Source organism: Haliotis rubra, unplaced genomic scaffold (assembly GCF_003918875.1).
Source record: "Haliotis rubra isolate DU_JTF1 unplaced genomic scaffold, ASM391887v1 Scf36, whole genome shotgun sequence".
NCBI lineage: Eukaryota > Metazoa > Mollusca > Gastropoda > Lepetellida > Haliotidae > Haliotis > Haliotis rubra.
In genome coordinates, this window is record NW_025767035.1 from 1,043,680 (window position 1) to 1,187,858 (window position 144,179).

Below are 144,179 nucleotides of genomic sequence, written 5' to 3' on the forward strand. Positions count from 1 at the left end.
GAAAAATTCTAAGCAAATATACAAATATATATAACAGTCCGTTTATCTAGAGTTACCCCTTTAAAAGATAAAATTACTATACATCAATGGGCTTAGCATTCAGGACAGCCTTGGAGCAAGGCTAGTGTACATCTTGTGTATCTAATCACACAACTACAGAGTGGTACGGCAATGGCTGGGTGGCATCTCGGAGGCCATCGTCAGTCAACCTGGATCAAGTCCAGGGTCGAATCCTGTCAGACTGCCACGTGTGGCATGTACAATAGATGTCTGGTCATCAGTGAAGATTTAGATCGATGTTTTTGCCTTAACTCATGGAATATAAAAACACATTGAACTGCTCGTTAGATTCCACACGATAGTAGTTGTCTGTATTTTCCAGATTTTGATTGTACGTAATCGTCACAGAGATAAGGAAAATTATTGGAGCGGCATCTGATATGTCTATAACATACTCCAAAATTATTTGGAAAGTAGAATACCTAGTATGACTTCTACTTACAGAATACAAATATGACCATTAGAGCTGAAATATATATAATAAGTTTTAATGGTTGGAATTATCCGATAAATCACTCTAGCATGGAGCTATGTTTATCTCAACAATATGAAAACAAACAATATTCGAAGAATCCAATGCCAATAAACTTTCACAAAGTACTTACAGTGATCGATAAACACTTCTTTCACGACTTCATTCTCATATGAAGATCGTCTCGACTGGAATAACGTAGTCTGTCTCACAGTCCCTGAACTACATTAATTTCCCTACTGCCAAGCCCTCTCTGCAGTGCTAAAGCCCTAAATAAAGCAAGTCTAGATTTCCTCAGGTTCAGGGGATACAGTTCTGAATCTTTAGTCTCCCTAGGGCTCCTTTTTTATATACATGGGCTTGTTTGTTACTATCAAAATTATATATATTCAGAGACTAAGCCTTAGTCTAGGAATAACGCTGCAGCGTTCAACCTGACCCAGCTACTGAGTAAAGGCTATTCGTGAATGTATATGTATATCCAGTGATATGACAAAACATCTGCTGTCGGAACAGTGACAATTACTCACTTTCAGGAAGTGGAAAACTATGGAATGTAACTTTTTAACATGTTTTAGTAGGAAAAACGTGCAGATTAGGAAGAGATTCTGAGTCAAGTTTCTAAGAAATTTGCTCAGATTCCAAATCTAAACATATTCTGATACAGATGCAACGATACTTCATCCCTAAAAAATGTCACATCCGGATGCAAAGCCAGACTCTTGCTTTCGGAGACCGTGGGAACGTATACCTTCATGACGTGTCGTCAGCGTGAGTAGTCTGTTATCACAACAGGCTAAAAGACTTTGTTTCATTGTGTCTGAGCCCATTCTAACTCTCTGGGGTCGATGTGTAGCCACTGTCTAATTGTTGACATGTCAATATTTTGTATCTGTTTGTGTTCAACCGCCGCCATATAGCTGGATTATTGCTGGGCGCGGAGTTAAACAACAAACAAACAAACCAATGTTTGCGTTCGTTTTTGGCTTTCCCTGAAAAGGAAAGCATAGTTCCTTCACTACAAACAGTTCCTAGTCATGGGTATAGTTCTCAGAGTGTACAAGCATCGTGGACGGGTAGACTGCGAAGTCGAGGTCACGCTGCCAGCACAGACCGGCATGGTAGTTCTGGTCAAACGGAAGTCAGAGTGTGTTTTTGTAATTTGTAATATCATTGATTAAGTGATAGTTATTATGGGTCACAATGTTTAAAGTGTTGAGTGTGGGGAATAGTATTTTTAGTGGTACGCCTTTTTGTTAGCACTTCAGAGTTGCCTCCTTTGGCCACTTGTTGACTTGCCATGGAGTTTTCCACCAATTTCGATAACATTCTGAGTGGATAATGATGCTGCCTAGCTTTGCTAGAACGCTTGAGAACTGTGTAAGAGCTATATAAAGGCTGGTTGTTGAGTTGTGCGGCACGGATTTATCACATGACTGGAGTTAAACACATCTGTCTGCCGTCATCAAGCTGATACACATCTGCCTACCGTCGTCAAGTCTGTCAACATTTCAAGACCGTGCTTGTCTGTACAACTACTGTCATTGTAAACGACCTTCAATCAGTATATCAGTTCTCACCGTGAATGTCAAGTCTCTAGTGAGTTAATATCTTATATTTGTGACCCAATATTTTAGATTTGTGACTCAATTGCATTGTACTAGATATCTACATTGTCATTCATTGTAGCATGCTCATTGTTTGTTCAATATATTATTGAATATTTTAGACTTGTCTGTGTTCTATTTTGCTGGTTCAAAGGCAACTTGTAAAGCTTTTGTCACGGCAAATTATTAACTGAACACCTGTGCCACATTGTCTGAACAGCTCCCGGAATTGTATGTCCCCGTGCAAACATCTATTATTGAATTCACTCTTGATAGCATCGGTTCGGATGGTTAACGTTTAAATTGTTACGGGTGTAAGTGAATGTATGTAAATTAGACACATGACATAACACTAAGACTGGAACTCGTAATCTCCGTCCTCGGTCGCATCAACGGTACTTTAAGCACTTACCTCAATCAGTACCCTTGACTTCAACGTGTTTCATTAATACACGGATGTCCATCGTTCCGTTAAAGATTAAAGCACAATCCTAAACAAATGGGGAAACTTGCTAAAAGATACAACTCAATAAGAATGGGGAAGAATGTTATTGATACATCAAATACGTTTATTTCCGGTATCATATAAATACACACGAATTTGTCCCACTCCCCATTGTTTTCGATGGGTGTGGTACCTCCCAGTCTCCTAACACCCATTTGGAGAGCATTTGGATTCACATTCTCTCAAAGTCCCTGAAACATTATTTTACCTACTACTCTCTCCCTGACTGTTACTGTGGAAATTATATATTTCCAGGGACTAAGCATTAGTCTAGCAGGACCACAACACCTAATAACAACTGCCTAGTGTTTGGATTCACATTCTCTCAAACGTTTTCTAGCTCGAAGACCTAGGCTGCGCTTTCATGGCGAAGACCTATCTGCTTTCTTGGGGCTGGGGGCAGGGCCTGATCTGATCGCGAGCCTAACCACCCTGGCTGTCAGGATCATCCGAACATTGACTGGTTTTAATCTTTGTGATAAAATATCACCTAATCTGGTGACTTTTGAGTTCAGCTTGGAATAAGCGATTGAGACTGCTTCGTGACAAGAGGTCGGGAATTCCACAAAGTCTTTGAACGGCACTTGGAAGTGATACAGATAAATTTAAGAAATGAAAAAGTAGGACATAGATAGCTATAGGGTGTTTGGTGAGTAGAAACGTTCTGTAGCCAAAAGATCTTACTTTATTCTTTTCTTTTATCAGGCTTGTTACTGGAACATGTTCGGTAATAAACTTAGATATTCTGGATTTGGTCCAGTCCAATGTAATCTTGTCATATTTCCTGTCTTGTTCAATTCAAGTCAGACAGACTAATAGAAGTACGAATATTAGTAATCGGAAACTTGGGTAAAAGCAAAAGCAAGAATTGGGAGAAGTCATTTGTTGCACGTTTCTAAATATACGTAGCGTGGCCTTTGCCTCTTGGTTGCCACACTGACATCTCCATTCTCCTTCATCTCCTGTCCTTGTTTCAATTATGACTGCTACGTACGTCTCTCCCTCACTTTTATCTCTATCCAAAGATATATACCCTGGCCTATTACTTAAGCAGTTGCTTGTCGATTTACACAGCAGGACGGCTGTGCCTTCAGGATCTCTCAAAGTTATTGACTCGTTACAGGTGCAGCGTAAAGATGTTGGTTGTCCAAGGATTGGACTGTCATCAATGTTTCGGGTAGGATAAGCAGCTGCCCCTGAAGTGAGGAAGCATACGTAAACTGATCACTATTACTTTATAACAATGGACTATCTACACTTATAACAGTTATCTTTAGTGAACTCCATACAAGTCCCATACCTTTTCTGTAAATTGTGTCTTTTTACTTAATTGGTACATTTTTTGCAACCTTTAAGCCAATTCTTTCCATCTACATTCATCTACATTAACATTCGAAATTGATAGATAGAAATGTTTAATACAAAACAGTTAAAAGAGTAAAGAATACTTATGACCCATGTTCGCTCTTGACACACTGACTCTGAAGCGTGAATGTCCGTAAATGTGAAATGAGATAAATCCACGTACTTATGCATGGGTTCTGGAGTAGTCAGATCCATGGATGTCGTGCGCTGTATACGTAGCGTGGCCTTTGCCTCTTGGTTGCCACACTGACATCTCCATTCTCCTTCATCGCCTGCCCTTGTTTCATTTATGACGGCTATAAACGTTTTCCCCTCACTTTTATCTTTATCCAAATAAATATACCCTGGTCTATTACTTAGGCAGTCGCTTGTCGATATACACTTCAGGACGGCTGTGCCTTCAGGATCTCTCAAAGTTATTGGCCAGTTACAGGTGCAGCGTAAAGATGTTGGTTGTCCAAGATGAGCTTCACCATCTACGTGAAGGGTAGGATATGCGACTGCACCTGTACGATGAAAGCGAATAAACAATTCAATATTGCATTTATATAAACGTTATCATGGATAAAATATGTACCCTTTCTGTTAACAGAAGATGTTTCCAACAATCCTCAAAATTGACTTTACATTTGTAAAGCTGAATTAGATAATTTCTACCAATTATTTAGGACGGCAGGGTGGGACAGTGGTTATAGCTTTCGCTCGCGAAGTCGAAAGACTACGATCGATTCAACCTATGGAACGACACCGAAGCCCTTTTTGGGTGCATGCCGCTTTGGATTTCCTGGAATATTACTAAAAACGATTTAAAACCAGATTGTCTCACGTAAAGTGACCATGACATATGTGTATTTTGAGAATTAAGTTGATTTGATTACCGTTAGCAGTAGTACGATAGCAGTACGATACGCTGTACAGATGTACCTGACGCTGTACAAATGTACCTGACGCTGTACAAATGTACATTACGCTGTACAAATGTACCTGACGCTGTACAAATGTACATTACGCTGTACAAATGTACCTGGCGCTGTACAAATGTACATTACGCTGTACAAATGCCTGTACAAATGTACAATACGCTGACACTGTACAAATGCTGTACAAATGTACCTGACGCTGTACAAATGTACATTACTGACGCTGTACAACATGTACAAATGTACAAATGTACACTGTACAAATGTACCTGACGCTGTACAAATGTACATTACGCTGTACAAATGTACATTACGCTGTACAAATGCTGTACAAATGTACGCACATTACGTACAAATGTACATTACGCTGTAAAATGTACATTACGCAAACGCTGTACAAATGTACATTACGCTGTACAAATGTACATTACGCTGTACAAATGTACATGACGCTGTACAAATGTACGCTGTACACGCTGTACAAATGTACAATACGCTGACGCTGTACAAATGTACCTGTACAATACGCTGACGCGCTGTACAAATGTACCTGACGCTGTACAAATGTACCTGACGCTGTACAAATACAAATGTACCTGACGCTGTACAAATGTACATTACGCTGTACAAATGTACCTGACGCTGTACAAATGTACGCTGTACAAATGTACATTACGCTGTACAAATGTACATTACGCTGTACAAATGTACATTACGCTGTACAAATGTACCTGACGCTGTACAAATGTACCTGACACTGTACAAATGTGTATGACGCTGTACAAATGTACCTGACGCTGTACAAATGTACCTACCTGTACAAATGTACTGTACAAATGTACCTGACGCTGTACAAATGTACATGACGCTGTACAAATGTACCAAATGACGCGCTGTACAAATGTACCTGACGCTGTACAAATGTACATGTACGCTGTACAAATGTACATTACGCTGTACAAATGTACATTACGCTGTACAAATGTACCTGACGCTGTACAAATGTACCTGACGCTGTACAAATGTACCTGACGCTGTACCTAAATGTACGTATTACTGTACAAAAATGTATGACGCTGTACAAATGTACCTGACGCTGTACGCTGTAAAATGTACATTACGCTGTACAAATGTACCTGACGCTGTACAAATGTACCTGACGCTGTACAAATGTACATTACGCTGTACAAATGTACATTACGCTGTACAAATGTACATTACGCTGTACAAATGTACATTACGCTGTACAAATGTACATGACGCTGTACAAATGTACCTGACGCTGTACAAATGTACCTGACACTGTACAAATGTGTATGACGCTGTACAAATGTACCTGACGCTGTACAAATGTACCTGACGCTGTACAAATGTACCTGACGCTGTACAAATGTACATTACGCTGTACAAATGTACCTGACGCTGTACAAATGTACCTGACGCTGTACAAATGTACATTACGCTGTACAAATGTACCTGACGCTGTACAAATGTGTACGACGCTGTACAAATGTACCTGACGCTGTACAAATGTACCTGACGCTGTACAAATGTACATTACGCTGTACAAATGTACCTGACGCTGTACAAATGTATATTATGCTGTACAAATGTACCTGACGCTGTACAAATGTACATTACGCTGTACAAATGTACCTGACGCTGTACAAATGTACCTGACGCTGTACAAATGTACCTGACGCTGTACAAATGTACATTACGCTGTACAAATATGCCTGACGCTGTACAAATGTATATTATGCTGTACAAATGTACATTACGCTGTACAAATGTACCTGACGCTGTACAAATGTATATTATGCTGTACAAATGTACCTGACGCTGTACAAATGTACCTGACGCTGTACAAATGTACATTACGCTGTACAAATGTGTATGACGCTGTACAAATGTGCCTGACGCTGTACAAGTGTACCTGACGCTGTACAAATGTACATTACGCTGTACAAATGTACCTGACGCTGTACAAATGTATATTATGCTGTACAAATGTACCTGACGCTGTACAAATGTACCTGACGCTGTACAAAGGTACATTACGCTGTACAAATATGCCTGACGCTGTACAAATGTACATTACGCTGTACAAATGTACCTGACGCTGTCTGCTAGTGGAGGTTGCTGTCACAAATCTGTTGTTTGTTAGTTTGGCAATGTTGTTTTACGTCGCATACAGAAATATTCTAGGTATAATGACGGGGGTTTGTAAGTAATCAAGTTTGTAGCAGGCAACCCGGTGATTAATATCATGAGTACGAGTGCGCACCCTCTCAGCACCCCTCTGGATCCGCCCCTGCTGCACAATAAGGACAAGCTGGCATACGTAAACTAACTCAGCGAGCCTGACCTCGGTCCCGCCTACCGCCTCATATACTCCTAAGCCAAATGTAGACATAACATCATTATCAGGTAATACACCAGGCCTTTTCACCCATACTGCATATCCTGAGCATTTTGAACATCAGTGCTTGTCACCGTCCATTAAACCATGCAGTTAATACTCATGCAGTTGGTCTATGAACATGTGGACAGTGTTTCAACAGCCGGGTAAACCTTCTTTGTTTTCAGCAACCTGATACATTATGTGTCTAGTTCCACATTGACAAGAATCCCTGGAGGGTGGGAGTTGTCATACCAATTACTGGATAATGCTTTTACTGCTGCTGAGAGATCCTAAAAGATAGGGACTTTTCTAACATTTGGCCTAGGACTACATATAGAATCGCTGTCGTTCCAGTTTAACGTTGCGTGACGAGCCTGTGTCCACCTTGTAATCTATATATTTTAATGTGTGTGCACCGGTACATGAATGTTATGGAGGAAGCACGTTTTTCAGGGCGATATAGCGATGGCGTAACAGCACAGCCACCACAGAAACAGAAACCAAGAGTACGACCACTCAACATGCGGCAATACGTTTTTTGCCGTGAGTGAGTGAGTTGGGTTGTAGCAATATCCTAGCAATATCCCGGTGGGAGACACCAGAAATGTGCTTCACACACTGTACCCATGTGGGGAATCGAATACGGGCCTGCGGCATGACGAGCGAACGCTTTAACCACTAGGCTATCCCACTGCTCCGCTTACTGCTGTGGAATCCGTTGGCAACACACAAGGGTTACGGCCTGAATGTGATGGGATCCCACATACAGTTACGAATGTAACTTTAATCGACATTATCGAAAATATTTTAAGACACTCTTGCTGAAATAGTCGATTGTACGATTCCTTTTGTCTAATAAGAATGTGTTTCTGAACGGTCAAAGAGCTCCAAATCTCGGTCACTAACAAAGCATGAAGAATAATCTTTACACGGGTTGTCAGACCGTTCCGATATATCACAGTTCTACACGATCTAAAACTTCATTCACTAGTCAATAATCACTAAAATTTCTGCTTACCCTTAACAGCAAGGAAGAGCAGCGCGATGCACAAACCTGTCCCGCCCATGCCTTCCAAATCAAGTAAATACGAGTTGGATCTAAAATAGGAGTTGGATTGTCCACACGTCATGCTCAGGGGCCGGACATCAACAGTGTCCGTGTGGTGAGATATGAATTACACACAACAGCAGAACAAAGATGTCTGGTCACCGTTTATACGGATATGAACCCAGTGACGTATTTCTCTATAATGAATAATTTTAGTAAAAGCACCAAATAACTGTACTGATCCCACAACCTGCGCGTATGCATATGGTTATCGGGCTGTGCCGTTTCCCGTTGCTGGCTCTTCATTCATCTACATAACATGGAGTCATATTTCCGTTTTCTCGATGTGCAGCATACTTTAGACCGGATGATGTGTCCATCCAAACAAAGGTCCGCAGTGTCATTTCTTCAAAATTCCAAGGGTATGGACTGATTTAGCGGTGAGGGAATTTCGGATACAGCATGAATGGTATACATATAAAATGATAAATATTCAACCACATTACATACACCCTTTCAAAAGTAAAGTCAGCAGAAATCATATGAATGAAGATGTGTTAGACATCGATAAAACAACGTAGTGTCAAGTGCACATAATCAGCTTCAATTTACATTTCAATAATAATTGTGCATTATATTATCCAGCAACTCCGTCTATGTACATTCACATCGTATAAATGTTAAAAATTGTAAATATCAATTTACATTTTGTTTAATATGGTAACTTGCTATATAAGAAATATTGTATATAAATATAATTTTTTGTAATATAAACTATTGTGTGTATGTGTGCATGTATTTAAATATGTATAACATATGTTCATATTCATATAACATACATGTGTAAAAGCATATTATTTCTATATATATATATATGTATATGTATATATATATATATATATATATATATATATATATATATATATATATATATATATATATATATATATATATATATATATAATGTAAAACATGTCCGTTATAGCTCTGTAAGTCCTGCTTTATGTCCCCATTTCCCCCTTTACAACACACGTGTCATATGACAATGTTAAATGCAATGTGTACTATGTTGTTGATAAATATATATATATAATAGATAAATAACTTTTAGAAATGTACATTATAGCATATTTGGTCCCGTTTCTTGACCCCCATCTCCCCTGCATTCTTCTATTAGTCTATATTATTTGTTAGAATCATCCCGCATACTGTGATAGGAATCTTTTCAGGGGTGACAATACTTGCACTGTCTGCGATTGTATATATTTGTGTTAATAAATATTTTATGCAAACGAAAAAAGTGTCAAGTATTTGCTTCAGGAACTACGTTTTATAGATATATGACAAAGGGGAAAATGGTGTTTTCCATGAGATATGTTTACCATCGATCATATATGACAGTCAGAGGAGGGTCTAGGGTTTTTTTAAACGAAAAAGCTGTTATACAGATATACAGTTATAACAATATAGCTTACATGTTTTATAGTCCGTCAACTGAACTTTTGGCACCCTGTTTTTCACAATTTACTTTTTAACCAAAAATGTTTTTGTGCATACGCTTTTTATATCTTATGACCTATCCAAGGTTTAAATTTCATAATTTTATGTCAATTATTAAAGCTTCTTCTTAAGAAGCCATCTTATACAAATATGAAAAATAGAAGTAAACTGAGGGGCAAAAGAAACGTCCCCGATCATTTTTGTATCATAAAATGATACAAACACGTGCAATTCAATGTTGAAATGTTTGATATAATTTTTGAACATATTATGCAGACTGTCATTACAGAACAATTGAAACAATTTGCTGTAAGTAGAGTTTTTGTGACGTTTTTCACAGGAGGTTCAAATGTCCGGTTTTCGATCATGACAACACATGCACATCAGTACTGACAGAGTGTCTTTGAGTGTCCAACTCCTCAGTAGCGAGTGTGTCCACCTCTTGCAGCGATACATGCTGCCACACGACGTCGTGCAGAGTGCACAAGACGTCTGATCACGTGATGTGGGATGCGACGCCATTCTTCCTGTAGAGCTTGAGCCAAAGCGTTTCTTGTCTGTGGGGATGTTGACGTTGCTTAACCTGACGGCCGAGATGATCCCATAGGTGCTCAATAGGTGATAAATCGGGGGATCTTGCTGGCCAAGGAATGACGTTTACGTTGTTGTTGTTCAGGAAGTTCCGGGTAACAACAGCAGTGTGGGGAGTAGCGTCATCCTGCTGAAACAACACGCCTCGATTCTGCTGGAGGAAGGGTAACACGACAGGTCGTAAAACAACATCAATGTATCGACGGGCATTCAGGTTTCCCTCTATCACCAACAAGTCAGTCTTCCTCTCGCCACAAATTTCCCCACACCATCACACTACCGCCGCCAAACGTCTCAACTTCCTGAACGCAACAACGTGCTGTGCGTTCGTTCCGACGTCTGTAGACTCGTACCCGACCATCAGCTTTGTTCAACTGGAAGCGGCTCTCGTCACTGAAGAGTACCCGGCGCCAGTTCCGCGGCTGCCACTGCCGAACTCTACGTGCCCAAGCCAATCGACGACGTCGATGTTCACGCGTTAACGTCACGCCCCGGAATGGTCTGTAGGCTCTGATACCGAATCGGCGGAGTCGTCTGGATATGGTCCTTCTACTGACTGGATGGGTAAGGCTGGTTGTTGCTGATGACGTCACAGTCAGGAATCTGTTGCGCAAGTGAAGCACCCGTAAATGGCGGGCTTCCTGAGGGGTGGTTACGGGTGGTCTCCCTGTCCTAGGCCTGTCTGCAGTCCGACCTGTTGTTCTGAAGCGTGTCATCAGTCTGGTGATGGTTTTCTTGCTGCAACCCATGATTCTTGCAACGCACCCAGCTGCAACATCCCAATAGCTCGTTCTCTCTGTTCTGCCGTGAGTCGAGGCATGTTCTTTGTGTCCAACGTATTGAAGTGATGCATTCGAACAGTCGAGCATAATTTTTATACTGTACTTTCATACGGGTATGTTTCCACAGAAGCATGCAAAAAACGTGAATAAAAGCAATTTTCATGCTTACAAAAAACTCCACGTGGATTTCCTTTCTGTGAGACGTGGGGATGCGTTCGGGAGATGTGTTCCTAAATAAATTTCCGTCATAACGAAAACAGAAGAAATGTTTTTTACAATTTTACTTTGGGGACGTTTCTTTTGCCCCTCAGTTTAGTTATACAAGGGAGTAAAATGTTACGATGGAACAGCCAACAACATGTTGTGACACGCGTGCATCTTGTTTATATTGTTACGCCTGCAAGCAAATCTACAGGGACTGTATAATCATCATAAATCCATTTTACACAAGTAGATTCATTCACACTGGTTGCTTGATCTTTTGTATCTATATCCAAATTTGAGCAACAGCTTGCATATGGTATGTTTTGGTGGGATTGTGAATGTGATTATTATGTCATGTGAGTGCGTGAATGAGTGAGTGAGTTAAGATTTATAGTCACATCGGCAATATTTCAGCCATATCAAGTTATAAACTAATAATAAATGGAATTAAATTACATAAACCTGTCAAAGAAGGACAGTAATATTATGTCATACGAAACAAATTATGCAATTAAATGTATTTATGTATAATGCACAGTGCACATAAATATATATTTCCTGATGTGACATTTAACGCTTATTTCGTGTATTTGCTGATTTAAAACTTCATAATAATATTTGTCAGATAATTCATTTTCGTATATTTGTATATGTGCAATACTGTGCATGCATATTATGTTACATGCAATATTAGTAAAATAGAAAATGTCACCATATCTTGAAATGACTCAAATTCGTATATTTGCGAGTGCAAAATGCGATAAACAAAACGTGATCAATTTTACTGTTTACCAGCAAGTGCTGGCATACTTGCATTTCTACTACAAACTATAGCTTTAATCCCCATCGCTGTAAGGATTAGTACGGTCAGTAATTTTAATCCCTAAACAATACGTACAGGCAAAAAGAGAACACCCCCTCAGGGCGTCGACCTTTGGTCAAATCATCACGGATGAGTGAAGAAAAAAAGTCGACGTCCTGGGCGTTTCGACATTTTAGCAATTAACATTGGATTATAGAGACAATGACGGATCTACGTGTTGTTAGAAGAGGAGAATCCGGATTATGCGAATGAGAGCACACCTAATGAGAAAACGAGCCAAATATGTGTATAAAGATAGTGTTGTATTTCAATCTCAGTTCACCGAGTATATATACAATGTACATTAAAATATAGATCATAAAATAAAATAAATAGTAGTACAAATACATATACATGTATACAAGTTCTTATTTTTTATTAATATTTATTAAAGATGTACAAAAATGAGACGCTGAATCAGCAAATTGCCTAGTTAACAGTTAACATTCCAATTTTGAGATCATTGTGTCTGAGTTCTTGAAGTCGACGTTCCTGGTCTCTATTTCATGGATTGCCTATGGCCTCCGGCATATTGTACCAACTTGTGTAAAGTGTTGGCCTGCTCCCTGATCGTTTAAAAAATGTTGGGGCCGACTTGCTAGAAAGGGCTGAAACCGAGAAATTAACCCGATTGTCGGCTTGGCGATACCTCCCCGCCTGGATCGGAGGAGGCTGCATGAGAAGAATTGATGTCCTGGGGAACTTACTAGACGAAGGCATAGTTGACGATCTGTTTTGTGTTGGTAATTCCATGGTGGAGCTGTATAACAACTGGAATCGGACCCTTGAAGTTTTGTTTAGAAACAACTTGAACTTGTCTGCATCTAATACAATGCTCGGACCTACATCAGCAACAATCCCCGGGTGTGTGTGGAGGAATGGCACTGTCACAGCGAGTAACAACAAACTACGGTCTACTTTCCAAATTATCGAGCGGTGGGTTAGCTTAGTGGTTAAAGCGTTCACTCGTCACGCCGAAGACCCGGGTTCGAATCCGCACATGGGTACCATGTGAATATGGCTAAAAACGGCGTAAAACTAATCGTACTCACTATGATTGTGTGGTGCACTCTGGTTGACAATAGGCTTTCACCAGTTGATGAGTTAGAGGTTAGTCGGGTGTTTATATATATATATATATACATACAGTACTGCACATAATTCTTCACTTTAAAAGTGTTAAGGTTCATCTCGTTAGGGTAATTTACACTACTTCACATTGTGTCACGAGCTTTATTATGACATCTATAACTTTAATTGGTCATCCCCTTGATCGTCTCTGCCATGAGATCAATTAGCCCAAGGTAATGTTACTGTTTCTTTGTCTGTCCACTGGGCGGTGGGGTAGCCTAATGGTTAAAGCGTCCAGGGTTTGATTCCCCACATGGATACAATGTGTGACGCCCATTTCTGGTGTCCCCCGCCGTGATATTGCTGGACTATTGCTAAAAGCGGCGTAAAACCATACTCACTTACTATTTGTCCACTGTTGTCTCCTCGTCTGTCCATTGTTGTCTATAACTTTATATACAAATATGTTCACATCTTTACTGTCAGGCAAGGTAACAACACTCCATGGCACACTCGTCGAACAACACAATAGAATATATGGATCCCTGTCCATGTTGGTGTGTTTGGCAATGAACATGGCGGCCAAGCAGCCAAAGTGGCATTTAAACTCCGAAAGTGAACTTTTGGTTCTATCTCTTTCCGTCACCTTCCTTCCTTGACCGGACAACGTAAAAATACCCGTATCTAAAAACGAAATACATAGCCTATCATAGCAAAATATAATCTTCCTAAAGTAAATACCTAATTTTAAAACTTAAACAAAAACATTCTACATTTAAAAAACCCACAAAACACCAAACAGACAAATGCACACATTGCGACGAAACAGAAACGCCCAAACACGTGTTACTAAACTTCATACACTACCAACAACACAAAATGGTGCCCCAGAGTTCACTGGACACTAACACACACCTAACACTACCAACCCTCCCATACATACTTCTAACCAAAAATGGCATTTTAGGTCACTTATATTTAATTGGAAAACTGGTAGTTCAATAATTAGATTTAATCCTTTCCCATGTCCGAGTGACACATCCATACAATGGTTCCAGTGCAAGACGGCGAGCGCATGTTTCAAAGGTGTAAACATTGTATCAAACATTGTATGAAATATATGCCCGAAGTTAGGAAATATTTGCACTCAAACACAAATCCGGTCATAGCATGTATTTCCTACAGTGTTTGCGTTCAACGGTGTACAATCCGGTCGATGCGGTAAAACATCCATGGCATAGAACAAGTATATATGGATGACAGCTTCTTATATTTATCCATATATACTTGTTCTATCTGACTTCCAACTTCTAAACTTCCACTCAAAGAAGCATCCATGGTATGTTTTACATTCACGAATCTGTCACACACCATGTGGCTAACATAAAGTCTGTAAATAGAAATCACATCACAGCATCACAAAATGTCCTTGTTCACCCAGATTTGTTCATGTCACATGAAAATTCTTCCAGGTGTTCTGTGAACACAACTGATGAGATAAGCGGAGTGAGCATGGGGCGTAAACATTGAAACGGGTAGATACAGTGTTTTGAGAAAGGAGGGGCGTGCAGTTCTGAAAGGGGGGGTGCACAGTTCATTTCCACCCATTTTCTCGAGAATTTCAATTGCTCATTTAATAAACTTTCAGGACAAAAGGCGGGTGCGCACCCCTACACCCCCCACCCTCTCTGATCCGCCTATGTGAAACACACATCCATGACGTCATTATTTGTAAACTGGCAAAATTTCACACACAACAGAACCTGGTTTATCTTGACTGAAGAGTTTCAAATCATCGGAATTACGACTGTTGGATTACCGTTCACACATCCTTCACGCCAGTATTTTAAATTGGCAATTTACACACACAACAGAACCTGATTACTCTGGACTGGAGAGTTTCAAATAATCAGAATTACCACTGTCGGGATTACCGTTCACACATCCTTGACGTCATTATTGAAAACTGGCAATTTCCACACACAACAGAACGACTGTCCAGATTAACGTTCCATTTTACCGCAGTCACGACTTTGTCGCTTTTGTGTTTACAAAGTGTACTCCAAGTGTTCACACCCGAGCCATAATATATTCCTTTACATGTACCCGTATTCATATATGTACAACATTTTTATAAAAGATTTGGTTCTGTCTCTTTCCGTCACCTTCCATCCTTTATGTGCGAACAAACAAGTTGAAGAACAATAATCTGCAATAACCTCGACTGCAAGTTCTTCTGACCTGAAGTAGATGTCGCCCCTGTAGTAGCAGTGGGTAAGGTTGTAGTCCTTACATTCACATAGAGACGAAACACTTCCATATCCACACCATTGTTCCTGCAGGTCCAGTTTCCCCTGTGCTTTAGTTGCACAGAAGGTATGGTAAACACTAGGATGCTTGCGTTGGTGAGATGTCTTTCAAAGACAAGGCCATGGAGGCTGTTGGAACAACTGTTGTAGGACTTGCAATGTAGGCCATTAAAACCATCTGGCTGAATGACACTGATCATCTCATGTGGCTCCTTGACTGGACAACTCAGAGTAATGTTTGAATCTTGCTCGGCTGTGAACGATTTTGCTGAAGCTGAACATATAGAATGACTCTTGAATATTGTTTAAAGAGGCGTAAAACTACACTCACTCATTCACCCACAAATGTGGAAACGACAAAATATATCTATCATGAATCGTTACTTGTTAGACTTGCACAAGTCTCTAAGGTAATCATTGACAATTTAAATGATAATTTCTAGAAAAGTATAAATAACAGACTAGTTACTGTACTGTCCCCTTATCTAGACTTGCCTCTTTAACGGATAGAATTACTATACATCCATGGGCTTAGCCTTCAGTACAGCCTTGAGGCAAGGTCAGTTATTTGTGTGCAACTGGTTGTTTGGGGGTTTGTTTTTTCTACTTTTTCGACACACATTAGTAGGTATATTAATGCATTTCCAAATAAGGGTAATTCATTGTACATAATGAGGAATCATGACATATCAATACATGCTGTAAGGAATGGTAGCCATTTGCGCATACATTTATTTGGTTGGTTTTTCATTCTGGTAATATCTCTCTCAACTTGAAAGATATCTTTCAAAGTAGCACTGACAGATTTAAAAGACAAAGCTTCATTTCTAATTCAGCTTATACATATATATATATGTCTTTTTCCGGCCAAAAGAATATGTGGTTCAACAGTTTGAAGTTTGCAGTCCCCTGAATACTAAATAGGATGGATTTGAGATTTAGTTGAATCTCATAACACAAATGTTGTCTAAAAAGCTCAGACCAGATAAGACCAACCAGTGAACATTCAAAATAAACATGTACAATCGATTCATTTTCGTTATTACATCTTTTACAAAGACTGATAAGTTAATCTTAAACAATTCATTTTTAGCATGTATAGTACGAAAAATCTATATTGAAAATTCTGAAGCTTGATATCTCTGCAGCATTGTTTAGGAAGACTAAATATTTCCTACCAGTTTAAGGACATTTGATGCCATTTACTGCAGATATTAGGGAGATAATCATTTTGCATAAGTTTATCATAATAAAATTATATCTTACGAGATACAACTGGTTGTTGCTGATAAACGATTGTTAACGGAATGTCGAAGTATGTTAGCTGAATGAGGTCATCACCATATTTCCCTGAGACACCCGCCGACACAAAAACAAGTACTAGTATCCATACGTTTCAGACGTCGATCTGAACACGTAAGTAATACCGCTTTGGATGGCCATACGAACTACACTTCAAGGTTTTCGAGTGCACTTAAACTGTACTTTCGAATGGTATACCCGGTCACTGAAATCGTTTTGCCCGAACAAAAGATGTACTTGACTTGACTGATGGTTCTGTATGTCATATATAATCTTACAACTCTGCCATCGGGTGCCACCTACTGTGTCTGATAAAGGTGTTACATTTAATGCAATATAACAAGGACATTTATCTTCTCTCATAAATGTCGTTTTCTGATTGGCTGAGTCTATTATTTTCAATGTACCCCGCTTACAAGCGAGTAACATTTTCTATGTTAAGGCTTGGAATGGCGAACTGTGGGAATTCATTTGGTAATTCGTGTTAGTAATTCTTTATCTCGAATAATTGAGTCACGTATGATGTACGGAAATTACCGATGTTTTGCGATTGCAAATCGATAGAAGGCAGATAACTCTAAACTCGGTATTGTCTAATTGCCTAACTCTGGTACTCCTTATTATGAGCCTACACCCGTGCTTCAAACAGTTAAAAAAATTACCATTGAGGTGTTCGGTAAGATAAATACGTTGTTTACTGGTCCGTCGGGGTCCATGGGTTGATGTAACCTCAGTGTTTGTACATCAATCTATGCCCACCTCGTGACCAGTGAACAAATTATAATGTGAATACACGATGCCTTTTAGAAAGTGGTCAAATGCAACATACGGGGTTTTTTTTATTACAAATTCTCAGATAAGTACAGTTTCTAGTATTTTGGGGGTTGGGTCCCAACATGTGTTGCAAGAGTATATGTGGTTAACGAAAAATGTCAATGAGAGTCGCGAAGTTGTTAACGGAACGGTATAAAGAAACTGTCCCTATACTGGGTGCAAAACCAGCCATATACCGGATCTGGATCAGCCTATGCCTTGCATAAGCATACGTAAGGACATTCAAAATGGGGAATATGTTGTAGGAATATAAAAATATAAAGGTCATGTCAATACGAATTTGAGCCTTCAGGTACGATTTACTTACATTATTGAATATTTTCTTATCGACGCCCGCCCTCCTAATGTAATTCAATGTTCAGTTCACAAGTCCTCAGTAAAGTAAGCATATTGTTGTTTATAACAAGCTCAGCAAGTAGGTCCTCGATGTCAACGGAGTTTAATGCATTGAATGAAGTTCTAGTTTTGAGCAACTCGACACCTCGAGCAACTCAATATGTTTGTGTTTAACAAGTTTTAATCCTACACAAAAATACTAGTGAAAACATATTCTTGATTCTATGGGTGCTGACGGGTGGAAGGTTGGTTGGCTGGTTTGTTGTATGCTGTTTTACGCCACACTCAGCAATATTCCACCTATATGGCGGCGGCCTGTAAATAATCGAACCTGGACCAGACAATCCAGTGATCAGCATCATGAGAATCGATCTACGCAATTGGGATACGATGAAATGGCCAATTATATCATGACGGGTTGAAGGAGGACTTTTCAACAGGTTTATTCTATGTAAATGAATTGATTACAATGTGTAAATGTTTTCCTTTGTATGTCGTTCGTGGGTCTAACCTATTTACGGTATTATATGATATAGAAGCTCTCAGAGTACTCCCACACAATAAGCCGACACATCCTGTCCTATTGTGTGTGATAAGCTGTTGATGACAAAAGTACAAGGTTTGTTATGTCATTATGACCTGGAAAGCTATATATTATGGCAGTGTTACCTTCGTATGTAGTACATATACATTGTCAGGTGTAGGCGGATGGGGTGAGATGTATCTCTCATCTCTGATTGACAGCTTATATCCTGCATTCCATATTACTCACATCAAGTCTGAAAGTGGGTCAAGGCTGTACTACAACCATGCATTTACCAATAGATATAGCAATATTTATAAAGTTAAACAAATCTGATAATATTCTTACCTAGAACGTTCATCGTTAAACATAATAACAGCAGGTTCATGATCTTTCTGCTCCAATTGAGCGAGGATGCCGTGACAGCTTCTAGAAACGACTTGAACATTACGTAGTTACGTGACTGGGGCGTAAGAGGGTATTCCCCGTGTAAACATTACAACCTGTTCAACGAGTGCGCAGGTCGTTGCCAGGCAATGCGTGTTGGAATGTGTGTCACGGTTAAAGGTTGTTATTTGGTTATGTTTACATGCGGCTACAGCTTGACATGCTGATATTGTCCATGTGATTACCAAGGCGCGGTTGGTGTAATATATGGGGCTTTTTGATGTGGGTGAAGGTCATCTTGTAAACATTCATTAAAGGTAACAGACTTGTCCATAGTCACAATTTCTCCCGAGGTTAGAAAAGACGTAATGACATTTCTGCTTAGTTTAGCAATACGTCTGTGTTTGATCAGCCCAAAAGGTGAAAGAAATAAAAGAAGAAAAAAGATCGTTGTCAGCTATGTAATCTAATGAGAGACGAATTTATTTATAACTCGTTTTTATACATATATTTTCAAATGAAACGGCAGTTTGCCAAAGTTGATGATGATGTCGTACATGATGAAAACAAAGGAAAGGTCATTCATGGTGACGTGGTCTTGGTCGTGGCCCTGGTGGTGGCAGCAGATGCCTGTATGCACGGGAGATACCAAGGGGCAGTCATCAACTTCATGCCAGTTTTGTGATAGCTAATAGGGCTGCGCAATATAAGCGGTTTACCGGTATATACCGGTTCAGACATGAAAACGATACATATTGCGATACGCTGATTGAAAACCGGTATTTTGACATGCATTCGAAAAGACTTCGTAACACTCGGAAATCTTCGGATATTTCCGTTTTATAAATTGTTCCTTTCCTTTTTTTTATTTGTGCCAAATATTATTTACATTTGTAATTTTTCATGATTAAAAGTTTTTATTAAAGCTTAATCAAGCATGGTGATTTTGTTGTGTTTTTGCTTTATAAATCAAGCATTAACTCGATTATAAGTATTTTTTTGTTAAAAAAATAACTTTTTGCAATATATTGCAATACATATCGCAATATATGCTTTTGCATCACAATATATTGCAATATGAAAATTCTCTGCAATACCCAGCCCTAATAGCTAATCATTTGGCAAAGGTACAGCGTACATAGATTTACCAAAAGGTCGCCAGACAACTACGTAGACCAGTATCTGTAGATAGGAAGATTCCTTATCCTGCAGAAATGTAGTTGATGCCACTGGGGCTTGTAAAGCGCGACTCACACGGGTCGTAACGACGTGCCGATTTCCATACATTGTATAAGGTCGGTGGTTGAAACGAATATCGACTGATCGATTTTGCTACCTCTCACACGATTCGATCTGCCCATATTAGTGTTGATCTCATAATATCTCGCTGTATTTTGTTTTCCTGGTATCCACATGTCTGAAGCAGACTTAGCAGCTGTTATCTGCTGCGCGATACTGTGTGAAGAAGACGGCAGTGACTTTTCCGGAATGCCAAGTTGATCGCCGTTAGCGCAGCATGTCTCTTTTCTCTTTTGGAATAATCCCTGTTCATGATAATCCATAGTGTTTTGTGACTCAGATAATGAGACATAAAACGCTCCGTTTCCTCCCTTGAAAAATCGGGACGTGGTTTCTTTGAAGCAGACGAAACCAAGTTTCGCGTATTGGTAAACATTTACCACGTGACACCAAAACGCAAACTGATTGGCCGAGCCACATCCAACTTGCTGAAAAACTAGAACTGGCTCTACACACACGCGACACAAGCGACGCGCGTTTGAACGACCGATGGGTACCGTTTGTTGAATTCGATTAATCACTCAGACGATACGACTTGGTCGAATTTGGCACATCGATATACGGGCCGAGTGTGAGTCCGCCTTTAACACAGGTGTACCGTATGACTGAATTACTTGTGTAAATATGTACCAGCACCTTGACATCGCAACGATAGAATACAGGTCAGTTATTATCTGTGCACTTTCTGCACGGATAGGCGCAGCTAGGGGCAGAGTGAGCAAAGGTCGGGTTTCGTTGTGCGGTTTCTATTGTTTGCTCCGATTATGTCCGGTGTCATCTGGCTAACTGTTGCTACTTGTACTCTATTGGTACTTGCCTCAGTAGCGTGTTTTTGCATTTCCAAGTTTTATATTTCTTCTTCATTTTTCCTATGCTTCAGTAAGTTCTATTGAGGGACATATTTATTATAATTGTATACAGATAAGTATAGATACAGAACGTCAAAGCCGCAGAATAACGAGTATGTATTCATTGGGAGAAAGGGCTAAATAGAGGACACACATATATGTATGAATGAATCACCGAATGCCACAGAGTGATGACAAAGAGAAAAACGTATTATTATTAAGCATGCGCTTCCGTTCCGCCACTCAAAAGATGACACGGGGTGTTCGAGAAAGGCTTATTAATCATGTGCTTCCGTTCCACCACTCAAAAGATGACACGGGGTGTTCGAGAAAGGCGTATTAATCATGTGCTTCCGTTCCACCACGGAAAGAAACTGGAAATGTTACAAACTGGAGTAGATGGTATAGTGCTCGATACGAAGCGAAAATTCATGACTGGAACAGAACACATCCCCCCTGTGATATAGAATGATACAAAGGGTGAATTTCACAGAGATGTGCTGATTCTGGACAGAGATGGACAGATGAAGTTGAGATACTCACTTATCTTGGCATTCTTGAAAGAAATATGAGCATTTCTAAAGCTAAACCTGAGGTTGAACTTCTTCTTAGATTTTACTGAAGTGGAAAAAGATACGAGTTGTCTGAGAAAGAAACAGAATAGATAGAAGGAGAGAGACATATATATGAATAGGGTTATTTTCAGTATCAACAAACCATAGCCTTCATCATGATTCATCATCATCATCATCATCATCATCATCTTTATTTCCTCCTGTTGCAGGTCATAGGCATATTACACATATGGTTTTAAGAGAATGTTAATGGTATCGTAGGCACTATCAGGGACTATACACGTGTTTGTATATTCTAGGAGTTACTGTGTTTTACCATGACGGGAAACATTTGTCAAACTTGAATATTTGTCCCTGTTATTCTAAAACTTACAACCTTTTGCATATTTCAAAATACACAAATGATTAACCTGTCTTGTCTCTATTATTCTTTGACATTATTTAATTAAACCTGGTGTTTCCCAGTTTACAAAGGATTTATGTACTTTCACAGGGTAAGTGAATCAACGTGTACACAAACTGTACTATCCGTACAGTAAAATAATCTCCCTGAAAATAATCTTAAGTTCCAAAACGCCCCAAAGATCCCCACCCCCGAAAAGAACAACAAACAACTCCTCTAAACAACAAAACAACTCCTCCCTCCCAACAAAATAAAAACCAACCAAAACCAAAAAACCCAAACCAAACAAACAAAATCCCAACAACAAACAAACAAAACAATGCTAATTAAACAAAATAAAAAACACCAATAAAAAGAGACAAGCAAACAAAAATTAGAGTAAACCAAAGATAAATTCGGATGCTTTGTAAAGTAAGTTATCATCCCAAGTCAGTTATAGTGTCGGATGTGACCGTTCTAGCATTAATGTTGTACGATTTTACTGCGCCTCGCTCAGATCCATGTTCACACTTTCACAACAAACGGTTATATCATCATACCAAAAATGGGCTCCTTGGAAATAAACCACTGTAAGCAATACGTGTAACTGTATGTATATAAGTGTGAACATAGATCTCAGCGAGGCGCAGTACTCGAGCAACGCCTTTTAAGTTATTTACGGTGTCAGTTGGGTGTGGTGCGGTGCCATATAATTGTTCCTCTTCCTCAAACCAGCTTCTAAATGCCACTTAAATTATAGAAGTAGAGTGGTTGGGTTTAGACCGTTGCGTTGCGTTGCGTTGCGTTGCGTTGCGTTGCGTTGCGTTGCGTTGCGTTGCATTACGATGCGGTTTTGTTCGGTTCGCTGTGGAGTGATTTATCACTGTATGACTGTGAGTGTTGTGGTGTATGACTGTGAGTGTTGTGGTGTATGACTGTGAGTGTTGTGGTGTATGACTGTGAGTGTTGTGGTGTATGACGATGAGTGTTGTGGTGTATGACTGTGAGTGTGGTGTATGACTGTGAATGTTGTGGTGTATGACTGTGAGTGTTGTGGTGTATGACGATGAGTGTTGTGGTGTATGACTGTGAGTGTTGTGGTGTATGACTGTGAGTGTTGTGGTGTATGACTGTGAGTGTTGTGGTGTATGACTATGAGTGTTGTGGTGTATGACTGTGAGTGTTGTGGTGTATGACTGTGAGTGTTGTGGTGTATGACTGTGAGTGTTGTGGTGTATGACTGTGAGTGTTGTGGTGTATGACTGTGAGTGTTGTGGTGTATGACTGTGAGTGTTGTGGTGTATGACTGTGAGTGTTGTGGTGTATGACTGTGCATCTTTGGTGTCTATATCTGATGGTTGCGGGAGCCGCTGTCACTCGTGCGAATGAAACCTTCTCAGAAAAGGAAGAGGGCCGACCGAGAATTGACATCAAGGGAAAATAGAAAAGACACCTGAAATGTTTTACCTTCAAAAAAATCGTTATTTAGAATGGAGGAGAAGGTCTCAAAGAAGTACAGTTATAGCAGAGTTCCCATGTGAGGTTATTTGTACAGTCATTACTTGTTACTGGAATTCATTTGCAGTAATTTGTGTTGATTTGTAAACTTACTGTCTTACTACAATTATTAATTGAAAACTTAACACAACAACTTCATTTAGTGAAGGTTGCAAGGTTATATAAATGATGACAATGTTGGTTTAATGACTTAGTCCGTTTCTATGACAGTGAGCATGTATCTGTGGCTCTGTAGCTATTATGTACCGCAAGTGAGGAGGCAATTCGCCTTGCAGAGTTGTGTCCCTTGCGCCAAGTGCCATTTTACTGTTATTGGTTATTGTTAAGCCTACTAAAACTGAAGAATTTTCCTTTTTTAAAGCTTCCTGTTATCTGCCACAATTACAATGAAACTGGAAAACTTTAAGACTGAAACATGTTTTTGAAACATTCATACAGACGCACACAGATTATGATCTGCTTCGAAGCTTCGACTGAAGAAACCACGAGTGTTGGTGAATGTGTATATATGTAAATGTTTATGCAATATTAACCAAACATGTCATTCATATTTCGATCCTACAATTTGAGATTATTTGCATCCTATTCGCGATAATTTAAGAAACGAACAAATGTTTGATACTAGGTATTGCTGTAGTATTGCTGGATTATTGCTGAGGGACTGCTCTTACTCACTCATATTGACCACAATAAGTAAGTATGTTATCAGCTCGCTATTATCAAGATTGTATTCACATCACGACACAAGTTACGAGTTAGGACTTTCACAGTAGAAACATGCAAAAACGACAAAACTGAAGTGGGATTGGAATTGAGTTGGTCGTTATCAGTTGTTCTTGTAGCACAACTGATAAAAATGTGCAAGTAATCGAAATAAATACAACGCAAAAAACACATGGACTTTCATTCTTATTTACAAATGGTGACTTGGAGGATATAATAATCATGAATGATTACGCGTATAATTAAGGGAAACTATGTTTGTGAATGATCCTGAATTACGCTATGACAACAACCATTTATTTCCAGCCTTGTTCAAACTATGACATTATCAAGTGGGCTTTATGTAAAATAAATCAGAAAATTAAAATACTGAATAATAGTATAATGTTGTGTGACTGAAGGAACATGTGAAGCGCCAGATTGTAGAAACAATGGCTGGAGAATGAGATGGCAGCGTCTGTAAAATCCTTGCATCAGAACATAACGTTACTATTGACAACGTCCTGATTACAAATCAAACTATCACTTGTAGTCTCAACTAGGTCTCCTCGTATCTCGGTGAAAACAGGTTTGGAATCACTTTTGAGATTGATAGGTTTGAGGTAAACATGCGTGTATCTGTGGTTCGGTCTATGTATACATGTGTTGATATTGTGGAATCCATTGTTGGGTTGATGGGTGATATGTTCGAAGTAACATAACTCTATCTGTGGTGCAGCTGTTGATAGTATGGGATTCATTGTGGGATTGATTGGTGAGATGTTCGAGGTAAACATACCTCTACTTGTGGTTCGGTTTATGTATACATGTGTTGATATTGTGGGATCCATTGTAGGATTGATGGGTCAGGAGTTCGAGATAAACATGCGTCTATCTGAGGTTCGGTTTGTGCCTACATGTGTTGATATTGTGGGACCCATTGTAGGATTGATGGGTCAGGAGTTCGGGGTAAACATGCGTCTATCTGAGGTTCGGTTTGTGCCTACATATGTTGATATTGTGGGATCCATTGTAGGGTTGATGGGTCAGGAGTTCGAGATAAACATGCGTCTATCTGAGGTTCGGTTTGTGCCTACATGTGTTGATATTGTGGGACCCATTGTAGGATTGATGGGTCAGGAGTTCGGGGTAAACATGCGTCTATCTGAGGTTCGGTTTGTGCCTACATATGTTGATATTGTGGGATCCATTGTAGGGTTGATGGGTCAGGAGTTCGAGGTAAACATGCGTCTATCTGAGGTTCGGTTTGTGCCTACATATGTTGATATTGTGGGATCCATTGTAGGATTGATGGGTAAGGAGTTCGAGGTAAACATGCGTCTATCTGAGGTTCGGTTTGTGCCTACATATGTTGATATTGTGGGATCCATTGTAGGATTGATGGGTCAGGAGTTCGAGGTAAACATGCGTCTATCTGAGGTTCGGTTTGTGCCTACATATGTTGATATTGTGGGATCCATTGTAGGGTTGATGGGTCAGGAGTTCGAGGTAAACATGCGTCTATCTGAGGTTCGGTGTGTGCCTACATATGTTGATATTGTGGGATCCATTGTAGGGTTGATGGGTGATATGGTCGAGGTAAACATATCTCTACCTGAGGTTCGCTTCATGTATATTGCTGTCTATAGTGTGGGATGAATTATGTGATTGATGGGTGAGATGTTCGTGACAAACATGTCTCTGTTGTGCTGTTTGCAGGTGAAAGACATTTTCATGATAGTACAGTGAGAGTTATTACTCAGCTGTTTCCGAGTTATTACTAAGCTGTATTGAACAGTGTTAAACAAAAATGAGAATGGATCCTGGGTAGTTGCTATAGGAAAGAATATAATATCCCTGATAATGAAGGTTGGTACAAAATATGCTACAAATCTCACAATACCACCACTAAACCGGAAAATCTTAAAGTTTGAGAAATCTGGATATGTTCTTAACATACATACACCCAACCGGAGATTACTGTATATCAAGGGAATGATTAAATTTCAGTGTAAGCGGCGACATCTCATTTTCTTTATATTTTTTTCAACTTAGAGACATGACCAAGATGGACCTTTTAGAATTATATAGTACATTATAATAGTAGTGTGTCTATAATCATGTCTACAAAGGGCATTTTTGGAGCACGGGCGGACCAGGATACAACGAGCTTTCAGAAGAAAATAGCTATAATAGAGTGAGTGAGTGAGTCAGCTGGGTTTTACGCCGCTTTTTAGCAATATTCCAGCAATATCACGGCAGGGGACACCAGAAATTAATGGGCTTAACACACTGTGCCCTTGTGGGGAATCGAACCCACTAGGCTACACACACACACGCACGCACGCACGCACGCACGCACGCACGCACGCACGCACGCACGCACACCAGCTATAATAGAAGATTGTGTTTATCAGATAATGGACCGTGGATCCATTTAAAAAAATTGTTTGAGCTGTTTTACTAAGTGTCGTACCCGGCCGTATATTATCACTCCTTCCTAATTTCCCTGACTAGTTCTGTCCCTTATCATGCGGTAGCTTTTGGCGATGGGTTCGAACCCCGGACTCGATCCTGACTATGGCTGTAGGTTTATCAGTGGCATACCCGTGCACGTGGGTTTCAAAAATAGAACTGACTGGCAGTGATACAGCCACAATTTTGCATCAACCCAAACTGACTATTCAGCTCCATTATGTAATTAGCACATCAAAATTTGGCCGCTTAAAGTTCAAAGTTCCACTGCAGACGATGATATATCACTAAATTACATGGACAGTTTTAAGAAATCGGAAAGCACATGTTATCCTAAACTACTTACAGGTCGTTCAGATTGAGCGTCTTCCCGGACCAATGTGCAAAATAGCTACTGGCCCGCTAGCCCGTGGCTAGTAAAAATCAAATCGGGCCAGTACATCTCCACAGTCACTGGCCAGACTGGCTAGTGAATTTTTCATGGGGTTAATTTGAAAATATATCACTCTCTCCGACTTGTTAAGTTATACACTTTTTTACACTTTGGCCTGAGAAAAATGTTCATCATATTAGCAGCTTAATGATGAAACTAGTGTCTTCTTTCAAATTTCGGGCTAGTGAATTATTTGGGTGGCTTGTAACTTTCAGGCATAGTTAAAATTTGGAAACTATTTCGCACACTGTCCCGGAGTGCGGAAGGTCTCTGTTTCACACCAAAACGTTGCGTCACATGAAAACACCTTGGAAGATGGTACTTGTTCTTTCATAAGTTTGGGGCTCGACATTCTGGCGCGAATACCAAGAGTCTGAGAAGGGTACCCGTATCAAAATACCGCTTAGTATGTAACTATATGAACCCGCAATTAGTCCGCACTAGTACAAGTAGCCACACAGACAGACAAACACACACGATCGCACTCACTCACTCACTCACAAACGCATGACACAAACATACATGCTGATATATAAGTTCTATCTCCTTTCACTGCATTTCACCTTCCCTTACGCCACATCTCTTCTCATCCTTTTAATGACATCTTTATTTATCGTGAGGCGAAACTGTGTAGAGGCAAGACATTCTAATGTTCAGATATATTTATATAGATAACAAACAGGTTGTTATCAGATATCCTTATTACCAATGTATAACAAAAACAATCTAGATCGGGGCCTTTTTATTACCAAGGTATTTGAAAACGTATCAAATGAGCTACAGCGTGTTATAAGTATCAATATAATGTTTTAAGACAAACGAGGAGTAATAAAAATGATATCTACCGACAATAAGAGTTATAATTCACGTATTACTTACGTAAATGCTTCACAACATCTAAATGATTCTTTGGAAAACGGATCACAAATATATATATATATCAAAAGGATATTCCATATTGATTATTCGCCAGTAGACGGTTCAAAAATTGCACCACGCAAAAACTGCACAACTGTTTTCACGACCTTGTTATGAAAAGATAGGATGCAGATTGTAATTTGAAATATATCTTCATGACTTCCGAGGTGCAAATATCACTAAGATAGAAACATCTGCATCTGATGTAAAACACTTGCTTCTTAATATCTAGCCATACTTTAGTGTATGCGAGAAGATTGGTAAAGAAGATCAAGTCCTGTGGGCTATTTGATTTCAAATGAGCTGCAGATGGTTGCAAGTTTATGAAGCATCGTTGCAATTACATTTTCAGCAACACGAGGAACGGATCAAGAAGGATTTAGGACACGTGATTGCATTGGACAACATTTTTAACAACTGAAGCTTGGTCCAAGGGGTACTAGTTCCGATATGCATGTGCGGCTTAAACGAAAGACAAGGTGGTTAAATTTAATTTTTGAATAGTTTATCTGATATCTGATCAATGAAACACTGAATCAGCCTCTTCAGGCGGAAAAAAGACAATGCTTACTGAACAAATGACAATAACAGACATTCCTGCACAACTTATTTTCTGATAGAATTATTAAGTTTCCGAATAGTACAGAAATTATTGTCATGTTGATCAATGTACATTATGCCTGTTTCCAGTGGATATTTTCAACACATCTCTTGGAGCATATTACAGTATAGAGTAAAATTAAACAATGGTTGGTAGTAATGTTGCCTAATGCCTGTGCAGGTTGTCTAAGACGTGTGTGTGTGTTTATGTACGTGCATTGGTATGCGCGCGTGTGTGTATGTGTGCGCGTGTGTTTTATGATGACACTGAACTATATTCCAGCTGTATGACGGCGGCTTGTAACTAAACGTATCTGGACAAGACAGTGTGTGTGATGAATTTTACTAGCAGCCTTCCCCGCAGTCGGGGTATGACGACTCGTCCAAGTACGTGACTACCCGCCCCTTTCAGTCGCCTCTTACCACCCGGATCTGTTCTAAACCGGCCCCCCTCGCAAACCGAAACAGTCTCATTAACCTATTCAGACAATGACTTACTTTTCAGCCGATCCGAATTTTCTCGTGTGAAAGTGAAAAGAGACAGACAAACAACTATGGTTACACTGAATTCCAATTCCTTGTTTCATAAGAAAATGGTATTTACGAGTTAACTTTAATTTTAAACTTTAATAACATCGTAAATTTATATTTTATGGCGAGGTGTCGGCAGCATGACCTTAACTGAGAAGTCACAGACTGCCCCTGTTTGATGAGGTCGTAAAATGAATCACAAATCATCTGGCTCACTGGTTACATCTGTTATGTGTTCTTTGCGCTTATTATGTGTATTTGTGTAACGCACAATGTAATTGATGTAATATCAAGTCCGTACCAGACCGCCAAACGTTTCTAGCGGCAGAGCCTCGTTTGGGATTTCCACGATTTCGATATTTCCGTTTCTCAGAGCACGCTGTACGACAGAGCACGCTGCACGACGTGTTTGCAAGGATTAGAAGGAGCGTAGTGTTGCAATATACAAGTGCTTAGATGTATCAAATAATACTGATTAATACTTATGTATCCAGTTAAATGAATTGGTCTCAAAATTCTGGACTGGCTATTGTACTAAGTTGCGCAATAGGACGGAAGCTAGTCAGCAGGAAAGGAGACTGTTGTGTAATCAATGGTTTGACTTGAGCAGAGATAATTACTAAATTTGACAGATCTGAGTATGAATAAGGTAGTATATTCTATTTTGACGGTTGGAACTAATTTACTTTGGCCCCAATTGGGGTCTAGAAGTAATTACTGGAATATATATTTACGAACCCAATAGCATTCTCCTTTTCCTCCTTTGGAATTGTAGCACAGTTTCTAGGCACCACAGGTCGCTGTACAAGGGTGCGTCTCTTGGGTCGTCGGATCAAATTCCTTGTTGGCGCTGATCATGATTCCAAGATCAAGCTTGTGTAGTACTGTATGATGCGACCCTGAAGTAACACACTCGGTTTAAGTCAAAGTATAACTCATTCATTGTTGACCTAAATCCGCTCACTCTTTCCTTTCTAACTTTCATTGACGTATTTCGTGTCTTTAGATAATGAAATCATTTGAGATCCTTTGCTTCACCCCAATGTTAATAGAAACGACAAAACTTTCCACATCCATGAGGAATCTCTAAAAGTCGAGTGAGTCGATTGTACTATTCTGACCATATCATGAGTATGAATTTGTCTGACACCACCTTCAACAGTATTAGGATTCACTGAAAACGGCGGTCGTCATTCACGAAATATACCCCTCTGGATGAAATTAGGCCTTGTATGAAATACGCAAGTTATAAAATAGAATCAATTGGGTTGCAGAGAAGGATTGATCAGCATCGATCAGTTCCTGCAATTCTGTCAATCTGATGTTTGTCGACATGTACACGTGGGTTTGATCACATTAGTTTATGCAAACTCGCACCCACACATTCCACAACTTAAAACCATACACAGTGAATAACGACTGAAGCCAGATACTAGATAATTCCCAACACTCCCCTGAGGTTAAAAGGGACTTTAATTCTCCTAAAGACCGGATGGACGGTTTAGTGTCTTTGATGACGTCAACGTTCCCGACGATGCCTAACGGGTCTCAAACTATCATCCACCGGTTTCTCTGACCCAGACTTGATTAGTTACGTATCATCGTGACCAGTTGAAATATAACTGACTTCACTAACCGATAAACCTGCCCAAAATCCTAGTTGAGAGTACAATGGCATGTTTTGATTCATTGCAAATGGTCATCCTTTTACTCTGGGGCTGTGGTTTAGTCTAATGGTTAAAGCGTCTGCTCGTCACGGTGAAGACCCAGGTTCGAATCCCCACATGATTACAATGTCTGAAGCCCATTTCTGGTGTTCCCCGCCGTGATATTGATGGAATATTGCAAAAGGCGGCGTAAAACCATACTCACTCACTCCTTTTACTCTGTCATTAGAAACTTTAGATTCCATGATTATGCTCAGTTATGAAGTTGTTCTAAAGCCTTTGAAGAGTGAGTGGGATGGGGTTTACCATCATTTCAGTCTGAATACAGAGCATACACTTCATCCCTACCTCGACCAAAGTCATCACAAAAAACAAAATGCGTATCCAGTAACATCTGGGTTGTGCCGACAGGGTGGCTTGTGGTTAAACCGTCCATCGGTGCGATGTCCAACGTGGGCACAGAGTGTTACGCCAATGTCTTGTGTTACCAGTCGTGATACCGGTGAATACTGTCAAATACAACGCGCAGCCGTACCAATTCACCACAATGTGGACGTATGCTGCGAAGGTTGTGCTAACAACTGGTTGTTATTAACCATGTTTATTTAAAACACAATAGCAAACTGCATGATTAATTTTTAAAGAGGATTGGCGTTGTAATTTGCTGGATTTATTTGCTGGTGGTTGTAGGTTTATCGGAAAGGTTTATCTCATAGATAGCAATCCCCTAATATACTCATGCCAATAATGGTTGTCACCCCTTCAATTTTTATTGGAGAGGGGTGGGTGGGGTGGGGTGTGTGTGTGGGGGGTTGGGGTGGGAAGGGGCGACAACCATTATTGGCATGAATATATGATGAAGTTGGGTCCCTATTCGTTCCGAGAACCCATGACCGTGGCAATTCAAGATTCACCCTGGTTGTGTTTCTTGGTGGGCTCTCCTCACTCACTCACTGATTGTTACCAACTTCATCATATAACAGTATTGTTATCTCAGATAAACCTGTCCGATAAACCTAGTATCACCACCCCAGAAGGGTCACAATAAGGTCCCCCACCAGGAACCACTTTGAATAAGCTTAATACATCGACGCGGTGACATAATAATGCCATTCGTACTTCCTCAATAAACTGTACTCACTCCTTGAAAAAAATCCTCATTGGCACCGAGAGAGACTGAGGTAGAAAAAACAACCGTTTTTTATGTGCATTCGGAATTAATGGATTGTTCCTGTTAATATAAAATAGCAGTGAAACTAACCACCTGTTTCGCTTTCATTACATAGAGTACATAGCGGTCCGAGCGATCAATATGTTCCCGCTAACCTTCTGTATCAGCTGTGTACAAATGTATATTATGATTGCAGGTTCTAGGTTAACGAAGAAGTATAAATGGCATTTTATGTAGGCTGATCCCAAATATTTCTAACTTAAGTTCCGGCTTAATCATACTATAAGAGTACACTTTAGAGACATAACCGTCGATTTATTACAGTTGTGGAAATTGATCCTACAGCGTTCAGGAAAATATCCCTGAATGATGTTCCAGTAGCTACTATGAAGAGAGCATGGTAATATATGGACCTGGAACGGGATGCACTGTGAAAACAGAATGATACACGTTGAACTAACGGGACTAATATGGGGATAACAGTAACACCACACAGTGGTACTGTATGTTAAACGTCTGTGAGTGAGGGAGTGAGTTTAGTTTTACGTCGCACTCAGCAATATTCCAGCTGTATGGCGGCTGTCTGTTAATAGTCGAGTCTGGAACAGACAACCCAGTGATCAACAGCATGAGCATCGATCTACGCAGTTGGGAACCGATGACAAGTGTCAACTAAGTCAGCGAGTCTGACCACTCGATCCCGTTAGTCGCCTCTTACGACAAGCACGGGTTACTGAATATCAATTCTAACCCGGATCTTCACGGGTCTGTTTAACGTCAGTGTGAATAGTGCCAAGGATCATTCTAAGAACGAACTATTTAGAAATATAAGCGACAAAGCCCTTTCCATATCTATAAGAACTGAATGCTAAAAACAGTGTCGATTGTACAATTCCAAGTATATTATGAACAATATTTTGTTTGTTTGTATAACGCCAAACTCAGCAATATTACAGCGGCGGTCTGTAGATAATTGAGTCTCAACCAGACAATCCAGTGAATACCATTTTGGCACACGAAGACAGCAAATCTAAGTAAAAAGAGCACGCTCGGATGTACCTCAAACGTTGTGAAATATAAACACCAAAGAGCTGTAGGAATATTGCTGGACATGAAGGTAAGTTGACCACTGGAAAGTTGAAATCATCCCTTTTGTCAAACAACCTAGTGGAGATTGTTGTTACTCTGAATCTTTATGGCTCCTCTAAATATATAAGGTGGGCTCACTCACTCATACACGGAATCATAGTGTCACAGGAGGTGCTTTGTTTGTTTGTTTGTTTGCAATATCCCAGCTGTGTGATGATGGACTTAACAATTCAGTGACTGACATCATTAGCAACGATAAGAAGGGATGCCGTGACATTTCTCAACAATCCTTGCGAACCTGACCACCCAATCCACTTAGTCCCCTCATTCGATACGTATATTGATTGAGTCGAGTTCTACGCCGCACTCAGCAATATTACAGCTATATGGTTGCGGTCTGTAAATAATCGAATGTATACAAGGCAATCTAGGGATCAACAGCATGAGCATCGATCTACGCCATAGGATAGGATGACATGTGTCAACCACGTCGAAAATTAGTGAAACGTTTGAAGTCCGATTTCGCTCGTTTTTTTTCATCGCGTTATTTTTCAACTTTATAAGTTGAATTTGCATTTTTGACGATTTGTTTCGGTAAGTCCATACTGAAAGGTATCAGAATCTGCAAAGTTGTGTTTTACGTTGCATGTGACCTTTAATGAAACTTAACAGATTCAGAACAGAAACAATCTCTCGGCAGCGTTTTAAATGCCTTGGCATTTTCGATCTTAACAACAGAACACGGAAGAGACACAATCCCTCGACAGTATACACTATGAGGGAAAATACCATTGCGGGTACAAACAAGAGATATAATAATTACATATCAACATTATATACTGCACAGTCTGTGTTAGTGTCCATTTCTGGACAGCCGGTATACTGCTCCTGATGAAGAGGAGTTAGAAGCTTCAGTCAGTAGGTTCACCTACTCCTGTTACAGAAAGTGACTTCGAACATTTCGTCAAATAGCAACCGATCAGTTTTAATATTTTCATCACACAGCATATATTCCGCGTAATTTTCACAGTTGTGAAAGGTAACGCCGATGTGTCAGGATATCGCTTCCTTTTTGGGAAAACGTGAAATCATCACTATTTGATAGACTAAGTGATTTATCAATAGAAGCGAAAACCCGTTTTCACATCCACAAGGAATCTCCGCCAAGAGTCCACTGTAGGATTTTGACCATATTATGAGCGTGTGTTTTTGAAGAGGTCAGTGTATCTTGCCTGACCGGCGGTAACCGCCATTAACACATGCAGAGTCTACTCAGTTCTTTACCTGAAGCACTTCGGGACATATGGTACAAGGCAAAATGGGGAACTGCATCGGACTTCATTTTTGTCACCGATGCGTCAAACTCTAAACGTCCTCCACATGTCTACTATAAAACATTTTACTTCACTGAGACCTAGAATGTTGAAAAGAGCATGTTCGATTCTACCTTGAAACGTAAACACCAAAGGTTGTTGGAATGCTGCTCCACATAAAAAGACAGTTGGCTATTGGAAAGTTGAAATAAGACACAGTTGCAAGGTTTTGTCTCTTTTGATTTTAAAACCTGGGCCAAACATTTCTTTCATTTCTTTCTAGAACAAATATATTTGATTGAAAAACGACCTCAGCATAAAGTACAATGTTTTGAATTGAGGCTGAAATGAGCAATGTACCGGTTGATGGGAGATCATTAACAGGTATGTGAGTGCTTCAATAAGTTATGCTGTAAGTTATGTCATAACCGTCAAGATCATTTGGGAGGAAATCCCCAAACAGAGATGGCAGAAAGAAACAACATCGATGTCATATGGACACATTAATCGAGTAACCTGCCTATTTGACGAGAGTTCCACGCGGAGAGGACTAAATCATTGAATTGCAGCACACACGCCAGGGGAACAACGTCAGTATTGATAGAAGCGTGGATTCTGGTGCGGTCCTAGGACAACCAATGCTTAGCGTGATCTGTGTGCTTTGGTTCCAGATAACAACGTAACAACCAGATTTAGATTTAATCACCATGACATGGGCTGTATTGTGGGCCCTTGTCTTTAGTATGTAATTCCATGTCGCATACACTGTATATAACGCTCATGCTGTTTAAGCACAACATAAGCATGTCGTTAGATGTAGCAATGAGTAGATACGCATGCCTTCATGTTATAAAGTATATGTGCATTATAGTGCTCAAATTTACAGATGGTTGAATTGATAATAGAGTTTAACGCAGCATATGTAGATGTATTTACATATGTAGAGTTGATAAACATGATTCCTAGGTAAGTTGTCTTACAGATATCACGCAACAAAATCCGGCATGTGGAATAATCTATACTACCCACTTAAAACTCACTTAAAAAACTCACCATATGTTATGTATATATATATGGTTACATCGAAGATGAATTTCTCCCCTTACTTAGGGGAACCAACTTCAAACCTTATGCAGATGAATTGCATGAGGATCATGCATCAAATTGCTGAAAAGCATGTACAAATATCATGCATGTGAACAGCTGCGTTTTGGTGTAAAGTTTTGTTAAGAATTCACCAATTTTCACTGAGTTTCATCATTTATTGAACTCATGACAATAATCTTTCCAATGCTACGAATTTGTTTTACAATACATCAGATCATGTGTAAAAAGTACCTCTAAACAGTATGGAATATTTTACAAAATCTAGTTCAGAACAGTTGCCTGAAGTAAGTGGCTACATTTACACTAGTGAGTCTAAACCTTTAATGGGTAGTATAGTTTATAGCGTCATTTGAAGGTATAACCTGGTTATTTTCCTTAATCTAAACGACAAATACGTTTACATTTATTTTGCCATATACTTTGCACATAATGGTGGTGGTCCTGTGAATAGAGCTCAGGTCACAAATCAGTTGAAATTAAGCAACGCTGAGCGCGGAGTGTCCTTGGATGGGTGACCGCATTTGGCAGATGGACTCCTGAGTCAGTCCTGCAACCACAACGAAACACATGTGCTACATGTGGTCTCATCTTAGACAAGTGAGTTGGTTCAAAATTGCCTCTGTTCACCCAGCAGAAAGTGGGTGCCCGGTGGGATAATTCATGTGACTATTAACCTAGCGCCTCACAGGAAGCTTGGGTTATCCGAGCTTATAATAATCAGCTTGTTACCGTTATGAGCATTCACCTAGTTAGTTGAGTTTGGCGCATTATAAGTGCACCTATTATTAATGATTGACTATTTTGGCAGAAGTTTCATGTTTTCCTAAAAGGAAAAGTACTCGAAAGAACGTTACGATAGTTCACCAAACATTCACCACATTTATTCCACATAATACGGTAATATGGTAATTCCACTAACGTACTCCGTTAATTCTGCAGTCTTGATTATATTGCACGAAACAGAAACTCAGCGGCATTTCCAGAATATAATTAATTTAACTTGTAAAACCTATTCTTCAATAATTCATAGAACGTGTGGGCATTACAATTTCTTCACGGGGCGGTGTAGTGGTTAAAGCGTTCGCTCGTCACGTCGAAAACCCGAGTTCGATTCCCTACATCGGTACAATGTGGGAAGCCCATTTCTGGTGTCCCTCGCCGTGATATTGCCGTAATGTTGCTAAAAGCGGTGTAAAACTATCCTCACTTACCCACTACAATTCTCCGCCATTGGTTCATGGTGCAAGAGTCTGGAAGTTGCAACTCACAACCAGTTAGTAACTGGTGATAAGCTATGTGTGTATGACATACATGTATATGTATTATCCGAAACCCGGTTATAAGTGTGTTGCATTTTGCAAAGAGCAGGGATCTTGCTTCCATTAAGCAAATCTGTTTACGCATCTGTTTATTCTTTGTGTAAAGATACGCCATCGAAAAAATATATTCTCATCTCATGTTCAATGAATTGTTGTATTAGTTGCGAATGTTTGAGTGTTCCTCCACGCCCAACAGTATTGTAACTGTATGACAGCTACTTATTACTAATCGAATCTGGAGCACACAAACCAGTGATTGACATCATGAGTATCGATCGAGTAAAAGGTAAGGTGAGGTGAAATTGGGTTTAACGTCGCGCTTGAGAATATTTCGCTCATATGACGACGTGCATGCGTGTGTATGTGGGGCTGCTTGTACTAGCCCAGACTTAAGCTGGTTTTATAGTGCTAGCTCACTGAGGTACCATGCCGCAGTGAAGCATGAATACCCCACTCAGACACATTATACTGACTCCGAGCCGACCAGTCCTTGTTGTACCCATTAATGCCGAGCGCCAGGCAGGGACCAACAAGTACCATATTTTAACGTCTTTTGGTATGACGCGGTCGGGGATCGAACCCGCGACCTTCCGCTCTCCGGGCGGACGCTCTAACCACTACACCACGGAAGCGGTCATCGAGTAAAAGATGGCATACGCCAACTAGCTTCTTTGCCGGTGATCGCTTCTTACGACAAGCATATTAGGTTGTCAAGGAAAAATTCTTACTAGAATCTTCACAGGTAGACATTGAAGTATGACATTTTTGAAGAAATATTGTTGGTCTCTCATTATTATTTAGAATACTTTGATTAGATGTAAAGTTACATTTTCACTGCTTAGTATTATGTTTTAAGTTGTTCCATACCTGCTCAGATTTGGAAACGATTGAATGCTCATGTTCCAATCCAAACTTAGAAATCATACAGCAATTTCTGTTGAATTCGGTTGAATTCCAGTATTAGTGGAAGCAAGGTGTTAATTCAACAAAACAGTCTGTCAGTAGAATGAAGCAGTATGTACGTAGATCGAAGCAGTATATTAGAAGAATGAAGCAGTCTATATGAATAATGAAGAAAACAAAAGTATAATGAAACAGTGTATTTGTAGGAGGAAACAGTATGTATGTAAAATGAATCAATGTCAATTTTCAGTGACGATTTATGTGAAATTTGTATGGAAGGGGCAGAAGATGCTTACCATGCTAATATGTCCACCTTGTAAACAACTTCGTATAAGGTATTTACCTGCATTTTATTACAACTACCAATGTATAAGTTTATATCCTTAGTTACTACACATAATGATGAATTATTATTTAAACTAGCTCTTTTTTGTGAAAGAATGTTTAAGTTTAGAAATTCTGTAAACCACTAAGCACTATGTTAACTGTGTCAGTATAAATTTTATGAGTGAGTGAGCATGATTTTACGCCGCTTTTAGCAATATTCCAGCAATATCACGGCGGGGACACCAGAAATGGGCTTCACACATAGCACCATGTTGGGTATCGAACCCGGGTCTTCAGTATGTCGAGCGGATGTTTAACCATTAGGCTACCCCACCGCCCCTATAAATTTTATGACCACTGTACTATTGGCCTCATGGCCAAAACATACGTAATGAACTGTTCTGTTCTGCTGTTCTGAATCAATGTATTACCCCTCCCCACCCCCACCCACACACCCTCAAGAATGAAGCGTTGCATGATGTAGGCCTGACGTTGCAGCTGACGCAGCCTGAAACAGTTCTACATCTGAAATGACTCACGGGCATATGTAGAAGAGGCAATGGAAGGGTTAAAGACAATGCACTTGTTGAAGGCTTCAGCTGTAATATAGATTAATATGTACAGTCGACTGCGTGAATTGCACTGTCCACTCTCTTAGGGAATTGTATCCATACAGCTCTTTTCATCATATTAGCCGTCATTGTTTTGTTTTAGTTACCTTATCCTCTTTTTTTCTATACTTTAACAGACAGATATTGATTATTTCACCACAGAGGATATTGGATAGGAACAAACAATTAAGAGAATATGCGATAAGACGACATACTAGTAAAGACCAGTCGTGTTATCGTCTTCGCGAAGAAAGACGACGCTGTTATTTAACTGTTGATACCTTCACATAGAATTAGATCGTTATAGATATTTAGAGTTGCGAAGATATCATGTAAAGTCTCTTTTTTAATGAATAAATGTATAAATTTTACACTGGCTTATTCTAACATCAGATAATGAATTTAAATTTTATCGTTCAACCATGTAAAGCAACTTACGGTATGTTTGTTTTCCATATTGATTTTTCATCATACATCTATTTCTGCTCATGGCCTGTCATTCTATACCCGCAACCTTTTATAAGGAAGCTGGACACACGACCATATACAGATCAAGAGCAATTGTTAGCTGAACAAATATTCAATATTGCTTTCTGTATTAGAACTGAATTGCGTTGTGTTTCACAAATTTTCTCCACGGTTGAACAATCATTGTTTGATTGAAAACATTATCAGAAAATAGGATAATCTTCCACATAGGTAAACGCTATCATGCCAAGAGAATCTGGGTTCTACATGATACCAAGCCAGACGAAATGTTTCGGATAGCGACGATTTTCAACACTGGAAAAATTCGATCAGCATAACAAATCAGACAAGTGAGCCGTTGGAATATGCTACTATGTCTAAAATAAAAAAATGAGATCCATTTTTTCCCCATGGAATACCGATTGTGTTCAAATGTGTTTGTACAAATGTATATCAAATGACGTTCGCAAAACAAATTTGAGGATTCCTTATCTACCTTACAACGACATAAGTTCTCATTTTCTTTGCCGTGTGTTGAATGTCGACATTCAGTGCATACATACATACACGGTAGTGTAAGGTTTACTTGATCACCCAAACAAAGTAAGAAATCGATTAAATACCACTTATAAGTATGTCTGAGCTGAATCAGTGACGTGTTATAAGGAATGTCGGCAAGATATTCACTCGTTTGAGGTGAGGTGAGCTGAAATTGGGTTTAACGTTGTGCTTGAGAATATTTCGCTCATATGACGACGTGCATGCGTGTGTATGTGCGGCTGCTTGTACTAGCCCAGATTGAACCTGGTTTTATTGTGCTAGCCCACTGAGATACCATGCCGCAGTGAAGCATGAATACCCCACTCAGACACATTATACCGACTCCGAGCCGACCAGACCTTGTTGTACCCATTAATACCGAGCGCCAAGCAGGGACCAACAAGTACCATATTTTAACGTCTTTTGGGATTGAACCCGCGACCTTCCGCTCTCCTCACTCGTTTGAAATGCAGTTTGATTTCTCTCACAAATTTTGAAAATCGATTTATTTAATCGCATCTAATTAATAAGGACTTAATTACAAATATATTCTATTCCACCCTGTTAAATGTAATCTATCCCAATATGTTCCCATATTATAATAAATGTTCCCATCACCTAACAATGAAGTACTTAATTCTCAAATGTTTAGATTTGTATATGGAGTCCCCTGAACCCTCTAAATGTAAACATTCTAAGCATTTTCAAAAGTAGCTTAGGCACAAGACGTATACGTCTCCTTTATATATTCCACATTGTTTTCACCAAGGGATGCGTGTAATGTGTAAGTACTTTGTTTTGAGGATTATTTCCATCTTGCTCTCAGAATGTGAAATAATAGCCATAAATAAATCAGTAGATATGACTTTTGAAAAGGTCATGGTATTTTGTTTAATAGCAATGTTCATTAACTTTCATAGAAAAGAACTTCTCAGCGATGTAAACGTATTCACCCAAAGAGAACCGACATAAAATAATCATTTCTCTACCATATGTCCGATCTTACGTTCTATAACTAGCACTTACATAGCTTTTACATAATTAATTGCAATAATTGTTTCCTCTAAAACGAGACACGAAAACTGTAAACGAAAACCGAAAACCAAATTGATGTAATGGCACGACTCAAGAATTTCCTGACAAGAAAATTTAATCTCCGATGAGAGGTAAATGAAAATCGATAGAAGATCGTGGTATAACAATCCGACCTACGGCTGCCGACAATGAAGCCCACCAGGCACAACCCGGGGATCAAACCCAGAAATAAAGGGCGAATGGCCTAGCCAATTATTCCCCGGCGTTAATGATGTCGAGGAGATGTGAATCGAAATGAAAAAGTTCATACAAGTACTTCCAGACACTTTGTAACGATACTCCGGACAATTTGCAAAATGCTTCTACCAGCGGCGGTGTTTATGAGGGGAATTCCTTTCTTAATGTTGGCAGCGTGTGTCGTCTTCCCCCCTAATATGCCTATCAGTGAAGGGTGTTAAGATGCATTAGGATGTACATGGCATTCACAGCGGCAGATCAAGCTATCAGTACCACTGGAAGTAGAACCAAATCGAGAATTCTGATTGGTCAATGGATGTATCCATGTTATTTAAAGGAGATTCTGCTCAGGATTGCTTTATTGTGTGTCATGTGTTAATACCAAATGTCGGATCACTGGTTCGGTGGGACACTTCCACGTGTCTGCCTGCAGGATACAATGCGAATGGTAACCCTGGATTAAGTCTGCCGGGAACCTTTTAGGAAGTCATGTTTTTATAACGAAGACACATCCGGATTATGATCCATTGTATGACAACATGCTCAACCCAGGCACAGTGACAAACATGTTCCTATTCATGCTTTTGTACGCTCACATTCCCGTGTCTGGTAAGCATAACTTTTTCAATCTTTCATAAATATTGAGAACAGCAACGTTAAGATTCTGAACCATTCTTGAAAGTAATGTTTTGTTAGTATATTGATCTATACGATCTATACGCATTGTAAGCGCATTTGTCTTGTCAACAATATATCTTCATAGTACTTTTCAGTTTAAGATATATTCTTCTAGCTACAGTAACAAGTCATGAATCTACATTTCATTGTATTTAGTTATATATTATGATACCAAATCAAAATGTATTCAAGTTTTATTCATTACGTTTCTGCAGAAGTGTAAATGCAGTGTTATGTATTTGGGGAAAATATATAGTAGTGGTATACAGATATATGGTGAGGATGATAATTGTTCGAGATACGTTCTATTTGGACTGTGTTTAACTCACAATAGGAGTTAGGCCCGAGACACATATGATGTCCACTCTTGTAATCTTGACGCCGTTGTTGCCACCCTATGAGTTTAATCTTTTAAAGTTGACATCCATGTATCGATTGGCCATGTCCTCACAGAGCGAGCCGCCGTTTTTCATATAAATAAGAACCTTTGAATAGATTGCCGAGATTTCAGCTAAGCAATATAGCTTTATTACTTGTCATAAACTCAAGCATGACAGCAAACAGACCCGCATTACCTTCACACTTATCATGGCTTTTGAGAAACGCGGATTTTAATTCTATAACATTCTGGTGTTTCTTATTGAAGTTTTGAACTCAGTAGTGTGTCTGAGTAGCTTCTCTGAGAAGGCAGCAAAAACTCGTAAAACTGAAGTTATTTCACGGCCTTAGATGGGAAACAGGGAGACGTTTAGAGATAAGTGGGTTAGATTATTGATTTTTACTGAAGCATATGATATAATCAAGAAGTGAAATAAACATCCTATTCAGTTAATTAATGGCGCAAATGAAAGTGAAAGTTATAAACAAATTTCGTTATTCTTCATCCCTTCGTCAGAGTTGTAACATTGATATACATTGTGAAATTTAAGGGTGGAAGGACGTCATAGACAGTTGTGCATTTCAATTCCCACTTAAGAACCAATGTCATCATTTGATTGGAGAATATCTTTGAAAATCGTTCATGACGTCATTTCTCTGACATCTCATGTCTTGAATTGATAAAAATATGTTCTTACTATTTCATTTCCTAATTGAACGGTAAACACTTTTCATTGATGAGCTGATTTGATTACATTTATACTTTAATAATTCTAAATGTACAACTTGGAACTGTTTTAAAGCCGTATTTGACATAATAAACGTTTCCTCATTTTGATATGATTGCGATCATTAGCACCGATTGATGTAAATGTAAGAACATGCTCGCACGGGAACAAGTACCAGTTGATCTTGATTAAGAGGGCTTTGTTCTTTGAAGAAATGTTTAATCAGTTTATCATCATTCCTTCCCCCGACTCATTCCATGGCACACATCAGACGCGGTCCCAATCCTCTGTGACATTCCTCTGAACACTTTGTGTTATCATCAAGCCTTGTCCAACCATGAGTGACAAGAAACCATTGGCAAAGATCCCGCGCATGTTAAAGAACTAGCAGGTTTGTTCATGGAATCTTATAAACCGTGTTAACCAAGAAGCGCCGGATCTGATTGAATCAAAGATTAGATTTTCTTGCTCTCTCAACCCTCCCATTTCCATACATTCTCATGTGCCACCACTTTCAGATTTTGAGTTCGCTCAGTGTCAATACAGACGCCCTTTGGGTTCGGGTAATAATTAATTTACGTGCTTACTGGGCATGCCTCCGATTGCTCCGTTTAAAAACTATGATTTTCAAAAGGATTATTCTTCGGTCATTTTAAGTAGTGGTGTCGAAGTGAGATGATTGGATTAGTATTGATGAAGAAGTGGAGAATCCAGGATCTGTCTTGCATCAGGTTCATCAGTATCTTTTTGCCTCCGTTCCTATTTTGGCACATCGTGGTCAGGTTATAATTTGCCAACGTTCATTAGAAGCTTTTTCCCTCCTCAAAATTTGGTTAGACAATGCCTGACGTCCTAGACATCATTGCCTACTAAAACAAACTTTGATTTTCTCTCCGCCTTGGAGAGATTCATGTATGGAATGTATTTCTTGGCGTCTATAGAATTGGCAGGAAATCTGTAACTGCTCACTGTCACAAGGAGCATCCCCCTTGGCTGTTTGTCTGGACATGATGAGGTTCTGAATAATAACACAGTGTGTTCTTAACATATGGTATTGTGTTGTTACATAAAAGTACATAATAGTTTATCGGGTTGATTTGCCGCATCTATTATAGGATGGGACAATGTGTCAAACAGTTTAATAGTGAATTTAATGAGTGAGTGGGCGAGGGCGAGGGCGAGGGCGAGGGCAAGGGCGAAGTGTATCGCTGCTTTTGTAACGGTGGCAAAATATTTCCACGTGAAACACAAAACAGCTATAAAACTCATATGAATGGATCACTGAATGTGACGCCACAGAGGGCACTGCATAACGTTTGGCGGCTCCTTGCACGACAGGGCCAACCATGACGATTTGTTTTTCAAAGATACACGGACGTCAAATATTTGTATATTCAGTCATGTCTCGTCTAACTGCATCAATACATCGTTTTCCCATTTGTCATTAGTTTTCTTTGTATCAAAATGTCTTCAGAAAGAAACATGGTAACTTGTCCCTTGTAACTTTTACCTGTTTAGAAGTGATCTTCGACCAAATGGAAGGAAGATGTAGACTTAATACCATAATACCCAATTTTTGTCAGTTAACATAACTGTCATTAATTTAGTAACGTGAACCAACACATATTGACAAGAACATGAATGTTTCTCGAGTGTGTTGGGTTTATGGCGACTTTGAACAGTGTTTCGGAGGGAAATCCCGAAATGACGAAGGTCTCCGACTATCACCATTTTGATACAACCTACGAGTACGAGTATGTTGCAACCAAGAAACATTACGTGGAGGTAAACTCATGACCACTGGTTTCTGGCACAAGGCACACAACTCTGCAAAGGGAATTGTGACCAAACGTGATGCTACTGGAACACAAAACAACTCACTCTGTCTAAATCGACATTTGAGAAGTCACTATTGTGCCGAAACGTTTCCTCTTGCCATTTACTTTTTATATAATATTTGAACCCAATAATATTTCAGTATCACATCTACATAGATGTTATGTTTTTGTAGGGTTATTATCTACTTCAACGGGACATTGTGTTGTTATGTGGCTAAATATGGATTGAAACAATACACGATTATAGATTTACTCATACAAAGCGACATTTGGAAAATGTACTTTATATTACACTGAATGATATATCAAGCACTGGAGTTTCTATGTATCTGAGTAGGACATCCATGTTAAACTGGGACCTGGCCCGCATTTCTCGAAACAAACTCATGTCTGAGTTTTGACTTAGGTTAGAGTTTTCACTCAATTTTGAGAAAATGCATTTCCCAGAATGAACTGAAATCGATATTAAACTCAAACACAGTAGACAATTTGAGTTAGGTGGATAGATTACTTAAGTTGTTTGGGCTTTTTTTATTGAAAAAATGCACTTGAGTTAAAAATTCATCTGTTTCAAATTGTCAAATTCAGTTGAGTAAAAACTTAAGTTTGTTTCGAGAAATCGGGGCCTGGTATCTCAGTGGTCACTATATGTCCTGAGTAGTACCTGCATGTTCGTCGCTGTTTAAGTTGGGGCGGTGAGGCAGTCGAAGACCCGGGTACAATTCCCGGCATGGCTACAATGTGTGAAGCCCAATTCTGCTGTCTCCCGCCGTGATATGCTAAAAACTTAAAACCTAACCCACTCACTCACTGTATAAATGAAATAGTCTGATAGTTAAAAATAGTTAGGAATAGTTAAACTCCATTTCGTCATCTTACATATTGAAATGACTTCCTCAAATATCCATGTCAATATTAAATCCACTAAAAACAAAACTAGTCTAAATAATATACTCATGCCAATAATGGTTGTCACCCCCTTCAAATTTTTTTATTGGAGGGGGTGTGGAATGGGTGTGTGGTGTGTGGGTGGGTGGGGTTGGGGTGGGGAGGGTGACAACCATTATTGGCATGGGTATATAAGAGTCTGTTGGTTAGATAGACTTAAGTTAAGCCTTCCTGTCCAGATTTACACAACTGCCTTGTGTATTAAGCATGCATTTCCGACTATTCAACATTGTGAGGTATGCAGAAGGAAAAATAGATTCTTCTATATCACACATAAAAACCTTCGTAAAAATAATCATAATTTGAGTCAGTAGACTAATAAAACTTTATTGCACAGAAATATCAATATTGACAGAAGTTCCAACTTTCACCATTATGGCAATTTTTCATTTTAAAGAAGTTAGGTTGTTGCCACGGCAACGCGTTGGACTTGATTGACACTGATAATGTTTGGACCTGATACATAAAGCAGTTTAGGGTGGGACTTAACTAGCCTTTTATCCCAGTTTACAAAATGCGTGGTTTGGTAATGGCAATTTGTGTCTATCTGTCCATTTTCATAGAATGTTTGATGTTTGATGTTCAGTAGCATATGCCATTCATCTAACGCTTTGTGGTCCATTCCCCTTGTCTTGCGCCCAGTGCGCCTATTCCTCGCCGTGTGATGTGAAATGGAGGAGAGTGGGGTTTTGTTGAAATGAACAAATGCAGAAACATTTGCCCCAAACCATCATTACTCGGTCAACAGGAAAATAGCCAACTTCCCAGAAACCATTCCAGACTAGTATTATTGGTAAAGTTTGTATTACAAGTAAGATTTTTTTTTGACATATGTACCATGATGACCCCAACGTATAGACGTTACAGGCTGTCATCTGAGGTTATTTTAACTATGTACAAAGGCGGGGCTACTTATGATACATAATTTGATAGTTGTGAACGGTAGTATTGGAATGTTCTGCTGTATCTTAAAGGGACTTGTTCGTCATCTAGAGCAAACATTTGAACCAGGGCCCCGTTCCACACGGTGATCTTAGCGCTATGGTGAACGTAACTCCCATTCCCGTATGGCGTCCGGTACTGCTGCCTGGGTCTATAAAATGAGTGAGTGAGTGACTTTATTTGTGCGCTGCTTTAAGCAATATTCCAGCAATATCACGGCGGGGGACACCAGAAATGGGCTTCACACATTGTACCCATGTGGGGAATCGAACCCGGGTCTTCGGCGTGACGAGCGAATGCTTTAACCACTAGGCTACTCCATCGCAATACACACTAAGACCTATTTGTACTATATCCGCCTTGAAACACTGTCCTCTAGACTTCTGGTACAGGTTCATGGCTTCTTTTTATCTTGCTCTACTTTCAAACCAAAGAATGATTACCTATGTAGCATGTTTTGAACTTGTAGCACTATTCCAGCTATATCACGGCGTTGCAATTGGATACCTTCAGCTCTTCAGCTTGATGAACGAACGCTTTAACCTTGGCTACCACACCGCCCGAGTTACGGTTATAGAATAGAATGGGAGATGTTACGTGTAACGGAATGAAAAATGGTCTTAATGGCTCTTATACCTTCCAACCTTTTCAACGCTTAAATATTAAAAATATCATTTTCTATAAAAAGGGAAATAAAAGAGTTCTTTGGGTGATGTCATGTGCAATGAACAAATCACCCTTAGAAACAACTACGACTATTTGACACAAGGTTTCAGTTTAATGATATCTCATAAATTGTCAAGTTGGTGAAAACAGACAGTTACATGATCTGTGTGATCTAGCTGCAAAAACAAAGTCACGTTGAAGTACAGTAGGAGGAATGTTTCGCCTGCTTGGGTGGATTCTTTGAGTCGACGATCAGACACCGTGTGTCCTGGTGTCAAAGGCATACCCTCTCCTACGTCTACGTATGGCTAAACATTCTTTGACGAGGTTGTGTTCCTGTGTAGGTTCTGTAATTTAAAGATTCCATCTTGTTTCCTCACAGTTTAACACCAGAATGGGATCATGCTAATGGCAGTCAAATTTGGTTCAAATCCCTTACCAACTTCTTTGTCTATCTGCCGGTTAATCATATGCTTAATTGCTCAGAGGCAATGGCTCAGCTTTACGCATTTTATTAATTAAAACGTCTTGCACTAGCACCATACCACGGGGTATAACCCTTTATTTTCCGTGAGTCACGCTCATTGTACAGTACAGAAGTCATTCTAAAACCGACCCTCCTTTCTTGTCAGGATTCTCGACAGTAGAATTAGGTTAAGACCTTGCATATCAATAGTTTAAACGATTTTGATGCTATTCATAACAGACAAATGGTTAAAATGAGAACATGAGCAAGACCTTCAAATTCGTGTAAAAAATGTGCAACCTGATACCAGCCACGATATGAGTAGAAAATACAATTTCAAGAAGGAGTAAATCACCTGACAAAATTAGCAATAATGTATTTTTTCATCAATCAATGATGAATGCGTTCATCTTAGCAAGTCGCTAGAAACACGAGTTTAATCGATTTTCAGCGTCACTGAAACAAATTTAATAATGGCAGGGTACGCCTAATAAGCCGTGAGAGTATAATCATTTAGTAGTAATAACTGACTTTGAAAATACCATTACTGTTAAGGGAATGATAGATTTTCAAGTTGACTTGCTTAATGTGGACGAATGTATCGGAATAGAAGTGATATCTATCTTGTTTGTTGGTCAGTCAGCCATGCAGATAGGGGCGTCTTTAACATGTTTTCGGGATGTGGCTACAGAAGCCCCCCTCATTCCCTTAGGGTGTCTGTTGTCAACGTTTCCAACCGTTGTCCACTGAGGAGTCAATGCTTTTGCAACCGCCTTGGGACGCACTGTGGTCAGGAACTTGACCTGTCACAGCAGTTCAGAGTCTTGGTTCATATCAGGCTTTTGATTTGAACGAGTCCAGTCAGTTCAAGGTTTTAGCACTACCAGATACACTTCTTCATTACTTTGTCTATGTTCACGTGTGAGATCTAATGTCATTTGATAATCGAATTCAGTATCTGAATGTAATTAGGTCATTTTGTAACTTAACCCTATGGAGTTAGTCACAAAACATTTCATGATATCATTAATAGGAATATATTGTAAGAAATAGGTCTCGAGTGTTCTTTTATTTACTTAGAAAAGGTATTGTGCTGAATAAAGTTCAATAAGTAGAAAGTTATTCTGAAATGAAAGAATGTATATTTCAAGGAATATTCATGAAGACATTTCTTTTAGGTCTTAATTCATAGTCTACTCGTGCATGTTCAGGCATGGAGCACAATTTGGATGTTTGAGTATTTGTTTGGAGAATGACGCACAATGTCTTTGTTAAGATGTGGAAGTTTAGCTAGCGGGTGCTCTTAAAACACTTTATTGAACTGTAAATAACGCTTACACAATGCTAAGGCTGCTTTCTGTAAATCAGCGTCTGTGCGCCGTCCAGGTCATATCAACAAGGCAAGCATATTCGGTTGGTGCATCTGCGGAATCACATTCCACATTAACAGGTCGAATACTTCATGTATTGAAACCAATTAGAGGCAGAACCGTACGCACTCTTTTGACGGAAAACAACATCCTTCCCATCGTCCTGCACTTTGACCAATTTTGTTTCAAAGGCATCGTCAGACACCACTAGATTGGCGTAGACAGCATATGAGGTTCAGAAGACCAGATTGGGGCAGTATACTGTTCATAGAAAAGTCCAGGTTTCATTTGGACAGCTCTGATCATATTACAAGGGTCTACAGTTTTAACCACACTTGCATTGCTCGCCGTGGTCAGTTTTGGGTGGAGATGTAATGGTACCATGGAAGTCTTACGATGGAACACGACTCAACATTACTGTGGACAACTGAAAGGTATACGCTACGGAGAAGACACTGTCTTTGATCAGATTCTTTGTGTAAATTCATATACGTCAAGTCACGTTGTTGCAGGATAATGCTTGTCCACAGTATGCGCGTGTTTTGATGGATTTATAACATTGCTGAACTGCCGAGGCCATCTGTTTTCAATCATCTGTTTTTCTCCAATGTACCCCGATTTCTCGCATGTATCAACGCAAATACAGGCCCCTTCCGATACGGACAAAAGTAGTTGAGTTGTTACACTACCCTTCCTTTAGGGCGGGTTTCCTCTTACCTGATACTGTTTTGGTCAAAAATTAGTTTGTACTAATGAAATATTGATCAGACGAATTACAAATGGTATCCTGCTATTTTTTAATAACAACACCGCGTTTTAGGAAGCACGGTTACCATTTTTTGGTTTGAAATATATCCTTATGTTTCAGAAAGATAGAAACTCGTATATCAAAACATTAAACATGCAAATTTTACATTCCTAAAGTCCTAATATATCTATGTACGTTAGTGTCATCTTACGATTGGCATTCATCAGGGGAAACGAAGACACCCCGGTAGCATCCGAAAAGTTCATAAAACGTATAGATCACCTGTTGACAATCCGTTTAAATATGTATGCAATATTTATTATATTTCCATTGTTATGGCAGATACTAAGTACGTGTTTTAAGAGGGCACGTGTGTATTTCGTTGTTCTTCAAAGTACGTCATTTTTGTAACAGAGTTGTCTTAACAATCGAGTAGGAATATCTTTACATGGTTCACATAACACAACACGTTCGTTATGTAGATTGATACTATCGATCAAGGTCGAGTAAGTACGTCCAGTACATTGCAACAATTGTATCATGTATACGATGCAAAATGTAGAAGTTCAAACAATGTAAGATTTCAGTAACATATAGATTAGTCTTTGTTATCTGGATAAGATCTTGCTCCTTTCAATGCTAATTTACGAGAAAATGTAAGGGATCTGATCATATTTCTTCAACAAATCAATTATCTGTATAAACCCCTGTACCGAGGGTCATCGTTAGTGGAAATAGAACATAGTTTAAACTTTCCATGGAGTATGGTCGGTGAATAATAGCACTATAATATAACCATCGTCATTTGAAACACGCTATATGATAGGTTTACTTATATCCTGTATTATCAATGTTACTGGAACATATTTATGTATTACTTCCCAGAAATTATAGTGGTAACATTTAGAGGGTTAAGTTTGTTATTTTTCAGGAATAAATGTGCAAATGAGTTTGATAAGTTTTCAAGATTGTTGCATCAGGTTGAGATAAAAAGTGTTTATCATTACACAAAGAAGTGTTATGCTAAGAGAGGACATATACCCTGCGGTGTCAAACAAATTTCAATTCAAGAAAATGTTAGATTGACATACAGGTTGTTATTCCCAGACAATTCAGCTTTGAATCAAATTTACAGGGACTTCCAAATGGTCTAAGCCTGGTCTGACTTTAATGCTCGCATCAGATAAAATGTCATATGTTGTTTGTAGGTCCGGCTGAAATATAACGCTAGAATCGTAAGAGAACATCACAATGAAGTCACAATAATACAACGAGTGAGAATAAATTTTAGATAAAAATATTTGAACATTGCCATGTTATTAGTTAGGGGTGGGGAGATGTTCTAAAGGCTCTCATTCTGTCAGATCAACGTCCATAGGAGGTTCATTTATTGGTTTAGCGGACTACTAAGTTACAATCTCAATAAACTTGTTATTGATATGATAGGAACATGCAATGACACTCCACACTTCACAGACAGAAGTGTACAAACATTAGCAGATCGAGGCCAATCTTCAGAGCAAAACAGAGACAGGGAAAATTTAAAGGGACACAGAGCTCGTGAGGAGTTCCAAGGCTCTAGGCGTTGTAATTATTACAATCGCAAATGATTTCGTGCCATTCGGTTGACGAAACAGATGCGATACAGATTGTTGTACTGTTGTCAAGCGGGACTTATATTACCACATGAACAATGATTCCTGCTTGACAACGCGTGAAGATCCGGGTTAGAATTGGTCTTCGTTAACCCATGCTTGAGATTCTTGAAAGGCATTTAGAAGTTGGTGAATATATAAGACGAGTATATGGATGGCAACTTCTTTATTGTATAACACGACGTTTCTGGGCTACTTCTTGACCCTTTTGCAGGTGATTGAATCCATATACTCGTCTTTTATAACCCATGCTTATCAGAAGAGGCGACTAACAGGATCGGGTGGTCAGGCCTTCTAACCTGGTTGACATTTGTCATCGTATCCCAATTGCGTAGATCGATGATCATGCTGTTGATCACTGGATTGTCTGTTCCAGACTCGATCAGTTACAGACCCAAGCCATACAGCTGGAATATTGCTGAGTGCGGCGTAAAACTAAACTCACTCACTCCTGCTTGACAATAGTACACGAATCTGTATCAAAATGTCGCACTCACGAACTAACAGTTAAGTTTTTATCCATAAAGTTTGTCTACAAAGAATTTTTGCCTTAAAAGTAAAACATGAGCGCATGACTTACCGACTTACCGACTGTGCATAGCTGTTTTTACGTTTCAACCTCATAAATTAATTGCTTTTATCAAAGTCAATTCTTCAACACGTTCTCCCCATCCCCAGTGACATCAACAACCTTTGATGGACATGTAGCATGGAGTATGGGATTCACGATTTGAATGACTTTGCTAGGGCTGCCAATTTGCCACATCAAACCTCCCCTTTAAACAGAATGTAAAAGCGATGTATTGTGAAAATAGATCGCGAAAGAGTTCCCTGTGACGTCACTATAATATAACCATTTTAAAAACCCTGACAGAACCCATGAACATATAACACTGGTTGCAATGGATAGAGTAGGAAAAAAAACAAAGGCACTATTAATTACAACCACAGAAGAACCCAAAACCGAATGATCTGTGCTCGAATGAAACAGACAAAAGGGATTACAGGTCGATGGAAGAATCTATAAATATGCGTCCATTTTTTTTATTCTACTGAAAAATGAGTGTAATTTTATTAAACATTTTCGAAAAAACTTAACAGTCGGGTTATACTGGGGTTGAGTGATACGAATTCACGTGTTCCTCGTATGTTCGCCTGACCAAAGTAGGCATTTGATTGGGTGGTTCTTGTCACAGAGCTCAGCTCCTGAGATCAGAGTGTCATTAGATATGAAAAAGTAAAACTAAAAAACGTTATTCATGATTCTATTATTAGGAGCTAAACGCAACTAAAGCCAGGCGACCTAAAGGATCAAGACCTTAATTAACTCTGGGAGGGATCACTAATTAACAAACAAAGAGTAAATATTCAACCTGATTAGTTATTAATTGTTTGATCAGTATTCTGTCAGTTGGTGATTCCAAAATGAAGCATACGACTTTATGGATGACAACTTCTTGTTTATTACATAGAACGACGTTTGGATGTAGATTCTTACACCATTATCAAACTAAGAATTTTAGCTTGATAACGGTGTAAAAATCTACATCCAAACGTCGCTCTATGCATTGTGCAATAAACAAGAAGTTGTCATTCATAAAGTTATATGCTTCTATTCTGATTAGCTTCGCAACGCTATAACCGCTATCACCAAAGATTAAAAACACACACTCTCTGACAAGACAATCCGCAATGATGCATATGCAACCCGTTCTGTCGGTATTATTAGTTGGGAGTTCTGTGGAGCGAGTAACCTCAGCTTGGTTGGGAAGAAAAGAACACTAAGGGCCTACCCCTAATATATGTCTCTAAATTACTTCTATGAATACTGTACTACATAGGCTAAGCCATGCTTGTTGTAACGGTATCGGGCGGTCAGGCTTGGCAAAGTTTTTCACAGAAATAGAAGATTGTTAACTTCAATAGATTCGCTAGTTAGCAACTCTTCAATAGCTATGTATGATCTGATTGAAAAGTAACGAAATATCAAGTTACATTTAGATACGCCTTTGAAAGCTTTTGGTTTGATGGTGTCAAAACGCATAGCTAATTGATTATTGATTATAGAGATTTTAGATAACTGTGGCTTAACACAAGTAATGAACAACGCCGAAATGTACGATGTACAATGGCTGGTCTCTGGGATCGGAAGAATGTTTAAAGACTAGTTTATACAATCTTGGCGTAGTGAAAAATGGAAAACAGTACAAACTACTTACTATGCATCTGAATAACTATCACCAACCTAACTTTCACCATTAATCAAATAAAATTAAATTGAAAACAATAAAATTTTAGCCGATTTATTAGCGTCAAAACTATTTTTTCACTTACATTTTCCTTAAAATATCCCTTGGAAAGACATGTACGTGGTCAAACATCTACACGATTATAGCATTGTTAATGTTTATATCATGATGCGCTAACACACCAAGATGTACTAATGTGTGAAATATTATTAAAAGTGGCATTAAAACAGTTACTAATTCATTTTCTCCGTATCATCTCTCACTCACAAGTCATGCTAATGCAACCTACGTATAAAGAGGCCTATATCAACGTTGACCTGTTTGTAAACCAACAATATTGAGCTTACAAAATCTTGGTTTAAAACCAGAATCGCATACACGCACTGGCACTTTAAAACGTGGATAGCTAGCCCACATCCTCCTACTTCTGACATGCATCGAAATAACTAGATTTGAAGTCAGATAACACGATCGACCGGACAGTCTCCCTGTGACGCCTTCACAGTAGAATACATTGCCTCTGTTTCCGTACGGTTTCTGAAGTTGTTAAACTAGTGTTATCCCAAATGCAATCAGAACTAGCTTCCTTGTGGTGGGTCCGTCTAGAATAGCTCGGCATAGGTCGACCGAAACGATAAGTGATCTGGTTCGCTCTATTGTGTTTGTATGTCAGGAACGGTGCTCATGATGTCGATCACTGGTTGCTAATCGAGACTACAGGATTTTCCGTCCCTCGGACTAGACTATTGCTGGTCTGGCTTACTCCACAAAAAAGCAAACATGTCGTCTTCTGTAGGTAGTTAATGAAAGTAGCTGAAACCTACAACAAAAATACCCTTTACAAATGAGTAATACTGTTTAATCTTTGACAATATAGAGAGGTCATGGGTGTGTGTGTGTGTGTTTCGTACTGATTTAACGAGGGTCAGAATTGTTTTATTTACCTTCACAACATGCTGTAATGAAGAAGTGATAGATGCAGGTTGCGTTTTGATGGTAACAGTGAAGATGGCGTCACTGACGATACGCTGTGACGTCATTAGGTTTGTGACGTCGTAAACCTTGCCTCAGAAGTGATACCTGGATTTTATCACAGCACCTTTGCAATGGGGTTAGGGTATGTTTCGTGAGCAAGTTAATGGCGTTTTGTGAATCATACAATTGAAAAAGACAGAGAGGTTATTCATGGTGTTTCTTATCTCGCTTTTTCATCTTGTCGAGTTGCAATTTCTTACCAAACCAAGAGATAAGATAAAAAGTTGAATGTATCATTTAATTAATCACAAGTCTAGAATTTATTGCTCACACCGAAACCTGATCGGAACAAATTAGTTCCACGAGGGTACACATGAGGGATAGAATATAGTGATTTAAATAGCTTTTAAATCACTATTATGTTCTTGCAATGAACAAAATATTAGAAATCTGTCATTGTTTATAAAACACTCCAGTAAGTTAAGGGATGAATTGTTGAAACATAAGTTACAACTTACTTGTCAAAAATACTTATGTACAACTCTTTAAACTGTATATGGGCCGGAGGCCTTGAATACAATAAAATTCTTGTCTTGTCTTGAATATAGTGTGAACTTTAGAGACTTATCTTAAGAGACTTTTGTTTTTACAAAATATATACCAGAGAGAGGAAATTCAAATTACTAACACGGCAGGACCAGGAATGCTTGATAAGAATTCACAAAAACAGTCGTAAGTTTCAAACAGCTGATAATCTGATTGTAAATAATTATTCAGTGCTCGTCATCTACAGTCAAAAACACAGGTCTTGCAATTGACAATCACCAAGTTCCAAGTGTTTTTAACTAACCTCTCGAGATGTCTTCCTGGCATCTAGGGACCTACGAAGCTACCTCTCTCATATCCAAAATATGAATTTTACTGGAATAAATGTACATGTGGTTATCAAAATACAATTTAAACCTTTAACAATTAAACAGAGCTAATTTTTCATTTAAACCTTTAACAATTAAACATAGCTATACATCTAAACTGAGGGGCAAAAGAAACGTCCCCAAAGTAAAATTGTAAAAAACATTTCTTCTGTTTTCGTTATGACGGAAATTTATTTAGGAACACAGCTCCCGAACGCATCCCCACGTCTCACAGAAAGGAAATCCACGTGGAGTTTTTTGTAAGCATGAAAATTGCTTTTATTCACGTTTTTTGCATGCTTCTGTGGAAACATACCCGTATGAAAGTACAGTATAAAAATTATGCTCGACTGTTCGAATTCATCACTTCAATACGTTGGACACAAAGAACATGCCTCGACTCACGGCAGAACAGAGAGAACGAGCTATTGGGATGTTGCAGCTGGGTGCTTCTCACAGTCACGTTGCAAGAATCATGGGTTGCAGCAAGAAAACCATCACCAGACTGATGACACGCTTCAGAACAACAGGTCGGACTGCAGATAGGCCTAGGACAGGGAGACCCCTCGTAACCACCCCTCAGGAAGACCGCCATTTACGGGTGCTTCACTTGCGCAACAGATTCCTGACTGTGACGTCATCAGCAACAACCAGCCTTACCCATCCAGTCAGTAGAAGGACCATATCCAGACGACTCCGCCGATTCGGTATCAGAGCCTACAGACCATTCCGGGGCGTGACGTTAACGCGTGAACATCGACGTCGTCGATTGGCTTGGGCACGTAGAGTTCGGCAGTGGCAGCCGCGGAACTGGCGCCGGGTACTCTTCAGTGACGAGAGCCGCTTCCAGTTGAACAAAGCTGATGGTCGGGTACGAGTCTACAGACGTCGGAACGAACGCACAGCACGTTGTTGCGTTCAGGAAGTTGAGAGGTTTGGCGGCGGTAGTGTGATGGTGTGGGGGGGGTATTTGTGGCGAGAGGAAGACTGACTTGTTGGTGATAGAGGGAAACCTGAATGCCCGTCGATACATTGATGTTGTTTTACGACCTGTCGTGTTACCCTTCCTCCAGCAGAATCGAGGCGTGTTGTTTCAGCAGGATAACGCTACTCCCCACACTGCTGTTGTTACCCGGAACTTCCTGAACAACAACAACGTAAACGTCATTCCTTGGCCAGCAAGATCCCCCGATTTATCACCTATTGAGCACCTATGGGATCATCTCGGCCGTCAGGTTAAGCAACGTCAACATCCCCTACAGACAAGAAACGCTTTGGCTCAAGCTCTACAGGAAGAATGGCGTCGCATCCCACATCACGTGATCAGACGTCTTGTGCACTCTGCACGACGTCGTGTGGCAGCATGTATCGCTGCAAGAGGTGGACACACTCGCTACTGAGGAGTTGGACACTCAAAGACACTCTGTCAGTACTGATGTGCATGTGTTGTCATGATCGAACACCGGACATTTGAACCTCCTGTGAAAAACGTCACAAAAACTCTACTTACAGCAAATTGTTTCAATTGTTCTGTAATGACAGTCTGCATAATATGTTCAAAAATTATATCAAACATTTCAACATTGAATTGCACGTGTTTGTATCATTTTATGATACAAAAATGATCGGGGACGTTTCTTTTGCCCCTCAGTTTATACAGATGACACAGAGATGCTGCTGAAGGGGAATCTAGAAATTCTTAGCGTTGACAAATCAATAAAATTGATTTATTTTACTTTTTTCACACTGTTGTAGGAATGAGTGATGGTTAAACAGGCATGATCAAATTTTACAGCAGTTCTTTTATATTTCAGTCGCATGTTATGAAAACCCGATAGACGTTTTGGTCCCTCAGATAAAATAACTAGAAAACAACAAGCTAGCTTGAGCTACGAGAATTTACGGATTATCTGTTCCGAGTAAAATGAATGGTATTAACCCCGAGCTGTTAGTAAAAGACTTACGCTATTTATTCACAAAGGAAAGTGGCTTAGTCTATAATTATTGTGTTACTCAAGGACAAATACATAAGAAACAAAAAGCGTTGGAAACCGTAAGGAAAAAGCAAACGGCGCCCTATTTTTCAGATGACGTATAATACAGCAAACTAACGAACTCAACGGTACCAAAATGTTTAGTTCGTTCGACAAAACCCTTTCCACTTTCGTAAAATTGAGTCGATTTTACAATTGTTACTATATCATGAGGATGCGTTTGTTTGAAGTTAATTACAGCTGTACGACGCAATCTGCAAACAATCGAGTCTTAACCAGACAACCAAGAGAAATACACTATGCGATATGATGACCGAGCATCTGTTTATGAATCACTCTCAAATGGTGATGATACCAGGAGCTCGCGAACAGATGAGCGTATCCTGCCCCACAAGCGGCATACGTCATAAACACATGCAGAGGCTTGTCTATTGTTCACTTGAAAAAAAACTTATGGTACAAGTCAAAAAAAAGGAATTCATCGGACATCATATTTGTCTCTGATGCATCACACCTAAACATTTCACCTACATGTCTACAATAACACTTTGAAAAGCTTAACTGAGGCCTTGAATGTTGTAACCTTGATCGAACAACTTCTGAGCAAGAATCGCACGACGTTCTTTGAAATGTTGGTAAAAACAGAATGCTCGATTGTGAAATGTGAAAACCAAAGGCAAAAGCTGTTGGAATATTGCTCGACTTTCCAATAAGCCAATAATCATCCCTTTTGTCATACATTTTTGTGGATATTTTTTTGTCACTGAATCTTTATGCATAGACAGTGGAGGCGGTCTCACTTGACCTTTTCAGTTTTTGACAATTTGTCCTTGACCCGATTGAAGGTAGATATGTTATTCGAGCCTGAGGAGTATACACCCACTCGACATGTCGCATAAAGTACAGAGGTTGGGATTTTAACTGGTTTATATAACTGGTGAAGAAACATTTTGAAAAATGTAAGGTAATTTCCCCGAGGGTTGTTTCCCCAGAATCATGTAATCATTCAGTTTGAGCTAAGATGTACGGTTAGTTTCAGCAAAACATGGAAACACTCAGATGACAGTTTCGCGAAGTTCACCAAAGGTCACTAAGAACTCAAAGGAAAACATACTGATTAGATTAAGTAGACGGTGGTCACTGATAGGATTGAGAGGCACCCTACTGACTCACCTCAATGGACATTTGTCACAGAGACGACTGTGGCAGAAAGCATTGTCAGAACCATGGAGAAAGCACTTAGTACTTCTGTCAGTCAATACTGAGCATTACCAGAAAGAACACTTTGATCTTACAGAATCTGTTGGCATTTACATTCTACTGCAGACACTAACGTGCTGTTTTAAAATTTCTGTCTATAATTATGTTATCTGAGTTTATAGCAAATATAATTATAGCAAATACAAAGCATACCGTATATACTCACCTGCTAAACAAACGAAACCATACAACCATGTTTGATCATGGCTAAAACATTAAATAGAACCAAACCAACCCAAGAGTACGTGAGTGAGTTGGGTTTTATGCCGCCTTTAGGAACAAACCAAGAAATGTTCATACATGGTGATGTATTTGCACAGGTATCATGGTTGTGCTTTTTACATTACCTTTGCAATATAGTGCAGTGGCTCAGGGTGTAAATAGATACTTGGCGAACTAAAGCATGAAACTTTGCAAAGTGCTGGGGAGTATCATGATAAAACATATTTTTGGTGTGTGCTCGATTTTGGGGGGCCCATTTTCCGAAAAATCCAAGATGGCGTCCAAGATGGCCATCAGAAATCAAGGATTTCCAAATTCTAACACTGTTGTGACTTTCTCCCGCTGGATTAAAGAAGAAAACCTTGCACTGTGCTAGGGTACATGTTTTATCATGATATTCCCCAGCATTTTGCAAAGTTTTCATGCTTTAGTCCGGCATGTAACGATCAACTCCAATATCGGACCTAAGCCACTGCACTAATGTTACTGTGACCGTTTCCAGCCGTCCGTATTGATAACCTATGTAGCTTTACGTTTAACACCCAAATTTTAAGTTTATACTTTCTTTTGTTGTATATGGAGGTGTTAGTTCCACTTGTTTGGCTATGAGAATATGAATATATGTCTTTTATTTGTTTATTGTTCTTTTTTTAAGCAATAGTCCATGAATATTGGACTTGTAAATAATCGAGCAGACCAGACAATCCAGTGATTGATATTAGGAGCAACGTCCGATGACGTCAGTGTACGATGACATTTGATTAAAGAGGCACCGCTTAGTCGCCTCTTGTGAGAAATGGCGATGGGGTAGCCAAGTGGTTAAAGCGTTCGCTCGTTACGCCGAAGACCCGGGTTCGATTCCCCATATGGATACAATGTGTGAAGCTCATTTCTGGTGTTCCCCCACCGTAATATTGCTGGAATATTGCTAAAATTGGCGTAAAACTAAACTCACTCACTCACTCTTGGAAGAAAGAATAGGTTGCTTAGGGTTTGTTCCAATACAGAATCAACAAGCTACCGAATAGGACAACCCGATCTCCTCTTTCGAGAAACGTAGGCTGCTCTTCGAACATATAATCTCAACGACATTCTATCTCGCAACCAAATTAATATTCATTGACAATTCAACGACGACATTTGAGGAACGGTATGCATTTTCACACACATGGTAATTATTTTTTTTTATATGTCAAATAAATCAAATGTATCAATAATATATTAGTTTTTGATCAATTCAGCATAAAGGAACTGTATGTAACTTGGAGTGTTTGACTGTTCGACATTTATCTTAAAATGATTTATTCAAAGAGACATTACAATTTCATTAAAACCGGTAACAGTTAATTTCATGATGAACTCATTGGAATTTTCATTTGGATGAGAAAAATGTATATTTGGGGGCAAAAGAAACTTTACCACTTTAAAAATGAAATTTAAAAAATTTAAAAACAAGAAAAGTTGTAGATAACTCAATGCAAAACAAACGCATCATCCAAACAAAATAATGCTCTGTACAAAAGGTGAAAGTGTCAACAGGAAAGAACACCACTGGTCTTCGTTTACGGAAATTGGACTGTTCAGCTTTACGTGCATGACATTCTTCGTCCAATTATTCCACCTTTTCTTCTACCACATAGAGTCCTTTATGAGCAGACTCGTGAAGGTAGGGGCTGAACCTTCAGTAACCCATGCTTGTCGTAAGAGGCGACTAACGGGATCGGGTGGTCAGGCTCGCTGGCTTGGTTGACACATGTCATCGGTTCTCAATTGTGCATATCGATGCTCATGCTGTTGATCACTGGATTGTCCGGTCCAGACTCGGGTATTTACAGACCGCCGCCATACAGCTGGAATATTGCTGAGTGCGGCGTAAAACTAAGCTCACTCGACACGATGACATGTGTCAACCAAGTCAGCGAGTCTGACCACACGATCCCGTTAGTCGCCTATCACGACAAGCATGGGTTGCTGAAGATAAATTCTAACCCAGATCTTCACAGGTGCGCAGAGTCTTGAAACAGGGGCTGGACACACACACTATTGATGTGAAGTATCATTAAAATTGAACGATTTGCGATGTGTGTTCCAACTGTCCATTACGTTGCAAGCTTGTTTCTTCCACCTCACATCAATTCGTCATTTTAAATAATGATTTCGTTAAGATTTTAATCTTAGTGAGTGAGTGAGTGAGTTAGTGAGTGAGTGATGTCTATGACTACATGCATTTGGCACTCGGACTATATGTGTAGTGCAATGTACTTAATATGTATAAGTATAAATCCGGTATTTTGAAATAATGACTTGTTTTCATATTGTTCAAGAGCTACGTTTTATCACCAAAGACCATTGCTATAGCTGCTTCTCAGCACCAGAGAACGAATTATCAATCGATTGGGTCTGGCCCCAGTCACCGAGATTCGTGCATAATGACATTTGAATTTCCAATCTTCGATTCGTAGTCGGTATACGTTGCCGTTTTCATGACAAGTTGAAGTCATGACACCACAGAAGAAATGCAATGGGCTTCAAGAGACGCTCCGATTATGTCAGGGCGGTGGGGTAGCCTAATGGTTAAAGCGTTGGCTCGTCACGCCGAAGACCCGGGTTCGAATCCCCACATGGGTACAATGTGTGAAGCCCATTTCTGGTGTCCCCCGCCGTGATGTTGCTGGAATATTGCTAAAAGCGGCGTAAAACCAAACTCAGTCAGTCAGCCTGATTATGTCACATGTGTTGACACACAAAACATAAGCTTCCTCAACAGTGTGGACACTCGCACCACAGAGATAGAATTGTGCGTTGGGCGAAGAAACCTTCCAGTATTAATGCTGTACTTTGGCACTGAGTACGCTATATCGTAAGTCACATCAGTGATGAGGGTACTTGAGTCAATGATGGAGACCACGCACTATAAAATTACTTGAGTAGTGGATTTTCGAACCTAAGGTGTAGGATAGGCCCTGTATTAATTTACCTGACTGTGGAGGATACTCATACCCAGGGTGCAGGATACGCTGTTCTTAATGTGTATCAATATTACGTCACAGAGGCCTAGCTGACACCAAACGTGACATCACATCAGCTAAATAGAGTTGCAGCTAGGGTGTAGTCAGGGTAAGACATTACTGGGTGATTTTACCAGGGATGAAGAACTTACCAAAATGTAATTACACCACGCTATTAGATACTCAACAGTCCGGTGGAGTAATCGTCAGACTTCATCACATCACCAGATAATATTGCCTGACGTGGACTCCATGTAGAGTGTCTGTGTGGTTCTGTTCATAGAGCCCAGGTCCAAAATCAGTTGAGGTTAAACAACGTTGAGCGCGGAGTGTCCTTGGATGGGTGACCGTATTTGGCAGCGTGACTCCTGAGTGAGTGAGTGAGTTTAGTTTTACGCCGCACTCAGCAATATTCCAGCTATACATGTATGGCGGCGAGCTGTAAATAATCGAGTCTGGACCAGACTATCCAGTGATCAAAAGCATGAGCATCGATTCTGCGCAATTGGGAACCGATGACATGTGTCAACCAAGTCAGCGAGCCTGACCACCCGATCCCCTTAGTCGCCTCTAACGACAAGCATGGGTTACTGAAGGCCAATATTCTAACCCGGACCTTCAAGGGTCTTGACTCCTGAGAGTTCCTATTACGTCAGTTCTGCCCTACAACGAAGCGCAGTAAACGTTTAACACCGATTCTGTTTTTCGTTTGTGTGTACCTTTTGTATCTTTTGTGTGTGAGTAATAAGAAAAAAACACGATACTTTATGGATACCACCATCTTTTCTTAAATACTATGTAAAAAAGAAACGCATATGCACAAAAGTGTTGATAGCATGATTTCACACAATTGCACAAGTAAAAAAACCAACTTTACCGAGATTTCTTACCTAAGGATTCAAAAGGCATCACCACAACGCAACAGAAATCACCTTCCAGTTACTTTCGGAAATCGGCATTCGTTTTGAAGGAGTTTGAAGATCAAATCACTACGTCACGTCTTGACGCTGCGACACGGAACATCGCCATTGAAAGAATGCACGCTGGAGATTACCAATTTTCTGTTGCCAGGCGTCTGAATGTTACTCTGAGCACGATAACACGGCTTACAGCTCGTTAAAACCAAACAGGTATAACAAATGACCCTCCCCGTACAGGCAGACCTCGAGTCACCTCTGTAGCCCAAGATCGGTACATCCGGGCACTACATTTGCGTGATCGTACTGCCACGGGTGAGAGCACAGCAGCCAGGGTGCCTGGACTTCGGAGGATATCCGGTCAAACTGTACGGAACGGGTTGAGAGAGATTGGACTGAGAGCCAGGAGATCAAACGTCGGGCCCGTGCTACGACGTCAACATGACGTCAACGTTTCCCTTATCTAACATTATCCACTTGGTGCATAGACATTTCCTTCTTCTAAACTGATGCCAAAATTCATGTACTAAAGTCTATTTGTGGACGAGTTATACATGTTTGAAAATACAACATGTTCGCAACAGAATTCTAGGTTATGCGTTTCCATTTTTTGACTAGTATACTATCAATAAAGTATCTTACCTTTTTCTAATTATTCACCAAGTTCTAAAATGCCAATCAAACAGATTCTATTTGAGTATATTACATTCTTTCCTTTCTTGATGTTCAACTAGATCTTTTTTTCGACATGGTCTTAATTACATGATGTAGCTTAAATCATAGTACTCGAAACGGCGTCCTGTGTACAGAGGGCTTGTAGTTGGTGTATTGAAGTATTTGGATCTGTTTGATTTGCCTTAAGGAGAATTCATAATTAGAGTTGTGATAAATGCTATGACCTTCCTATTGAAATCTGAAAAGATGCTCGACAATTCCCTTATAATTAAAATTTAAATCCACAGCTATAGGATTTTTGCGACGTACATTCATCCAGCGACATCAACATATTTCTTTTCAGAAGCACATTGAACCTGAAGAGATATAGTGGAAATGGCTTGAGCATATAAAACGAGCAAAAACAATGAAACCACAGATAATCACTTTTTGGGGACGAAACACCCACAAGTCCGTGCAAGCAGACATATGAAATCATATTACAACCGTTGATGAAATGCAAATTCCCGATAAAACCTCTGTTTTATCACATTGGTGTTTTATTGAAAGAACACGTGTTGATGTAACCGCTAGTGTTTTAACTGGCGTCAAATAAGAGCAATAAACGATAGTTTGCTCAGATTAAGCCCTAAATATGTTCTGTCACAACATTTCCGGGGAATATTTATGGGTCTGGTTATCTGCAATCGCCTAGTGAGAGCAATTGTTAATGAACTTTGCATCCCATTATTATCAATCACGAGCTGTTCTTTCATCGTCGACTATTGATTTCTAATGCAGAATGTGCAAGAGTTAAACCCTATTACAGGGATGGGGACGGACACATTGTCAAAACAGGAGTTTGGAACATCCTGGAAGTCCTGGCAACTATATCCTTCAGCTATACATCAAATAAGCTTCCAGAAAGAGAAAACGCTTTATGAATGTCTTGAGAGCCATGTCTGTACGTGTTTGGGAAAACTGTTAGCGAACATGGTTCATTTGGTCTGGTACAAAAGAAAGGCATTAACGACCCAAGTCTTATACCATATACAAACGTGTCATTTGAACTGACAATGGTGCCATAATGTGCGTTGCTTCCAAACCACTGACTCCCTATAGTTTGATGTTTATTATACCCAGTATCTGATATCCATCAATTTAGTATGTTGGCGGAACGACTTGGCGCGTCTTTTCATCCCTGTGGGAAAATAAAAGATTTACCATTGATACATGAATGTGCTATTTCTGAATTCTCTCCGCTTCCTCAAGATTACATCAGATGATAAATCACATAAGTAAATTGTTACAAAGAAAATTAAAAATTCAATGCGCACATTTAAAATAAACATATTGCTCACATGTATACTAAGCTGACATTGTAATGTTACCCTTCCGCTTTTAAATCATTTGCCACCATTGCTACCACTACCACCACCCAAGCTGCAGTTACGTCCAGTGCGTTCTGTTAATGCTCACTATACTGTCTACCACCACTGCAGTCAATATGACAATAGGCTCTATTTTCACGACTACTCCGGTTAATGAATACAACCAGTGCTGTCTTGTTCAACCTTAACCAATACGACAACCACTAACACTGCCAGAAAATGATCCATCGATACTTACTTACCGTGGTCAAAGTCCGTGTCCAATTAAAATGGGCCTCAATCCCAATAACTGATGCAATCATTGATGCTCGTGAAGAAATTATTACAATATTCCAATTACCTCTGGCGGTTGATGTTTGATTAAGGGGGCCGTTGTGACTAATCGGAGAGACGTGTGTAATTCTGCACATATTTATTCGTCCAGTGATTCATTGGAAGGACATTGGAACAACTGTGATGAAAATGAAAGAACCCAGCGGCACTCTTCACGGCAATTGAAGTAGCAAATGTCGAAATACCCATACTAACTGAACCTGAAAATAAAACAGCCATGGACGTCACACATGAACATTTTGCCTTCAGTTTAATCACACCTAGAACAACAAAAGCATATATGTGTAACATATTCCCCGATATGTTATTAGGGGTTAGGGCGGCTCAGTGCTGAGTGCATCGCTCTTCGTGAAACAAACATCAGTGGTTATGCTTGGTATTGAGTTCGAATCCCATGTTAACGTGTGTGAAGCCTGTGATAATGCTCGAATTGTGCCAAAAGAGGCGTAAAATCATACTCACTCACTCCTTCGTGTCACGCCATGATATTATCCGCTTCTGACATACAAGCAATTAAACAGTATAACTGTACTGTTCAATACAACTGTACTGTTCAACACAACATTAACTCAAACGATGTTTTGTATTTTATGGGATAAGTACTCGCGTATTGCATTGCATAATTGCCATTGCACTTCCTTGATTATATTTCAAAACTTTCCTCCTCACAATGTAACATTAAGCATGATTGTGCAACCATGTTCTGTAAAATAAAACTTCAGTTGCACATCTGTATGTACATAGATTATATGCATTTCTATATTTGCCTCCAGTTTCCCTTTACTGTTTTCACCTTACTGCTCAGTAGTGGAATGACTTCAACGAGTAGGCCATGGCAAGCTTTCACACCAATAACCTTTCCTTTAAGTAATATTTATTCTATACGATTAAGTATTGTGATATTTGAAGACTTGAAGTTAATGCTTTAGAGAACTTAACTGAACATTACCCCCTAATACACACTATACACAAGGACAAGAGACATGGTGAATAATTGTGCTAAATAATGTGTCCACTTTTAATAGTTTTGGTGACGTCACAAAGTGATAACATTTTATCACGAGTTCAGTCAAGAAAAAACTGTGAAATCATTCCGTCTGCAACTTATCAGTTTTATGTCAGTTTCTTTATATTTCCTGTTCAATATCTCAGGATCATGACAAACGAAACTCTCTTCTCACAACCAGTGAAATTAAAATGTCATTTCTGTATCGCTTTGGTGGAAACTGTCTAAGCGTTCGACGTCTTTAAAGGGACAATCATTCACCTACATTAACCTGCACAGTGTATTTGGACAGGGGATGATGATTAAAATATGTGTTTCTTGACCTTTCAGATACACTGTCATTCGAGCCTGCCTTCGACATGCCCGTTGTCAATGTGACAATAAACGAAGGTGAAACCGCCATATTGCCTTGTTCTGTCAGCTATCTCGGAGATTACCAGGTAAGGGAGTATCGTCGGAACCAGCCTCTGTAGCTTTCTCGGGGGAACACGGTGTTTAAAATTATATTACTTCTGTCAAACGTTTTATATCTCCTGTTTTAAGAAATGGTCTGACGTGTAACAGTTTAGGTTGCAGACACACATTGTGCAGAGTTATACCCCTTTGATGTTTGATAGGCTTTCAGCCTGGGTTTGATTCCCAGATTTCCCCTCGATTATGATCAATGCATAGTCTGCTCCATATCCGTATGATGGACATCTACGGGAAACGACGCTTTACAGCGACCTTGTGGTTGAAGCGTTTGCTGATCAGAATTTGCAGAACAATGGAGTTTGTTCTGTTTTTCCCCTGCCAGAATATTACCAGAATAAAACTAACTCCCTATTGGGTAACTGATAATTTTCAGAGAAAGTGTGTAAATGAAAGCAACAAAAAACTTCCTACATTAATAAGAAACATCAGCTTAAAGCAGAGTCGACTGTACAATTCCGACTATACCATGATCTTGTGTTTATGAAGCACTATCACACAGTGATGGTACCAGGTGTTCGAAATAATGTGGAAGAATATGAGCTGTATCAGTACTCCATACATATTCATCTTGGTAACTGACCATTTAGTTTAATTTCCAAAAACCTTACTTAAAATGATACTCATTGTAATCCTGGTAAAGAACCCATAACCTTTTCAGCCTTACTCATCAGCTTGATAACTAATACGTATCAGTTGCAATATCCAGTGCAAACATGATACCATTCCCATATCTTGTCAAGTACCTATTATCTTAAAGCTAACACAAGACGTTTTCAAAACCAAAGTTAAGCTCAATAACCAACTCTGTTCATTTTCAATACCCATATTCATCTTAATAACTAACATAGACAGTGTCAAAATACATATTAATATTAATGCCCAAAACGGATCGTTTTCAAGTCCCTGCTATATCTTAATAACCACCACTTTCAAATTCCACAGACATCTCAATAGCGTTTACATTACCTGGAGTTATCTTCATATATAAATCACCAAATATCGTTTATAATACACAGAAACATCTTAATAAGAAACATACATCTCTTTCAAAAGCACAATTCAAATCAAGAGAATATTGTTTCTCTTTGGACAACGTTTTCAGACAAGTGTAGTTTATTGCGAATGCAACCGATAGGGAAAGACACTTTTACCCTTGGTGTCATCAAGTGATGTTTTAGAGGATAGTCAAATCTCGCTATTCGTTGGCACTGAGATTTGTTATTCAATGACCGGTTTTTCAAGTGTTCATGTATATCGTTGAAAGGTCTAGACACGATTTGTCAAAACGTTAAAAATCAACTACTGAAACAGAATGTACAGCATTATGCATGGACATTTGTTGTCCTTTATTCATGAGTAGATTTGAAACATGGGAAACTCTTGTCATATTTTCTTTTGTTTCGAATATATGTTTACAGATTCTAATATTGATTTTATTCTGATACAAATGTTCTATTCGTTACTGACCTAAATTAGTATGAATTCAATCACAAAAGCAGCATCGTTTTTTTCACATGTTGACATTTAATAACAGAAAATTAAGATAACGTATGTTAAAATCAAATACTGTACAGTGGGTTCCCATGCAATACAGACAGCACTATACAGCTGAGCAATGTGTGTTGTTGGGGAGGATGCCGATGAGGCCTTTTGATCCAGCCCTTCAAACTTCTAATGACCACAAGATGTACATCTACACCGTCCAATTTAGTAGTTAAGGTGTTACATTAAGGCAATTATTAGTATTTCGTTTTACTCAAAATTTATTGAAATTATCACACTTATATAAAATGTTGTGTCTTTCAATTTGGACACACTCAGAAAATAAATCACTAACGTTTTGTCCCTTTTTTATATCATTGCTCACCACACTTACTATGAATGTTTGAGACAACACAGTTGTACATGTATACGTACTGGCATTTGAAACACCAAGCGTACTATGGTTGTTTTGCTGATACGCTAAGGTCAACTCTTTCCAACGTAACCATAAACACTAATTCAGGTATCTTCTAAAGAGCAGTCTCTCATCGATAACATCGTTTACACATCCAGTCATCTTGCGAGCCTCATTTGTAGTTTACCATAGATGATGTCCTATTGACTGATTTCGTAAATGGAGCGTTGTTCGATAACGTGCTTTTAGACATCAATGACTTTCGGTCACTCACTGTTTGTTATCATGGAGAGAGTGAGTCCTCTTTCAACAGTATCTCAGTATCATCACGACGTGTCTGATGCAGCTTGATATGGTAACAAAGCCCAAAGTGAGACAGGTGTTAAACTTTTACCACTTTGGTGAAACCCACGGGCAACGAGTAAGATGCTAATTATGACAAACCTAGTAACGGTTATGGCGAATCGGATAAGAAACCTAGGAATAGCGGCGTCCTTTTTCACGTTGTCGGTACCGCCCCACCCCCACCCCACACTAATTTGGTAATGAAGATCGATGTGAGGTTGGATCGATAAATACATGCCTCCGTTATCAAGGGGACGGATGATAATGTCTGTGGCAAATATGTTGCAAATTTCCAGCGATTTCATATGGGGAAAACACACCTTCTAAGATTGACAGAATAGAACCCGGTTCTTCGTTAAGATATGTAAATGCTTCAACCACTATACTACCCGTTCATTACCAGGATATGAAGATATAGATGAAGATTATATCAAGAATTAACATGGCATTCGGTATTCAAGAGTTAATGTGTCTGATATTCACATTACCCAGTTTAACACATCTACAGAACACATTACGGAATACTTCAGATATTTGATACCAGGTTTTATTGAAATTGTACATGTAGTCAAGTAGTTAAAAAGCTCGCTCGTCACGTCGATGATCCGGGTTCGATTCCCGATAGAGGTCCATTGATAACTGATGTATTGCTGAAAGCGATGTATAAAACCGTTCACAATATCAGGAAGAAACGTACATTGAAGAAAGGCAACATTTGTATACAAAGTGCACCTGATTCGAGAAATCGTATACATTGTATGTCTCTATATTTGTCAGTTATAAGGGCCATCAGTGAATAATTGAGACAGGTAAATACACATACATATCGGTAAATGAACAGTACTTGTTACACGTATTTTAACAGGGTCACCAAACACTATGTACAACTAATGAACCGAGCAAGAGAATCTCGTCTATCTCAGGAACCAGGGAGAGGTCATGCAGACCAGATCATATTTAGATGCAAGTCTCAGAGACTTACCACTTTAGTGAAACCCACCATCATGTGCATGGAGCTGACATGATCGGAGCTAAACCGGGTTGGAACCCAGAATCAAAGTGTCTGGGGTGGTCAACTCCGCATAATAAATTGTGGTACCTTAAACCACTGGACCATCCATTCCCCGAGAGGTAAATGTAAGACAAGTGTAGGTTCACATCTTCCTGAAGAAGATTTGTTGGTGGGAAGTAACGCCAAGTTCCAGATTAATTCCTTCATCGAGCGATGTGTGTGTGTGTGTGTGTTTTGTGTGTGTGTGTGTTCTTGCCTGGACCTATGCCTTGACTTATAGAGCCAACTTACTGTGATACCATGTCACAGTGTAACAGGGACCCTCACACAGTTTACTGACTCCAAACCGACTAGTCTTTGTTGTATCATCTTAATGCCGAGTATCCAGGCAGAGTATCAAGTACCATCTTATAACATCTTCTGTAAGACAGCAGCTGGGGTCGAACCACCATCCTGACTGTTTGGGCAGGAGAGAAATCGATCATCAACATTAATATTGGCCCCTGTCCAGATATAGCTGTAAATGAATTCCTGTTGCAGGTTGTCTGGACAGATCAATGGTCAACTCTGCTGACATTTGAAGACAGGCGTATCATTGATGACAGGAGATTAAGCATTGAGAGACCCTTAACAAAAGACTGGAACCTTCACATACGGAACACAAAGAGGAATGACCAAGGAACATACAACTGCCAAGTGAATACGACACCAGTCAAAATAAAAACGGTCATGCTTACAGTTGATGGTAAGGAAGATTTCAGGGATATTGAATGTTTGTCTGTCTGTTGTTTAACGAAGATATGAAAGATACGGATATTAGCTATTTACATTCGTCGTCTCCTTCATCCTGTAAACTCCAGATCTATATTCTGTAGTGTATTGTTATATATAATTATGGAATTATTCTAGAAACATGTGACCAAATATTGATATGTGTGTTCTTTATACAAACACGCACGTGGGTGTGTTTGTTCAATGACCCCTAGTGGTTATTTTCAATTGTCCATGTCATTGAGGAAGACAAGACTATGGCCAACTTGCAGTGATATTGAATTTGATATTTTGGGGTTGATATCATCCTATACGAATATGTGTATCAATTTAAAAGAAAGTATCAAAAGTACTATACTAATAATTACTAGTGTGTGAAAACAGCTCGAAAGAATATTATTACTGAATATGGTTTTCTTTCAGTTTTTCAAGTCTTCATGAAGATTTTCAAAATTGTTTTCACTTGCTCTTTGTTAACAATCATGTAGACAACGATAAGAAGTGTAATATATAACTTCAACAAGTTAGAAACCCACAAATAATAATTATCCATTTGTTTTTATATTCGACAAGAAAATTAATCACCGCCTCGTACTCCAGCAACTCAATACATACTGTTTTTCAGGCGTGTTATACCTTACAATGATTACAGATCAGGGAAACAAAGCGGGTAATCTTGAAAGTTTCGCCTTCACAAGCTGATGTTCATACTGGATCGATACTCCTAACTACACGACAGAGCATCTGCTGGGAGCGGAGGGAAATTAAGATAGCTGTATTCGATTGGCCGTTCAATACTTCCTTGTAAGAATATGAAACAGATGCGCCACGATAATTAAATACACATCCGAGGTATTTACATAGTAGATTTAATCCAAGTTGATCCCTCCTGAGTCGTATAAATGGCTGTAACGACAAGTGATAGGCCTTAATGTCCTCTATTACGACAATTGCCTAGTGGGCTAGAAGGCAGACACTTCTTGGAGAGAGAACACGGGGTTTCATCAACGTAAACTGGCTATAAACTACGGCTGAATACATATATATACTAACACCTTGTAGTGTTCGGTACTGTATGTAACGGATGCATGGAAGGAAATGTAATTTGTAATCAGACCTGACATCATGTTCATCGATCGAGCTCGGTGATATGAACTAAGGGTTCTACTGACTCAATGAGGATGAAGATTCCACAGAAGTTAGAGGACGAAAATGAGATGTACAGAGTGTAACTTTCATGCTCAGCATCCATACGTTATGCTCACTTTGCAAAACAGAATGATGTGACTATCATAAATAAAAACACGGGGAAAGAAATTTGCAACTTACGTTCAACATCTTTCTATAAGTTCTGTCAGTTTTTAACTTAAATGAGCTAATCTCAAGCATGATTACGCTTTTATGTACGGAATGTCTTCCTCGCTTTGCAACAAATATATGCATCGTTACGGTATTAGCATTTGAAAGGTGGGGTCAATTGATTTCTTTTTAATCAGGCTGAAGTATGATATTTTTAAAGCATTTCCCCTATTTCCATCCACCTTTAATGTCACTGTAGGCCCTCTATCGGTATATGTTGGCACAAAAAGATGCCTAGCTTTTCGTTATATGGATAAAAGGTGAGCTGAACGCGTCATGGTGTCGGGCATAATTCAAATTCACATTGTGAATGTTTAGTCATCGTTCCGGGACCTCGGATTGCATTCGAACGATATCTGGCAACAACTCTGGTCTGTTATAATGGAAAACTTTGCTGAATGGGTGATCTGTAACAGACTGATTAGCTGGGCGTTTTTAAAAATTAATGACGATAATGTTCGTCTGTAGCCAAATCGATCTACTTAATATAAGAAATGAACAAAACATTTAGAAGCTGTTAATATGATCTTGCATAAGATTAGTGTATTCTTAAAACTGATTTTAGAAGTTAGACACACTCAAGTGTTTGATCCAACGTAAAGATTGTACAAACATATATTTGTTTCACTCGGTATTTAGGGCAATATACTTTGTGGATGAAAACTTTTCTGTTATGATGTGATGTTTCTGTAAAGATCTTTATACCGTTTTCAAGCAAGAACCATTGTTTTGAATACACGACACGTTCTATGGATAACAACTGCTTTTTATTCTTTATACGTGGGGGCGGTGGGGTAGCCTAATGGTTAAAGCGTTGGCTCGTCACGCCGAAGACCCGGGTTCGAATCCCCACATGGGCACAATGTGTGAAGCCCATTTCTGGTGTCCCCCGCCATGATGTTGCTGGAATATTGCTAAAAGTGGCGTAAAACCAAACTCAGTCAGTCAGTCTTTATACGTGATATATATAGAGAGAGAGAGAGTGAAAGAGAGATAGATAGATAGATAGATAGATAGATAGATAGATAGATAGAGATAGATAAAGATAACAATGCAAGGATAAAGCCTCTCCAACCATGCAACAGTGTCATATGTAAAGTACTACATCAGGCAATGACTCTTCACGATCCTCATACAGCAAACTAGGGGTCACAAAGTTCACGTACAAAAACACTCAGCTGAAGGAAACACTGTCACCACCCATCTACGACAAGATCCAAACGTTATCCGAGAGAAACGCCTCGTATGTCCAGCAAAAGACCAAAACAACGCAAGTCCGCAAGTTCCAAGGACTGGAAACAGAAAACCACTATAAACAACAAACCCATTCAGAAAAAGCCGTTAAAAGCTGTAGTCAACCTAAACTAAATGTTGGTCTTTTGGTAGACACATTCTCTCGGTACACGTTCAAAACTCTCACAACAGTGCAGGCAAAGATCCTGCAGAAGTATTCACGTTGTTTGTTCTGCCAACAGTGCAGGCAAAGATCCTGCAGTATTATTGACGTTGTTTGTTCTGCCAACAGTGCCGGCAAAGATCCTGCAGTATTATTGACTTTGTTTGTTCTGCCAACAGTGCAGGCAAAGATCCTGCAGTATTATTGATGTTGTTTGTTCTGCCAACAGTGCAGGCAAAGATCCTGCAGTATTATTGACTTTGTTTGTTCTGCCAACAGTGCAGGCAAAGATCCTGCAGTATTATGCACGTTGTTTGTTCTGCCAACAGTGCAGGCAAAGATCCTGCAGTATTATTGACGTTGTTTGTTCTGCCAACAGTGCCCGCAAAGATCCTGCAGTATTATTGACGTTGTTTGTTCTGCCAACAGTGCCGGCAAAGATCCTGCAGTATTATTGACGTTGTTTGTTCTGCCAACAGTGCCGGCAAAGATCCTGCAGTATTATTCACGTTGTTTGTTCTGCCAACAGTGCAGGCAAAGATCCTGCAGTATTATTGACGTTGTTTGTTCTGCCAACAGTGCAGGCAAAGATCCTGCAGTATTATTGACGTTGTTTGTTCTGCCAACAGTGCCGGCAAAGATCCTGCAGTATTATTCACGTTGTTTGTTCTGCCAACAGTGCCCGCAAAGATCCTGCAGGATTATTCATCCGAGGACATGACAGTAAAGGAAGGAGAAACAGTCACGTTACAATGCAACGTCAGTGGCATACCTATGCCAAACGTAACGTGGACAAGGTATACGATACATCGTGATGACGCACAGAAGAAGACCGATCTCTGCCCGGGGACCTACAGTAAGTTTAACGTACTTTGTATTAAAAGTCTTTGTTTTCCGTGTCTTCCTAAATACAACTACGACAAACATTTTTAAGAATGCTTTAGCTTTCTTTATTAATTGTATTTTTTTTGTTAAGGTCCCCTTTACACTGAGCCATGACTGTTCTGCCTTCTTTGTGCGTTCTAAAAATGACGAGGACGCTCAACGGTCGCCAATTCAAGTAAAATATGTTTCTGTGTAACTGCTCCGGCGATCCTTCTGCCTTCCTCTGGCATTTTCGTGGCAATCTTCGAGCGTCCTGTGCATCCTTTCAGAGACACTTCTGCCTTCCTCCTGCCTCCGCTGTACGACCATACTCAACCAACGGCAACCAACGGCGACCATTCAGCGATGCAGTCTGAAGATGCCTTCTCGCCGACCCATGAGCATTCTTCCAGCAATCTTTTGGGTTCCTTGTGCGTTCTTTCAGCGATCTGTGGCGACTGTTCAGCATCCTGAATATCCTGGGTGTATATCATTCTATCATCAGTTTTATTCAATCAGGCAAAGCGAAAACATTTCATTGCGACACAATTAGGCACGAACAATGAACTGCTTATATAATATATACAGTTAGTTGCAAGGTCAACAAGCAATATTTTTTAACGAAACAGCCATTGCCATCCTGAAAAGAAGGATAAATAGACGCAGAAGAAGAGGCTGGAGAAGCTGGTGGGTCCGCCCTGGTTGATGCAACACAGACGGTTGCAATTCGGGGACTACAACCAACTAATGCAAGACTTGCAGATGAAGGGTCATTCTATATTTTGGCCCTTCGTCTAGTTGAGCACTTCTTTTGCGGCAGCAGTTCGCAAACTCTATGAAAATCAGCAGTAACAGGCCTATTTATAGGTAGTCTAAAAAGGCAATGCAGTAAGCCCAATGGCGCCAGAAAAGAGACAGAAGGAAGGCAAAGAGAAGGCAGAAGGAAGGCAGACAGAAGGCAGAATGAACGCAGAACAATTGCCATGGTCGCTCAAGGGATGCCGTTGTCGCCGGATGAAGGCACAGTGAGTGCTCAATGCACGCTACAAGGACAAGGAAGGCACAAAGAAGGCAGAGGCATCTCCCCAGTTGACGGAGCTATTACATGGCGCCTTCTCGCCGACCGCTGTGCGTTCATTCTGCGACCACGGCGATGCTTCTGCCTCCCTTCTGCCTTGTTCGAGCGTCCTTTGTCCAACCAAACTCCTCGGAGACCGCTCTTTTTGAACATGTTCAATATAGTCACCATGGCGTTCTGTGCCGTCCATGGCGATGTCTGTGCCTTCTTTGTACGACCTCTGTACGCCCTACGCAATCATATTGCCTTCTTCGTGCCTTCTTCGAGCGTTCAGAGGCGTTCTAAATATTTTTAGAACGCACAAAGAAGGCAGAGCGGTCGCTGTTCTGTGTAAAGGGGGCATTAGTAATTAAGCTTCGACCAGGCAAACCATTGAATGAAGACGTAAGGTGTCTCCCATGCCATTAGGCCAAGATGACATCAGCCAGGTCGCAGGCCAATGCCAGATCCATTGTTCTCGACGTTTACCACAAATATATGCCGTGGTAACCAGTTCCAAATTACACTAAGAAAAAACTCTCTTTAAAGTCAAAATAACTTATGTATTAATATATTCACAACGTTGAGGCTTCACAGGCGAGTTGAACTGGAAATATATTGATTTACGTATTGCTTGTCTTTGTGCCTTCGGTGGTGCTGGATCCTTTCCCCTTCACACCTGGTGTCATCACTGTTTGGTACTGATTCATAAACATCTGGTATGATATAGCCGGAATCGTATAAGAATTCAAATATTTGTGGAGTTTTTGAATATTTCTTTGAGAAGGCGTTAAAGTATCTTTGACAGTGATCTACACACAGGTAGGGTAGACGAGTAAGCTATTGCATAAGTCACTTCAGTTTTCATATAATGTAGCACGTTTTATGACCCAGACGTTAAAAGTTTAATTTTTGTAACAATGTGTCATGAATATTTTACTTTTCAGCTTAACTCCCTCCCCAATCGATAACATTTGTCAAATCTTTCATGAACTTGAGTGCCGTTTTTTCTGACTGAATTCTTAAAATATTGTAATAAATTTCAAAACCTTCACTGATGTACAAGCAGTTGAATCTTGAGTTGTAATGGGGGATCTACTTTGAAATTGTATTCCATGATGGCATGCATATTTTGGTTCGCCCGTACCGTTTTCTATGAAATATGCATCATATTAAATTGGAGTGTTTCTTCAACGTGTTCAGTTTTTTTCTTCTTTTCAGACATTGGTGAACACCGTGAAATTTTGATGATACAGAATTCAAGTCGAGAGTGTTGGGGGATTTACAAATGTACAGCGTTTAATGGCGTCCCACCGGCGGACACCCGAGAGATTGGCGTCATAGTTGAATGTGAATATATAATTGTGCTTTTCGGAAAATCTGGTCTTAAACTAAGAAGCATACACAACTGTATTTTGAAATACATGTACATTTACTTTGTATTGCAATTTGGCTGTCTTGGAATAATTCCATATCTGGTTTGATAAAAATTCAAATTATGAACTTTTTTTATGGCTGGGATGTCTTCAACGTTCATCTTTCCTTTTATGTCATCACATGCATTTCCTTACTTACATATAGACTTGTGCCAGTGATTCCTGTGTGAGAGTTTGGGCTAACGCCGCTTTCAGCATTATTTCAAGGTTATCACGGCATGTAAGCTTGATGTATGAGCAATATCCAAAGTGACGCAACGTTAGGTATTTAGCTCTTCATAGAACTCATATTGAAAGGCGTGTCTTTTAGATTGTAATGAATACCATGTGACAACCTAAGCCATTGCGTGTGTGTGTAATTCATAATTGTTTTACATGTGTATTTATCTAAGGATAACAGTGACAAATTGTCTAAAATCGGAAACTGTGATAACAACATTCATATATATAACATTCAATTACGATTCGATTTAATCAGAATCGCGGAAACTAGGATAACACACACACACACGCACGCACGCACGCACGCACGCACGCACGCACGTACGTATGCACACATACATTGTGATTATATAGAGTGACTAACTGCTAAATCGTTATGTATCAATATTGAAGATCAAGAAACTTATTTGAGTGACGTGAATCAAACTTGTCAGAACTGCCATTTGGCTTAGTATCATCGCCCTTTTAACATCTCGCTCTCTTTCTTTCTCTCTCTCTCTTCCCTCTCTCTCTCTGTACGCTTCTATTATCCATTGCCTCCGTTTAGTTCCCCCTGAGGTGCTTCTGCCCAACAACAGGATCGGTCAGTACCAAGAGAAAGAGACGATTCTTGAGTGTGTCGTTACCGCCAATCCCCATGCTGTGAGTGTGTGGACTCGACACGGGTATAAGATCAACAACAGCGTCAAGTACAGAACCGACATCTACAGGGACGGAGAATACACCATCACACTCAGCTTGAGGATCCGAACGTTGGAGGCGGATGACTTCGGAGACTACGTCTGTGAGGCGTCCAACGTGCAGGGTACGAGCCGTCAAGTCATGACCCTTTACGGTGAGTGAGTACATTGCAGTAGGGTTTAATACCTTGCATAACTCATTGTCGTCTTCTATGATTTTATTTCCACCGTCCACACGATATTTTACAAGGAGGATATTCGGAGACTGAGTATAGTGGGTTTAATATCCGAACGGTGTTTCAGTTATATCACGGCGTGTCAGCTAAAACGAAGAGAACTGATGCTTGTCATTTAACAGGCTGATGAAATTGACGAGCTCTTATATGTTGCTGACAAGCCATGATCAAACACGCGACCAGTCTCGGATACGAACCAACGATCGTCGGATCCTGGTACGCCAAAGGGACGACATTAATTTTGCAAAGCGAAGTGAATGTGTATATGACGTGGCTACTCGTATCCATTTGAATTTTTTAATTGCTTTCAATTCGTTATTTTGAAATGTAGTACCTACTTGTGTATGTTATGTCACTGGCCATAGAAAACTAATCTCGCCAACAACCGGGGAACATCTGTAATTCACATTTATGTTGTTTTAATATGTTTTCTTCTAATTCTATGACGGTGATGATAGATGGGGTTTTTTCCTGGTTAGTGTTCTTCCATCTTTCCTACTTTGATAAAAGCCTGAAAGGTTTAAAGTTATCTGACAAACTGGTGGATACTATATCGTGTATATCGGGACTAGTCAATAATATGATGTGAGGGACAGTTCACGATAACCGGTTTTCACTCTGTGCAATTTATCGCAGATTATGCTGAATATCGCAGTAAAGTAGACGAAGAACATAGTACAACCACCACATTTGCCACCGTGAAGACAGACTGGATCTCTATACAGACAAGGTATCCTATCACTAGAAACAGGACTGGATCTATCCTTGTCATGGAGAGCGGCAGACATACTTCAAACAACAATGGTGCACGAAATGGTGTTGTTTTGGGTAAGTTTGTCATGTGTATGCACCATTGGTTAATAACGTACTGATATAATAAATAACGCACTGATCTGATATATATATATATATATATATATATATATATATATATATATATATATATATATATATATATCATCGGCAAATTTCATGCATGAGAGCGGACAATCATGTCATGTAGAATTTGATTCAACACCACGAGAGAAAAAGTGCGATTATATTAATATTTGTAATTTTCTGAAACGCCAAATCTTGAACCGAATATAACGTATTGGTTTTTGAAATTAGTACGTTCAATGTTATTAATGCACCATAGAGTACACAATTTCTTTTGTATTTTCCAGAGACCGGCAACTTCGTGGGTTCAGGTGGAAACCGATTAACACAATTCGTCTTTGTGATATGCATTGCTGCGTTTCACGTTTAATGAGCCTTGTATGGTTCCACGGCTGTATCTCCAGAGCCTTACAAATTTTTCAAACCATGGAATATTTTGGAGCGTTTCCAAATGCTCCCAAGTGTAAACACAAGAGAATTGTAATGAAAAACATCAAGTCTGAATTCATGCAGTTTCACACCAGCAACACCATTTAAAGACATGTGCTCAAACTTGTGAACATGTTCATCTTGCAGTTTAAACGCATATCGTATGCAAAGTTCATCAGTGCTTCAAGTTTGCTTCAGGGCTAATCGAAGTAGTGGTTACATTGATGGCGAAAACATAATACAGCTCGTATCCATGTGTGGATATAATGCTCAATTTTTTCTTTACATTCAGGTGATTTTGTGATATACATTTTATCTTTGTAGTACCCTTTCATGACCAACGTATAATCAAATCACCCAGGTGAGCTATAGTTCAAATTTACAGTCAAATATGCTTTGGAGTCGTATTGATTGTCGATTAAGGAAAGTATTTTATGTCAGGCAGGATTTCAATCTACAAACGGTATATAAACATTTTGAACACTTACTTTATGCTACAATGTTTAACTTAAAGAGCAGGTTCATGTTTGGAAGGTTCACGGCTAATCGGGTTCAGGATAAAACCGTATGGATGGGATAACCTTGAGATTAAAGTGTTCGCATGTCCGACCTACACCCGGCTGACTGCGTAATGCACATTTCTTGTATTCCCGGTCCGGATTTTGCTGGGATGTAGCTGAAAGAGGCACAAAAACCCATACTGACCCAATTACAACGAAGCCAGCTGTTGATTTTGTCAATTTTGAAACATCTAATGGACACGATCTAAAAAGACATTTTTCATAAATCTTTAAACAGTTCTCGATGTTCTTTTATGATGCCTAAGGTCACAGTCTCGTGCTTTGCATAACCATATAATAAATACAAACGTGGATTGGTGTCCATGTGGTGAATATGTTTGTGCACAAAACGATGTACATACCCCATGTAAATACGAGCTTTGCTTTTAGTGTTGTAAGTACTTTTAATCTGTATAAGTGAGCCCTCTCGTACCCCCTTGCTTTAAACCCATGATTTAGTTTTGTATGTATTCAGATGAAAGGCGTTAGATATGGTGTCTCGTAGATAGCATAAGGTTGGCGAAGGTACATGTTTTTGATATCACTTTTATGCACTCGTGTATGTGGTGGAGGACACTGACATTCCTTGACGCAATCGTACTTACAAGGACATTGTATTGTTTAACGTGAATGAGTTCAGCTCCGTTGTGAACTTTTATTACATATGTGGACACTTCGTATATGTTATTTGTCATATATTTGGATACAGCATTGGACTATATTTTGGCATCATATAAAAGTATACTTTGACAGAAAAGATACACCTCTTATGAACTGTCCGATATGCGTAACCGTTAATACTGTCAATTAATATGTGAACGTTTTATTTTCGTGTCCTTTGACTGTACCTTCTTTTGCAATAAATATCCTTTTTGAAACGTTATATATAGTCATTAATCAGTCATGACCAATCCAGAGGATTCCTATCAAGTTTTGAGTAATTTCCGCGATCTTGTGGGGTACCTAGAATTAATGTGTTCGCTTGATATTCACAAGTCCTAGGTTCGTCTCAACATGGGTAAACGCTTGGTATTTTTAGTATGCCTCGGGGAGATATTGGTGCCAAATTATTATGTTGAAAGCGACGCGAAGCTCTTCGGGTACATCATAATGACTTGTGCAGTGAGACATGTTTGGCTGCCACACGTCACAGAAAGTGTCCATATAACTGGCTTGTAGTGTTGAAGGTATGGAAGTCTGACGTGTCCTGGTCTAAAGGCACATGCCACAACCAGCTGCAACTGACGGGAAACATGCATCTCACGACCATACTGGTCACCTTTCAGCATTCATCGTCTGAATTCTCTATTTAACTATATTTAATATTTGCTGATCTGTTGTGTCCGAATACAGTTGTTTATTATTCGAGTGTTTGTCGTTTGTTGAAGCCCTGCCAAATGTGAAACAGTCTTACATATTCAAGACACCACTTGACACTTAAGTGGATGAAATGCGAACAAGACAAATTAGTAACCTCCTACCCTATTCAGTTTCTCGACGAAGTCAGTTCTACAGAATCAGTACGCTTCAAGTGTCCTCGTCATTCAATTGGCAAAAATTCCTCAACACGACTCCCTTGTCGATAGCTGTGAGAACTTTTCCATTTGCTCTTTTAGGTCAAATTCAGTAGGAATTTGTCGCCTTGCAGGAATTTCATTGTTGTTATCACCAATCGATCCCGTGCTTATTGGCTGATTATGGAAATGCGTATAGGGAGAGACACGCTTTCCAGTTTTCCATAACCTCATATCATGCTCCGGGCCTGTGACCGTCCCTACGGCGTCATTGACTACACAGGAGGTTGGAGCGGACAAATAGGTACATGATACACTCAAAATTTAATTCCCTGTTTAATCGATAGCTTTAATGTGTCGGTTAATGGAACCATCCTGTACAGGCCCAAGTATGTCTCTACTGGAGATGTATGCAGTACTCACAGACAGACGTGGATATTTATTTATCGTTTATTATTGGTTCCTCTTGGAAAACATACAAAGACTTTATTTCAAGTCAGATAAGCATTACCGTTTGATAGCCACGCAAATAGTTACGAGTTTCTTAAGCGCTGAGTAGCAAATGATAGGAAAGTCAATGCTACTGTTCTGCACAAGCTTTGGTCTTATAAATACCAACTGACGGGTGAATAAGGTAGGAATGAATTGCAAATATAGTTCAATGTTTATGTGCAAAGTATGGGTTCACCGTTGGATGATACTAGAACAGTTATAGGGATATAAGAGTTAGATGAACCGGCAACATGTTGGTTGGTACTAGAACTGTTATCACGATATGAGAGTCAGATGAACCGACAACATATTGCTTGGTACTAGAACTGTTCTCGGGATATGAGAGTTAGATAAACCGCAACATATCGGTTGGTACTAGAACTGTTATCAGGATACTGGAGTGACATGAACCGACAACATATTGGTTGGTACTAGAACTGTTGTCGGGATATTGGAGTGACATGAACCGACAACGTATTAGTTGGTACTAGAACTGTTGTCGGGATATTGGAGTGACATGAACCGACAACATGTTGGTTGGTACTAGAACTGTTGTCTGGATATGGGAGTTAAATGAAGCGGCAACATGTTGGTTGGTACAAGAACTGTTATCGGGATATGAGAGTTAGATGAACCGACAACATGTTGGTTGGTACTAGAACTGTTGTCTGGATATGAGTGTTAGATGAACCGGCAACATGTTGGTTGGTACTAGAACTGTTATCGGGATATTGGAGAAAGATGAACCGGCAACATGTTGGTTGGTACTAGAACTGTTATCGGGATATGAGAGTTAGATGAACCGACAACATGTTGGTTGGTAGTAGAACTGTTGTGTGATATGGTAGATTGAGCAGCACAATCATGCTACAAGAATGTTTGCTGCCATAAAGTACACATGTCATGTGAAAACGTAGATGAGAGTGTCAAACTTGACAAATATACAATTTTAGACTAACACAGTTATTGCACACTTAAGAATGCTCGAAAGAGTGCATGGCACATGAAATCTCTTTCAAACCACAAATATTGTTCGTCTAAACGTTTGTCTTTTCAGAAGATTTAATGGCTATTGTTAAAATAGCAATTGACATTTCAGAAATACAATGTGTGAAATACCACTTCTACCTCTTTTATGGTGAAGTTTAAAATCTCTAAATTGATTTACCTCAGGTAACTAGTTCAGAATTGTTATCAGAATTAGACTTTCTTCCGTTGCACTGAAAATGACATATTTTGAATAAACAAAAGTCAAAATAATGAAAGCAGTGAAAAATGGAATCACGTAATATATTTCATCTATCCACATGTTTAAAGAATTTTGGTAAAATATACGCTTAAAGGTGGAATGTGACAGCAAGTAACTGCATGTGACAGTCTGGGTATAAAGGTATACACAAGTGTAGATATGAGGCATTAGACCTTGATCACATAATTCAATACTTATATCCATAAAACATATTAAAACATCCCAACACTTAGCCAAAAGGGACGAACAGAATTTCAAATGTCATCCTTTGGTACAGCAGTTGTAATTACATATGTAGCCATCCCAATAACGCATTTCAGTCAAATTACACAAAAGGCCCCAAATTCTACTTGTTTATAAGTACACGTGGTCTGTATTATAAAAAGTGAAAATGAATGTGAAACTAAATCTTTGTCTCTGAGTTATGATGTAGACATTATTGTGATGTTGATGTGTATCATTAACTATGAGTGAATGAGTGAGTTAGTGAGTGAGTGAGTTTAGTTTTACACCGCTTTCAGCAAAATTCCAGCAATATCAAGGCGGGGGACACCAGAAATGGGCTTCACACGTTGGACCCATGTGGGGAATCGAACCCAGGTCTTCGGCGTGACGAGCGGACGCTTAAACCACGGGACTACCTCACCACCCATTAACTATGACTTAATGAGACAAATTGTGCATCAGCGACACTGATTTCATTTCCCCGGGACTGCATATGTGTCGGAGCATGGTGTTGCTTCAAATAGGATACTTCCTGTATATTATGGGCCGACGAGGCGACTCAATTCCCAATTGCATCCCTTGGATGCGCCAGGAAGATGTGATTGTGTTCGAATCAGATCATGTTTCTAGTTACGCAAGCACTCTGCTCGTGGTAAACGTCTGAGACCTGCATAACTTCGGGCCTTCCTCCCACATGAACCAGACACCTGTGATGTTACTGGAATAACGTTCAAAGCGATGTAAAACTAACCCCTTACATTGCTCATTGTAAACCAAAAGTCACTGTGTTCTTTAATCTGATTGCTTGAAAAGCATGATCGAATGGTATTCGATTCCCGAAAATTGCAAGACCATCCGCTGCGTATAATACGTACAAACATCGCTCACACCATTGTATTGTCACGTCGTCAGCAGTGGTGACGTCATTCAAATCATATTGTGACGTCCGAACGATGTCACAACTGAGCAGTTCGAGATGCTACCATGCTAATGCAGTCGGTTTCAAATGAATTCCCGTGCTTAAAATGCTCAATAAACCCGGAAATTGGCCAACATATGATGTTTATATCCTGATTAGTTACTCCGTGCCAAATGCAGACTGCATAGCTTAAGACGTTCAAGCTGCCCGCCGTCATATATTTGAAATATTGACATGACTTTAGAGCCAACTTACTTACTCACCAGTTATTAAGAAACACATCACCTGGTGTTGATGAACAAACTTTTAACTGACGCCATGTCACTATGTATGAAACGTGAGTAAAATGACTGGTACGGCACCGGCTTCAAAACCGTTTATTTAACTGTTTTCCAGTCTACTTACAAACGATATACAAGTTTGTTAATTCAGATATTGCTGAAACAAACACATCATTAAGAAAGTGACATCTCATACGAACAGAAGCCGGATGTCATTCGAACGCATTATACGGCTACACTACTAATTTGTAACTCAACCGGGCCAGCACCCCATGTTCTAGGAGCAACACATTGAAGTGTGTTCTGTGGGGCGCACCGACCAGGGCAGGTTAATCCTGACGCTGTAATCAGCGTAATTCAGTTACCAGAATCTTAATCATTTAGAGAAATCATTCATTATTCAAACTGACACGCAGCCATCAGTAGAAATCAATGGATTCCAATTTTTGTATTAGTTTATTTAAATGCCAGTTTCATTAACTATGCGATGGTTAACTCAACGCATATTTCTCTGTTTAAATATTGTAGGAACCCAATTATAAAAAACATATAAGAGGTAAAAGTGGGAAAATATTGTATAGATATACATGGCAAAAGAGGAATTAATTGAGTGAAAATAAGACCACATTAAATATACAGAACGATTTGATAATTGTATTGTTTGTGTGTACAGATGATATGATCTTGATATAAATTTCCTGGTTTGCTACCCTTTACTTTTCATTTATGTACATTTTCGGAGTAATAACATCATTCCAATTATTCCATCTCAAATGTCCGGATTATTCCATCTCAAGAATGAACCTTCAGTAACCCATGCTTGTCGTAAGAGGCGGATAACGGGATCGGGTGGTCAGGCTCGCTGGCTTGGTTGACACATGTCATCGGGTCCCAATTGCGTAGATCGATGCTCATGTTGTAGATCACTGGATTGTCTGGTCCAGACTCGATTATTTACAGACCACTGTCATATATCTGGAATATTGCTGAGTGCGGCGTAAAACTAAACTCACTCACTCACTCAATCTCAAATACAAACGCTACAAATCTGCACAAGTAGCAATATTAGCGAAAAAAGCCTAATATGGTTAACAAGCACTTGCGTTTATTCGCCCGAATAGACCTGCCTGCAAAATGAAATGAAATTAAAAGCGAGAGTGAGTGAGTTAACGCTGTTTTGAACAATATTCCAACTTTAAACCACTGTGTCGGTTTAATGTGGGGATACAACCGACAAACTCTTTCCACGTCCACAGGAAACCACTGTCAACAGCAGAGTCTGTTGTACTCTTCCTACTGCATCACGGGCATGTGTTTATGTATGATTATCACGAAGAGGTTAGCGTATCCTGCCCTTAGGGCGGCAACCGTCATAAACACGTGCAAAGGTTTAGAAAACCCACAGTTATACAGGCCTAAGAGGTTTACCCCTCTGGTGAAACTCACCCGTGAGTAAGTGAATTAAGATTTAAAGTCACATCGGCAATATTTCAGCCATATCGTGACTAAACCTCGTTCTGAATTCATAATACATTTGTACATACATATAATATATAAAACCCTGTCAACGAAGGGCAGTAAAATAACTAGATTATGACGAAATGAGTTAAAACTAGCTAGCAAATATCATTTAAAGTAGACAACTATTTTTGGACAATACAATGTAAAAATGAGCTATCGATTGCCAACAACTGAGTGAAACTCACGAGTACGGCTGAGTGTTCATGTTCGTAGTCTTCATGGACAAGTCAACCCGACATTTGAACCAAAGATTATAGGTTTCTTTACACGGCTGATACATTTGTGCCAATGTATCACCATGAACGTATACAAGTGTACACCTGGGTGTCTGAGCGTTAAAGGAGTCTTCAAATTCAAAGAAAGTGTTCGTAAAATATTCCGCTATTTCCAGTGCAACCAACACAACATAGCAAGTGACTGCGGATGTTAGTGCAACTCTGGACATGTCGTTCTTGTTCTGTATCCCTGAAGCGTCTTCTCTGTGGTGAAATTCATATTTGAAGGAATTGTACATCATTTCGAGCTGACTGTGTCTAACAAGAGCGGTATTTATGCAATATAATGGAAATATCTTCACGAAAATGTTTACAAAGCAACAAAACTAAGTTTAACATACATGTATTGGTGTAAACATTCTCGTTTATGTAGATCTACTGTCTATTCTCGAAACGTTCGTAGCCCTACGAACTTCTTAAGCCCATCCCTAACACATTGGCTACGATCAAAGTTAGGAATTCTTAGGATTACGAACGTTTCGAGAAAAAAGGCCCTGGTGTCTGCACTACTATCTTCAGCATACATCTACGTCAGAAATACATCGCCCGGTGTCTAAACTGTGTTTAATGCAGATATACTCGTGTGAACAGTACCTTTAAGATATACCCAATGGTACGGTGTTCCTACTGAACGAGCATCTTACTGTATCTACTAAGGTTTAACGTACATCTACCTGTGTCAAATCCGAGGTTAACGTACATCTACCTGTGTCAACACAGAGATTAACGTACATTTACCTGTGTCAATACCGAGGGTAACGTACATCAACACGAGGATTAACTTAAATCTGCCTGTCTCAACACAGGGATTTACGTACATCTACCTGTGTCAACACACGGATTAACGTACATTTACCGGTGTCAATACCGAGGTTAACGTACATCAACCGATGTCAACACAGAGATTAACATACATCTAACTATGTCAACACTGAGATTAACGTACATCTACCCGTGTCAACACAAAATAATGTCAACACTGATGTTAACATCCATCTGCCAGTGTCTCCAGTGATGTTAACGTACATCCAGTGTCTCCAGTGAGTGTAACGTACATATACTTTTGTCAACACTAATGTTAACATCCATCTTCCAGTGTCTCCAGTGAGTGTAACGTACATATACTTTTGTCAACACTAATGTTAACATCCATCTTCCAGTGTCTCCAGTGAGTGTAACGTACATATACTTTTGTCAACACTAATGTTAACATCCATCTTCCAGTGTCTCCAGTGAGTGTAACGTACATATACTTTTGTCAACACTTATGTTAACATCCATCTTCCAGTGTCTCCGTGGGTGTAACGTACATATACTTTTGTCAACACTAATGTTAACATCCATCTTCCAGTGTCTCCAGTGAGTGTAACGTACATATACTTTTGTCAACACTAATGTTAACATCCATCTTCCAGTGTCTCCAGTGAGTGTAACGTACATATACTGTTGTCAACACTTATGTTAACATCCATCTTTCAGATTCTCCGTGAGTGTAACGTACATATACTTTTGTCAACACTAATGTTAACATCCATCTTCCAGTGTCTCCAGTAAGTGTAACGTACATATACTTTTGTCAACACTAATGTTAACATCCATCTTCCAGTGTCTCCAGTGAGTGTAACGTACATATACTTTTGTCAACACTAATGTTAACATCCATCTTCCAGTGTCTCCAGTGAGTGTAACGTACATCTACCAGTGTCTCCACTGAGTGTAACGTACATCTACCAGTGTCTCCACTGATGTTAACATACATCTTCCAGTGTCTCCACTGCGTGTAACGTACATCTACCAGTGTCTCCACTGGATGTAAGGTGCATGCACAGTTGTCAATACTGATGTTAACATGGATCCATGAAGAAAGGTGGTGTTCCTAAAAAATACAGATGTTCACATCTTGACATCCATACAGGTTGACTTTGACTTTGACTTTGAATACTCGGCTTAGCATACATCTACTGGTGTCACCAGTCAGTTTAAAACATGCCGATGTCTTCATCGTGAGTAATGAGTAGTTTTGTAAGTCGTATGTACGTAAGGTACGTGACTAAGCCCCGTTCGCATGGACCAATTTGCACACCATGCAAATATATATATGTATGCAAATATAATACACATGTGCAAATTGGTCCATGCGGACGCAATTTACACGCCTTGCAAATTTGCACTAGGAGTAAATTTGCATCTGATTTGACTCAGGTGTAAATATACTTATACACATGTGCGCATTTGCATGGTAAGCAAACTGGCCCATGCGAACGCATAATAACTGTACACATGTGCAAAATAAACATGTCTAGAAAGCTAAACTTTCACAAAATTTATTTATAGGCCAGTATTGCATAAGATCTAATTATAAATTTGGCGGGAATTGTTGCCGTCACTCTCACAGTCCTTCTCCGTGCATCAGACTTCCAAAATGACAGAGAGGGTAAAGAGGCGGGGCGCGTCCTGGTCAGACGATGAAACACTAGCCTTGTTGAACATCTGGCAAGATTTACATGTGGAGGAAACCCTCGATGATCCTAAAACCAACAATACAAGTATTTACAAGACCATTTCTTCAGCCCTTGAGGACTATGGATTTCAAAAGACACCAGAACACTGTAAGGTTAAAATGAACACTCTCAAAAGAAGCTACATGATGTGTAAGGGAAAACTGAAGAAGAGTGGTAGAGGCCGTTCACTCTGCAAGCATTTTGAGAAACTTGATGAAATACTGGGATGTCGACCTGCCTCCTCTCCTGTAAAGATCATTGAAAGCTCTACAATAGATAAAACCCATGATGACATAGATACTGACGTCTCTAGTTATACAGAGGTTGGTCCTGATGCAGAAGTGACTGGGGTTACTGGTGATACAGAGGCAGACAAAGGGGATAATCCTCTAGCTTATGACCATGAGCAAGAGCGAAGACCTGGAATCAGTGCAGATAACCTTGAAAAAAGATGAAGCTCTTCCAAAGACTCAGCCACCACGAAATCGCTCATTGTTTTCAGCTAAAGATAATGAGCAAAGTCAGAGTTCACAGAAATGGAACAAGAAAGCTTAGAAAAGCAAACTTGAGGTGGTCATGACAACTGTAATGTCTGGATTCACGAAAAGCAACGAGAAGATTGAAAATAAGTATGTCAACCTTGAAAATAGAAAAATTGAGCTTGAAATGAAAAAAACTCGAGATGGAAAAGTTGAAACTTGAAACGGAGAAAAGTAATGGAGAGTCAGAGGAGAGAAGGCAGCGAGAGACAGATCAGCATCAGTTGAACATGATGCGCATGATTGGGTCAAGGTCAAGGTCACTTTCCATGGAACTTTCCCAGCTCAGTGCCAGGAACCTCACGTGACGATGATCCGGGATCTGATGTGTCATATGACACTAGTGAAAACACATATTACAACATGTGAAATGAACTTGTTCACTGTGGCTTCTGTAAATGTTTAGTGTTTGTTTGACTATATCATATTAGTGTATGGTTACTTCCAGATACAGAGGCATCCATGCAAATATATTGTACACTAAAAACTGGCATGTAACCATAAACACTTTAACGGTACAGTATAAAAATGGGCTATAGATTGCCAACACCTGAAGGTTGATCAACATACTAGGGACTACGGGAACGTACAGTACTTTTGCTTCCTGCATGGACCCTAGCTGGATTCTGTATATAGAAATTATCTTGCAAATGTAACAGTAAGTAAATATTGTCCCCCAATGGAACAGCACAAAGTTAAGTTTGCCATTTCATCTAAGCTGAAACCAACAGAAACCTAGCGGAAACCTACATTACCCAGTATTCAATAGGTTTCCGCAATAGCGGAAACTAAGTCATTTTGCTATGAATGTTTCAGCGAACTGAAACTAAATGGAAACACATAATGATAGTTTCAGTTGTAGAAACTTGACGGAAACCTAGATTTGTTAGTTTCAGTTTTGTAAACTATGCGGAAACTCGCATTGTCTGTTTCCGGATACTGAAACCTAGCGGAAACCTACATTACCCAGTATTAATTAGGTTTCCGCAAGAACGGAAACTAAGTTATTTTTGCTGTGATAGTTTCCAAGGCGACATGGTCACCTTACATCACAATTCTAGAACAGATGTCGTTCTTTATGATTTTGACAGCTGGAATCATCAGAGAATAACAAGCATAATCTGACGTATGATGTGGTCAACAATAGATTCATTTATTTACCTTTCATCAGTGGACCAGAAAACATGACTTTATTTTGCTCGTTTTTTTCAATGAACTCCAAAGATAATGATTACTTATTCTGTAGCAATACATATTTGGACCAAAAATAGTTGCGATAATATGTTTAGATTAAAGTTATTTTGCTATTACATCAAACTTTTCTTTGGATGTTAATAAAATTTATTCCTACTGAATTATTTGTATTTGTCATTCAAACTGCAGGGAACGCATTTCAGCCGTTCAAAGTAGTTATGAAATTAAGGTAAATGAAACAAATACGATTTTACAACCTTATTAAATGAACTTAATAATTTAATCTAAACTGGTTATATGAATGAGTGAAGTGAAGTTTAACGCCACGATCAACACTTTGTCAATTATATCGAGGCGGTGCCAGTTTAGTGCAGGAGGAAAGCATGTATCACCAATGTGGTTATGTGATACAGTGAAACCTGCGAGCTGCGGCTGATACTGACGAACCCAGTGTGATACTACACTATAGTCACGTGTAGCATAGCACTCTACCGTCTTTGGATTTTAAGAAAATCTCTGGTAATGAAACTGTCTTCTCTACATACACTCAATTATGAACTCTTATGGAAAAAGCAAATCCACAAACCCACAAACTATTTATCCTCAGTCTAAAGCAAATGCGTAATGTTCTGGACAAAAGAACAAAACGAAAACAAAATGTTTACAAATATTTGGAGTACAGCAACTGTCCTTAGTATGGCAAGTTGTTTCAGTTTGTACTGTTCTTCTATCTTTCAAGGCTATCTAGCCTTAAAGTAGTCCAAGACAGAAGGCTTCTGTCAGATGTTGACGCAACAGTTTACCTGAGGTGAGATTGTGAACATCACGGACCTCACACTCATCACTCTGGTCATCTTCCTCTCTCCCAGACTCGTCGTATCCTTGGATCATTCAGCTCACAGATGTTATGTAGTATAACACGTGCACCAACAACGGTACATGCAAACTCTACATCCACGTCCAAACGCTTTTGTAAACATCGCCAACAGCTTTTCAACCTACTAAAGGCATTTTCCACAGTGATTCTAGCCCTGCTGAGCTTGTAGTTGAATACCTTTGCTCCTCCGTCAGACTGTCTCTGTTGCTGTATGGCTTCAGAAGCCATTTCGTCATAGGGTAGGCTCCATCTCCGAGAATAACAGTGGGGAAGTTAAAATATCTTCCTGGGAGGTTTACCCTTTTATGAAACTGAGGAAACAGTTATCCAAGAAAGATTTCCGAATTTACAAAGATTCTTGCGTCATGGACACGGCCTGGCAAACCGATGTTTATATCACGGAATACATACTGATGATCACACAAGGCTTGCATTACATTTGAGTAAGCGCCTTTTCTGTTCAAATAATAGCCGTGGGCTTCTTTGGGACACTTGATTGGTATTTGTGTGCCATCTATGGAACCAGCACAGTTTGGAAAATTCCATCGCCTTTAATAACCTTGGATCACAAGATCCAGTTCCTCATCCTTGGGTAAGATAACGTAGGTCTCCATTAAGTGATCCACTAGAATCTGGCATACTTGGTGTATAGAGTCATATACTGTTGATTTGCCCACGCCAAACAGGTTAGCCACAGTACGGTATTCTCCAGTAGAGGCGAGCCAATACAAAGTTACTGCAAGCTTTTTCTCTGATGAAATATCGGGACCTAACCCATCCATCTTGCGGTTGAAGGTAGACTTTCAACTGGTCATGGAGTATTTGAAACAGGTTTCTGTGCATTCGGAAATTCTGGATCCATTCTGTGTCTGTTCCGTTGCTGTAGATATGCTCCCACCAGGTTGTTGGCCTGTGAATCTTCCATACATTCTTCTCATGACACAATCCACCAATCAGAACCAAACTTAAGTGACAAGGGAACTGTCTCCTAAATCTTCTTCGGTGTCCTTCCATGGCAAAGGTTAGAGACTGAATGATCACATGGCAACAAGTTGTTTACTCACCTAACAATACATACCCCCCTTTTTCTTCATGCGAATGCATAGCAAATATGCTTTTGCATACGTATGTAAATATACATTAGGGTGCAAGTTTACACATGTGCAAATTGGGTTCCATGCGAACAGAGCTCGAGTACAAATCATTTGTATCATGACGAAAAAATGAATAAATGATCTTTGTTTCCTCCAATAACATTGGAGAGTAAACGTAGTATACGTTTTACCCTTCGTCAGTGAGTAAGAGAGTGAATTAGTTGGGTTTGACACCCTCAGGAACGGATTTTAGTTTTACCGTGGATTTTAGCTTAATTTTTGCTCACAGCCCAAAGTGAAGCCGAAGAGCTCTCCCACTGTGGCAACGAACTAAACATACAAACGGGACGGATTTGCTATTCGAACCCACACTCGATCTTGACAAATTACGGTAACTTATGATCACTAATGCTCTGGGAATATTTGGCTGTTTCACCAGTTTCGCATATATACATCAGGTGCAGTAGAATAAGACATACCACGTGGTTTCTTTAAGCTGTACGTGAACAACGTTCCGTTTGTCTCGTTTGTCATATGGCGCGTTTTACGTACTGAGAAAATCGATTCCTTTCAGCTAACAAGCACTCTTCTTACATGCAGCAGTTTGTGGTAGCGCTCGGTAACAGAGGCTTACTACTGATGTTGATAAGTAGCCATTTACTTGTAAAATATAATCAACAGAAACTCTGTAACAGCAATGGACTGCAACGGTGTACATGTATGTACTGTGCCGCTCGTGTATGTCTACTCTATTAATATTGGCACTATCGATTGAGTTCTATATCTTCCTTTCTGTATGTATATCATTGAATTGCGAAATCTTGAATCAACATTTAGAATGTCCGAGCCCCGGCGACAAGGGCGATATCTTATATCGTGATTGGGTTCAGCTTCGTGTTACTTTTGAGTAATCTATACACAGATGATGGTTAGATTTTCCCATGCCCCGACATAAATGTAATAGTCACATCAATTATTCATAGCTATATTTACATGAACGTTTTTATGAAAGGTAGTGTGTCTGGTGCCAGACAAAGCCTTATCTGAACGTACGTGTTAATGCAGGGAACATGTGTTTGATCTTGCCTTAGCGTGTGTGGTGTCCACCTGAAAACATTTTTTGTTGTCAAAGCTTCTGTCGGATACATACATCAAGAATAAGGAACAAATTCCAAACTTTACTTTATTGGAAATCATGCCTTAAGGCATCATGACCAGCATCCTACAATTTCTAGTCGTACTAGACACATGTGTTTGGTTTCGAAAATTATTCAGAAGTTGATTATTTGGGGATAGCGTAAACTAAGTTCCGTTCGAATTCTCATAATTTACAAACAGAAGGTAGATTGCATTGTTACAGGATGTTGGACATAGTTTAGTTAACTATATTTGTTCTTGAGTAAATTGTACCGTTGCAATTAATACATTTCAATACATGTATATCAAGTTAGCAAGAGTATCTAAGATGTCAGATTAAATATATATGATTGTCGTACATGTTACACTATATTGGCCGACTGATAACTCCATCGTAAATAGGACATCACTACATTACATTATTACAACCTACAACATATAACAAATGTCTGAAGCTTCGATAGTAACTAATGTACTAAAATTACATTGTGTGTACTTTCTTTTGTACGTAAGTTTCTAAAGTATGAGGGATGCATGTGTTACACTATATTGGCCGACTGATAACATAAGTGAAGCTGAAGGAAGAACATGGGTGAAGGTGATTGGAGGAACATGGTCGATGAGGAGGAGGGGGGTAGGGGTGCAGGTGAAGGAGAAACTTGGGTGAAGGAGGAACATGGTATAAGGTGAAGGAAGAACATTGGTGAAGGTGATTGGAGGAACATGGTCGATGAGGAGGAGGGGGGGGGGGGTGCAGATGAAGGAGAAACATGGGAGAAGGAAGAACATGGTATAAGGTGAAGGAAGAACAGGGGTGAAGGTGAAGGAAGAACAGGAGTGAAGGTGAAGGAGAAACATGGTATAAGGTGAAGGAGGAACATGGTACAAGGTAAAGGAAGAACATGGTACAAGGTGAAGGAAGAACATGGTACAAGGTGAAGGAAGAACATGGTACAAGGTGAAGGAAGAACATGGTACAAGGTTAAGGGGGGAACATGGGATAAGGTGAAGGAGGAACATGGTACAAGATGAAGGAGGAACATGGTACAAGGTAAAGGAGGAACATGGTACAAGGTGAAGGAAGAACATGGTACAAGGTGAAGGAGGAACATGGGTGAAGGAGGAACATGGTACGAGGTGAAGGAGGAACATGGCACAAGGTGAAGGAAGAACATAGTACAAGGTGAAGGAAGAACATGGTACAAGGTGAAGGAAGAACATGGTATAAGGTGAAGGAAGAACATGGTATAAGGTGAAGGAGGAACATGGTATAAGGTGAAGGAAGAACATGGTATAAGGTGAAGGAGGAACATGGTATAAGGTGAAGGAGGAATATGGTATAAGGTGAAGGAAGAACATGGTACAAGGTGAAGGAAGAACATGGTACGAGGAGGAGGAAGAACATGGTACAAGGTGAAGGAAGAACATGGTACAAGGTGAAGGAAGAACATGGTATAAGGTGAAGGAAGAACATGGTATAAGGTGAAGGAGGAACATGGGAGGAACATGGTATAAGGTGAAGGAGGAACATGGTACAAGGTGAAGGAGGAACATGGTACAAGGTGAAGGAAGAACATGGTATAAGGTGAAGGAAGAACAGGGGTGAAGGTGAAGGAGGAACATGGTACAAGGTGAAGGAAGAACATGGTACAAGGTGAAGAAAGAACATGGTACAAGGTGAAGGAAGAACAGGGGTGAAGACAAAGAAAGAAAAGACGTGAGGGTGAAGGATGAACATGGATGAAAGTGAAGGTAGAACAGGAGTGAAGGTGAAGGAGAAACATGTTCGAAGATCAACAAGAAACAGGGGGAAGGTGAAGGAGCTGTGAAGGAGAACATAATTGAAGCTGAAGGGAGAACAGTGGTGAAGGCGATAAAGGAACATTATCGATGGTGAAGGGGGATAGAGGTGCAGCTGAAGGAGGACGAACATCCTTCACCTTCATCAATGTCCCCTTAATCTCTTTCACCTACACCCCTATTCTTCCTTCACCTTCGTCCCTGTTCCTCCTTCATCTTTATCGATGCCCCCTTCATCTCATTCACCTTCACCGCTGTCTCTCCTTCACCTTCATCAGTGTTCTTCCTTGATCTTCGAACATGTTCCTCCTTCAACAACATCCATGTTCCTCCTTCACCAACACCATGTTCCTCCTTCACCAACACCATGTTCCTCCTTCACCAACACCCATGTTCCTCCTTCATCCTCTCCCCTGTTCCTCCTTCACCATCACCTATGTTCTTCTTGACCTTCACCCCTGTTCTTCCTTGACCTTCACCCATGTCCCTCCTTCACCTTCATCCATCTTCCTCCTTTACCTTCTCCCCTGTTCCTCCTTCACCTAGGTTCCTCATTTACCTTACCCTGTTCCTCCTTCACCTATATTCCTCATTTACCCTCACCCATCTTCCTCCTTTACCACCACTATATAGCTGGAATATTGTGCGGCGTAAAACTAAACTCGGTCCTAGAAATAACGCTCAATCAGGAAGACAATGAAACCAACACTTGGTTGAGTTAAAATACCACATATATACAATTTCGCCTAATACATAAATTGCACTATTCCATAGTTTCAAATCTGCTCCGGTTCACAATATAGAATCCAGTAACAGGAAGGAAAATCGCACCTATCGTTGTGAAGCGCGTGTGATTGGCCAGCTGTAAGTTCAGTACTGTCGTCATACCTATATCATCAGTAGACATTTGGAACAACAAGACGACAATGCCAGACAACGTCAGTAGGTTGTCACCGATTATCTCCAACGAGAAAGCTTACGGACTCTGGAGTGGCCAGCTCAGTCCCCTGCCATGTTCCCAGTGGAGCATCTGTAGGATGTTCACTGGCGGAGAATGAAGAGCCAGCACCGCCAACCAGTTGAAGCCTGGGGTAGCTCTTCAGGCGGAAGGGTGGACATACCAATAGAAAGTCAACTGTACGCGATCAATGTGTAGTGTACGTATAGTCCAGCATGAGAGAAACACCATAACACGATCGACGAGCCCGAATATATATGTTGACACACATTAATCCTCATTGCAACTTCCCTATGGTTTCATCCCTTTTGTCGGAATTATACGTTCTCCAAAAAAGGATACCAGCAGCTTATGTCCCAGTGTTTCCGTCGCCTTGATGACTGCAGGGTTTTGCGGTGCAAGATGTGCTTAAAGTTACCCTACGATATTTAAGTGGTCGATAGACGTATGACAGTTCATTTATAAGATACACTAGTACTATTCCTTCCATGTTATTTTCGAGTATGACATTGTTTGATACAATTACTGGACAAACACCAAACTATTTAATGAAACGAACTCGTTCGTCACAAACCAACTTTTTCTATGTTTTAGTGCAGAAAAAGTCACAATACAATCAGCACATGATGTATAAAATTACTGAAAAAAAGAGTTTTAAAATATTTTTTCTTAAGCATTTTTTGCGTACTGCTTCGTTTGTAATGAAGGCGTTTTGTTTTTGCATCACGAATTTGTATACGCCATCTCAGGATTGGACTTCATCATACAATCAATCGATAGCAATGATTACCTCCACTTTAGGCTAGCCAAAGATAAATAAACTTAAATTCATTTGAGACCAGCTGGAAGGCAAAAACGGTAATGAAACACGACTACTGCTGTATGGGGTTGTGAGCCGTTTGTCATTAGATCTGAAAGGGTTATCAAGTTACATATAATATCAAACATCACACAAATTCTACATGTACAGAAAAAGAAGGTTGCTTGTAGGAGTTTGTTGAAGTTGTAATCAGAACGATATTACTAAATGTTCCTTGCCTCATGCACGTTGAATCTAATTGAAAGACAACGGTGTCCTATTTGGAATGATATGGCTTTGTGGTGGGTTTCTTGGTGCAATAGTGGTAAATGACTAAACAAGGGCTTCTGAGAAAAGAGGTTTTAGACATTTAAAAGCGTAATAAGGAAACTGTATACATCTGACTGAGCTGCAAGCTGAATACAATTTGATTACTATACATCGCTGACTGTACATTGGCAGTTGTTCAAAAACATGCTCCACTTGTGGCCTAATTACCAAGAAGAATCGGTCATAATCTCATACAGGCATGTGTCGTGTCTGGTGGCTGAGAAGGACAACAAGTTTATCGTCTTCAGATATCCACACGGTACCGTTTGGTTTTGGTTTGGTTGTTGTTCAACGTCGCACTCAGCAATATACCAGCTATATGGCGGCGGTCTGTAAATAATCGAGTCTGAACTAGATAATACAGTGATCAACAGCATGAGCATCGATCTACACAATTGGGATACGATGACAGAGTCAGGGAGCCTGACCACCCGATCCCGTTCGTCGCCTCTTACGACAAGCATGGGCTGCTGAAGATCAATTCTAAACGGTATCGCCACAAAGCGATACCACGATATGGTCATCCGGTATTATGATGCGCCATGTCCATAAAGCCAGTAATATGTATTTGGTCACGAGATGTGGTAATAGTTCTCGCCATTCGAGATAATATACAGAATGATTGTGAACATCACATAATAACAAATCCATTTCTTTACATACACAGAAATCGTTGGACGGTCTTAGCGAAAAGTGTGCTTAACGAAGGGTACAAGTGATATACAGATTTAGCAAGCACGGTGGTGAGGTGAGGTGAAATTGGGTTTAACGTCGTGCTTGAGAATATTTCGCTCATATGACGACGTGCATGCGCGTGTATGTGTATGTGCGGCTGCTTGTACTAGCCCAGACTGAAGCTGGTTTTATAGTGCTAGCCCACTGAGATACCATGCCGCAGTGAAGCATGAATACCCCACTCAGACACATTATACTGACTCTGAGCCGATCCAGTCCTTGTTGTACCCATTTATGCCGAGCGCCAGGCAGGGACCAACAAGTACCATATTTTAACGTCTTTTGGTATGACGCGGTCGGAGATCGAACCGGACGGACGCTCTAACCACTACACCACGGAGGCGGTCAGCAAGCACGGTGGCTCAATACACTTGTAAATGTAATTCTAAAACGAAGTTCCCTCAAGGTCGCAGAACCGAAGGCAGTCTACCTGTGTTTTTTAAACAGCTAATCAGCGGCAAGACGACTAATCGATTTGACTAAGTAAATCCTATAATTATCATTGAATCTTCTAGGCTAAATATATGAGAAAGTTACTATGATACACATAAACAGAGAATAGGTCATGGTGAAACAAAATGATATAATTATATAGGAACATATTTTGTCTATATATACTGAGAGAAAGAAATAAAGGATCAAAGGAAAATTCAAGCGTTCCTTTAATATTTTCCAGTTTTCATCACCATCTTTGAATAGAGCGGTGGGAGGAAATCTGAGAATAAATAAAGGATCATTGCCATGAAGTGGTGATCCCTTATTTGTTTCCCTCAGTATATTTCATATTCGTTATGCTGCAAAGTCCTAAATCAGTTAGGAATTGTTTTGTGTATGTTTAAGGTAACGAGAATTCACTACCTCGGGTGTCAGCTTAAAGCACTGCCTGTCACCTCCTGCCCCAATACGAAATGATAGTGCCGATTGCAATTTGTGGAATGTTTGCTCACTGGCATTGGAGTGCAAACAGGGGATGTTGGCCAACATTTTCATATTGAACGATGGTGTAAGCAAAATTCATAATCGGAGCAACAATAACTTTGGGAACTTTAATCTAAATAACCTTGGGAAGTTGACTTAAATGGCACTTGGTCTGTTGTTCAATCCGTTTGAGAGATCACGCCCACATCATTGCGGTGTCACCTCCAGATCTGTCGATTGCCAAAAACCGTTAGTGCGCCTTTGCTTCCTCATCGCTTCTCAGGCTACAACCTGCATGCGGTGCAGTTGACAGTACCACTGACAGGCCGTCAAGCCAAGACGCCCGCCTCACTGATTCACTCCCCACTGCGGTCAGATATTCTTGGCAGTTCTAGAATTAATATTGTTGTAGAAGACTTTGTAAAACACTAGTTTGGTAGGACAGAACTCAAAGTATTTTATATGTCAGGTGGTTTTATTGCTTATGTTTAGAGTCCTCCACCTTTGATTACACAATGCCATTTAGAAAGTGATCAAATGTAGCATATGTTATATTTGGGATTACACTTTCTTTGTATAGTACAAATTCTTGTACTCTTTCTTGTACAGATTCTTGTGTGCTGGCGATTAGGAGCCTGACTCTGAGGGTGTGGGTTCGAATCCTGGATGGGACTCAACCCAACAAAAGTACAAGAATCTGTGCTTTACTAAGAAAGTGGAATCCCAAATATAACATATGTTCCAGCGCCTATATTTAGATCATTTTCCACCGCCAACCGTATTATGTCCATGCATTTGAAAATTGAAAACGTTTCACTTTAAAGTCATTTCTCAATGTCGTTCCCTGCTATGGTAGTGTCGTGTCGTTCTATCGCTATGTGGTGACATTCAGACCTTTTGACGTTGCATGTTATCACAATTTCGTTTGTGTCGGTGTCGCAGTATTGAAATTCTCATGTGGATATTTCGGGGATAGCCACTCTCAGCCACATTAATGTTTTAATGATTTGAAACAAAGAATTTTTCTTGTGGAGAAAAGAGAACCATCATTTTAGAGCGTTGTCGAACGCTGCCACAATTAAAAATTTATATCACGAATTTGATTCGGCAACTTCTCTTTTGTTTAATATGAAGCTGTTAGCATTTGCTTCTGAAGATTTCTGTCAGTAGCTAAATGTGTCTTAAATGTACCGCCGCCATATAGCTGGAATATTGCTTAGTGCGGCGTTAAACTAAACTCACTCACTTAAATGTACCGAATCCGTGTTTTTAGTAAAAGGCAACTAAAGGGAGTAGGTGATAAGACTCGCTGACTTTGCAATTACAATGGCTTACGCTCATGCTGTCAATCACTGGATTGTCTGGTGCAGACTTGACTATTTACAGACTGCCGTCATGTAGTTGCCATGGAATATTGCCGAGTGCGGAATTAAACAACAACAAAAAAACTAAAATGAACACGATATATAAATAAGTGACTATTTTCACTGTGCCGGTGATCTAAGACGGCATGGCGCCCTATCTATCGACCTTTAAGTCTATTTTGTAAAGACTGATATACGGAATACTTCTACAGCAGTGGTGGCTTTTGTACGTTATCAAGTGTTGAAAATGTCTGTTTAACACTGCTTTACGTTTGTCAATGAACATTAAGGATTTATACATATTGGGTGTTTTTAAGAAGCGTGTCTCGATAGGCATTGTATTTACGACAGAGAGTATCATATTTCGGGCAAATACGACGGAAATTATCTACTCATATATTCTGTCTACTTGTGCTGTCGCAAAATTTATACACTCCATTCAGACAGAGTGTCAAGTATTCAGGTATCATAAATACCATATGTGAGGAATAATTCTTCATAATGTCTTCGTTAAAAGCGTCATGTTCCAGACGATATTTCTCTCCGCGAAGTATCTGTAGAGATTAGACAGGAGGACTGCTGTGTCAGAGTGAAACCTTCCATGTACCATATAGTGCCAAATGTGTTTCCGCCGACCATCCAGTGATCAACAGCATGAGCATCGATCTACGCAACTGGGATACATGTGTCAACTGGGATACAAGTCAGCGAGCCTGACCACTCGATCCATTTCGTCGCCTCTTACGACAAGCATCCATTTAGTCGCCTCTTACGACAAGCATGGGCTGCTGAAGTATTCTCATCCGGACAATAATTATATTAATTCATACCAAGGTCACGTTCATATTGTATGCTTACAGATAAATAAAATAATACATAGTGAACATTGTCAACAGAGGTGGTAGAACAGGATAAAATCTTTACATCCACGTGTCATTATTGCCATTCTAGTTCTGTGTGCACATTTGTTCTTCAAGTATTCTGTATAGCTGCATTTCCATGCGAGGCACCCAAGTTAATATATTTCAATTGAATGTATTGCGACCAGAGATAAATGAAACAGCATACTCCCTACCACAATGCCTGTAATATCAAAGTGACATATTGTGCAACGTGGCCCGATATTTGATGCGAGTAACACATTCTGCATCATGTGCTTCGCGAACGAGTCTCACTGAAGCCAAAAACTATCATGAAAATGTTTAAAGCCAAGGGCAATATGGCTGAAACCGTGAAACTTCAATCATTCGTGTGTTGACGGATTTATAATCACGCTTCCAGGTCTGCTTATTTAATGAAATTTGAAAACCGGTTTGAGTTCCTATATACTGTCTGTTTCGGCATAATCCAGCCAGTGAACACTGTATTACAACATCATGTGTTTGACGCCAAGCTCTTCCAAAAACAGGAGTTGTGGATTGCTTCAGCTGCAATGAAATAACACACAGCTGTAACATAAAACGATCTGGCTTACATGGAACGAGTTTATAAATTATTCACACGGACGTGGGGACCCCAGATGTCAAAGATCTCACACTTAAGTGATAAAGGTGATTACATGTCCACAATAAGCTTGTAGCTGGTGTAACTTGCGGTATCGATTTGAAATAACTGATTGTAAATTGGACCGTTATTCATAAAAAAGAAAGCGTTTTATTGCAGGCCATGATGGCCATATTTCACTGATATTGGTATCCCTGTAACAATGAAACAATGGTTGATATTAATGACATAGCTAACCTATTCAATTCAAACAGTTATTGTTGGTTCAACAAATGGAGACGATATGGAAACACTAAACAAATGAAATCAACTTCAGTGGTCGTGTAAACTGTCAACAAAAACTATTTGGTTAATAGCATCTGTTATCTTCAACCAGTAAGGTTTAACAGCGCTTTGAACATTACATCAGTTACACTGTCGTGTGTCGGCTTGATTTGAAAGAAAAGCGTAAAAGAAGCGTGGAATGTTCCCAGGTTTGAGTAAACAGGAGCATCGTTATGCTGAGGAAGGAAAGAATCTGAATGACATCGGATCCTGGTACGCAAGGAATGCAACTTTGTAAAATTAATCAAATTGAAGCCACATAGAGCATGAAGGACCATTACTCAAATAATATCCTAACTTATCCCAATTTACTGATACAACACAGAAGTATTATCTTCAAATGTGATGCGACCACTTACGTTACTGAAATACTTGTGGATTTGTAAAGATGGTTCCTCAATATAGACTCAGACTGGGTCAAGATTGTTAGTGGGCCTCTGGTTCAGACGACATGAGGATGAGGTATCGAACAATTTGATATATTTGTGAGTTGAGTTGAGTTGGGTTGGGCTTTACTTCACATCGGCATTATTCCAGCCATATAGTGACTAGATCAAGTTTCCATTCATTACCATTTTAAGTCCAAGGTCCAAAAGAGTTATATTTTAAAAACACATATATCCATTACAGACAATACAAAAGCAAGCAATTTGTTATTCTCTTTACAGAGTTACAATTTATGATACAGGTCAACTGATACATTTGTGAGTGAGTGAGTGAGTATTGATTTACACAGCTTTTAGCAATAATCCAGCAATATCACGGCGGGTAGACGCCAGAAATGGGCTTCACACACCGTAACCATGTGGGAAATCGAATCGGCGTGACGAACGAACGCTTTAACCACTAGGCTACCCCACTGACATTTCCAAATACACAAAAACTTCGAAGACAGCACTGATGTAAATATGGTTCTGTTTCATACACACTTCAAATGCTCGTTATGAATTATTCATAGGTCACACTGTTTTCAGTGTGATACATTTACTTCTTTGTTGAAACCAACACATGCTATTTTTTCGATGACATGTGTCAACCAAGTCAACGAGCCTGCCCACCCGATCCCGTTAGTCGCCTTTTACGACAAGCATGGGTTGCTGAAGATCAATTCCTACCCAGATCTTCACTGGTTTCACTGTATCGAGTGGGATTTGCTCAGTCGTAGTGATGACACCCCCGCTATAGCCGATCCATCGGTGTCATAGTGTATCATGTCGACAGCAAGACAAGTCCGGGATGTGCATAGTGAATACAGACACTACTGAAACATGTAATGTAATGGGCGACGATTACCCCAGTTTGTGTACAGTATATATCAACATGGCGATTCGTTAGGGGCAGCTCAACACGTGGCCGTCGACAATGAAGATGATTCGCATGTGGAGGTGAGGTGAGGTGAGGTGAGGTGAGGTGAGGTGAGGTGAAATTGGGTTTAACGTCGTGCTTGAGAATATTCGCTCATATGACGATGTGCATGCGTGTGTATGTGTATGTGCGGCTGCTTATACTAGCCCAGACTTAAGCTGGTTTTATAGTGCTAGCCCACTGAGATACCACGCCGCAGTGAAGCATGAATACCCCACTCAGACACATTATACTGACTCCGAGCCGACCAGTCCTTGTTGTACCTTGTACCTTGTTGTAATGCCGAGCGCCAGGCAGGGACCAACAAGTACCATATTTTAACGTCTTTTGGTATGACCCGATCAAGGATCGAACCCGCTCTCCGGGCGGACGCTCTAACCACTACACCACGGAGGCGGTCGCGCATGTGGACCCGTAACTCGCACTCCAGTTGCCTCATGGAAAACTTCAGCCTTTCGATTCGCCGTTTGAGCTCGATTTTGTAGATCTTGGTTTCGGAGTAGTCGAACACTCGGAACGGGGTCGATCGTAAATAGTTTGGGTTTGGGGACCTCTTCCACAGCGTACTAATCATGGACATATTGGCCACTACACGACGACTTCTGCCAGTTTCAAGTAAACCAATAGGCCTGTTTCAGACGCCGCATCGCTTGTTCACACACAAACGATGAATGAAATCAAGTAGGTCTCGATCGTATGATAGGTAAAATTCATTAACGGTAGGGTACCTTCCTTCATATGATCAAACTAAGGAATGCCATCCTACTGACGATTGTGGGACTACTGCGTACTACACGTACAACTATTGGTTGCTTTGTGTTATATTGTACAGATATAAACATTCCTGCACCGGATGTTTGTCGTTAACACTTATTCTAATGTATGGTATGATCCCCTACTTTTTTCGAACACTATATGTACATGTCTATCTACTTATCCATCCATCCACACACACGCACGCACGCACGCGCACACACATACATACATACATACATACATACATACATACACACACATACATACATACACACACATACATGCATACATACATACGCACACACACATACACACACATACATACATACATACACATGCATGCATACACACACATACACATATACATACACACACAGACATACACACACATACATACATGCATGCATGCATACATACACACACATACATACACACATACATGCTTACATCCATGCATCCATGCATGCATGCATGCATACATACATACATACATACATACATACATACATACATACATACATACATACATACATACATGCATACATACATACATATACGCAGTAGTCTATAACCCTACTATAACAGGGTAACTGGTTTCGTCAAGGGACATGTTATCATAAGTGTGACTTCCACTGCAGATATGATGAGAAAATATTTGAAAATATGACATGCAATTGAACATAATCTCTTACTTAGCATCATTTTCAATACCGATTCAAAACCTTTTGCTTGATAGCTAGCGTTTCATTACAAACGCTTTATAGCAGAATTTCGGAATAAACTGGACTAATTACTCAATAGTGAATTAAGATATTGATCTAACACATTCAACGTATAACCTATAGCATCAACATTCAATACTTCTGCGTCGCTCTTCGTCTGCAGCGTAATCATGTAATACCCCAGAGCGTTGAGCACGATGCCGCTTCATAACCTTTAAAATATTTCCCAAGCCTCAACTGAAGTAATGTAAAATGTTTAAATAGAGTGGACAGGACGTTGATATATGGATGAAGCCTCAAGGAAAACCCTTAGCATTAGCACATAAGCCTTATTGGGCAAACGACCAGATGAGCAATAGAAATTGAAAGCAACCTACTGTTGATGCCGCTACTTTGTACAGCTTTACAATTAGCTGTCAATGCTGCATTTCCTTTGGAGGCAGTACTGATGTAAATAAGGTTCTGTTTCATATACACTTAAAAATCGATAGTTTCTCTTTGTATATTAAGACTATGAAAAATGTATTGCAATCCTCAAGTTGGGTCTCTTCTGTTCTTATAAAAACACTTGGCTCGATTGGTCTTAACTTCTCGACTGGTTATCCGTACCGTTGTGACCCATGATCAATGATTCAGTGAGGAGGTGAAGCTTAATGACTCATTCCAAATCTGTTTAGTCTTTTCGTCTGGGTTAAGGGTAAGGCATTAGTTATGGAGTGACACAAAGGCATGTTGTATAACACACAGGATGTGTGATCTCCTATAGGAAGTTTCAGAGTGAGCATGTAGCCAGGCGGACAGAAGTAGTTTGTGCACCATGCAGTACAAATGTATGGAAACGGTTTGAGGGAACACGATAAGCTCGTAGAGCCGGTGATCTGGGGTATCTTTCCAGTTCCATCACGGAACATGCAAGAACGTGATTTGTTGGCTTCCGCCTCTTCTCGCTGTTCTGTGCTTGCCGTTTTGTGATAGATTATTCACTCTCCTGCCGTGTGTACAGTCAGTTGCTTTGGAGTGCGGGGGTCAGAAGTCAATGTGCAAATTGAAAGTAACCGTGAAGTCCGGAGCCTGTGATTGGCTGTTTGTTTTGGAGCTGTGACACACCAAGTGAACAGGAAGCTAGCATCTATAGGGCTAGCGTGACAACTACTGTGACTCCCAGCTGTGAGCGGCCCTCAGACTGCCATTCTTTCTAGCAAATTGGTTTCATTAACACATGAGTGAGTGTCGAGATAGTAACGTTCATCCTGGCATGCCGCCTCTATTCTGTGGCTGACGACAGCTTTCGGAGCAACTGTTATCTATTGCAGAACTTCGTAAGAGATACTGATTAACCCGTGAACCGTGACAATGGGTTTACTGTTATACATGCAGTCATGTGTCATTGTGACTCTGTGCCTGGTTCCTGCAACATCATTAGGTGAGTGAGAAATTTCATATTTGATTTCGCTTTCTGAATAGTCATTTGTATTTGTTGGAAATCATGACTCCTTTTTTAGATGGAAATGTACAAACACACACACTTGTGTGTGTCTGTGTGTGTGTGTGTGTGTGTGCGTGTGTGTGCGTGTCTGTGATATTTTGTCAAACAGTCTGTATGTTTTATGGAATGTAATCTTATACTTTTAGATGACATAACCACTATGTTACCTTGAATAATGTTCAAATTGGTTAATTAAAGTAACAGCAGTTACTTTTATAAAATATTTTGTCAAATACATATTTTATACGTGTACGTGCATTTTGGGAATTTTTATTTGTTGTAAGAGGTTTTTACACCTTTCTATGGGTGAATTTGTCCGATAAAGAAATGTTTAAGATCAAATTTTCTTTCTAGCCTGCATGGCAGTTTGTGTTCGTATCTAGACACTTGCTGAACACAGATCTTTCGCAGATTGTTTAGTTTTCTCACGTGAAATTCCTCGTGTCGCTCAAACACCGCTGTACCAGATTGGATGTCTGATTACCTTCACGTTGAATATTCATCACATGCTAATGACCACGTGGAGATTACCGTCTGTCAGATTGCGTATGGCTATCGTTACTGCAGATATTCTCATACCGCATATGACTTGCCTCCCGTTGCCGACCTTTATTAATGGCGCAATTTGGCATGATTGATGACTTGGGCCGAGGGTGTCACTCGAGAGGGTCTAAGAAAGATCTTCCGATTCCTCCCATGGAGACGCGATCCCTCTATTCTGAAAGGATCAACCGTCTTCCCGTATGCCAAGAGTCATTGGTTTTTAAGTCAACATAAATCCCTTAATTCAGTTTCTCACTGCCTCGGCTTACTGTGGGCTAACGGCGGGGCCATTGCGTGATGCGCCTTCTGACGAAAACCCCTGCGTTATTGGGAAACTGCTTTTTTCGCTTTTCTCAAGTTAGCTACAATTTTTGTCAAAGGCTCCGACGGGAATCCTTCACTGTTAATCCTAATGGAATGTGTTTGTACGGCACGTTTGTAATTACATACGTTCTAAGCAATTTACAACTTGAACAAACATTAACAAACCTACTTGAAATCTCTTTTTATACCTGAGTTAATGAATTCGCCTTTCTTGTCACATACACCATGCGTTTACGCCGAGGAAATGATCTAAATGGGCGGAGATGGAACGACGTATATTAGCTCAGAAAGAAGCAGATATTGCCCGGAAAAAACGAGACCTCAGCTTGTTTAAAACCCATAGGGCTGCGGATATGGGGTTATTAGTTTTGGTAATTCTAACTGAAACTGAACTTACTCTAATCCGTGCCTATTGCGGTATTGCTAAATTGTTCGTCATGACGTCATGTCTACCTTTGGCAAACAGTTCAAGACGGTTTAAACACAAGGAACGTCATAATATAACATCATCGTGGCACTAAGCAGCCCACCAAAGGTCGTTTTCCTGAAATATTTATCATTCTTTACAGCTGAAGAATCATTCTAACAGCTTACATTAGTCGAAGTATAGCCTCTTTATTTGTTGTTCGTACTAACGGAATATCTATCTTTTATTAATCACTGTTACTCGAACCTTATATTGGAACGATTTCCACGTTAATGTGGAATATTTGATCCGTTACTCATCACAGATCTACTTATAATAATCATCTAAGAATGTGAGTAAATTATGAATGCAATATAATTTAATCATCATTGTATGCGTGAGAGAGTTTAGGGTGTTTATATTATTGAACCTGGTAAAAATGGTCACAAAGTTCAACTCTTTGGAAACCAGCAACTGGACAATCGCACCGATTTGTTCAGACCGGGTGAGCACGAAACCGGGAACACTGGACAGGCAGGGATACCAGGATAGCTGTCGGTAGTGTTTGAATATATACAAAGGATACATCTCTATAGGTACGATGGAATTAGGCATATCACTGCATGGAATGTGGTGTGATAGCTTGATGATGGAAGAAACTCCCAAGTGAGTCTAAGACCTATACCATCTTGTGATGACAAACATGAAAACATCATCAGGGGGAATCCGGGACCGCGAACATGAGCACAAATGCGCCGTAAATATTGTAATACACTTAACGTTGACACTCAGTCTGTGAGAGTTGAAACCGGAACAAGAAATTGATTTAAGGGCGAAAACGATTGCCCATCTTCTTGAACACTCATAATTTAACAATAGGGCTACATCCGCTGATGTTACATCTGAGCATCCTCTTCCTGACGGTGACGTCATGGAGCTGGAACGGCCTACAGTCGCCACTGCGGAATGGCCTTGACCTGTCAGCACTGGAGAAATTTACGTCAGTCGTCTCGTACCGTGTGACGTAAGCACTGTCTGGATTGGTCAAGGGTGTTGTTCATTAACGAGTGCTGGTTCAAATTCGGTTCAAATCCCGATGATCGGATGCGGATGTATCAATGGAGAGGTGATCGATTTGTTCTGGGATACATCCAAGAGATTTACCTTTCAGGAAGCAGTGGCGTCATGGTGTGGGGCGGTATCTGTGGTGAAAGGAAGACAAGTCACATTATCATCAGAGGAAACTTTAAGTAACATGGATGTCTTTCTACGGCCAGATGTCCTTCACCTTTACTGCTCGAATAGTTTTTCAACACCCACAACGTATCTGTGTTACCCTGGCAACCACGCTCACCTGATTGGGCGTCTTAATGTGCGGGACAACGTAGAGCACGAGGAACATACGTTAATGGGATCACAAACCCATCAGTACGTCATCCCGGGGTGGTCACACAAGTTCTCGATGCTATTACTAAAGTGCTGTTGGAAGCCTTCAGAAGCTTATTTTTCTCTTTGTGTGTGAGAGTTAAATGTGTGTGAAATAATATATAATAACATTAAAGAAATTTTGATTGGTTTATGTTCATTCAGTCGAAGCGACAATAAATCGTCTTTTGGCTTGTTGTACCGTAAATGTTCGAATATGAAAATAATAAGTCCATTTTCTCTTTCTCTTTTGACAAGCAGTCCAACTCAAAGTATACTTTAATTATCAATGGCTTTGTTAGCATCAATGAATGACGTTGGTATCTTGTGTCCCGAAAAGGCTTACTACGTGATCGTAAGATATGATAGAAAAATGTGTAATGATCTATATTTGTCCTTTCAGAATGAGATACTAACCAAAAACAGACCATACGAAAGTCCCATTCCAGGCGAAGCTCTGATCCTGGTTTTGGAAAATCAGCATTTAGTTTGATTTAGATCACAAATATCAAGATATTAAAACCAAAGGTTGTCAAACCAGACTTCAGTGTAGACATATTCACAAGGCCATGTTAGATTGGTATATTCCCCCTGTGGAGTCAAGTAAAACATTTGATGTGGTAGTAATTGCTCGTTGGATTATGAGATTATTTTCCAGCTGACTTGTTTTACATTGACGATCATCACAGATGAGTGAGTGAGTGGGTGATTGTTGCTTCAAAGGGACCGGTGAATATTCAGCTTTTAACACCCAGGGAGCCGGTAAATGTGTATCATTTATCACTCCAAACTGATTTCTACATACTTTTATCTATCTGTAGCGTTATGGTTTGTGAGTGAGTTAGTTTTCATATTTTAATCAAAATCATGGACGAATCACGACTGGTGAATATTAGAAAAGGGCTGCGCGTATTTTAACCATTTTCAAAATAGAAAGATGCCTGTCCTTTAGGCGCATGGTTTCACCATCGTCTCTGCTTGATCAGTAACAAGTGTAATATATTTCCGTACGTACTGCCAGTTCATATCCACCTGAACCATTTATACTGGAAGGTTCAATATGTCGTATTTCATTGTTTTTGTGTTCATATATCCTTCACACTACTTTACTGAGAGAGGCATCTGCTAATATTAGGATACAGTTAATTACTTTGCAATAAAAATACATAGTAATTTATTGGATCCATCAAGGGATAACACATAGGCAACTTATGTAAAATGATTTCGAATGATTAAAGGTGTATCGATTTATATAACTAACAAACCGTCCATAGTGCTTAAATGGTAGTATGAAATTTTACTTCGTTTGTGTCAGCAGTTTCTCGCTGCTCTCGTGTATGATCTTAAAAACAAAGTCGTCAGCTGTCAATTAAGCTTCTATTTATAATCCCCTTTTACGAGTCTGTTTAGTAATACTTTGTGGATAATGACATCTTTGATTGAAATGATATTAGCAGCAGTTTATTTGTTACATTAACATTGCACAGTGATCTCTAATATGCATTTTATCAGTTTCATTTCCCTCATTTCAATCGAAATACAGTTTTACAACATGCAAATACGCCGAAAAACTACAATTCCTTAGTTTCATCTTCTGAAAGTACAGTGTATTAAACATATCACATGAATACCTTATCGCCAGAGCAGAGGCATACAGGAATTATAAGCATTGACCCTTCCTGGTAATGTCTTTAAAATGACTCTTCTCGTAACCTTTAACACTATCGCAACCGTCGCTTCCTTTAATGAGTTCTACAGGAGGCACTATTGGTGAGATAATGCTCTTGTTCCATGAACAAGGAAACGATTAAACATGTAGTGTTAGTGGCTCTCGCTGAATAGTCCCATGCATTATTAAGAGTACACATCACGCCTGATTTAACGCTGACCGTTACGGAACCTTAGTCAAATCAAGTACTTCATGTTCGAGATGTGGTTCTGGTCAGATCTTCGGAAGGTTTCAATTAGGAATTCATATACGTCTCGGGTTGCAAAAGCAAATTGTGGATGGGTAGAAATAGGATGCTTTTGGAAACTTTGAAGGAAATCAACTCGTTACTTAGTGAAAGAAGCCTCGGACCTTGTTCGCAGAATCAATACGTTTCTTTTATGACTGGTGAGAAATCATGGAGATGAGCGATACGGGATCTCCGCCCAGAACAAGGACGAGGATGTAAATTGTAATGGTCTTGGAGTTCTTCAGATGATATCCACAATGCTAATCGGCATTGTACATCATGTCTTGCTTATCTCGGTGAATCCAATGGCATTGACATTTCCCCATAGAGTTTTCACATTTCGACTTTATACGTAAAATGTGTATCAGATATTCACGGTGGTTCCTTAAACGTTCTATTTGTGAACAATTTGGTGATGTTTGAAGCATCTTGGTATGAGCATATTAAACTATTTACAGATTAATTCATGGAAATACACCCTATAAACTGTAAACGCTCTTTTAGGAGCTTAAATGTTTAACCGACATTTTCAATGCAGAAAGAATCGATTTTCAGTAAAATGTTGGACACTACCTTGTGTTTCACAATGTTCATAGTGACATTATGGCATGTATGTGAAACCATAACAATGATGACAGCTGCTGTTCCTAAACCGAACATTTATAACTGTGCTTAATATTGAAATAGCAGTCTGTACTTTGTTGAGCAGTGTACGTTCTTTAATCGAGATCGGCTTTGTTATAGACAGAGAGTCATTTAAAATCAGGTATGTTTTAAACACACTAACCAGAAACTCAAAATCGAGATGAAAATGTTTTAAACAGCGTCCCTTAGCTCCGTAATACACGGGATTAGGTGTCGTCCCCGGCGTTTGATTTCATCAAAGTTTCTCTCGAGGCTCAATCTCATCAAAATGAGATATTTTACTCCGATAAAATCCCTCTCTTTGTGAAGATCTGGGAAACTTTCACGCCAGGTCACGTCAGGTGAACTATGAGCACACTTTGACCACACAGTCAAAATGAAGGATGTGTTGCTTTTTGAGCCAATAAGATGTCAGTTTCTAAAACCATTCGGCTTTCTCTCTTTGCCGCCTTGATGCGAAACGTTCTATCTGTTCAAACTAAAACTACCACAAGGCACAATTATACCACCCGCACTACTTCTACTACTACTACTACTACTACTACTACTACTACTACTACTACCACTACTACTATTACTACTACCACTATTACTATTACTACTACTACTACTACTACTACTACTACTACTACTACCACTACTACCACTACTACTACCACTACCACAACTACTACTACTACTACTCTACCACCACTACTACTACTAGTAGTCTACCACCACTACTACTACTACTATTACTACTACTACTAACTACTACTACTACCACTACTACTACTACTACCACTACCACTACCACAACTACTTCTACTACTACTACTACTACTCTACCACCACTACTACTACAGCTACTACTACTACTCTACCACCACTACTACTACAGCTACTACTACTACTACTCTACCACCACCACTACTACTACTACTACTCTACCACTACTGCTACTACTACCACTACTACAACTACTCTACCACCACTACTACTACTGCTGCTACTACTACTACTCTGTGTAAATACCATGGCGCTCAGAAATGAAAGTGTATAATATATCCAGAAGAACAAAATATCGGAGCCGTATTCTTCTGCAAATGGATCACCTCGATTGTGTTCGATTTTGAGATACAAAAATAGAAAATGTTTGTCTTAATGCTTTCTCACTCGTACCAAGAATTTAGAATCTGTTGGCTGATTAGAAACCTTACGTTACTCCTTATAGGGGAGTTCTCCTCAGATCTGTAGAAAGGTATTGTCTCGGTGTGAAAGATCTGATTTCAATGAGATTGTATCGACATTCTGTGAAGACGATTGTGATCGAGTGTTTTCGTAACTTCGTATATACGGGACAAGGATCCCTTTCCGAAACAATTATTATTAGCATTAAGTCTGCGTTATAGTATGCAAGTTAGGATCGCCTTAGGGCAAATATCATGGTTGGAACGGGATTCTGAACACAATTAATTTCATATACATCTTGAGATGGATTTGAGCAAAATTGAGAATATTCATATGTTAGAGGGCATATCATATATGTGTGTTTCTAGTTTCCGAACACACAACATGCTTTAATCAACATTTAACGAGGTATTTTAACCAATATGTACAACCACTTCAGACACCATTTAACAAAGGAATGAACAAACATACAACCATTGCACATACCATTTAACAAGCAATTTAAACAATGATATGCAATCACTTCTTATACCACTTAACAAGCTTTATCCACCATTCAACAAGCAATATGACCAGATATATGCAACCGCTTAATAGATCATATAAGAGGCTATGTAAGCAAATAGATATACACTTTTCACACAGTTAAACAATATATGCAAACAACAGGTCTATTAAGCTTTGCAAAGCATATGAATAAACATATACAAATCGTTTCAAATCGCAAAAATATTTAAACACCCCATTATTTCACACCATTATAAACAATAGAACCGCACCATTTAATAAGACACATGAACAAACATGCAGTCGCTTCATACATAATGTTTATCAAACCAAATGAAAAAGGTGTACAATCGTTTCACACACCATTAAACATATAAGCAAACATATACGGTCGTTACAGCCATGAGAGAAGAAATGATAATCAGCATGGCTTGTACAGGTTTCAGTACGTGATCTCTCTCAGATATGTACACGTCGTCATTACGTCGCTATCACAGAATAATGATGTTGGTAGCCGTTTCACACACTGTGCCATCTGTCAACGTCAAATCAATATCTATCAAACAAGCCGTATGAGCAAACATATTTCTAATTTGTAAACATAAAGGCAGATTTGACTTCTGATAGTCTTCAAATGCGACGTTCAAGTACAGATGTTTGTACCTTCATCAAGTAAATGAGTGAGTGAGTGAGTACGGTTTTACGCCGCCTTCAGCAATATTCCTGCAATATCACGGCGCGGGACACCAGAAATGGGCTTCTCACTCACTCTCTCTCTCTCTCACACACACACACAGAGAGAGAGAGAGAGAGAGAGAGAGAGAGAGAGAGAGACACACACAGGCGCACACGCCTGCACGCACACGCACACACACATAAATACATACATACATGCATGAATACATACATACATACATACATACATACATACATACATACATACATACATACATACATACATACATACATACATACATACATACATACATACATACATACATACATACATACATACATACATACATACATACATACATACATACATACATACATACATTATTATGAATTATAAATTCAAATTGATTATCGTCTAACTTATGGTCAAAATGTTTTAGCTGACCCACAAGGTTGAATTTGGTCGGTTTATTGCTGATAGTCCATTTATTGAAGAAATGTGATGATAGTGGACACGTTATTCTGTATGCATAAAATCGAAGCTTGTATGTTAACAGAATGTTTAAATCATTTGCCAGTTTGACTTAATATTGACAGCTCTGCAGTGCATTAAAAATCTCCGCGCTTCTTATTCTATTTCCTTAACAAACGGAATATCGTATTTCAATAAGACTGAGTCGGACTACATGGGGCGCACCAAGAACTGTATAAATGTGAAATTTCGTTTTTCCACACCACCGGATCGCTATCATTGTTGCTCTTAATGATTCAACTTGATAGAATGCGGTGAAGCAGTATGAAATATAATAATCTTCTAGAGCCTGTCTGAAGAGTGTGTTCAAATCTTAAAAGTATTCGCATCTAAATTGGCCAACACGACATACGAGAATCGCATTAATATTGCGACAGTAAGTTTGAAAATCCGACCTCTAGGATCAATATGATTAGAAAATTGTAAAATTGAGTTTGTCCGTTTGGTTAAGGCTGGTTAGGCTAAACTTGTAGAGCTGTATTTGAATATTTCGATTATCGTTTGAAAGACATGAAGAGAAAATTAGATCTTTGTTGAACAATGTGTTAGTTATTTTCATTTTGTAGACATTGGACGTGTATGGCCATTTGCCAGTTTGAAATAGTATTGGACGAGACATAAAGAGACTTATTACAAGAAGCAACGTGTATTGATATCTCGTAAAGTCTTTAAATCTAATCTTCTTAAAAAGATTATTTATTTAGTTTGTTTAGGAAATTTATGTGGATTTGGACCTTTCTGACACACAATTTGCGTTCACAATAATCAACTGGGGTGTCAGTGGGTGAGTGAGGTGGGTCTAAACTGCTTTGAGCATTACTTCAGTCAATTAACGGCGTTTCAATTGAGATGTGTGAGTGGAGGGGTGAGTGAGTTCAGAAAGAATGAAGGAAGGTCTTAGATGTTTCCAACATTCAGGTAGTACTGACAAACTAGAATTTACAGTCTTTGAACAAACGATTAATGATATCTTGTTCGCCTGTTGTAAATAATCTTACACTGATACGACGTTTCTGGGCTACTGCTTGACCCTTCATGAGGCATTCACCTGATGAAGGGGCAAGAAGTAGCCCAGAAACGTCGTGTTGTAAACAATGAAGAAGTTGTAAATCCATACCATACGTTGTTATGTAGTGAAATAATATACATTTTGTAAATCAGCATCAAACTGATACAGAAACCTGGCTGTACAAAGCGCCCAAGCTGTGATGCCAATGCAATACACAGGTATCACTTTAATTATAAGTAGTATGTACATGCAAGATCAAATAATCTCGAATCATTATACTTATCTAAATGTCTTGTGTCCTCGTCTCCCGTTTCCTCTTACAGGAATAGGCATTCTGCTCCAAACGGATGCATTTGTTGAGAAAACAGGTAATTACAGTATGCTGGCTTAAACCCAGATGTTCAGCGTTGTAGTCAGCTATCAAGGGTGGACGCTTTCAAGCTCCATTAGGAGTTTTAAACCTTGTTCCTGGAGTATAAAAATCTTGTTTACTTTCTAGATATACTAGTGGATGGACATCATAAGATGTAAGCGACATGATAAAGGATCGTGCATATTCCATCACATATGTGTTGTAAATGTGCTTAAACGTATCACCTTGCTCATAATATTGTCAAATGCAAGGTTTCATCACACATTGTAAGCGTGCTGATATTGTTTTATTTTGTGATTTCCATTTTAGTTTTGAACATTTCAAAATAACTATGAAGATATGATGGATGCAAGAAATAACACTGACAGAACAATGAATCTCATATGTTCGTTCGTAAAACAATTCCAGTCTGCCTGGCTGAAAGTTAATATATTTCCAACTTCATTATATTTACTCACATTGCCGCCATAACAATGAACTGATCTAGATCGCTTCCTTGCTTAGGGGTTTCAATATAATCCTACTTATTAAAACTGACAAGTGTATCTATATCTCTGAGGTAAAAAAACGGATAAAGAATATGATCTGCGAGATATCAAACTGACATCTGAGTATCTGGTGCCGTTGTCCCTTCCTGATGGCTAAATAAAAAGTATCACGTTTCATGTAAAATTGCATTGACAGGTAAGACCATAAATAGTTACAAGAAGACCGGAATATGATACAAGCAACTACGAAGCCAACTTTGCACTTTTCTGTAATTATACGTAGACGTCAGTATGGACTTGAATGCTTTGTCACAGTGGACATTGTGAAATTGTGTCCAGCTGAGCCAGTAGCAAGGCACTATTACCTGAGCCAACCTCTCCCCTGTATCAATTTTGGAAATCAATATAAAACTAATCCATCTTCGAGGTCATTAAAAAAAATCGAACTCTTGATTGGTGGTGGTGAACCATGCTAAGGAAAGGAACTGTGATATGTGATATTTTCCATTAAAAACTATATTCCATGTCTTCAACGACCAATGACATTCACTGGTTACAACAGGAAAATAGCAACCAAACTATACCTCCTTTGTCATACATCATTGTGAAAAGTAACCTTTCGAAAACAAGTTCTAACACTGTGAAACGTAGTAATAATATACCTTTTCTCATTACATAATTACATTTCTACCTCTGAAAATCTTGCCATGCATCTTATGATAATTCATTACATGTACATTACTATTTTTATCGATTCTTCTTATTTTTTTCTACATTTACGCAATGCATATAAAATATAAAAATACTCTTGTAAATATGCATGGCACGCCTGACTGATTATTTACACAATCATATGATAATAATATGTAAAATCAACCAGAGAATAGCAGAAAACACCGGAAAATCAGAGAATATTCCGTCATGGTTTCCTGCAGTAACAAATTTGTGTAAATTAGTGAATCGGATTACTGAAAATCAGAGATGATACCATCCTCGATAATCTCCAGGGTATACGTTACGATTACTCTCCACTATACCCTGGATCCATCCACGGCTTGGCCCGATGATTTTATTACCTCCCTTGGCTGGCTTTTTATCCAATCAGGTGTCTACGCTGGGAAGTTGAGCGAACCAATCACAACTCACTTTCGCTTCTTAAATTATCTAACCGTTTAAACTTGGCCACACAATTGATGCAGAGGTACTCTGAAAGAGGTAGGAGTTCTTTTATATATTTTTTGAAAGTTTCAGATCTGTCAATTTGTATTATTTCCTCACAAATCTGAGTGGCACTGCGAACAAACCTTCGCGACTGCGACCGCTATTTTTGTTGACACTGGCAAGCAGGGATGTAACGGCGGCTTAGCTGATTGGCTACTGTGAGAATGTGGAGCCAGCAAAGGGAGGTAATAAAATCATCGGGCCAAGCCGTGGATGCATCCAGGGTATAGTGGAGAGTGATCGTAACGTATACCCTGGAGATTATCGAGGATGGGATGATACCAGATGTTTACGAAAGGGGAAAGAAGAGAGAGAGAGAGAGAGAGAGAGAGAGAGAGAGAGAGAGAGAGAGAGAGAGAGAGAGAGAGAGAGAGAGAGAGAGAGAGAGAGAGAGAGAGAGAGAGAGAGAGAGAGAGAGTGAGTGAGTGACAAGAGGGTGCATTTTAAACCATATATATACATTGCATTATCTCTTGCATGTTCGGGGCGGTGGGGTAGCCTAGTGGTTAAAGCGTTGGCTCGTCTCACCGTAGACCCGGGTTCGAATCCCCACATGGGTACAATGTGTGAAGCCCATTTCTGGTGTCCCCAGCCGTGATGTTGCTGGAATATTGCTAAAAGCGGCGTAAAACCAAACTCAGTCAGTCAGTCTTGCATGTTCAGTCCCATGATAAGTAATGTTGGCCAGTGACACCAAGAAGCACTGAAAGCTCTATGCTTTATAGCTAAACACCAGTTGATAGAAAATGTAAGCATTACTGCCTTATGTTTCAATTACATTTACAAACATATTGGAGAGTTTCTCGAAAAGCAGCACCTCCTGAGACAACATCTCCGTTTGACGTTAAGTCTGATCAATAGAATCAATAACGTTCACCAACAAAAGCTGTGTTACATGCTAAGTTGAGGAACATTTATTACGTGAATGCGTTTAATCCAAGGTGGCTAAATTCTTATCTGGAAGTTGACAAACTATATGTGAGATACTGATGTAAACTCATGTTTCCAGATGTTATAATTATTCAACACAGGGTTAAACGATAACCCCTTATCAAGATTAAATTATGCGTCAATCGGTGGTGTTCATTTGTTTAACATATGTCTTAAACATAACCCTCACCGAGAGTTAAGGTCAATTACATGTAAATCTCCCATGAATCCACAGTGGTAGTATTCAACGCCGAGTTCAAATATATCCCTTATCTACTGGTTGGTCCAATAATGTGAAACTGATGGGGACCATTGTGGTATGTAATCATTTAATAAAAGCGCCCGATTCTTTCCATAATCATAGCATATGGCCATGGTAAGATTCTGGCAATATTGTATTCATGTGTTTATGAATCACTAATAATTTGTGGTGATGCAAGGTGTTCGCGAAAAGATGACAAACACTTTGTTCACATGTTCACATGAACAAATTGTTCAAATAGGGATTTATGTCAGACATAATTTATCATATCAAATCAGTCACATTGGGAAATGTCCTCCACTTGTCCGACACAAAACATTTTGAAAGAGTCGTTGGAAGAACGATTGTATCTTAAAAGTAGTAAGACATTAAGGGTAGAGCTGCCAGGATATTGCTCAACAAAAGGGGAATCAGGAGTACTGGAGAGCTGAAATCATCCCTTATACACACAGGGTTTAAGTATGAGCTACGTATATCTGTAGGTTGGGAAAATCTGCTCGGTCAGTTACATGACAGTTAACATGTCATAAATCCACATTTCTTCTTCTGTAATTCCTTCAGTGCAGTGTAATTCCTTGATAAAATGAATATTGCATAGCAACTGAGATTTTGGTATATGTGAGCACTGGTGAAGGATTCTTCTATAGAGACACACGATATACATCGCATGTACCTTGGTTTTCATTCATTGGGATTCTTTTACACTGGGGATAGGTGGTCGTAAAGATCGGAGAGAATCAATGTGTTTCAGCCTGTAGTAGCGGACGAGGCTCCAGGTTGGAAAAAGGAAAGAAACAGAGAACGAGCCACCGGGTGTGAGCCGACAGCTATCTCTCTTTATTTAATGTAAGCATAGATTAATAGTCAGTTTCAGCAATAATCTTTCCATATGTAATCACTCAATCATAATCTACACACATACTGCATTCACACATGAGATTAGCGAACATTTAAGGTTTGATTTATAGTTAGTTTGATTATAGATCTATTTAGGGATTAATGGCATAACTTTATGAATTTATAACACAAAATTATACTTGCTACAAAGTTGAAAGAATTTAAAAAAATACAAATACTTTGATATATTTGAAACGAACAACTAGTTTATAACTCACATTAATTTGTGAGTTAATATGTTAATTAACCGAGAAATATATTCTGTCAATACAAAACCTCATTGCATCTTGTTCACATACAACAATAGGCACATACATTTCTACAGTAACATGAGCAAAAAACAAACAGATACGATAGATACACCTCTCTCTCTCTCTCTCTCTCTCTCATCTTCCAATTAACGGAACATTTTGCTGAACCTGCAGTTGAATTCATTCACCTTATCTAGAGGTAATCTATTATTACATCCTACTTACTACTTAAGTGATACAGAAAGTAATCAAAGATAACGGTGTAATTACAATCCATTAAAAATATCAGCTTGGCCACAGTAGTTCATTCTGATACACACACTGGGTTCGGTTCAGTGTGATTCCTTGATACCTTGACTATTGCAGGGAAACGGAGGTTTTGGTTAAAAGTAAATTTAGGAGCTTGGGAAGGATTCCCATGTAGACACACATATATGCATCGCATGTGTCTTGGTTTTCATTTATGTGGTTGTCTTTAACGCTGGGAGACAGGTGGTTGTAAAGAGGGGTGGGGTGGGTGGGTAAAAATCAGAGTATTTCAGTTGTACAAGTTGGAATGTCAAATTTTACAACAAGATACGGGATAGGATGTGATCAAATGTTCAAGATACCCATCACGACGGCTTGCGTATATGATGTATGCCATAACTTCATCTACTTCCACTACTGAACATTATTAACTCACATTCAAAACGTATGTTTTAGACATTGTTTGTTTAAACGTACGTTTTAGGACCTTGCTAGGGAGTGAGTTCATATGTATCTGTGTATAGGTAAATTGTCTTTTTTTTCATCAAAAGGATATTTCCAGATCCGCGTTACACACTAAGAAACAGACATTACAGGGAAAAGGACGATTTGAAAATGCATTACTTGAAATATATCATGGAGAAGAGTTTGGTTTCAATATGCTTAAGGAAAAAAGAACTCATTATTTTGTCCTTATTTTTTTTCAAATAGTCATTTAGGGCCTCCTTAAAATGGGAAAACATTTGTTTCAACCTAATCTTGTATATGTAATCGACTTGTATGAAACTGTTTAAACAAAAGACAGAACTTGCGGACAATTTTGCTTAACCAATGTCTTTGCTTCAGAAATTAATTAAATTTGTAAATGTACACTGCAAGTTCTGAGGCTCTATACGGAACTAAAACTAACGTTTCGATGAACGATCTGAATTACCGTTACTTAGAAAGGTTAATTATTTTGGCTTTTAAGTTTGAAACGTGGTATCTCATTTGAGTTCACAAAAAAGAAAATACCTGTCTCTTCTCAAAGGAAACTATATTCTTCTTAATCATCGAACATTAATCACGTTAGATCAGTAAACGGATTGACATTTAAAAGATAGTCTTAAAAAAGCTTTATATTTTTAATAACCTCATGTTAGTTGGTACTTGTGACAAATAACATGACGTGTTTCCTTCTATAATCCTCCATAATGCTTTCTTCTTCAACACTGCTGTTCACCAGTGCCGATAATTAATACGTCCTGGACTAAACCAGCATGTCAGGACTTAATTCAATAACCTGCCAGCTGAACCTACGTTTATGTAAATATCTGTTTTGTACTCAGTGTGGAACTACACTCAGCCCTATGGACAGGTCAACAATGTGACAGCTGGATTGATGTGAGGAAGCAATAGTCTTGTAGGCTCTTTATTAAATGTTGGAATGTGTTCAAGATGCGCCGATCTACCATCATCCTTCAGATGTATTTGACGTAAAAAATACCACAAAACGAAAAATATATTCGTATGTAGTGTAAAAAGTGTACTGAAACTCGAGTTGGGTGAAACTGACCCCATAAGATTTCTAAAGATGTTATCTTTTCATAATTTATGAATTATATTTGAACAAACTCAAACATATATTCTAGCAGTTTTTATCGTGAAGTTGAAAGGTCATGCGTTCCTTTCAGCTCCAATAAACACTTAAAAGCATCACATTACCATTGTCTATGTTAAAAAAACCCAGTGATCAATTATCATCATTATTATCATCATAAGATTCTCAGTATGACTACAGGTGTTTTGTTGTTTGCAAAGGTGTGATAAGAAACCCATAGATTCTGCACCTGGGTAGACAATACTACTACTGTTAGTCTTTCAACATGTACATGAATAAAACAAAAGTCAAAAGAATCACAGCACGGCAACTCTTTTAAACCTGTGATTTAGATCTAATACAGTTCTTTGGGGAAAGGTAACTTATTTAAAAGGTATCACCACACATTGACAGAAGACTACAATGACACTTATGATCCCAGAATGCTCATATATTTCCTGTTCAGTTTTCAAAATAACACGTTGTGCATGTTGTCGAAAATAAATATTGATATTACGCATGTATTTCCTACCGGGTACCCATTAAATGAACGTATAATTAATGTTTCAAAACTTAATACATGTCTTTGTAGTCATCGTATTTTTAACTGTTGTATGTTTACACCTTAACATGTAAAATGTTTCAAAGGTGCAAAAATACATGCTGTATGCCCAGCTTAAATCCTGATTCTTACCACAATAAAATCATAAGACCGCGTATATAATGAGTTTCACAGTTCTCAATGCTATATTTCAATTGACAAACGGAATCCTTACGTTTTGTACAGCACCAAAATGTTCACCAAAGATTTTTAAGTACCGGATGCTTTGTGATAAATTGAAAGGACCCTCGAACTTTAATCCAAGTGTAATCAGATAAAAACGTACACGTATCTCCTTCCTCATCTGTTTTTTAGCACCCGTAAAATTGAGAAAGCAGCCAGTCTTCTAAATTGATGTGTGTCTCTCCTCTATGTGTGAGGCAAGAGATAGGAAGGGATTCTCCAAGACTTGGTATTGAGTTACCAAGACAAGTTGAATACGCAGCGACCTTAAATCAAGAACTATAAGAAACAAACATGATACGTTCTCTGTTAGAAAGGTTTACACTGTTAGGGAGCAAAACACGATATTTAGTAGGCATTATATGTTTGCAAATTATGACGGCCATCGATACAGCTTGTGTCTGGGCATGAATCACAAATAACCACATGCTCTTTAACATTATCTTGCACAAATGATAATAATTATCTAACTATGGCTGAATATTATCTGCCATTTAGTATAAGCTTTATAATCAAATAACATGTGAGATAGTTTACACTGTAGTCGGAATAGTATAACTGAGTAGATATTTCATATGGTTATAGATATTTTATCGCTTTTTATTGGCTATTGTGTGGAAATTTAGGCTGCCATGGAGCTGTTGCGAGACACCGTTTAAAAGGACCCTGCTGTTCCAAACAAAATGTTTTGGGTTAATGCGGGTTCGGCATAAACTAATGGATACATAATACAATGGTATTCTGCTAACAATATGTTATTTATGGTAACTATACCGACTGTGAGATACTAGCGTCGAGAAGCAACAACTGAACATCGTTGATATGTAGGTAATCCATCAGTACTGTGACTATTGAGCTGAAATTAGATTCAAACACGTCAGAAGATTGTATTTGTCATGGCAACGAAGATACTAAAATCATTAAGACACCCAGTGTCATTACAATCATGTCATCATGTCTACACATAATTCGTGATATTACTGACTCAATAGAGATCATTAATCTAACTAATTAAGATCATAACGCTATAAATGTTATTCAAAATCAAGATATGTAGGAATTAGTTGGTTTTATCCCAATGAACAAGGCAATGAATAGAGTGTACGTATTGACTAAAAGCAATTATGTAGTCAGTTACTAAGGATTTCAAAGAGCGTCATGCCACTCTTGCTCAGAAGTTGTTTGATCCAGGTTACAACATTCAAGGCCTCAGTGAAGCTTTCAAGAGGTTTTATGGTACACATGTTGGGGAAGTTTCCAAATTTGATGCACCAGTGACAAAAATGATGTCCGATGGAATTCCCTATTTTGACTTATACCATACGTTCCCAAATTATTTCAGGTGAACAAATGACGAGACTTAGCATATGTTTATGATGGGTGCGACCGGTGAGGCAGGATAGGTTCACTTGTCCGCGAACACCTGGAATCATCACTATTTCATAGTGATTCATAAAAACATGCTCTGCCATCGTATCGCATGGTGACAATCACTGGATTGTCTGGTTTAGACCCGATTTGTTTACAAACAACATCATATAGCTGCAATACTGCTAAAACAAATATCTGCTCATGATATAGTCACAATTGTACAATAGACTGCTTTTGGCAGATATTTCTTATGAATGTGGAGGGGGTTTAGTTGCTTCTATCAACTGCATTATAGCAATACGAGAAATGGGTGTTATACATTGTAGGGATGCTGGGAATCGAGCCCGAATCGTCAGAGTGACACGAGAACACTTTACCCTTCCCCTCAACGCAGATATAGCTGTTGTAGCCATGTCATAATGATACAAACTTTCCTTCTTCAGTGACAGATACATAATGACAGTTTTTGGATTGGTAGTAGTCTGAAGACGTTCCACAGAGTCTTTGTGATCGCCCCCAAGAACTGTATGTGTTTCATTAAGAAACCTTTACCACGAACCTGTTACAGTGATTACAGAGTGACGTCATACATTGATCCGGGGAAACTGGATCATCTAGAATATCTTTTTCTTGTCAAAGTTCTGATGTTGATTAGAAACGTGCCAAACCAGGCCGCGAAAAGTCAGAGTTCAAATTACTAGATTTGAGGATCGAATATCCTTTTTCATTACCGCTTCTCATCTCGGATGGGTTTGTTATCTTACGAAAAAAATCTGTCTGATCTTTCATTTTTCACTCCTGCCACCAATCGTGGAAGTTGTTTTACTGTATTCCATCTTTGCTTCTATTCTGGTGATGACTTAGAAGTTGAGAATTGTCGTGTTCTCTCCGTCGATGCCTGGGCCCCTTACAGAAAGCTTTCACTCTAACTGAGAATTCAGGTGCAGTGAAGAAATGGGCATCGATCCCTGTGTTGTGTCAATGTGAAGGTTTTCGTTATTGAAATTTTAGAATGTGTGTTTTTAGGTACACTGATTATACAAGCTATTTGTTCATAACAAATACGTCGGCATTACATCTTCGCCGGTATTACCTTCTCATTTCTCACAATGAGTATATATGTAAATGTCGCCTTATGTTTCCAGTGAACCATAACGTCTCATTAGTCATACTGTCTTTAAACTTCGATTCTTTAGTTCAAGAGTGCAATGGAATTGGCCATGTAATGAATACCAATATGGTAAGTTACCCACCGACTAGAATGCTGTTCGTGAGTCATCTTGGTGTAAAGTTTAATGTATTCCTACACAAGGCATGGCCTCGTGTTTTGTCCTCGACACGGTCAGTCAATTCTCCCCTTAAGAATTTGCCTCACTCGACAAGAAGACTCCAAAGGGATTCTGAACTTCTGGCACCGCGCCTTTTCCTGCTTGAACAATCGCTAGAGTAACACCCCGGGGTCTCCGAGGATAGTCCACGTAGTCGTGGCCAGGAATTATCCCCTTGACTGTGATAAACAAAGCAGGGGGCGGAGATTGTAGCCTTCCCTTGCAGCCCGCTGCGTGAACATACGCGACATGGGAGTGTAATGGATCGCTTGTTTAATGAATGTTTTAGATTACAAGCAATGATGTAAAAAGGTTGAAAATGCAATGGCACTTTCCAGCAATTACCACACTTCTTAAAGCTCCTGTATCAACAGCATGGCAAAAACAACATGGGGCTCTCAATGCTGTGAAAATCACTTTTTCAGACAGTTGAACACATTACCATCTGTTAAGGCGGTGGAATCGTGTTGTTGTGGATTTACGTGTATATGCGGACGGCATGATCTGATTAATACATGCTCTCAGGATATGGGCTCCACAGGGTTACGGTGAATCACCAAAGGAGCTTGATCATAGACGATACCAGTAAATGTCTCAGAATGATGAGCGAGAGTTTGCTAGCAAGACAAATGGCAGCATAAAAGTATTGCATTACATGTCGTTAAATGGTTAAATCAAGGTGTGATCGATTGTAAACGATATGGAAACAATCTATAAATCTATCAGACACACCTAAGAAGACAACATACACCAGACATCAAACATTTAACAGCTAGAAACAAACACACTGTATCGTTTCAACATGAAAGATTCTGCTTCTTCTTACTGTGGCAATGCTTGTGAAAATTTACATCACTTCCTATTAGAATGTAAAGTGTACAACATCCAAAGAGAGATATAAAAATATAGGTTAAATTTATAAAATATTGTAAAACGTGACTCTCTAATCACATTGTCATTAATGTTACTTGGAAGTCCTGATATGACTATTCAACAGAATGAATACGTTTTCAAATGTATGCAAACTTTTATTCATCAATCAAAACGTTTTAAGTGATCACATAAGTTGTGTCCCTTCCTCTCTTTAACTTTCCTATCTCTTCTCTGTATTCTTTCCTAAGATGTATATAATTGAAAATGTATGTATGTAAATATTAGGGAGCGGGTATTTTAAGTTGGATAACTTGTCCCCAATCCCTTTCACATTTGTGAATAAAATATGTTTAAATCAAACACACTAACAAATTCAGTCTCTATCATTTTTTTTCTAATAAGGTATTTAGCTTAAACTTAAATTAACATTTATCATTTTTACTCGGACATTTCATGAATAGAAACCCTTGCGGTTCCTGTTGCCTACAAGGTAAATTCAAGTTACCAACAACGGTCAAAGAGAACTATCTATAACAAAGACAGAACATTCACCACAAGTAGAACATTTATCAGACATGTCTGACCTCATCTTCACATTTTTCATGGTATTGTAATCAGAATGTCTCTCAGTGGAATTGTAGGTAAAATTGGCGAGTCAAACCAAAACCTCTCAGACGGAATGTGTCTGTTTTAGTGAGGCTATCACGGTACAACTGCTGACTTATTATCTGTATGAGTAACCTTTGTCATGGGTGATTACCTCTACCTTGACGGCCACGACATGAAGATATATATTATTACCCGTGTGTGTTAATGTGACATTTATCTAGCACGTTAGAGCAGAGATAGAAATTCCGTGGAGCATACAGGAATATTGAAATAATTAGCATTCAGCATAAAACCAATTGAAAGATACAACGGTTGTCATATTCTTCTTATCCTTAAGAACCAAAGTGACAGATGTGTTTAAAGCATATGGTCCGCCCACGTGTCCATGACTTAGTATTGCCTTACAACAGCTGAAAGACGCTCATCCCTACAAGCGAATATTACAGGATACTGTTGTGGCTTGTCAGACATTATATCGACGCTCTCCAATTTGTGATAGGACTGTTCAGTGTAACATTATGATCTCGTTGTCATAACGCGACTGTCATATGCCATCGTGGTTGTAATCACAGCAGTTGTGATAAATGTCGGTCTCACTGATCACAAGAGGCAAACAGCTCTATCACGATACTGTTTGTACAAGCTATGAATTCATCCAATGTCTTGCTGGTACAAGTGCTATTCATCATGGCTCTGACAGGTTTGGAGCCTGTAAGTTAACGTGATACATTGTATGCGACTGACGACGTCATGTCTTCTTGCCTTACAGCGTGAAGAAGACGGAGTTCCACGATACATGGCGTGATGCTTGTAATTAGAAATGGTCAGGAAATCTGGTCTCATTTGTGATCATCTACTTTCAAAATTACCGAACTATCACATATGTCAAGCAAGGTACCTTTCAGACACGCTATGGTTATATCATGGCACAAAAAGAAAGGCAAGAAGGCACGTCGTTCAATCATACTCGCGATGGTTGCACAAAAATACTTCTATAAAACATATTAATTCTGCTTCTTGTTTCGTTTCTTTACAACTTTTAACAAATCTGAAAATGTTAAACTCGGAGGATGAAACATATGTAACCGAAGTTTTTTGTTTTTGGCAGCTAGAAAATTCATCCTGACTTTCGAATGATAGTAAACATTCCTTTGTAAAGGTGATACATAATCAACATAATACAAGATGTCTGTTCAATTCATATCATTTTCTAGGTGCTCCTAGTTGTGTGTCTGCCGTTACAATGTGCTAACAGCAAAGACTAAGCTTTGACCTTGAAGGTGATGACTATGCTGCTTATTATGAGACAATCTCTCCCATACATTTAGTTTATAGCCAACTTGCCAGCATGGCAAGAAGACAGCGCGCCCTAAAATGATCATTTCCTAACGAAAAGGAAATATACCAATTGGACCACATCCGGTGATTTCTATAAATGACTGTTTTCCAGAAAGGCCCAGGCGCCTGTAGAATTATCTACATGGTTGCAGTCTGATACTATAATGACAGTGTTTGGTTGACAGTGACAGAGAACAAACGTACGAAGCCAGTCTTTACAGCAATTATATCCCACGGTGCCAGTGGGGAGAGCTCGTCAGCGAAAGGAGCTTAACTTTACTGATGGCCAAAAGAAAACCGCATTTGTTATAACACAGGATGCATTTCCTGTGTCTTGATACTGGTGTCATTTTCTTAATGATGCGTAATTTTACTTAGATTTGAGAAATGGGGTTTTCTTGTGCAATAATGCTTTATGACAATCTAGTTTGTCTAGAGATTTATATATACATGTCTGGTACACATTTAAGGGTAGAACACAATGAAAAGGTGCATATCATATGCATGGAGACTGACTTGTCTGTGACTTCTCTATGTAGAATCCAAGAGAAAATATATTAGTCTACTGAAATCGCTGCATTTACTGTCAAACACAACGTGGACTATTCAACCAGACAAAAGGACAAAGGCCATTCTAATATCATAACAAATATCTGATGAGTCGATTGTGCGATTCCTATTCCTAACATGTACGGTATAAGTCACTATGAGATAGTGAAGCTACCAGGTGTTGGACCAATACCATTATGATGAAGTAGGTGAATGTGAGAGAATGTATGAGAACCCGACAAAACCATATCCATAATCATATAAAATATCATAAAAGAGACCATTGTTCTGTTTTCGACTATATTATGCGGTTTTATACACTTTGAATAAGTGATGATACCAGGTATCCACGCGATACTTGAACATACTCTTCTCCACTGGTGACACAAACACATGCAAAGGTAAGTCAAGTTTTCGCTTGAAAAACATACAGCATAAGTCAAAATATGGTGCTGCAATAGACATCAGTTTGGTCACTGAGGCATTAAAGATTGAAATGTCTTCTTCCTGTTGCATCAGTTGACATGGGACACCAGCAGCTAGGTGATACAAGAATGATTCCATGGCATATCCAAGTCTCTCCTTGTCCCAAATACAAACACTGTCCGCTACGGTCACAGATCATTTGCACCCAAATACAAACACTGTCCGCTACGGTCACAGATCATTTGCATATGCCGCAGCAACTGAGTGGAATAATCTGCCCCAAGAACTCAAAGACTCTCAAACGTTGTCATCCTTTAAATCCTTACTAAAAACTTATCTCTTCCGCCAAGCTTTCCCTGACTCTTAATATCAAACCATGTTTGTGCGCTTTGAGCATCCTTATGTTTGGAAATAGCGCTATATAAATGCAATATTATTATTATTATTATTTACAGATTAAAAACTTGTATGCATTCACCTGATCCTGTCAGGCTGGTAAGGCTCATCATCAGCTCAGGGCCCTTGCCCCTCTACACGAGACATGGGACCTCCCAGGAAACGCTATCATGACCCACCAAGAACTTTGGAATATGATGGCGCCCCAACACTGCAGCCTTCTATTACCCAAGTGTCAGAAGGGCTGTACTCCTCGGTGGAGAACCCGGGCACTCTCCTTATTATTATTATTATTATTATTATTATTATTATTATATATCAGTCTTCCAATAGCATTTATCTATGGCGCTGAGTTCTTCCAAAGAAAATGTTTGAGCCTAACCTTCAACATGCACCTCTCTATGATGCAAGCCGGATGTATTTCTGACCCGTTTCTCTTATAAGCAGCAGAATGTCCGCAATTGTACTCAGCAGTATACGTAACTTATATAATTTATAAGTTTATTAGTAATTGCACCACCGTGTCACTGGATTATTCCGTACATTGATCACTTAATTATCTGGTTGTTTACAAGCCGATGGCTCAGTGCTTCTGTATGGTTCTGTGCTTCTTTTTATGGTTTGGTCTGCTTGTTGTTTAACGCTGCACTCAGCAATATGCCAACTATATGGCGGCGGTCTGTAAATAATCGGGGGTTGATGTACAGGATGTTGACATTACTGACGCTTCTTGTGATTACACATAATGACTGAAGCCAGATGGACAAAGGGTCGGGAAGAGTTATTCTTGCTTAGCCTTCATTAGTTGATGGCATTGCAATAAAGAAGTTGTCTATCCATAAAAAAAGTGTTTCTCTTCATGTTTACTTGATGTTTGAAGGAGAAAGTGAAGGTGAAGGTGAAGGTGAAGGTGAAGGTGAAGATCCTCCTTTTAGCATCTTGCAACAGTCCAATTAAAATCAAGTACATTTTACTTTAATGTCTTGATTTTGCGCTAATCAGACCACGTTTTCATGATAATAATAATTATCTGAGCTTTTTACGTTTTTAACCACCCGATCTTAGCATATTTAATAGAAGTCAAATTGTTTGAAAAAATAGATTTTCATCTCAAAGTAAGTTTTTACCCTTGAATGTGATATGTGACAAATGAGCATCGTTTTCACTGTTATCATTAACATAAAGTTTATTTAATGACAAGAACTCTATTGAAGTAGATCATGCCGCTGGTAGGACACTTTTCAATATATCTGGACTATTAAAAATGCCTTTTAAATTTTATATTGTAATGATGACAATTTTCCCTATATGTCTCTCATTAGCCATACTACATTAAACAAAAACACCCACTTATGTTTATCTATAATATTTCAAACATATATCCAGTTGCTCTTTATATGCACTTACTAATGTCATATCACAGAAATTCACATGCCAAAACAATAAAACCAGTGTCATATACTCTGCCAAACATGATATAGGTCAACCCAGTGATGTTGTTACTAAGCAAGATAATGTATTTTATTACTCGCGGAATAATCCCTGCGTGATGACCTGTAACAGATAACCTATAATGCATAAATAAATAATAATTTCAGTGTGATTGTGTCTGTTGTGACCGAGCAGGTTAGAATAAAGTGTCTCTTTGAGATATAAACGTAAACGCGCTAAGAATCGTTACAGAATACCTAATATGTTTGTTTGCCCTTGGTAGGAGAATATGCATAATTTGGATTTCATCCGTAGTGGGTTGAGGCTCTTCCCGGGGAGCGACCGGTTGATGGTTCGAACTCCTGGCTGAGTCATACCAAAATACTTTAAAAGATAGCATTTGAGTGAAACATATTCACGGAGATGTAGTCTTGTCGGTGTGGAATCAGTATATGTTGTCCGAATGGGGTATCCATATTGAACGGTTATTTCAGTGGGATGACACTATAAAATGTCGGTGAGTCCGAAAAAAGCACTGACACAGACACACACACACAGACACAGAGACAGACACACAACACAAAAAAATAAAAAAACAACAACAAAAACACACACACCAATACAGTGCAATCATTTTGAAAGCCATGTTAAATACCCATCAAAGAAGTGTTACAGCCGTGTCGAGGTCCGTAAATGTGTTTGGAGTGAGTGAGTGAGGTTAAACGTCGTTGTGAGCAGTACTAAGTGAAATGACTGCGTGCCAGAGGAAAGCTCGAAGTGATGAATGGGTATGGTGCTGACTGAATAGAAAACATAAACGGGTGACTGCGGATCAATGCTGACGTAAGGGGCGCAACTCCTGACCACTGGGCTACCCGTCCTGTCCTCTAGTCTAAAGTCATCCTAGATAACTACAAGTGCCGTTCAATGTATTCATTGGTATCTGGATGGTCTTCTTGAAACGTTTGATGTTATTTATAGTACATCTGTTATTGGTTAGGACAGACGGAGATGAGGGGATGTAGTGGCATGTATTTCAGGAATTTCAAGCCGTAACAGCCTAATCTGAGAGAAAGCCCCACAGGTCCTAGCGAAGACCGGATTGCCATTAGTGATTACACAGACACGGGTACATATACGCACGTTCGCAGGCAGCCCCTTCAAACCAACTGACGTGACATCCCAGTGATTACCAAATGAGTATTGTGTTCCCCTAATTATCTAACACCACAATGCGCCGAACATACACACGGATATGTCTTTCATCCCATGTTAGAGAAGAGCATCGCAGCTTAAACCCGAACATGACCTTCTGTGCTTCTGAGGATGTTCTAAATCAAATCTTGATGCACTTGTTCACCGAAGCCATTTCGTCAGGGTCGCTTCACAATTATCAGTTTCTATCTGGGAATAGTAACCGTGCCCTTGGTACTTCCCGATATTGTCCACCAATCTCCATGGAATCTCATTTGCATTAATTAATATAGCCAAGTATCTAATGAGAAACCATCCATGGATGCTTTAAATCAAGCAGTGGTATGCCCATTTGCTTGCGCAGTGCTCGATCATAGAACGGGCACAAAGGTACACTTTTATGAAAGACCGTTGTAATATATGCTACTCGAAAGAATTCACGACCAACCGAGTCTTTCTTACTGACTTGTCCTCTCGTTGTCCTTAACTTCTTTTGAGTATATTGTACATATACTGAGGGGTAAAATAAGAGATCACATGAAAGCACAAGTGTTTCCTTATTTTTTTACAGGTTTCTTCACAAGCTTTGCGATGCAAAGCTTGTGACGAAACCTTGGAAAAATAAAGGAACACTTGTCCTCTCATGTGATCCCTTATTTTTTCCCTCAGTATATTAATGCGAATTTGTTTCGTTTGGGAAAGATGGAATTGTCTCATACAAGGCGATAAACTCAAGGCAATGTAATTACCGACTGGGTATGCAGTACAGTACATATACATAGTACCGTATATGCATACATTGTAACTTTAACACTAAGTGTTCTACTCTGCGAAGAGTAATGATTTTCCAAGAATTCTGTTTTCGATTGTTGTGCATAATATAACGGAAATAATAGCTGTGTCTTCATCATAATATGGTTTGATAAGTGTAAAGTCATTGTTTTCCAATATCCAAGATTCAGGTGTAAATTTAATTTTGCCCGACAGTCTTAGCTACATACATAGACACTGACATAACACAAAGATGACGAAGAGGATTTTTCGCACGTGCATGTCACACGCGGAGTGGAATTTTAAATGTGCTTCAACATATTAGTACACTGTACCACGGCGTAAATTCATGTTACAGAGAGATAAAGTTGATTAAATTAGCAATGATAGATTGCACATGCATCTTCCCTAAATACATACCGCCCACAACATCTGATCTGATAATGTGTAAAGCGAAGACTCTGGAGACTGAAATGAGAACACCTGGTTGTTTTAACCATCTGGGTAAATGTATTCCGGAGATGAAGATATTTCACCTGACTTTAAAAGTCGTTTCTTGCGTTATTAAATCACTGATAAGACTGTGGCACTGATAAATTATATTTGTCATGATGATTATGTTTTTCATCTATCAACATATTACGTACGTAACTGTTTGCAGGTGTGGAGCTGGAGCCAAGCTTTGATGTTCCGATGGTCAATGTAACGGTTAAGGAAGGTACCACTGCTATCTTGCCCTGTTCTGTAAAGTTCCTCGGACAACACCAGGTAAAGTAACATTTATATCATAATTAATCCATCTACGTGGAAACTCAGCTGTATCGAATTTAAGTTATATAATAATCGAAAACCGTAGTTTGTAAAGTTTCCTTTGTGACACAAGGGGAACAACACGTGACATCTTTACTTTTGTTTCAAACACGGTTATGTCGAATTAACGGTATATCGAAATTCGTCTTCAGTTGATGTTCCAACATATACCGGACATGGAAGTTCCGAGTAATGATAATAACATTCATTTGTGGAAAAGATCTGAATCCGATTTTCAATGTGGTGACCAAAGGTGCCATGTTGAAAAATCTTTAAATTTTCATAACTCTATCATTTTCAGTGTAATCCACTTTGGAAAATTTTGGCAATGTACATTTTTCCTTTCCGTTAGTGACCTTTCAATAAGTCTCTCAAATATGAATTGATAATTCTTAGCCCTCAATATAATAATTTATAACTTTTGTCAAGTGGCTTTCTCTGGTGACATTATAACTGGTGACTTTTGTTATTTTGTACTTCATATACTTTCAACCTCCTGTCCTGTGACGAAAACGTCGCGATTCACCATGATGACCTGTGCCCTTTAGGTATGCCAGAAACTAACCATCCAGGGTTCGAACCCAAATCAAACACACAGTGCTATAACTGAATTACCTAAGAAACTCCCTCACTAATCTTGGCCTGGTACATGTTTTCCAATAGGTCATACAATCCACCACCATTGAATGGATTAATGGATACAATGAAGGGGTCATTCCACGGGTATCACGTCCTTTTTAATGTCACAGAAATTATGTGAAACGTATCAGCACGTCTATTGTGCCCACATACTTAGAAACACCATCACCGTGGATCTGGAGAAAGGCAGAATTGACGTTGGTGATCCCCACAAAACGGCTGCAACAGCCACAAACGATGGAAGATAGTTAGGGAAAATTATGGATTCGAACCCACGATCAAACGTTTCGGATACTCCTTAGGTGGACAACGGCCCCGCTAGTCAGTCTCATAGTCCCTGAGGGGTGGTGGGGTAGTCTAGTGGTTAAAGCGTTAGCTCGTCACGCCGAAGACCCGGGTTCGAATCCCCACATGGGTACAATGAGTAAAGCCCATTTCTGGTGTCCCCCGCCGTGATATTGCTGGAATATTGCTAAAAGCGGCGTAAAACCCAATTCAGTCAGTCAGTCAGTCATAGACCCTGAACCACATTATTTTAACAACTGCCCAGCCCTCCCTGCAATGCTAAATCCCTGAATGAAGCAAGTCTAGATTCCCCAGGTCCCAACTCACTACGGCTCCTTTTCAATTTAATTGGGTTCATTTGTTACTATCAAAGTTATATACATTCAGGGACTAAGCGTTAGTCTACAACTCCGCGAATTGGGCGCCTTAAGCGAGTTGGCTACCTTGGCAGTCGTTATCACTGAGCATTTCGTGAACATCACATGCATATACATTCAGTCCATTCAAAATGTAGATGCGCCTTAACAAGCATTTGTGAAATGTTTAGGGTTAATATTTAAATTCGAATTTAGATTGATCATCAATACGTTGCGTGTTTCAAGCGTTCTTTGGGGTGACATTACGCATGTCCTGTCATCTAGGTGTTTTAGCGCTTAAGTTGGAGTCAGCAAATGTTGCCATTTTAATACATGCATTTCGTGCTATTTCGGTCTATCGATTTATGAAGTGAAACTATTTCAAATGATTTTGTTCAAAAAGGATCACTTCGAGAATTATTTAAAAATCAAGGATTACACTTTTTAATCATACATCGAAAAATGTAATCATCTTCCAATAACGGTACTCGTTCTGAAAACTTTAAAACACGAATCTTTTTCATCCATTCTGATGTGAAAGGTCCGGATCTGGAAGGCGCATATAGATTAATACAAGTGCACCAGAGGATTCGTGCATATCACACGATAAAGCAAATGCGTGAAAAAGTCGTGTGATGTAGAGAACCGTCATATGATATCAGCTAGTCGAGGCCTCAGCATTCTACAAGTTTAATCCCGTAAAGGAAATAACTTTCATGAGAAAACCCAGGGACTTACAAAACATGCATGACAGAGAGGCAACATGAATTGACAATACTACATGAAGAAATAGCCAATTTCCTACCGCCGTCTGGGAGTTATTCAGATTAATTCTGAAATTTATGCTACTCCGTTGGCGTTTTTGCCCAACTTTGAAACGGGCGCGAGGGATTTCTCAATTGGAAGGTGGGCAAATTATTGGAAATTCGGCGACCCATGGAGATACTCTGACATGTTTTATTTCTTGGTGGACAGTTAGTTGCACGCTAAGCCTGTCCTAATCTTGCCGATCGATATCATGGGTCTAATTGACGATATTGATAATGTCGGTATAAATGCTAGACTTAGGGGTTAAGACGCGTGGAATAAATCACTCTTTGCGATTGGCTAATGTCTTAATAAAATGGCAAACCTCTTGAACTGGCATTGTCGCTTGTGAGACGCAACAATTAGAGCCGTGCGCGTATTTATATTGATAAATTACTGCCTTAAAACAAGCACGACCTTTGCAAGATATATTTACTGAAGACAAATGCCTTTAATCCAGCCTTGAAAGATCTTCCATTTATTTTGACTCGTTGAACACACACTTCAAGAACGCATCTGCAGTTCATAGTTGGATTCAGTCTCTTGAATTGAAGCTATATTGAAGCTTATGCATGTTGCATGAACAGTGTTGCCATGAAATTAATTTAACTAAAATTATACCTCTTGTTATGCTGGTAATTCTTAATTTAATTTATCGAACTATTTCCGGCTTATTACTAGAAGCATAAAACCATCCCCGCTTCGACCGTAAATACTTGCCTTCGCTAACGAAACACTAACTCAGAGCAACGTTTTAATGTACAGAAGACATTTAGCCCTGAGATCAATAACGTTACAAGAAGATGACGACGTGGAGGTATCCTGTTTAGCGGAATGTCGGTGATGACATTACTAAAGCTACACATAAGACACTGATATCATACCACTCAGTTTGCTAGACTTAAATTCGTATGGATTTCAAAATGGCGTATCAGGCATCTTCTCAGAGTCACTCGAGTTATGTCTTACGTGGTGAAAGAGGTCAAAACAATTTATACATACTTTTTATATTTTCTTAAAAATACACACCAATGACGTTAAAAGTTTATTCCCATGACAATAATCTATTTGATTCGTCACTATGTATACCACGTGTTATTGTTTTTGAAGTGCAATATTGATGAAACATGTAGGCATTCCGTCTAAAAATATTAACATACTGGTCTAATGAAAGGCAGGTTTGTGAGACAACATTATTACTATAAGCTCTGAGGTGTTTTTACGATAATGGGAAGTTTAAAATTGTCTATTATCAAGTCATGAATGTTGACATTGTGACGATTATAATACACATTGAAGATTTAAAGTAAATGCATGAAGTAAACAGGGTATTGGCATGGAGTAATGCATGGTTTGACGTTGTTGAGCTGCAGAGATCACTGTTATGTTTTAGAGGTGCACTATATTCCACTATTGGTGGTTTTAATTCAGGCTTGAATTGTAGACAGTGCCTCTGTGTTAGTGCGTAATAAGGATTCTCTGTTCATATGCTTTTTAAATTTGAGTGACTTGATAAACGATTTAAAAAATCATTTAAAGGCACGTATTAGATTTGACTGTTGACACACAAAACACACAACACACACACACACACACACACACACACACACTTCGAATACAGGTGGAATGATCTTGAAGACGCGGTTATCCCCGTCTCAAATCTTCTCACCTTCAACAACCTCTAACGTATGGCCTTATTCATTTTACATGTAGTGGTTAGAGCGTCCGCCCGGAGAGCGGAAGGTCGCGGGTTCGATCCCCGACCGCGTCATACCAAAAGACGTTAAAATATGATACTTGTCGGTCCCTGCCTGGCGCTCGGCATTAATGGGTACAACAAGGACTGGGTGTCTCGGAGTCAGTATAATGTGTCTGAGTGGGGTATTCATGCTTCACTGCGGCGTGGTATCTCAGTGGGCTAGCACTATAAAACCAGCTTCAGTCTGGGCTAGTACAAGCAGCCGCACATACACATACACACGTATGCACGTCGTCATATGAGCGTAATATTCTCAAGCACGACGTTAAACCCAATTTCACCTCACCTCACCTATTCATTTTACATGCATGTTGCAATTGTCTGTGGTATCTTAATGTAGACAGTTTGCGTCTGTGTTAGTGTGTTAGCGTTTGCTTTGCTTATGTGTTAACTGTCGATATGTGCAATATTTTCACTGCCATCCCTCTGCACATGCCAGACACCATAAACAATTTATTGTCATCTCTCATACCCCAAAATACATCATGGACCGAGTTATACGAGTTCCAACGGCGTTGTCTCTAATTCGCACAGGTGGTGTGGACCGATCAGCTGTCGACGTTGTTGACGTTTGAGGACCGGCGCATCATCGACGATGAGCGTCTGAGTATTGAAAGACCCTACACGAAGGACTGGAATCTTCATATCCGTTCTGTTAGATATCGTGATCAGGGAATATACAGCTGCCAAATCAACACGAGTCCTGTCAAGATCAAAACCATCAACCTCAACGTAATAGGTAACGATTTTATCAAAGCGTACTAATATACCGTGCAGTATGTAAATGAGTATGTCAAGAACAAACCTGCCAAATGAGATAGCTGCCAATTTACGAAGTTTTGAATTTCAGCACATTAAACTCAATGCATCAGTACCTTCAGTGACAGACTTTCTCAGAAACTATGGTGAACTCTAGTTGCAATCGTTCATTACATACATTAATATTGTACATTAAATACATTCAAACTGCATGTTTTTGTGAAAAACATAATGATGTTTAGGTAACTAATAACATCTATTCCTGGTTAGAATTGGAATTCTATTTAAAAATTTGCATATGTTTCGTTAGATCAGAGACAGTATGAAATCAAAAGCCATAATGCTATGAAATGAAAATGTGCACTTTACTCTTTACACAAATACACGTGCAACACCATAATGATTGTTTTGAGGAAACCATAACATTATGATAAACTAGACTGATGAGTTGAAACCAGATATTTCATACGAAGAGCAATTCAAGACGGGCACAGCTTTAACACAAGAACGTGATATTGATTCCGAAGAAAAGAATCATAAAAACGAAATATCAAAGGTGCTGAATGAGTTTATTGATACTCAAATATATGCCATGGTTCTTTTAGCTGGTGAAGTCATGCCTGATTAATACCGATTCCTTTATTGGCAGTGAAACTCAAATAACCATTTCTTTCGCGTTTGAGTTTCCTCGCACAACTTGTACAATATTTTATGAACATGATAAGATTAATTCCCAGATGATGTTTTATGCGTAGTCGCGCTTTTATACCGGGAAGCAAAGTGTTAATCTGAAATGACGAGAGGAATAATAATATAATTGGTGTGGTGACATACACATTCAGACGACCACTTTGTAATTTCTTCTCTTTAAAATACTTACCACAGCCCATAATTTAGATGATTACCCCCTCTAGTTTTTATCATATACGATTACTTGTATCGTAATGGAAGAAAGGCTTCATGACTTTGTGTATATAAGTTAGTAAAACCTTATTTTACCCATATCTAACTGTGGGGTAAGGTTTATAACTGTTTATTATATTACATAGTGTTGTGGGGCAACATAAAATAGATAGCAAATGTAGAGTAGAAAGGTTTTGAACAAAGTGATAGCTTAAGACTTAGCAATTTCGATTCAGACTTAAGACTTTGGTCTGTGTATGCATTTATATTTTATTTGTTTTAAAATTTAATCCCATTAAATGAAATCAGTATCAACTAACATTTTATCAGCTACCATATAGGACCGAGAACACAAAAAAGCCAGGATGAACATTGCAAGACGTGATGATTAAAGAAATAGATTGATGTGATATTATATATATGGTATCCAGGGTGGCGTTCAGCAGCGTACACTAGTACTTACATTAATATATTTAGAATATAATGACACAACACGAATTTCTCTCGGCGTTTCAACATTTTTGTTCAAGGAGTCATTACAGTTACAGGTTACAATGTTACAAGCTTATCATTACGTCACAGTTTATTGTTCACCATGACGTCACATTTGCCGCTTACAATGACAATGGTAAACACAAGATGGACACAACATTCAATGAAATAGTTTTCCTAAGCTTTGCGGTGCATTGTATCAGCTGTTTTCATTTCAAAGAAGGAAATATCTTGATTTTTATTTCGAGCGCAGTCGAGGTTAGAGTGTTGTTGAAATTCGAATTGTGTCATTATATGTTTAGTTGTGAATCACTATCAAATAGTTATAATATCAAGAAAAGCACGACCACACACTATCCCTTCACAAATAAATAATAACGCAAGTTAATTATTCACCTGAAAACACGTGAACGTTTTTGCATCAGATATCATGCTAACTTCTTTGAGTGGCATTTTAGAAGTTGGGAAGCACAATATAGAACAAACTTTATGGATAACAACTTCTTTTTATTCGTGAGTGCGACGTTTCGATACAGATTCTTGTACCGTTGTCAAAGGTCCATCATGCTTGACAACGGTACAAGAATCTGTATCGAAACGTCGCACTCACGAATAAAAAGAAGTTGTTATCAGTAAAGTTTGTTCTATATTGTAGATATCATGCTGATCAGCAATGATTCAAATTTTGATATGTCATCCAGATATCTCCCATTCAACTTTACTACATCCTTGAATACTGAAACCCAGATCAAACAACTCTGAAAAGGAGTCGAATGATGCTGTCTTAAACCTTCATAGAAAGAGCAAACACTTTGATACCAGAAAAGTTGTAAGGTGTAGATACCATATTTTCAGCTTCAACCTCCTAAAGTCTTGAATCCTACTTCCTGGTAAAAGTAACATCAATAACAAATCACGATCCCCCCAGCGTCCATATGTGACGATACTTTCATTTCATATAAACATCATCACTATGTTGCCTTCTACGCTCAAAAGAACTCATAATTGAGGCTGACTATACTCTGACCTTTATATTTTGTACTTTCTACTTTGTAACCGATTTCCTCAATGGCCTTGTGTAGTCAGAAACTCGTAACAACGTGAGTTATTGTGTTTTTAGTAAATAGTTCCATTCTGAGATTAGACTCCCTCAGTTGTTTAATAACTTCTTTGATATTCCCTTGAAGCAATAGTTCACTGAAGTCACTTATTTACATGGAAATCGATAAAGCTGTGAACGATTTTGGAATGACGAAGTTGGATTCCAGGAAACACTGCCTTGCCACTCACAAAACAGCTCAGCAAAGTTGATTTCTAATTTCCAAAATGTTTTGGGTTTTCCTTCTTTGCTTTAGTTGTCAGACAAGAAATTTTTTAGTCCGTTTGTCAACACTAAGCCTCCAGATGCAACATTATAATGCATATGGCCACAAACTGGTTGGGAGATCGATCGTGTTCTCAGTAATACACTTGATATCTTGGACAGTCAAAATGTAGTTATTTGTCAATACCTAGAATTCACTCATTTTTGGGATATCACTATCACGTGGCACCACATGTTTTCTGCCACATTAAACCGACTCGCGGTAATAAAACTGGAATAAGTTAATGCCGCTACCAAACTAACTCAGTCACTTCATAAGTTATGTGTTATGACGTTGGAAGTATAATGTCACTTCCTTTTTACCTAAACTGTAGGATATGTGGGTGTAGGATATCTTCTCAAAACACTACATTACTGGTCAAGCTTTCCTACAACATATATTTACCCTCGTTTCCATCGAAGAACAATTTGCTACCATATACCTCTATGAAACACGTATTTACATAATAAAATATTTCTAGATGAACACATGAAGCAGAATGTTTCCGATAAAGTGATCGATTTTGTTCTCAGTAATTTTAGACTTTTGATGTATACATGTGTACACATTCAATTTTAAGTTTAATCAGGGAGCCTGTCGCAATGAGTCATTTCTGTTCAAAGCATGAAGACGGGACTGGCGTTTCTACTCTTCTGACAACCCATAATCTCAATTGCAGTGAAACGGTGCTATTGAAACCCGTAATTACGATTTTGATTCAACGTGACACAATGTGACAGTAAATCTTAAAGCACTGTGATTTTCAGTGTGCGTTTTCAGTCACAATTATACTGAGGTATTTACCTACTATCGATCCTGTTTTCAAAGGGCTCTCCCAAGAGATCAACATCCTTGATTACATTAAATGTAGCATTTCCGGAAAATATCGAATCGTGTTCCTAGTCAAGCGGAGGAACGTTATGTTCTATATCTAACTAAGACTGGGGATGTTGGACTGACCCTGGGGAAATGGTATCAGCATATTTCACGTTTATTGTGACGAAGGAGCGAAACCCGTGAGCCCCTTACCAATATTTGTCATATTTAGTTAGTGACAGCATATGGCCTGAAATTACCTTTGGGCGCCAATTCTCACCCAAGATCAATCGAGTCGGCGCACAGAGCCAATGTCCTGTACATGTCGCTATTGGAAGAAACAGAATGGCCCATAATATTGAAATTGTTGAAATCACAAGAAATGTACTTTTATTTGTGTAAATATATTTTATTGAAATTTCTCGACCAAAATAACTTTGTTTTAAAGGATAAATTTTGCATTTTAACTTCTTTTGGAACATGTTTCTCACATTGTAAACACAGTATCTGTGCGCTTAAAAGTGATTAATTATAAGAAATAAAGCTATGGAAATCGTTATCTCTACTATTACAAACCGATCAGCTGTTTCACTGCAGGAAATACTTTCTGCAAACTTTCTTGCAAACACAAATGTTCTACTAACACAATTCTTTTTAGATAATGTGATAAAAACGTTAGAAATCATTTTCAAGTTGTCATGTAATTGCATAAAAACCCTTTTAAAAATTAAAGTAACCCTTATGATTTAGATATGAAATTGCTAAATACAGAACACTACTAACAAACCCCAAAGATGAACAGACCGCCTCTTGAAACCGGCGCCAAATGAATCATGCATGTGCACTGAAAAGGATAGGCGTTTCTTGCTAGGTTTTTCATGTTACATAAACTGCATATATTACACATGGTATCGCGTTCAGTGAATACTGACAAATGTTTTTTCCCGAGGTTAAGTTGAGACAACAGGCTTCAAAAAAATATTTTACTCGTTTATGTTGCATGTTGCATTCTGGGCCAAAAAGACAGTTTAACTGGCATCATTAAATCCTAACTTTGAAACTTAGCTCTACAAATGATCGCTGTTAACTACATGCATTATCATTATAGTGCAGCAGTTCAAATATTCCCTTTATCATTGTACCACATTTAATGTACAATTTACTTGGCTTTTAGTGCCAGCAAAAATTTTACCTGAGCTCTCATCCGAGGACATGGCTGTACGAGAAGGCGAGACGGTGACACTCATATGCAATGTCACAGGAATCCCCATGCCAACCGTCACATGGTACAGACACAATCCCACCAAGGACGATGTTAGCAAAGACAGTGAGTTCTGCCCAGGCACGAATAGTAAGATATATTTGGTTTTGTTTGCATGTTCATTTTATGTGATTCCCAAAGTAACCCACTAGACAATAATTACCTGAAAGGTCCTTTGAATATGACAATAATATAGTAAAATGTATATAAAATAACTATGGTAACCATCCCTGTAACTGTGTTGTGTAATGCCAATGTTTAAGCCGTCGTACCTGTGTAAAATTATACTCATGCATGTATGATGAACGCCTGTCGTACGACCCGTCGATCTAGAAATCCTGGACGAGTCCTGTTAAGAAGGTATAAAACCTTCGTCAATATTTAGGGTTCGTTAATCGGGGAATTTTTTAATCAAGAAGCAAAAGAACA

The 144,179-nt window shown here is 39.2% G+C and overlaps 2 protein-coding genes and 1 long non-coding RNA gene across 4 annotated transcripts in view; 2 read left to right on the forward strand and 1 right to left on the reverse strand.

Moving 5' to 3' along the window:
• Positions 1-14,095: 14,095 nt before the first annotated feature.
• Positions 14,096-19,211, reverse strand: LOC124285416. Its single transcript, XR_006900815.1, has 2 exons — positions 19,044-19,211; positions 14,096-15,974 (listed from the first exon to the last, which is right to left on the reverse strand). It is a non-coding gene; the product is annotated as an uncharacterized LOC124285416 (long non-coding RNA).
• A 25,427-nt stretch (positions 19,212-44,638) lies between these two features.
• Positions 44,639-81,470, forward strand: LOC124285434 (lachesin-like). The gene is made up of 8 exons (XM_046721659.1): positions 44,639-44,719; positions 66,799-66,930; positions 70,759-70,963; positions 74,424-74,600; positions 76,887-77,015; positions 77,871-78,158; positions 78,876-79,067; positions 79,406-81,470. The coding sequence occupies exons 1-8, from the start codon at positions 44,639-44,641 to the stop codon at positions 79,486-79,488; spliced, it is 1,287 nt and encodes a 428-aa protein (XP_046577615.1). The 3' UTR covers positions 79,489-81,470.
• A 24,915-nt stretch (positions 81,471-106,385) lies between these two features.
• LOC124285427 (limbic system-associated membrane protein-like) overlaps positions 106,386-144,179 on the forward strand; it is a 50,701-nt gene continuing 12,907 nt past the window's right edge. The window contains exons 1-4 of one of the 2 annotated variants that reach the window (XM_046721649.1): positions 106,386-106,922; positions 134,161-134,267; positions 138,690-138,894; positions 143,664-143,840. In XM_046721649.1, the coding sequence (XP_046577605.1) occupies positions 106,853-106,922; positions 134,161-134,267; positions 138,690-138,894; positions 143,664-143,840 (559 nt within the window). In that variant the 5' untranslated portion in view covers positions 106,386-106,852. The remainder of the gene's footprint in view (positions 106,923-134,160; positions 134,268-138,689; positions 138,895-143,663; positions 143,841-144,179) is intronic. The other variant, XM_046721650.1, reaches the window with a different exon arrangement.

Coding starts and splice junctions, on each gene's coding strand:
- LOC124285434 (XM_046721659.1), top strand. CDS start 44,639: ATGACGAAGGTCTCCGACTATCACCATTTTGATACAACCTACGAGTAC. Junction 78,159..78,875: donor TCAAGTCATGACCCTTTACG/GTGAGTGAGTAC, acceptor AATTTATCGCAG/ATTATGCTGAATATCGCAGT. Junction 79,068..79,405: donor ACGAAATGGTGTTGTTTTGG/GTAAGTTTGTCA, acceptor TGTATTTTCCAG/AGACCGGCAACTTCGTGGGT.